Source organism: Azolla caroliniana, unplaced genomic scaffold (genome assembly GCF_043228905.1).
Source record: "Azolla caroliniana isolate FFs.n. ecotype wild unplaced genomic scaffold, voAzoCaro1.0.p SCAF_15, whole genome shotgun sequence".
Classification (NCBI taxonomy): domain Eukaryota; kingdom Viridiplantae; phylum Streptophyta; class Polypodiopsida; order Salviniales; family Salviniaceae; genus Azolla; species Azolla caroliniana.
Genome location: NW_028230450.1, coordinates 14,945,108 through 15,089,286, shown reverse-complemented (window position 1 = coordinate 15,089,286; position 144,179 = coordinate 14,945,108). Strand labels below are relative to the sequence as shown.

Here is a 144,179-nt window from a genome sequence, read left to right as displayed (position 1 = left end):
CATAATTATGCACTTTTTTTCATTGACATACAAGGTGGGGGAAAACATGCCACCATGGTACACTTCACCTCATGTGGTGGAGCCATCAGAAAAGTGTGAAATGCACTTCTATGACAAACATTAATCACCTTTCACACTTACATGTTTCGCATGCAAATAGAAATTTTGATTTGTTGGGGTGAGGGTTGAGAAACCCATTAGAACTAAAGTTATAAGCCTCCCTGACGCATTGTTCTAAATGTATGTGAACATCTATATGAACTTGTGCGCATACTCATATATTACCTCTTGTCAATGTGAACAAGCATCAATTGTACCCCTTGTTTTGGTCAGTAGAGGGAACGGTTAAGTATTAAAACAATAGATGAGTTGTCATTAGGGTTACCAATCTATGTATTATTAGGACCCTAATGAAACTGCTAATGTTAATTCCCATTACAAGGCACCAAGCTATATTAATATTTGTTTGCTTAGGATCATAGGAGCATAGAATTATCATCCTACCATTCCCTTGTCATAATTTTACTTTGAAGCTTTATTAATAATATAAGAAGCCTTAGCGCAACACCACCACCTTCAACCCGGAGCTTTACCGCAAGACCCACCAATCGAGTAGTGACGAAAGTCTACCTTCGTGATCCGACGGTGCTGAGTGGAAGAGTTGTCGCTGATCTTTTGACTTCTCATTGCTTTTTATGAGTTGTTGATTATCTGGAAATACTCTATTTTAGAGAAAGGGATTAAAATAGAGCCAACAATTATTAAACAAGTTTCATGAGTGCTCCATCATAATGCCATATTTTGTGGTTCTAATATTCCTCCAAGCCATAACATTCTCAATCTAAAATATAGGTGATAGACCAAATATATGAAAGAAACATGTTAGCATTTGTGAATTGTGGGAACTAGCCTTTATTATGTGACAATTATAAATCAAAACAGGTTGTAGTGTGAAATGGACCCTTTAGGCTCTCATGTACATAAAAAGGATTTCCGGGTTCCCCAACTTTGGTCCTATTTCTCTCCCATTTGTATGTAGCTTTTCCCGTTAATTAATTGAGATATGTAACATATTTATTACTTAACAATTATCTATTTAATTGAGATAAGTCATGTTTTTACATCTAGCAATAATCTACTTAATTAAGAACAACATATTTCTTAATCATGTTTAGTGATTAGGCGTGTGTCAATGTTAGGTTTAAATTAAGAAGACCTTTAGACTTCCATGATTTCATCGATCGATCGATAAATATATCTTTTCTAACGCCCACAAAAGACCGATTGTGATCGATGAGATGAGGGGCCTAGTCTGTGATGAGGATCAAATGTGGGTTCTCTCAAATTATGATTTTGATGATGTGGTGTAAACTGCGAATCCATTGTAAATAACACAAAATTAGGAACCTTGCCGCCTTCACCAATAGAATTATCACACACATGTGCTACTTGAGCGGAACCATGGGAAGCTTGAACTAGTGAAGTTGTGAGGCTCTTGAGAGGGTCTTCCTTTAACCATCTTTTGTGTGTTGCTTTTCGATTTGTGGACTTGAGGCCTCTTTTCGTGGATTTGGTTGTTGAACAAATGATCCTTAATGGATTTGGGCCATCCATGGATTGAAGCGGTGCTCATGTTTACAAGGCACTCATGTGCTTTCAAAGGGAATTAGTGTATCGAAAGGGAAAGTAAAGTTCATGCTTTTGAAAAGAGTTTGTGAATTGCCTATATGAATCCCCTTTGAAGGCCTTTGGGCATTTTCTCTAGGCAAGGACTTTACTCAACCTCTTTCCCTTGGTTGTTCCACATGGAAATCCGATGAGATTAAGTTCAAAGACTAACATTTTTCACTACAATAAATATTAGATTAAGAGCAAAATGTTAAATTAATGTTTAGTTACAAAATGTTAAATTAATGTTTAAATTAATAAATATTAGCATAGGGCATATATCATGTTCCAAATCACAATTAGACTTATTACACACAAGAACATGCAAATGGAGATCAATCACAGGCCCAAAGTGATTTTATATGATTCACAACTAACAATCGGCAACGGTTCGGTTTGGTTTGAAACCGAACCGTTTAGAGATGTTGAAACATGAACCGTACCACGAAACCGTTAAACCAAACCATTAAAAAAAATTCAAACCGTTAAGACATTAAACCGGTAAAACCACGGTTTCGTGGTTCGGTTTTAGTTTTCAGCTTAGGTCAAAATTTAAAATTTAAATTCAAAAAATTGTAAAAATTTAAAAATTTTCATTATTTAAAATTTCTAAATTTTCCCAAAATGTGAGAATAAGGCATGAAAATGAAAAGATTATTTAAAAACAAATCTTTTTAAAATTTTTAAAGTTTTTTGTTAAGTAAAAAAGAAAACGCTAAACCATTTAAACTACGGTTTTTAATTGTTGAAACCGAACCGAAACGTTTAAACTGTTAAGCCGCGGTTTCGTGGTTCAGTTCGGTTCCGTTGCCGATTATTATTCACAACTCAAGATATGTTCAGTCTCTCCCTCTCACCTCCATGTGATTCCTCTCTTGTTTCTCTTTCTCTCCTCCTCTCCTCTATGTGCTTCCTCTCTTGTTTTTTTTTCTCTCCTCCTCTCCTCCATGTGCTTCCTCTCTTGTTTTTGTTTCAACATAACGTTTTATTGTAGTTGAGTGATAACTACAACAAAAACGTTATCACTCAACTACAATAAAATGTTACGTTGAGTGATAACGTTTTGTGTAATTTTTATCTTGAAGTTTGAAATAGAAGTTAGTGGTTTCAACAGATGATCTATTCCAATTGCTAACCTTGTTTTATTGTTTTGATTTTGTATACGGAACCAACAATCATTGCTCTAAATGAGAGCAGAGACTATTTTGAGAGTTTTGCCATACACTCTTTCCCCATTTTGGACACAGAAGCAAGTCAATCGTTTTAAAAATTGTGGAACTTTAACATATTCTCTCCATTTTGGATATTACTGACATATAATACATATAATCTGTTATCATATCTTCAGATATGCCCACTATGAAGGAGAATAGTAAGGGAGCTATAAAGTTTATGAATACAGGAGACATTAGTGTCTGTTCCTCCTGAGGAGGTCAATGATGTGTAGAAATAAATGGATTTCATTGGTGGATATTTATGCAAAGTTTGATACCTATTCAAGCAATATAAAGTGGAATATAGTCATATGGAATGCAACTCATTTAGGAAATGTACATAATCTCCACATGGAGAAGAGCCCTCTTCCATATCTTTTGCAAACTTATTCATGTTGAGATTGTAGAAGGTAGCTTCAAAGGAAAAAAATAGTTGAAATGCATTGATCTTGGTTGGCACCATGGGATCAATCATCGAATGGCAAAGGATATAAGACACACACACAATGTAGCAAGACATTACTACATTAGAAGATGCCATAGAAAAATTCCGACTTCATTCATTTTATCAGTGCTCAATCGTACATACCGATAAAAGCATCTAAGATCTCCCCAAAATCATAGGTCTATATTACAAAACAATGGCACATTGAATTATAAGAATTATGTACATTATCAATATTAGCTTTACAAAAAGTGTTCAACAGATCTATATGGCCCACATACTTTTGATGCCTTTATCAAGCTTAAAATAGATTGTGCAAATCCACATGACAATGTACGCCATGAAACCACATTGTGTTTTGTTAGCTGAACAAATACCTTTTGCGCCTCTGATGTTTTCAATCTGGATGCATTTCAAACTAGCATTTTGTATAGCTCAATCTTTATCGAACCCATCACTAATTGTTAAGTCATGTAGCATTAAGCCATGCAACATATATCCCACAATACTACATGCTTTCAAAACAGAATTTCATATGATTATAGAGTTGGAACAATAGAAAAAACCCAACAAAATTGCTAGTTCAAATTTTGTTCTTGCTAATTCAACAGAATTCAACACTTACATATTATACTTTTTTGAAAAATACCATAATCAATCAAGAGACACACATAATAAAATGGTACACAAGTTTCCTCAAGAATCATATATTGAAAAAAGATATATTGTTTGAGTATAATTTTATAGATGTTGAAAAGTGAAGATACAATGTTCCAACACTATTTTGAACAATTGTACATAGCTTAGTCAAATATCAAATGAGAAGAATCTCGACCACACTAGTTGCAAAAAGGCATCAGCCTCTTCTCATATCCATGAACCCTACAAAAGGCACCAAACAAGGTTACCATTCAACAATTAACAAATATGAATATAAGAATGAGTAAAAACATGGATTTAGGAATGAGAATCAAACCTGGCAAAACTCAATTATACCAGAGTCTGAACAAATCTTTTTAAACAACAAATCTATGTTGCAATAATTTTAACTTTTGAAGCATAAATATTAGTGATAGATACTCCACCGCTATTTATTACTGTGAACCATCGTTCTCCCACAACATCTGGGTAATGAACATCAACAATTGTAGCACTTATTATGCACTCTACCCCATCATTAATCAATATACGTTGGCCCTTCAAAGTTTTCATAGCAATCGAGATATAACTATGATTATGATTTAAGGGCAACATGCTATCACAATGATTGCAATGTGATGTTTGGTTTTTAGCCAATATTAGCAACCAAGAATTACAATGCATATAATTGAATCTTGGTACGTCTCGGTAGACGAAATTGCTTTTGACATCCTTGTATGCCACACCCGTTCCTTCTTGTACCCTTATCCTTCTTGATAGGAGCTACCTCGATATCTTCAAACGGTACTACAAAGCTAACAATGGGCACTGAATTACCGGAGGGGTTCTCCTTTACATTTTGTTGCAAATTGCTAATACTCCCATTTTGAGGTTGATCTAGCATCGGAGGGGAAATAACAAACCTCAATTGATGAGAGAATGTAAACATTCTTTCCTTAGTGACATCAACATTGGATTTAGTGATAGAATGTAGAGCCTCTTCAAAATTGCTCAAAGTTTCCTTAACAAGGGAAATAGCTGCAAATATTGACTCATCATGGCCACCCTCAAAGTCGACATTTGCATCAACACATTTCTCTTGACCACGCATTTCTAATACATCATCAATCAAATGTAGCTCTTTTCGTGAGTGAGGCATGTGTTGTTCAATAAAAAATTTAATACCCATAAAGTGCTTGCATTTACATGCATAATCTAAGCAATCACAAAAAGAACATTGAAAATATATATTATACCATGTATTGTCCTTTGACATGCTTAAAACTCTAAAGTGCAATCTTGTCTCATCCATTACCTGAATAGTTGTTGCATTTGTGGCATATCTGTCAATTATCCTTTCTGCCTCTCTCATTCTATTAGCCTCTTCCTTACAATTTACTCAAGGCAAGAATCTTCCACTTTCACTTAATTCTTGCTTTTGCTTAAACCATTCGAGAACGGTACCACCCATCCATGTCCATATCACACTATCTCCTATCAATGCATGTACCAATTCAGTTATAGATCGATTGATTCTTCCTTTAAATGCAGTGTACTTAATGTATTGCCAATGCCTCTCTACAATATTTGTAGTGTCGACATGGCCATATGAAAACATTCTTCCAAACTTGGGCCAAGTATTTCTCCATGTCAAGTTACACTAACAAATTTTTATGTAAATGCAAACTTGTTTCTGGTCTTTGTAATCTTCCATAATTTCAACATATACATGATTAAATTCTTCCTCTTTATTACAATCCATGAGCTTGCACATGCAATAATATAATTTGTCTCTTTCCATGCCATTAACTTTTGGCAATAGATGGTCAACCCAAGCCTTCTTCACATGGAACCACCAAAGCAATATTTTGCAAGCTGTTTGTTGCCTTCTACCATTCACCATCTCCCAACAATATGATAAGTTGTAATAACATTTTTCAAAGCAATGTATTCTACCCAACACTTGTCTATTACCAAGGCATTAGGTCGAACACCTTCCATTCTCTCAAATATAAACTTTAGTGTCATTTCCAATGCAAGTTGTTCTTGATGAGATCCTGCATCATTGGTGTAAAGCATGTACCGCAATGGGATGCCAACCCCTTGCTCATTTGGAGCAACGACAACATATAAAGGCAATTCAAATTCATTAGACTTGAACGTAGAATCAATTGCCCAAACATTATTCTTTGATTAGCGCATACACATGTGGTACATCCATTGATCTTGCATTATCAAAACAAAACCCTACTTTGTAAGAATATACGGTTGAACATAAACTACTTTACCTCGTTCCTTCAATGCATATGCTTCTCGTATCATCGTAGTCCAATCATCTAGGCTATAACTTTTTTAACATTTAACTTGCTAGCTATATTTTGAACCTCCTTTGTAAGCATAAAAAACCTAAACATGACTCTCTCAAAAAGTGTAATTATAGCTTTTCTCCTGCTTATCCTTGCTACGTGCCTCGCACATCTAACATAAAAAAGATCCTCCATACAACATTTTATGTCATTTGGATGCAACTTTAAATGATATACCTCATGTGGTGCACTTAGATCATGGCCTTTGTGTTGGGCATATACAGAGATGGTTGCTTGTTTTCAGTCTCCAATTGACCTTTTAACATCAACACGAAAAGTGCATCCACATTGTTTGGCAGTCTTACATCGACGAATGTATTTGCTACCCCCTTTTGAGTCTCCTCAACAATGACAAACATACCTTTCATGGTATTTGGTATTGGTATAAGAATTCTTTACGCACGTAGAGTATTTAATCTGAATGTCATCTAATACAACCCTTATTAGAGATATGCCCTAATGTAAGCATATGATAAGGATAAAAGAATGATAGATAGATAGATAGAAAGGAGAGAGAGAAAGAAGGGTGCCGATCCACCCGACCACGCCCGAGCGAAGGGATCGAGACGGACTCGAGCCTCGATCGACATCCCATACCACCGCCGTGGCGTCGAGTCGTACTTGGTGCTGGCGTGCTCACTACAACAGTTGAACCACCACGAAACAGAGTCTCGATGTAGTCAAAAGATGATGAAATGAGGGTAGCTAGGCCTCTTATTTATAGCGATACCCAAGGCCCCCAGGCAAGTTCACACTTGGCCTAATGGGTTGTCTCAATCCTGTTGTTGGGGTGGGGGGTGAAACCTAGAATGGCTTCACCCTCCTCCCAAGGGGGTTACGTTAGAGAGAGAGCAAGAGAGAAAGACAAATAGAAAATGACACAAATGTGAGAGGGGAAAAAAGGTTATCTCATTACACACCCCATAGGGGGTTTATATAATACATCCAATGTAACGGTTACATGACTGTTATAAATAAGACCGTTACACATTCTTGTACACATGCACATAATTATGCATGTGTCCATACACATACTCATCCTCACACACTCATTTACTTTACACATACACATCAAGCACATCATTACACATACCCTTATGCCTCCCCGTATATTCTTACGGGTAACAAATCCCGAGGATTAAAAGTAATCCTCCCCTTCTTTACACTCTCTTTTAACCCTCACACTTATCCACGTGGCTAGAATACTACGACAAATTCTCATCATGGGATATTATATGGTCATGCCCGTAACATACTCCCCTTTAAAACATTGCAATCTTGCAATGGAAAGAGTATTTTCGTGTTCCCATGTGGCATCTTTTATTGATTTATCCATCCATTTTATTTTAAATTCTTGGATTTCTTTAGTACGTAATTTTTTTGTTTTAACATCGACACTTATTTCTGGTACATGTGGTTTAGAAGATAATTCTTCAGAAGTAACTAGAGTTTTAGTTGTAACTATAATGTCGCCAGAACCTAGAAGTTCTTTTAGACGACTCACATGAAAAACTGGATGAATTTCAACACCATCGGGAAGAGCGAGACGATAGGCTGATGACCCAATGCGTTTGAGGACTGTTAAAGGTCCACAAAACCGTGGGGCTAACTTAGTGCACTTACCCTTAGACAATGTCTTAGAATTGTGAGGTACACGTAAAAATACCTTCTGTCTAGGGTGGAATACACGAGGTTGCCTATGATGATCGCCATAAAAATGCGCTCTCCCTTGAGTTGTTTTTATATTATCTCGTGCAATATGCAACATATCTTGCATATCCCGAAGAAAGTTTTGCGTACTTCGCAACTCATCATGATGTATATTAACATCAATCGGGGCTCGTGGCTGATACATCAACATAAAAGGACTATATCCCGTCGATGTATGCTTGGAGCTGTTATAAGCAAACTCCAAAATTGGGAGATAACATTCCCATTTTGTTGGTTTTGTACCAACGTATGCTCGAAGCATGTCCTGGGTGGAAGCACGCTACGGTGTACCAGAAAAGTACTGTTTTTGGCCACAAAAATTGTCAGTACTTTTGATACTGTTAGTACTGAATAATTCAGAAAAAAAACTCAGAGAAAAAAAAATCGATTTTGGAGAGTGGGGTGACTATAGTACAAGTGTCATTTACTACAAGGAGTGGGGGGAACACGTGAGGAGATGTTCTTTCCATTTTGGGGGTTATTTTCCCCTCACGTTGTTTTTGGCGCTTCCCCTCATACTCCTCTTCCTCTATACCTCTGAGCTCTTCATCTCAGACATCCATGTCACGTTTCGGCTTTTCCTCCAATCTAAGAGTTTTGTTAGGGGTTAGGGAGCAAATCTCAGACATCCATGTCAGTTGAAGCTTTTGAGTTAAGGATTTCTGGTTTTTTTAGGGTTTCTATTTTTGTTAGGGTTTAGGTTGAGGAACAAAGACTGTTCTGAGGCCTCTTATAACAGCCAATAGTGACTTCTTCGACAACGACTTTCTTACTTCCACCGATTGTAGTTTATGTCGTGGTGATTTGGGGCTTTTTCCATCTAGGCGAGGATCCTTCCACCGAATCCAGGTGGCATATCACAAAGATTCAAGGCGCCCTCCACCATTGGAGGTTCTTTCTAGCAAATCGAGGTGGCATATCACACAGAATCAACGCTCCCGCCACCATTGGAGGTTCCTTGCATCCAATTTTTTATTTTTAGGACTAAAATTTTTCATTTCTTCATTTTTCAATACTAAATTTTTAGATTTTACAATTGTCAAATTGTACGTCGTGCTTCCACCATGGGAGGTTCCTTCCAGCAAATCGAGGTAGCATATCACACTGAATCAACGCTCCCGCCACCATCGGAGGTTCCTTCCATCCATTTTTTTATTTTCAGGACTAAAATTTTTCATTTCTTCATTTTTCAGTACTAAATTTTTAGATTTTACAATTGTCATATTTGATTCGTAATTCTAATGTTCGAAACAAATTATTTCTCACTTTGCAGGCCACATTTAAAAACATTTGACTGTGTTTTCTTAGTGTAGTCTATATAACATTAACTACTCTCGCCGGACACTTAATTTTTTTGGATAAATCTAGTGACCAAATGGGGGTCCCCAACGAGAGTGAGTTGTCAAGTAAGTCATGTATATCTGAAAGGACCAAGAGACGGGTGGTTCTTCACATAGTCCGTTATTTGATTGAAATAACGAAGAGATTTAGTGAAGAGGATCGTAGGGATATTATATGTAGAGTGTTACACCATCAACGTTTGAATGAAGACATGGAGAGAATAAAATTTAGGAACCAATGTGTTTCAGAAGAGATTGTAGAGTTTATGAAGTCATCCCTAGACTTACTGAAAGGTGTAGAGAGCATAGACAAACTTGCTGCAAAGAGGGCAACCCTACACATGGTTGTGAACGGTGCGAGAGAAAAAAAATATAGTGATACTAAAGTTGCCTTAGCCCTGGGTATTCAAAGAAGGAACTTGAGGAAACATCGCCGAAATATACACTCAAGCCAATTCAAGTGGCTGGGGTTGGGACGTAGACGACGATGCGATGCCTTATCTCAAGAGATTATTGAGAAAGTGGATTCATTTTGGGCCAAAAATACGCGTGTCTCACCAAATAAGAAGGACATGTGTAGACAACGAAGAAGTCAGGGTAAGTACCAGATTCACCCTAGACACTTCTTGGAGATGAAAGAGGTATTCCATTTTTTTATATCAATTCACATTCCATAAATTTGTGTTTTGACCAAGTGTATATTAATGTTTGCTATATATATTGGTTGATGTAGGCTGAATTGTACATGAACTTTAAAGACCAACATCCAAGCTTGACTGTTGGATTCCACAAGTTCCAAGGTTTGAAACCATTTTATGTTAGAAAATTAAATGAGAGGAATACATGTTGTTGTGTGTACCATGTGAAGATGGAAATGTTAAGGCTAGGAGTGAATGCAATGCGTACTAATTCTAAGGGTATACACGGGGAATTATGTGTCTGCACTTGTGAGGTTTGTAGACCAAATGGGGAGGATAATAGGTGTAATGCACGAAACATGACTTATGCATCCGTTTCTGAGCTATGGAGGTCTTGTGTTTGTGAAAAAGAACCATCATGTGAGTGACATCGTCGTACATGTCTATTAAGAACATGTAAGGTTTGTCCACTACCATTATTTTGTAGGCAGGAGCTTGATTTGGGAAACACTCATATCGTGAAATGGAAATATTTAGAGTATGTGACTGAAAATATTGGCAAGGGACTTGTAACTAATCGTATCAAGGAAGTATATAAGGAGACATGTGCTGCTACCCTTGTCTCAGAATTTAAGAAACAACTTGGGGAGTTCATTCCACATAACTTCCGGAGTTATCGGCAAAATTCACAAGTCAAGGAATATATTAATAACTTACCAACGGGTGTCATCGTATCCGTTATTGACTTTGCAGAAAACTATACATTTAAAGTTCAAAATGAGGTTCAATCAATGCATTGGTACAATGATCAATGTACAATACTTGTACATATTTGCTATTGGAGGCAAGACGGTGAGTTACATAAGAAATCAATATTTTACATTTCAGATGATAAAAAGCATGATACACTATTTGTTCAACATTGTTTTAAGCTTCACCATGCAGATTTATTGTCTCTAGGGTTAACCTTTAACCGTCATTGGGTTTGGTCTGATGGTGCTGCCTCGCAGTTTAAGGCGGCATGATCGTTCTACTTTATCGCCAGGTAATTTTTAATCCATATGTTTAGTACTTATCATGCAATGTGTAAGGAAGTAGTTCTTGTGTTAGTGCATGCATACTAATTATGTTTATAACTATTCACACACAGTACTATTCACATGGATGCATACTAATTATGTTTGTAACTATTCGAACACAACACTATTCACATGGATGCATGCATACTAATTTTGTTTGTAACTAAGTTAAATGTTCTTGATTGATCAAATAGTACTATCCTGTCACGTGAATCTGTGTTTATTATCTTTTAATCCATGTGAAGTGTTCTCCATAGACAAAGTGTACTATGTTGTGTGTTGTATCTTTACTAAATCAGTATTTACTAAAGAATGTAAAGTACTCGTATTGTACTCTATAGTATTGTCCGTCCTTAAGAGAATTGTACTAATTATCTTTAATGCATGTGAAGTGTTCTCCATAGACACATTGTACTATGTTGTGTGTTGTATCTGTACTATGTTGTGTTACAGAAGGATGTAAAGTACTCGTCTTGTACTCATAGTATTGTGACCCATCCTTAAGAGAATTGTACTAATTATCTTTTAATCCATGTGAAGTGTTCTCCATAGACACATTGTACTATGTTGTGTGTTGTATCTGTACTATGTTGTGTTACAGAAGGATGTAAAGTACTCGTCTTGTACTCATAGTATTGTGACCCATCCTTAAGAGAATTGTACTAATTATCTTTTAATCCATGTGAAGTGTTCTCCATAGACACATTGTACTATGTTGTATGTTGTATTTGTACTAAATCAATATTTACTGAAGGATGTACAGTACTCGTCTTGTACTCACAGTATTGTCCGTCCTTAAGAGAATTGTACTAATCATCTTTTAATCCATGTGAAGTGTTCTCCATTGACACATTGTACTATGTTGTGTGTTGTATCTGTACTAAATTAGTATTTACTCAACTTGTACTCATAGTATTGACCGTCCTTAAGAGAATTGTACTAATTATCTTTTAATCCATGTTGAGGGTTTTCCATGGACACTGTATTGTACTATGTGTTGTATCTGTACTAAAGAAGTAATTATCGAAGGATGTAAAGTACATGTCTACTACTCATAGTACTGTCCTAGATTGAAGAGTTTGTACTAATTATCTATTAATCAATGTTGAGTGTTCTCCATGAACACACTATATTGTACTTGGTGTTGTATCTATATACTAAATCGGTAATTATCGGAAGATGTAAAGTACATGTTGTAAACGTAAGTGTTTGCGGAAGCGTAAAACAGAGAACAACACATAGAGAGGGAGAGAGAGAGAGCGAGAGAGACAGAGAGAGCAGAACACAATTTCAAAATTATATCACGACTCTGTACACACACTGTGCTAAGTAGCACTATTTATACAAGTCCTCTTGGGACTGACAGAAGTACCATGTACTTCAATGCTCACACGAGCATCTGACACTTACTACGAGACTATAGCTACCTAGTAGTCTATCCTATACTAGGCTTCCGATTGGACTTTCGGTTACGGATTGCACCCGGCCTCCACTGCTTGCCGGCTCGGTTGCTCACCGTCATACCGATCCGTTTCGCCCGATCCGTCTCGCTTACCGGCTCCGGCTTATTCAGCCGATCCGGCTTATTCAGCCGATCCGGCTTCGGTTGAGCTTGCCGCTCAACACTCCCCCTCAAGGTCAACCTGAGGTGGGGTCGTAGTGTCGACCTCTGTGGTAGTCGGTTCTTCCAACCGACTTCTCCTGGCGTCACTCCGCCTTGCTCGCGCTCCTCGTCCGGTCCGGTCCTGTTTTCCGCGACCCCTTTGGTTCTGCGCGCCTCGACCCTCTCGGTGGGCATGTCTTCTCAATAGGCCCATCTCAGCACTCTCGTTGCTGTGGCTCCAGCGCTTGCCGATCCGTCGGTTCTCCCACGATGGCATCGACTTCCGCTGTGTCCGTGTCCCCTTGGCCTTCAGTCGATCCGACTCATCCGGATCCATCTGTTGATCTGAGTCAACTGTCTCCGACTCGTTCCAGCTCTTGTCCGAATCGGTATACTCCGATTCGACTTCCGGCTTCAGGCCTCTCACCACATCGGACCACTTCCGAGTCTTGGCCTTCTCCATGCTTCCCTCGGCTTCTTCAGCCGGTGAACTAAAATCGAATTCTTCATTCGACTCCGCATCATGGTCAGTACCGTCGTGATGACCTCCGCACAACATGCACTTCTCTTCCTGAGTGCACAACTCTTCTTCACAGCCGCTTGCTCCGACCTGTTCGGATGTGTCGACTTCCTTCGTCGACTCGGCTTCCTTCATCTTCTTGTCTCCTCTTCTTCCGGCTCTCCTCTTACCGACGGGTTCGACAGTTTTTTGGCCTTTGCCCGTTTCGGTAGAGACTTTGCCCTTGCTTCTCCCCCTCAAGTGCAGCACGTCGAGATGCTGAATACCAAGCATGTCGGTAAAGTGCTGCAACTTGTCCGATCCGAGCGGCTTGGTGAAGATGTCGGCAACTTGCCGATCCGTATGAACATACCGTAGGTCAACTTCACCGCTCAAGACCCGCTCACGCACGAAGTGGTAGTGCACCTCGATCTGCTTTGTGCGAGCATGGAACACAGGGTTCCTGGCGAGTTGCAGGATGCTCATGTTATCGCAGTAAATCGGGATTGAGGTCGGTACCTCGATCCGCAAGTCTCGCAGCAGTCGCCGAAGCCAGATGGCTTCACAAGTGGCAACGGTAGCGGCCCGGTACTCAGCCTCAGTGCTTGACAAAGCCACTGTGGGCTGCTTCTTGCTGCTCCACGCAACGGCCGCGCTACCTATGGAGAACATGTATCCAGAAGTGGAGCGGCGATCAGACGCATCGCCGGCCCAGTCAGCATTTGTGTAACCGACAAGCTCTTCGGGTATACCTCGCCGGTATAGCAGTCCCCGGTCCTTAGTGCCGCTGACATACCGTAATATTCGTTGCGCGCACTGAAGGTGCTCCACGGTCGGCTTCTGCATGAACTGGCTTACCATGCCGACCGGATAGCTAATGTCGGGTCGGGTGATGGTTAAGTAGATCAGGCTTCCGACAACCTGTCGGAACCGTTTCTCATTGCAGGCTGGTCCGGAGTTGGGACGGAGCTTCTGGTTCCGGTCTAGGGGTGTGGAGATAGGTCGGCAATCCGTCATGCCGAACTTATACAACATATTCAACACGTAATATCGTTGTGAGAGCAATATGCCATCGGGGGTTCGGATCACTTCGATCCCAAGAAAATAATGAAGGTCCCCCAGGTCCTTCATTTCGAATGCGTCCGACAACTGGGACTTGACGCGGTTGATTTTGGGAAGACCCGGTCCGGTGATGACTAAATCATCCACATACAAGAGTATACATACCGGACCGTCCGAGCCTTGCCGGATGAACAACGAAGAGTCTGACTTAGAGACAACAAACCCCAGCTTACGCAACCGGTGCGTGATCTTCGCGTTCCAAGCTCGGGGGGCTTGCTTCAAGCCGTAAAGCGACTTCTTCAGTCGGCATACCGCTGACTTGTTCATCTCCGATTGAAATCTGGGGGGCTGAGTCATAAAGACTTCTTCTTCAAGCTCTCCTTGAAGGAAGGCGTTCTTCACATCCATCTGGTGAAGATGCCACCCCCTTGCCGCAGCAACCGCCAGTACCACACGAACCGTCGTCATCTTCGCCACAGGAGCGAAGGTCTCGTCGTAGTCGATTCTGTGGGTCTGCGCGTAACCCTTCGCCACTAATCGAGCTTTGTACCGGTTAACAGAACTGTCGGCGTTGTACTTGACCTTGTATACCCACTTGCATCCGATCGGTTTACAGTGAGGGGGAGGATCAACTAGGTCCCAAGTTTCGTTGGCATCGAGTGCCCGCATTTCTTCGTCCATAGCGGCACGCCAATTTGCGTCCTTTGCCGCTTCTGCGTAGCTCTCCGGCTCACGCACTTCTGTCACTTTCGTCATGTACGCATAATGATGCGCCATGTATTCATTGTACCCGTACCGCATGACGGGATCCTTCTGGCGGGTTGATCGGCGCAACGCACCGTCACCTGATTTGAGGCCCTTCTTGGCCAGTTCGGTCTTCGTTGCCGAAGATCCGCCTTTCTCCTTTCCGGAGTCGGATACGCACCAATCAGACTCATCGTTGCCGGTTTCGAATTCCGGCATCTTCCTCTTCCCCTTCTCTTTGCGTGTGAACCGTTTCCTCGGTTCCTTGCGCGGGGTGAGCACGGCAGAGTCTCCACCACTTGCCGTCTCTTCATCCGACTGGTCCAACCGACTCAGTCGCTCGTTCAGTCCACTCAACCGTAACGATTCCGGACTCTCATCGTGAGTCCTGGCTTCATCATCCTCTGCCAGGGCTGATTCAGGCTCACTGGCCTGATCTTCCGGCATTGGGTCAGGATCGGAAGTCGGAGTCGATATGGAGTACCAGGATGCCGATTCATCGAACTCGACATCCCGGCTAACTCGGACTTCCTTTGTCGGGGGGTTATAGCACTTATACCCCTTTTGCTCTTGAGCATAGCCGACTAGGATGCATTTTTCCGATTTTGCATCCAACTTTCTCCGCTTCTGATCCGGCACATGCACATACGCTATGCTGCCGAATATCCGAAGGTGTCTTAAGTTCGGCTTGCGCCCGAAATACAGCTCATGAGTTGACACCTTGTCACCAATGCGGTTTTGTATGTAGACGGCCGTCTGGACCGCCTCCGCCCAGTAGAACCGGGGCATTGCCCTTGCTGCTTCGACGAGTGTCCGGTTCTTCCTTTCGGCCACACCGTTTTGCTCCGGTGTGTATTTGCAACTGAACTCTCGCCGAATTCCCTTCTGCTGCAGATAACTAGTGAATTGGCCGGAAAAATATTCCTTTCCGCCATTCGACCGAAGGCACTTGATCTTCCTCTCCGATTCCCGTTCTACCATCTTCTGGAGGCTCCGGAAACAGTCGAATACTTCGCTCTTCCGCTCAACAAGGTAGATCCAAGTATGTCGAGTATAGTCGTCGATGAAGGAGACGAAGTATCGGCTCCCGCCAAGGCTTACACTTTGTGCCGGTCCCCACACATCCGAATGGATGAGATCGAGCTTGTTACGGCTCCGGTTCTGTTCGGCGGGGAATGGAAGCCGATGTTGCTTCCCAAGTTGGCAGGCTTCACAAATTTCAGCTCTCCGGCCGCTGAACTTCGGCAAACCGAAAATGACTTGTTTCGTTTGCAGGTCTTGAAGCCTTCGGTAGTTGACGTGGCCTATCCGCTTGTGCCACAGGTCAATGTCCGACTCGACCTTCTGTTGTTTCGTGAACAGAGCGGTGCCAAAGTCATTGGTGTTGAGGATAAACATCCTCCCGTCTCTGCGCCCTTGTGCAATGACTTCGCCCTCATCCTCAATGAAGCACCCGAGGTGCGTAAACCGCACCTGCATCCCCTGGTCGACAATCTGACCGACGGACACCAGGCTCTTCGTGATTGTGAGAATGTGTAATACGTTCATCAGCTTCCCTTTCTGTCCGACGTGGCTTAGAGGGACTTCTCCGACGTGCACGATTCGGTGAGGAGTGTCGTCTCCGGTTTCGACTACTCTTGGTTGATCCGGTTTCTCCAGAAAGGAGAACCACTCTTTGTGGCTCGTCATGTGGTTCGACGCGCCGGAATCAACATACCACACTTCCTCCGTTTTGGAAGTGGTCTTCTTCATTGAGTTTGCCTTGTGATTCATCACCAAGGCTGGCCCCTTACCGGCCTTTCCGGTTCCGGATCCTCCTGATCCGTTTGCATAGTGCGAGTTTTGCCGGCCATCCTTACCGGTCTTGATGGATCCGGATTTGTCCGAATCGGAACGCTTTCTCCAGCACTTGCTTTCCCTGTGGCCTTTTTTGCCACAGTACCAGCATTCTGTAGCGGATTTGTCTTGCCGGCCTCCGGCACCGCCTTGACTCCCCCTGCTTGTGGAAGTCCCGGAACTGCTGTCGGCACGCTCATAGTGCCTCCGTTCCTGCTCTTGCCGTCCGCCTCCATTGCGTGCCGACCCACCTCTTCCACCACGCCCACAGAGCCGATCCATTCCCGTGTACAACATTTGGCTGCCCGGGGATGCACTGTTAGATGCACCGGCGTGGTTCTCCTCTACAAGAAGCATCGACTGTAAGTCGAAGAATGAGGGGGTATTCTCCCTTGTACACACCGCAGTCCGGAACGCTCCGAACTTGGACGCCAGGCCTCCGAGACATACCTGCACCATCTCGTCTTCCTCTACGGTAACATTGATAGAGGCGAGCGAGTCGCAGATCTCCTTTATCCGGCCCGTGTAGTCTGCCACAAACATGTTCTTCTGTCGAACATTGCTCAACTCATGTCTGAGTTGCAGCTTCCGGGCAGTGGTGCTTGCAGCGAAAACCTTTTTCAGGTTCCCCCAAGCATCCTTCGGTGTCTTGGCGTCACAGATGTGGTTGAGCAGCTGATCGCCGACACTGGACGCGAAGCAGTACATCACCCTGCTTGCCGCCTGTTCCCATACCGGGAAGTCCTTGTGTGCCGAGTCTGGCGCCGCATCATTCGCTCCTTCGACATAACTCCAGTACCCCTGTCCAAGCAGGTACTGGTGCATCTTGTAAGACCAGGATGCGTAGTTGCTCCTGTCGAGCTTCTCCACCGGGAGCGACGTAGCCATGCCTCTATCCATGTCTTCTACTGTGTCTGTTTTCGACCTGTTAGGGTTTTCTGCACAAGAGTAAATGTCTGCAGCAGAGGTTCTCAACCCTCGCGCTCTGATACCATGTAAACGTAAGTGTTTGCGGAAGCGTAAAACAGAGAACAACACACAGAGAGGGAGAGAGAGCGAGCGAGAGAGACAGAGAGAGCAGAACACAATTTCAAAATTATATCACGACTCTGTACACACACTGTGCTAAGTAGCACTATTTATACAAGTCCTCTTGGGACTGACAGAAGTACCATGTACTTCAATGCTCACACGAGCATCTGACACTTACTACGAGACTATAGCTACCTAGTAGTCTATCCTATACTAGGCTTCCGATTGGACTTTCGGTTACGGATTGCACCCGGCCTCCACTGCTTGCCGGTTCGGTTGCTCACCGTCATACCGATCCGTTTCGCCCGATCCGTCTCGCTTACCGGCTCCGGCTTATTCAGCCGATCCGGCTCCGGTTGAGCTTGCCGCTCAACACATGTCTTGTACTCATAGTATTGTCTTATATTGAAGAGTTCGTACTATTTATCTATTAATCCATGCTGAGTGTTCTCCATGAACACACTGTATTGTACTATGTGTTGTATCTATACTAAATCAGTGTTTATTGGGGGATGTAAAGTACATGTGTTGTAGTACTAATTATCTTCTAAGGAGGGTTGTGTTCTCCGTGGACACATTGTACTGTATTGTGTATTGTATCTGTACTAAATCAGTATTAATGAATGTAAAGTACTCGTCGTCAGCAACATAGTACTATCTGATATTTAAGAGTTTGTACTATTTATATGTTAATTCATGTAGAGTGCTTTCCATGAATTCATTGTACTATGCTTTGTGCTCTATCCATACTAAATTAGTATTAATGGATGCCAAGTTCACATGGTTGACAAAATAGTACTATTTATCTTTTAATAAGTGTAGAGTGTTCTCAATGGATACGTTGTGCTATGCTTTGTTTTGTATTTGTACTAAATCAATATTAATGGATGTGTAATACTCTCGATTGACAACATAGTACTAAATTTGTTGGAAACCTGAGATACAAAAGCAAGTATTTCTCCTTATTCAACATTCGTATGCAATGGAACTACTTCGGCTCTGGACATGGAAAAGGAGAGCATGATGGCGCGGGGGCTGTGATCAAACGTGCCCTTACAAGTGAGCAGTTGGATAATAATGGTGCTAAGTTACAAAATGCACATGATGTTGTGCAGTGGCTAACATGGAAGATTTCAAATGATGGTAAGAACAGATTGTTTGTTGAAGTTCGCGCTGATGAGGTTGATAGAACTAAATCATATGGTTGTAAAACCATGAAAGGCACACGCAACACCTGTTGTGTATTAGGGTTCAGCCGCAAGGACACAACACAATTGTTACTCCGTACTTTATCATGCTTTTGTTTCATGTGTATAGATTAAGCTTGGGATAAATGCATCAACCTATCAATCGTCGAGCCCTAGAATCTGCAGAAGCTTGAGCCTGAACGACAATATGATATTGAAGAGGATGCGCATTCAAACGATATTGTATACTACAACCAACATCAAGACTTGGCAGTTTTATTGGAAGTTGGAGATCATTTTGCAGTGCTCAAATCTCCTCAGAATGAAGATTTAGAAGACTACTACATTGTGGTGTGCAAGCAAGGCAAGACATTATTGAAAGAAGTGGTGAGGGATGGCTGGGGCAACAATTTCAACCTTGGTGAGTCTGTCGTGTATGGAAACTATTATGCAAAGTTGCCGCAGTGCAAGAACACATATACATTAGTAAAAGAAGCACCGATCGCAATAATCTACGCTGATGCCATTCTTGCGATCAAATTCAATATGACTCAAGCAAAGCACAAGGTTAAGGGATACAACATTGTCTACAAGGTCCCCCAAGAGGTTCATGAGCACATATTAGGGGAGGTCTCTCTATTTAATGCTTGAAAGTCACCCTATCAATACATTGTACCAGAAAACTGAAAAACATCCACTTGTAGTTCACTATTTGATGTATTGATATATTAATTTTGATGATTGACAAATGAATCGATATAATGCCTTTCTTCTATTATGTATTATGAGTCGAATCTATATTTGATGTATTGAGACTATTTATTGAGCTTGTATTGTAAGTGTCTATGGTAATTATAGAGTTGCTTATTTCCATGGTTTAAGGTGTGAAGTCTTCAATACTTCTGTATTGTCAGTGTTTATAGTAATTATAGAGTTGCTTGTTTCTATGGTTTAAGGTGTGAAGTCTTGAATACTTAGTAGCCTAAATATGGCCCAAACTTATTCGACTATCAAGTCTCTATTGTGTGCACTCAAGTCATTATTCAACTCTAACCATGTGCACTCAAGGAGACCATACTTCGAAGTATCAATATACATATTAGTACTAACGCAAGTATCAATATACATATTAGTACTAACGCAAGTATCAATATACATATTAGTTTAGTACTAATGTCAATTGCAAGTATTAAGTAATACATAACAGTCTCCCAATGTCAATTGCAAGTATTAAGTAATACATAGTGGTCTCCCAAAGTATCTCAGTTAGACAGATACATACATCTGATGTAAAGTTCGGTTGCATGATAGTATATACCAGTCTTCTAAATCTTCATCTGGTATAATGAACTGTATATAACATCTCAATTAACAATATAGAATTTTATTTGTAATCAACACAATCATGGCTGCATGGGAGTGTACCTGGGAGTGTGATAAATTCGTACCTCTCTCACCAAAGATCATTTCAGAATTAGCAATATAGAAATTCAGATTACACTACAAGAGTTAACAATAGAATACATTTTCATTCTCTGCAATTGGCAATATAGAATTTCACACTGGTATAACTACTAGATTTTGGTATACCAAATAGTTCAATTTTAGACATCACTAACAGTTCAGCTAAAGTTCAAGTACAATCGAAAGACAATCGAAAGACACTGGTATAACTGTTTCAGATAAATGATACAGTATTTTGGTATACCAAATAGTTCAATTTCTCACATCACTAACAGTTCAACTAAAGTTCAAGTACAATCGAAAGACAATCAGGCACTAGAGGGCAATTTGGCTGATCTTGTAATGCGCTTGTTGTTGGTGCCAGTTTTTTCTGATTTTACATTCTTCTTTATCTTAAAGCCTTTAGGTATCAACTAACTAAGTGACACTTCATTATCAGAGGCATCAGAGACAGGCGTGGATGCACGGGCACCTTGTACTAGTGGCAAGCTTGAGAGAGCATCTGTGTTTTCTACAACTGCAATGCTTGTACACACATCCACAAAGGTACTGTCGATAGAAAAATTATCACTCATCTCCTGAATGTGGGCTATTTTAGTACTAGTGTTGTTGCTAGTGTGCTCAGTCTCAGTACAATTAGGCTCATGTATGTGGGCTACAACAATACTCTTGGCGAACTCTTGGCTGGTCATAGTCACCTCATTCTTAAGACCACTGTGCTCTCCTTCTTGGGTCAACTCCTCTTGTATGGTGGCTATCACCTCATTCTTAAGTAAACCGTTGTCGTGATGTGGCATGTCTAGTGCGAGAAAAACTCAAAAATTGAGGATCCACACACATTTCACGAATACTTGTAAAAATGAAAATAAATAAACCTAGGTCACAATGGCATTGAGTGCATGTAGAGGGTTGCAAGTAGGATTTGAACCTTGCACCCCTAAGGTAAGAGGCAATTACCTTACCACTAAAGCTACTACTAAGTGCTTTAGATGTTCTATATTTCTTTCTCATATTCAGTATTCTGTAGGAAACAAACGAACAAAACCGTGTACACAAAACCACGGTTTTAAGCCCATGGTTTCCTGCATGTCACAAAGCAAAACTGTGTGCACAGAAACCATGGCTCCAAGCCCATGGTTTTGTGCATGGACAAACCTATAAAACCCCTAGTACGGCTTGTGTAAGGAGGGGCTCAATATGATATGACCATCATCATCACCATCAATAATATAAGCTTCTATTTCTTCTTCTTCGCATCTATCTTGTAATTATTTATCTACTTCTGAAAGTGTACAATCTTCAATCTTCTCAAGTGTAATAGGTCTTCCTCCAATCTTACATTCACATCGTCCTCTTCTCAATACCTTGACGGACATCCTCCTTGGTCCAAGACCCCGGTGGTCCCGCTCAAGCGAAGCACGCTCACACGCGCATCTTCGCGACATTTTTGGTGAACCCGACGTGAAGAGCGGTAGGGGAGGATGAAGCTGGACGAGGAATATCTAATGAAGGCAATGTCAAAGATGATGATGGAGTTTTCAAGAGAAGGGAAAACACGACATGCGGCCCAACAAGCCGTCGAAAGCATGATCAAGCGAGTCGGGTTTTTCGATGGAGGCAAAGTCCAAAAATTTCTAAAGGCCTACAATGCCGAAATGGATTCAAGAGGAGTGGAGGAAGCAATGAGGCTGGAGTACTTTTGTCGAGTGGTGGCCGAACCAATCTTCGAAGAGATTAAAGAGATTCAAAAAACTCACGATTCGTGGGTGTCCTTCAAAGAAGCTTTACGAGAGTCATATGGTTACGAAGAGCAAAAGGGACGAGGTCTGTATGAGTTTCACGAATGGGTGTCATCGAGAAAGACCCACCAGAGTGCTATGCATGCATTCGTTGAGTTTGAGTATCGCTTCGCTCAACTCTCGGACCGGGATCGAAGATTGGTGGGGGTGAATAAAGTTCTGATGTTTGTAAAGTCAATCGATCGGAATGAAAGGAAGACCATTGGAATCCAACTTGAGGATGACAATGGTGAAAATGGCCTCACTGAGGATTGGGCCAAAGTAGAAAGGGTATGCCGACAACACGATAAGAAGGAGATGAGACTCTCATCGACAACAACACGACCCACAAGGGATGTTCAAAGGAGAATGGGATGTGGCAATAAAAACCCACTGAAGGAAGAAAGCTCGAAGAGGGAAGCTTTGAAAGAACTCAACATAGAAGCCTTGATGAGAGAGGCAATAATGAACTTAAAGGCACAAGTCGAGGTTCAAGAGAAGCTGAAAACAAAACCGAGGAAAATGGTGATCGACAAAGAGGAGACCTCCCGACAAATGCAGACTAATGGTGCAGCCAATACGAAGGCCCAGGTTTGGTATGACAGTACCATGGGAGAAGGTGTGAAACAAGCCACCTTCTCGACTTATGGAGGAACGACGGTCGAGAGAAGGGCTGAAGACTCGAGAGCGGGAAATGCTGCTTTAAGAGTGGACGAGCATTTCAGAACACATGTTGTGTCCGAAATATCGAGTAATGAAGGTGCAAGCATGAGGGAAGCTTGCGTGATCAAGGGATGTAAAGAGTGCGAGGTCGACATGATTGAGGCGGTAGCCACGAGAAATGACATCAAGTCGCAGATGGCTAAGGAAGAGTTCACGACGGATGACCGTGTCGAGACTTTCCCAACACTTGATCTAGAGACTTGGGCAGTTGCGTCCGAGAGCCAACATGAGACCCAAGAGACGGAAAGTGGTGGGGAAGAAAATATTGAAGACAATGCGAATAACAACATTGAGCGAAAGATGGCTACGGATGAGAAGACGGTGACCGATGGTGTCGAGGTTCTCCCCACATTTCTTCATGAGACTTCGGCAATTGTGCCCGAGTGTCAACGTGAGACCGGAGAGGCGGAAGGTGACGGCAAGAAATCGAAGGACCAAAGTGGTAATGAGGACGATGACCACAGACGAAGGGATCCCTCCACACCGGTTCTGAAGACTTCTGCAGTTGTGCCCGAGAGCCAACATCAGACCGGAGAGATGGAAGGTGGCAGCGAGGAGATGAGGGTCGAAGCCGGCGCATACAGAGGAACGGTTGCCAACAAGGAGGTAAAAAACAAAGCTACAATAGAGTTCGATGAAGAGCCAAAGAGTGGCAAGAAAGGAAGAACCGGAATACAATCCGGATGGAAGATGACTCAGTTGGTATTCCGACCCGAATGGAAGCCGACCCGGACGAGAGTTGATCAACCAGGCCCGACCCAACTGAAAACCGGACGGAAACTAACCCGGACGAAAGTCGATCATTCTAAGTCCGATTCGGCCGAATGCGAATCCGAACGAAGGCCGACCAAGCCAGAAGTTGATTGGTCGAGACCGATCCCGACAGAAGTTGAGCCGGCCTAGACAGAGGTCGAAGCAAACGAGCCGCGACATCTAGTCGAGGCTGTTGAGCATAAGGAAAGGCAAGCATGAGACGAGAAAGGATGATAAAGGAAAGTTAAGTGACCAAGGAGATGGCCGAGATGAAGGTGGCACATGCATGAGGCATGAAGCGTTATGTTCGGGAGGAGCACAGGGAGCCATGACAACTAGACATGGCAATAAAAAAGGTAAGCGAATGATATGGTGGATCGGATGGCAACGGCAGTTCGAAGTAGACGACAAAAAGACGGTGCGGACGAGGCACAAGAAAGGAGGAAATCAAACACCAACCACCTTTGACCCTTCCACATCACTCTTTTCTTCTTGGCACATACCGGAGGATGTGCGGTTTGGTGGGGGTGGATGTCGTGATGTGGCATGTCTAGTGCGAGAAAAACTCAAAAATTGAGGATCCACACACATTTCACGAATACTTGTAAAAATGAAAATAAATAAACCTAGGTCACAATGGCATTGAGTGCATTTAGAGGGTTGCAAGTAGGATTTGAACCTTGCACCCCTAAGGTAAGAGGCAATTACCTTACCACTAAAGCTACTACTAAGTGCTTTAGATGTTCTATATTTCTTTCTCATATTCAGTATTCCGTAGGAAACAAACGAACAAAACCGTGTACACAAAACCACGGTTTTAAGCCCATGGTTTCCTGCATGTCACAAAGCAAAACTGTGTGCACAGAAACCATGGCTCCAAGCCCATGGTTTTGTGCATGGACAAACCTATAAAACCCCTAGTACGGCTTGTGTAAGGGGGGGCTCAATATGATATGACCATCATCATCACCATCAATAATATAAGCTTCTATTTCTTCTTCTTCGCATCTATCTTGTAATTATTTATCTACTTCTGAAAGTGTACAATCTTCAATCTTCTCAAGTGTAATAGGTCTTCCTCCAATCTTACATTCACATCGTCCTCTTCTCAATACCTTGACGGACATCCTCCTTGGTCCAAGACCCCGGTGGTCCCGCTCAAGCGAAGCACACTCGCACGCGCATCTTCGCGACACCGTGCTCCCCTTCTTGGGTGGTCTTTATTGCCTGGTCCTCATGGGTGATGCTAGTAGGCTCCCCTTCCTTAGTAACGATGTTCTTTCCACAATCGTCATGGGATTCTTTAGACACTACTAGCACATTCTCAGTACAATCATGCTCCTCTTCAGTACTAGCGATGTTCTTTCCACAATCCTCATGGGATTCTTTAGACACTACTAGCACATTCTCAGTACAATCATGCTCCTCTTCAGTACTAGCGATGTTCTTTCCACAATCCTCATGGGATTCTTTAGACACTATAGATACATTCTCAGTACAATCAGTCTTCTCTTCAGTACTTGCCATATTCTTTCCACACTCCTCATGGGCTTCTTTAGACAAATTATTGTTTGTACATGCCAGCTGCTCTTCAAATATGAATGCTTCGTTTTTCTCACAGTCCTCATGTGTGGAAGATGTGTTTCCAAAGTCTGCCTCCATGCATAGGTTAATCCCATAATCTGACTCTGCACTTGTGCTCCATATAGTTCCCGATTCACTTGATTGCAATTGGGAATCAGACTGCTCTTGTAAACCTAAATAATGGCATTCCAAAGAATATTAGTATCAACTCACATACTCAAAAGTTTGCAAACATACCAACAACAATGAACGTAGGGTTAAGAGCCACTTTTTTACCTATTGTTACATCGTCATACTGTACAACCGTAGATACTCCATTGCCAGTGGTAGGCTCGGTCATCTTCTCCACAACATCTAAGTGCTCAACAGGGTTGTTATGATCTATTGAATGCACCAAAAGCAACACTATCATAGGGTTGTTATGATCTAAATCATTGTTTTCAAAAACCGGCTTTTAACGTGTACCTAGGAGTGTGATAAATTCGTCTTCACGATTAGGTTTTGGACTCGTATCTCCCTCACCAAAGATCATTTCGTCATCAACTAGTAACACAAGTACATGGTATTAGACAATGCATTAGGTTGACAACTCTCCGGACATGTGAGAACATATATGACTCACCATTGCATTCAACTTTGCCTTTCTTGCCCTTTCCATACAATATTCTTGCAACATTCCTCTTCTTAGTTGGCTCTATTTCTAAAGAAATTAGGCATTCAACACTTTCTCAAATGAGAATTAAGCTATGTTGGCAAAATTTGTGTTACCTGGATTGTTTTGATGTTGACTGGAGCTTGGGGAATTTGTTTGTAGAAGCATATGTTCCACTGCTCCAATGGCCCTTCTCATACATTCATCTTCATCATAAAACTCATAGGTTATTGGTAATGATGGTCCCTAAACCTTGGAATGTTCAGCAGATACCGAGGGTTTAGGCACAAGGGCCGGTTGTTCCATTACCTTCCCTGGCGTGGAGTTGCTTGACACTACAACATTCATTGCAAGAAACCAAAAAACCTTCAAGGTTAGTACCGTGATATAAAATATACAATGTAGGTCACAAGAGCTGCATTACTAATTCATTAAGCTACACCTAGTTCCCATATTACACAACTAGTACTAATCGTGAACAATGTACTACTCACTTAGTTCCCAATTTACACAAGTAGTACTAATCATGAACAATGTACTACTAACTTAGTCAAATTACACAAGGAGTACTAATCATGAACAATGTACCACTCACTTAGTTGCCAAATTACACAAATAGTACTAATCATGAACAATGTACTAATCCTGAACAATATACTATTCACTTAGTTCCTAAATTACTGAACTAGTACTAATAAGGAACAGAAGTAGTACTAATAATGAACAATGTACTGCTCACTTAGTTCCCAATTTACACAAGTAGTACTAATCATGCACAATGCACTACTCACTTAGTTCCCAAATTACACAAGGAGTACTAATCCTGAACAATGTACTACTCACTTAATTCCCAAATTACAAAACTAGTACTAATCATGAGCAATGTACTACTCACTTAGTTCCCAATTTACAAAACTAGTACTAATCATGAACAATGTACTACTCGCTAAGTACTAATCGTCAACAATGTACAAGTATAGTGTGTACTAACACTAGTACTAGGCGCGTTGTAATATAGATTGGACTAACATCTAATCCAACAAATGTAGATTGGATTTTAGTACTAACGTGTTATTTTGCACACAAGTAATACTAAACGTGATATGTGTTCTACACACCTAATTACATAACTTGTACTAATTACACCAACAGGATTAATCTTGAACAGTATTAGTACTAAACGTGATATGTGTTTGACACACCTCATTTCCAAAATACACAAACTAATATTCAGCAATTTACTATACACCTTGTTCCCAAATTACATAACTAGTACTAATTCCCAAGTTACACAAACAATACTAACAGTCAACAATGTACTACAAGTATAGTGTCTACTAAACTAGTACTAGGCAAGTTGTAATATAGATTGGACGTTGATGTACCTGGTGCCCTTTTAGTACTAATTCTGGAAAATATCCCTTCAACTACACATACCAATTATATATTAAGAGTACTGCCAATACTAACCCACATAATTAGGGTTCCACATATTAGTTGTTAGAGATACACTAATACTAATCCATTGTTCTCCTAAATTTGAAGTATGAATTGTGGCGTACACTAGTTCTAATCCAAATGTAAATTGACATCATATAATACAAACAATAGAATAGTAGAGCCACATACCGTACGGGTGTACTTTTAAACCCCAAGCATAGTACCACTCAGCCGCAATTGTAGTTTTACAGTCCATACATGTATTCTCTTTCTCAAAATGATACTTAGCACATAACACATGATATGTGTGCAAGAACGGTGTAATCACAACATCCATAGCCTCCAGCTTGAATCCGAGGCCACAAAATATACACCTGGCAAATTGCAAACACAAGTTATAATATATTAGCTAATATGATATTTATACCATAGAAGTAGAAATAAATAACTTTTAAAGCCAATACAGTGATATAGCTATACTACTAATGGTACTTTCCATACCACTTGGGTGCTCAATTACAGATGGACACAGTTTCAAAAACTTTTTTTTTTTCAATCCTGCATCAAGCACGCAAGGTTCTCGGAATGCAACTTTAAAGTTGACAACTTATTATCTATTTTGGAATGTGCATTCCTGCAAGTATCAAGGTCTCTCATCTGTGAACCTAATTGAGTGCCCATATTGTTTAGCTCTTTCTTCAACTCCTCTTTCAACACCTCACTTTCTGAATTTTGGATTGTCGATGCAATCCATTCATATGTAGTCTTTAATGAAGAGAATTTCTTTTCTGCCTGTATCTCAACTGATTTAATTGCTTCCAAATCAGCAAGTAGTGCTTGTATTCTTGAGCTCATAGATGCTATGCAACTGGCCATCATCTGTTCATTCTTTTCAGTCATTTTGGCCCGTACCTTTGTAGATTGAAATTGGTGGACAGGTGTTGTAGCCAGAATATCCACATGAGAGGTTCCCGATGGCTTCAAGCCAGTGTTGGTACTGGAGCACCCTTTATAATGTTCTGACCGGTGCCGATTAAAATCTTCCCAATCTACGTCGATGCCACCCTGAACTTCACATGCAAATGCACGTGCAAAAACAATACTCACCTCATTGTTACAGATTTGATTTGTATCATAAACATGTTCATATCTCGTCTTCAATAAGTTGACATATTCCCTCTTCAATCCACTTATGTGGAATCCTCGCCTTGTATCGGGATGTGCTGACCCCCAGGTTTTTATCAACCACTCTCTCAGCTCAGGATAAACTTCAGGTCATGCTCGAAGGAAATAACTCCATCTGAGAGGTGTGTCTTGAATGATGGAGTGGTACATCTTCTTTCTCTGTGTTGATGAATTCATCACCCTTTCTCTTGTGGGTGTCTTCTTGCTTTCTTTGAGAGGTGTCCTTTTTCCTTCCTTCACTGGTGTCTTCACTTTCTCTTTCATCAATGTCTTCTTTATGGGTGTCCTTCTCGTCATTGTCCTAGTCATCACTATTCTCGTTGAATGAATATGCATGTACTAGAATAAAACTCATCAAATTACCATCAACACATAGCAAGTAATCACATTGCATGTACAAGCCATGTCAAACACACAAAAACCCTAAATAGTCGGAAGAAAACTCATCCATGTCTAACACATACAAATTAAAAACAGACAGACAGGAAACACAGAGAAAACGAAAACATAGCAACTCATCATAGCCAACTCCATCTAAGTTGCATGTACAAACCATGTCAAACACACAACCACCCTAAACAGTCGGAAGAAAACTCATTCATGTCAAACACATACAAATTAAAAACAGACAGATAGGAAACACAGAGAAAATGAAAACAAACCAGTTGGGCATGCAACACATAGACTATGAATAATCAAAACCTAAAAATGCCCATACACATACAAATTAAAAACAAACGGACAGGAAACAAAGAGAAAATGATAACATACCAGTTGGAGGCAGATGGAGCCAAGGTCGAAGGCAGAGGTACCACACCTTCGGAGCACACCAAGCCTTCAAAATCACCTATATGCAAGAGGTTGTTGACGAGGCTGCTGCAGAGGAGACAAACGAGCATTAATAGAGGAGACAAACGAGCATACACAAGGAAATAAAATCAACAACAAGAACATCAATCCGGGGAAACAGAAATCTCTGCATATACAAAGACAGAGATCGAACCTGGCACAGAGGGGAACACAACAACAACTACGAGGGGAAACAGAGAATCGAAGGTGGAGTGTGAGAGAGAAACAGAAAGAAAGAAAGAAATAGAGATTCAATGGTGGAGTGAGAGAGAGAAAGAGAGAGATAGGTAATAGATATGTGTCGTCTTTCTAACTTTCTGCCTCTGTCTGTCTGACAACTTCGAGACAGAAGAGAGAGAGAGAGAGAGAGAGAGAGAGAGAGAGAGAGAGAGAGAGAGACTGACCAAGTATCACATTCCAAACCTTTTCCAGGTGTGCTTTCGTACAACTCTACCTAGGAGAATGAAGTTACAATTAATGTATTAAATACGGCCTTGGGACATTTCGAGTGTGACGTATATTATCTTTGTACATTCGAGTGTGACGTAATGAATTTGTTATTTGAAATTGAACACTATTCAATAGATGATAATTGTTTTATTTTCAATTTTTAATGTTTATTTTCTTCCTCAATTTAGTACTAAGTTTTTGGCCAAAAGTTGGTACACCGTAGCATGCTTCGACCCTCCTCAATAATTTGATTTACTCGTTCTGTTTGTCCATCGGATTGAGGATGATCCGTGGAGCTCATGCTCAATGTAGTTTCTAACTTCTTAAAGACTTGCATCCAAAAGTCACTAGTAAACTTTGGATCTCGATCACTCATGATATCCATCGGTAACCCATAAAAATGAAGTAACTAGTCAACGAATTGGTAAGCCAATTCAGGAGCTGTTACTGTGGTTTTCGTAGCAATAAATCTGACCATTTTAGTTAGTCTATCAACCACAACCCAGATGACATCATGACCTTTTTTTGGTGCAAGGAAGGCTAACAATAAAATCCATGGGTATACTTTCCCACTTATTATTGGGAATGTCCAAGGGATGTAAAAGTCCTGCGGCTTTAAGTCGCTCAACTTTGTTAACCTGACATTGGTGACATTTAGTCACATAGTTATGTATGTCAGGGCACATCTTAGGCCAATAGAATTGAGTGGAGATGAGAACGAGTGTACGATGTATTCCAGGGTGCCCTGCAAAGGGTGCATCATGGCATTAAAAAAGAATTCTCTTTTTGACCTTAGGCAAATCTGGAACACAAACCTTCCCATTACGGTAGAGTAGACCGTTAGCAATGTGGAAGTATTCCTTCAAGGATGTGGTGGTGTCTGATCCAGACTCAACTCTTGCCTAGTATTTCACAAAATAACTGTCATCAGGATACTTTCCTCAAACGTGATCATAAAGATCTGATGTTATTTCAGTGAAGCTAAGCATGTTAACTTCACGGATGCGACTTAGTGCATCAACGACAGTGTTCATGGAACCTTTACGATATCGTATGGAAAAATCAAAGTCCTGGATGAGATCAGCCCATCGTGCCTTACGACCTTTCAGGCCTTGTTGGTCCATACAAACATATTTCAAGGACTCGTGGTCCGTAGTTACCACAAAACGATTTCCATAAAGATAATGGCACCATGTTTTGAGCACATGTATAACTGCAAATAATTCCTTTTCTTGAATGCTATAGCGACATTGAGTAGAATCAAGTTTCTTACTCTCGAATGCTATTGGTTTACCATCTTGATATAAGACAACACCTATAGCATAATCGCTTGCATCGGTTTCAACCTCAAAAGGTTTTGAAGGATCAGGTAAAAGAAGTGAAGGAGCCTTGCACACCAGGTCCTTGAGTTCCTTAAAGGCGAGGTCTAATGAAGCATTCCAGACAATAGGTTTTGTAGACTTACGCGTTTGACCTTTTAGAAGATCAGTAAACGACGTCGTCAATTGGGAGTAATTACGAAGGGATTTTTTGCAAAAACCCAACAAAACCAAGGAATGATCGAACTTCTCGAATATTTCGAAGAGTGGGCCAAACCTTGATTTTCTCGATGTGAGAAGGATCAATTTCAACTCCTCGTTCGGTTATGAGATGTCCAAGATAAGTAATTGATTTCTTGAAGAACTCACATTTTGAGATCTTCGCATAAAACTGTTTGTCACGCAATGTTTGTAAAACAAAGCGGAAATGTTTAGCATGTTCTTGTAATGTACGACTATAAACTAAAATATCATCCAAGAAAATAAAGACAAATTTTCCAAGTTCTTCTCGGAAAATGTCATTCATTTCTTGTTGAAATGTAGCTGGAGCATTGGTCAAACCAAAAGGCATAACTACTCATAATGGCCATAGCGCGTACGAAATGCCGTTTTAGGAATATCGTCCTCACTTATACAAATTTGATGGTAGCCAGTACGGAGATCAAGTTTCGTAAAATACCGAGCTCCCTGGAGACGGTTAATTAGCTCGTCAGCCCGGGGCAATGGATACGAATTGTTGATCATCACTTTATTCAAGCGTCAGTAATTAATACACGCCATGTGCCCTCTTTCTTTTTAACCAAGAGAACTGGTGCACCCCATGGAGATTTACTATAACGTATATAACCCATTCATAAATAGTCCTTGAGTTTCTTAGATACGTCATCCTCTTCGGATCGACTTAAGCAATAAGGAGGAATACTTATTGGTGCAACGCTAGGTACAATATCTATACGATGGTCTATATTACGTTTAGGTGGTAACCCATCTGGTAGTCCACTCGGAAAACATCACGAAGATCATTTACGATTTCATCAAGTTGTTGTTGTTGTTCAAAATATGTTAATTGAACCGAGACATTATCGATATTGTAAATGTGAATGTCCGGATCAATAGATAAAGACAACTCGGATATTGATGGAGAGTAGAGTAGAACAAGACAACTCGGATATTGATGGAGAGGAAACAACCGAGAGGGATTGTTTTTTTACACATTGAATAAAATGAGTACAATCATTTAGTACAAAATTTATTGAATGATTAACCCAATCAATAGATAAAGAAGAGTTTTTATTATAGAACCAGGGATAACCCAGTATTACATCAGTGGTACAAAGATTCATTACATGGAAGTCTACTTTCTCTATATAAGTATCAATAGAAATTCCTAATGAATGAATCACCCCGTTGATGTATTGTACTCTTCCATCAGCCAAGTGCACCGTATAGGTGTGATCACTTACGGTGGGTTGGATTCCCCATATCTGAACCAAACGTTCATTCACAAAGTTGTGTGAGCTTCCCGAATCAAACAAAAATTGTACGGGAGATCCATTGATATACCCGTTTGCACGTAGTAAATCATTGGGACCCAATACATAGTGAGGGAAAGAACATTGACAATTACTCAAATGATGTGTATAGACTTGAAGGACATTAGGAATCTGACCTTTATGGTCAGCAGTTTTAGCTTTGCTGTCGTGCTCTTTCCGTTGGAGCTTTCGACATTGCTCTTTTGTATGACCCTTCCTTTTGCAGAATACGCAGAAAGGATGTTGTCGCTTACAATCGCGATCCATGAATTCGCTGGGTGTCTTGCATTTCCCAGCGAATTGCGACTGCTTAGTCCCGGGCGCTTCGTTGGGTTTGTTGTGGTCCTTCTTCGAAGTGTGTTGATAGCGAAGAACTATTTCAACGACCTCTTCGAAGGATTTTGGATCCTTATCGTGCACCATCCAGTGATAGTCCAAATTGGGGATGCCATTGACAAAACAAGCTATTAACCAGTTGTCCCCTTCTAGACCCGATTTTTGGATTTGGGTTCTAGCATGGTGGACATGGTCTTCTAGCGAGGAAAACTTCCTGCTAGAGAGGTTCATTAAATTTTGTGCTGCCTCGGTTCAAGAGGGAGGTTGCAGAAATTGGCCATTAAAAACTATGACAAATTCTGTCTAGGTATCGGGCAATTTCCCCAAAGTTCGGAGCCCACGCCATTAGGCGGCGGCCTTACCCCCTAGTTCTCAAGTCATTACCTAACCTCAAGTCTCGTCATTACCTCAGGTTAGAGCTCAAAATGAGACTCCCATCGGCCCAGCCACATGCAAATTGCTTCTTTGGTTTTTTCCTTTTTTTCTCCCATAAATGGCTTAACGACAAATGATGGTTCACCCTGTCGCTCATCAGGTCTATTAGTCTCACGTTATAAACTAATGACACGTGCCTCGAGAGCACTTTGAGATTGCCAAAGTTCGGTCATTTGTTGAGCGGTGAAACTAAGGTATTGGCTTATTTGTGAAAAATACATCTCAATGGACATTTGTCCAGAAGGATTTCCTTGAGTTCCTTCCAGTTGAGCAGATGACATCGGGTCATTATTTTGAGCCATTAAATGATTATTTCTGGCAAAGAAATAGGATAAGGTCAGACAAATAGTCATAAAATCATGTCGTGATGTAAACATATCATGGGCAAACATTAATCGATATCATGATCTCACGTCAATACCCCTCTAGACATATGAGATGAGGTTGAAGATTAGGTTACTATGGTAACACAAAGGTATTTTAAAAACCATGGGGGTGACAAATTAATGTCTTTCCCTGATCTCTATATCAATTTTTTCATGGTAGCTCCCCGAGGCTCAACCATGTATGTACGTGTCATGAATAGTTTATACACGGAAAAAATGTTAACAATAAACTATGTTTTGGTGCCCACATATGTGGTTTCGGCTCTTTATGTCCTATTACGAGGACCCCGAAGTGCACTTAGACCTCAAGTCTAAACATGTCTTATAGTCATATGTATCAACAATGTTGTATGGTCTTGCTCATATTTGAACTTGAGACCTCGAGAACAAATGCATTAAACACTTGAGCCAACCAAGTAGGTTGCTCTTCTTGAATGTTTAATATTTAATGCGTATAAGAGATATGCGAGGCATTTGCCCATATATATTTTTTTAAAAGAAACATATATGTCAAGAGTCCTTATTTCCCCCTCATTTACCACAAACTTTATTGGTACGTTACCTAACCTCAAGTCTCGTAATTACGATGGCATACGCCAAAGTGCAACCTAATGGTCAAGCCAAATGAGCCCTCTTTTCGTAGTAGGCTCATGTGGCCCATCACATGGTTATGTCATTACGAATGCCTTTCGTAAGAATGATCTCATGGTGGCACTATATCCATGTAATGAGGGAGGGATGTTGGATATCTGTGTCATAAGAGTGACTTCACATCAAGTGGGTCAAGCCCTACGTTCTCAACACCATTGTGGCTAATATTGTTTCATTACGTAACGAAATCGAAGTCACCAATGGGGATGTCAACAATAAAAATTTGTTGAAAAAGGGATGGTGACAACGCCATTCTCACAAAAATGTGAGGACGACCACCAAGATCCTTTCCCCGAAAAGGAAAACATTCGATATTGAAATCACGTAATAACTTATATACACATGTATATTATCACATATATACGATCAAATACATATACACATGACCACATGTGCATATATAAAAGAAATCGTAATATAAAATAGCCAAAAATGATGTAATTTAGATACTAATCGAGGCATATACCCTCTATGCACACGAAACATCTAAAAATAAGGGTTAATCGTAATACACAATTGAGGTATTGTCCTCATACGCATATGACACCAAACACATATCATTTACATACAAATCAAGGTAATGACATCATACGCAAACGTAACATATGTTTGTGAACGTAATACGTAATTGAGGTATTAACCGTGTATGCATACGACACTAACCACATATTAAATATATGTCAAATGAGGTATTGACCTCGTAAATGAGGTATGTAAACATTTTATATAACCAATTAATTAACACCACAACATCATTGAATTAATGGGAAAAAAATTACATATGACCATATACATGATTAGAAGGGAGAAGAAAAAATAAAATAAAAACAAGAAAGATTACCGAAGTTCCTTTGTTGATCGTTGTCTGGATTAAGGCCGACCGCACATCGATCGATCGCCATCAATCAAGAAGACAAAAGACAACAAAAGAAACATTAGAAAATGAGCTCTGATACCAACTATTAGAGATATGCCCTAATGTAAACATATGATAAGGATAAAAGAATGATAGATAGATAGATAGAAAGGAGAGAGAGAAAGAAGGGTGCCGATCCACCCGACCACCCCCGAGCAAAGGGATTGAGACGGACTCGAGCCTCGATCGGCGACCCATACCACCGCCGTGGCGTTGAGTTGTACCTAGTGCTGGCACGCTCGCCACTACAGTTGAACCACCACGAAACAGAGCCTCAACGTAGTCAAAAGATGATGAAATGAGGGTAGCTAGGCCTCTTATTTATAGCGATACCCAAGGCCCCCAGGCAAGTTCACACTTGGCCTAATGGGTTGTCTCAATCCCAAGGATTAAAAGTAATCCTCCCCTTCTTTACACTCTTGTTTAACCCTCACACTTATCCATGTGGCTAGAATACTACGGTAAATTCTCACCACGGGATATTATATGGTCATGCCCGTAACAACCCTCAACATGGATTCTTCTACCTTAAACTCTTCATTTGGGGCGCTACTAGTATGATGTTGGATGTCTAAAGGTGTTGTTTTTTGTACCTTTCGACATCCACAAGCATCAATGCATGCTTTCATAGACACCTTTGATAGCCCATGATATCGGGTATCCATCGAACAACCTTTCTTAATTTCATCTAATGTATCGTTTAGCCCTAGATGGCTAGTTTTAACATGAGCATATGTCACTATATCTCCCCATTGTTCGATATAGGGTATCCTCCAATTAGGAGAATCCTTTAAATATATCTCTCAATCTCCCATTAACAATATTCGTTGTTTCATAGATTTCCATAATCTAAGATCCACTATACACCGTCTTTGGCATCCCTCAACAAGTCAAGTGTAATTTTACGAACTCTTGATATATCATCGACCATTAAAACATAACAAGCCTTATTAAAACTAAAATAACTCTTAGGCACAAATAATCTAGCATCAGGATAATTTTTAAGATTTTCATTCATCATAATGAGGTTCTCATTATCCAATGACTTCTTGTCACTGGCTGAATCACTTGACACTGGGACATTTGAAACAGGTAATATGTCTCATTTTGAGAACTGTCCATCAAAAAATGACACAAATTACGGCGATTCACAAAAAGGGGTGCTGCATGTGTAAAGGATTTTTAAAAATGGCCCAAAAATATATTGATTTTTAGCATGTACGAAAATTTAGGTGTTCAAACAAATGCCTAAATAATGGACATGCCAAACTTACAAATGAATGTCGAAAATGACTAACACCAATATTTATAGAAATTCATGAATCTTGATGTACAATACAATATTTACAGTTAACGTATCAGGACAATTGTTTTCCAAGTTTATGCCATCATCTTCATACCCATTAGATGAACTAGTAAGAGTTTATGAGGTCTCATCCTCATCATCAATGGCAACTAAAGCATTGTCTTCATCCAATTGCAATCCAGCCTTATCGAGGTTATGAGTCATGCTTCTTGTTTGTCTTTGTGTTGTGTCTGAAGCCACATTCCACATCCTCTTTTAGCATCTTCATTGTGGTCTGTCGCAGATAACTTGTTTACGTCAAAGATAAGTCATACACTAGTATATAAACATTATCCAATGTAAGAGTAAATGTCCTTGATGCATCTTTCTTCCTCACTTTTTGGTTATGATATTTAATTATCTACTTTCTATTTACAATATTTGATTATGTGAGAGAATCTTTCTACCAAAATCATTAGAATCTAAAAAATGCCGTAAAGATGTTTTTCGTTTTTCTTAGATTCTCATACTAAGCCTTTGATGTCATACAAAAATCCAATTCATTCCATCTAGATTTGATCCACCATGTCGAATTTTACTCTATACATCCAAAATTGGATGTAGTGCATCAGATTCCTATTGTAAGTCTTGGAATTATTTAAAAATTTTCCATTAAAAAAATACTCTTGCATTTTCAACTAACACATAATGCATTGCATTGAATTCTAGTTACATAGTCTAAAATACGATACATTGCATTGGATTTCAATTGAAAATCCACTTTCAAAATATCTTTAAAAGTGAAATTTTTTTACTAATGGATTTTCAATGGAAATCCAATTCACTGCATTAGATTTCAGTTGAAAGTTCACTTTTTCTAATTTGTTTCCAATTTTTCTTATTTTTTGTAATTGTTTTGAAAATTTTCATTTTTCCCATAAATAAATAAATTAAAATTGGAAAAATAGATTTCAATGGAGATCTGATTCAGTGCATCAGATTTCCATTGAAAGTCCACCTTTTGCTATTTGTTACCAAATTTTCATATTTTCAAATTTTGTTTGTATTTTTTTATATTTTTCCCATAAAAAAAAAAATGAAGAAATGGTTTTTCAACAGAAATACGTTGCACTGCATCGGATTTTGGTTGAAAGTCCACTTTTTCGTATTTTTTTTCAAATTTTCATATTTTTTGTAATTGTTTTTGTAATTGTTTATATTTTTGCCATAAAAAAATAAATAAAAATTGGAAAAATGGATTTTCAATGGAAATCCGATGCACTACATCGGATTTTGGCTGAAAGTCCACTTTTTCTTATTTATTTTCAAATTTTCATATTTTTTGTATTTGTTTTATATTTTTCCCCATAAAGAAAAAAAAAATAGAAAAAATGGATTTTCAATGGAAATCTGATGCACTACATCCGATTTTGGTTGAAAATCCACTTTTTCGTATTTGTTTTCAAATTTTCATATTTTTTGTAATTTTTTGTTTCCCATAAATTAATAAATAAAAATTGAAAAAATGGGGTTTCTATAGAAATCCGATGCACTGCATCGGATTTTGGTTGAAAGTCCACTTTTTCTTATTTGTTACCAAATTTGCATATTTTTTGAATTTTTTCCATAAACTCCATTTTTTTGAAAATTGAAAAATGGATTTTCAACGAAAATCCGATGCAATGCATTAGATTTTAGTTGAAAATCCACTTTTTCTTATTTTTTTCTATTTTTCTTATTTTTTTATATTTTTCCCTAAGAAATTGTTAAAAATAAAAAAATTGAGATTTTTTCCATTTAAAATGATGTATTTTCAATAGGAATCCAATACAGTGCATCAGATTTCTGTTGAAAGTTCATCATTTTCAAGGGGATTTTCAACGGACATCCGAGGCACTGCATCGGATTTCCATTGAAAGTGCAATATTTTTCTTTTATCATTGATTTTCAATTGAAATCTGACTAAATGGATCAGATTTTCGTTGAAAATGCAATATTGTTTTATTATTGCATTGTTTAGGGTTTAAACGAAAAGAAATTTGGATTTTTATTTGAAATTCGATGTAGTGCATCATATTTCAGTTGGAAATCCACTTCTTTAATATATTTTTATTTATTTTTCAAAAAAATGAAAACCAATTGAAAAGAAAAAGGATTGCCAACTGAAATATGATGCACTACGTCGATGTCTAGCTGTATAGACTACAATTTGATGCAGTGCATCGGATTTCAATTGAAAAGCGATTTATTACTATTTTATATGGAAATAACTATAAATAAATAACATTGAAAAAAGAAAAAAGAAAAAAGAAGTTTTGACTTTAATCCAACGCATTGCATTAGATTCTAGCTATATAGACTGAAATATAATGTAGTGCAGAGTATTTTAGCTAAAATCCATTTTTTATTCTTTGATGGAAAAAATTTTAAAAATTACAAAATAAAAAAAAATCTTGGATTTTCAACTGAAATCTAGTGCATCGCATTGGATTCTAGTTGAAAATCCAAGATTTGTTATTTTTTCAAATTTTCAATGGGTTTTAGATTTGTTTTCTAACACAGGTATATAATATAAAACTTACATCAATTTGGATTAACATTATAGTCTATTCTTTAGTTTGATGTTACCCATGAAATTTCATTCTACTATCATGTACTACTAAAAACATGCGTCGTGCCTTTTTGAAATCATTAGCTCATGAATATGACATTAATTCTTATATTTCAATCTCTAATGTTCCTTGCCACTTCGACATTCAAAACACCCCAAACATGAACAAAATGGAAAGAATAACAGAAAAGTACTTACTTTCTTACCCGCCGTTCATGAGCTCTACCTGTTGTTCCACCGAAAGGTTGAAATTGGAGGCCGAAGAAGCACGTAGAGGAAGGCTGAAGCCCGTAGTGGAAGTATGCAGAGAGAGAATTAGAATTTAGAATTAGAATTTTTATCGTCCATAAAGAGGCCAATTTTGACCTATGGGACCAGAGTATACATGTGTTCTTTATATATGTCTCCTTCCTAAGAAGGGGTATTCATACGTTGAAGCACCAAGTCTCTATGTGTTAGTAAAACATACACATATGAGCTCAACCTTCTAGGTGGTGTCTTAAGTATGGCACTTAAGTTATCACTCCCTCTTAGTATGTCAACATATTTGGAACGAATTGCACTATATGTCGAGCATGTGAAGAGCAAGTGACATTCATCCTCTACCATGCCTTCATTGCATACTTTACATGTCTTCAAATTCGTTACATTTTGATACCATGATGCAACTTCAATACCTAACTTGTGAGATCGAGTGTGAAGCAGTGTAAGGGCTCTACGATCATTACTACTCATATTGGTAATGAGATAAGGTTGGATACGATCAATAGACACTCTTGCTTTATATTGAGACCAACATTTAGGGTTGACATTTGCAATGTAGTATTCTAGCTTTGTCCTCTTAGCATCCTCCCACTTTATCCTTAATGATTCTACCAACCTTTCCTCAATCATTACATACTACATAGCATTGCCCGAAAGCTCTAAAAGATCATCCACACCCCATCTTCTAAACCATTTCCTTATGTCAACAACCCTACTAGATGAGAGAATCTTACTTTTATGATTCTTTTGTAGCTTACATCCAACATCCAAGCAAGATGTGGTAATCGATGATTTGGCATATTCTTGAATTTTGTAATGTATTTATATAATCTTTGGAGTGCCAATAGTTCTATGGGCCGAACACCCATTTCCAAGAGCATAACTTGGTAAGAGGCAGTGCATTTAACTCCTAATTGCCTCCTTAAAAACATCTTTTGAATTTTATCAATCTCGTTCCATGCATTAAGAGAGATGGTGCCACCCCATACTTCTACTCCATAAAGCAATACTTAAGTTACCATGGCATTGAAAAACATTAGTTTTACTTCCCATCCACAAGTGTCACTTTGGTTGCATTGGTTCTCCAAAAGGTAATATGATTTCCAACTGGCCACATCATCTGCATATAGAAGCAATAAGATAACATGTTGCATCAAATTGGGGCCATTTAATCCTTCTTCTCTTGCAACCTTATTTACCACTTCTTCTAATTCATCAATACATAAGCCAAAGAGTGTGGGTGATAGTGGACATCCTTCCTTGACCCCCATGTTACTTAAGAAGTGCTTTGAGAATCCACTATCCATTTTTAGTTGGCATTTAACTTGTTCATATAGGCGTGCAACCGCAACTCGGTACGCTAATGGCATGTCAATGTCTACCATTCTATTCCAAAGCTCACTTCGTGATACAATATCAAAAGCTTTCTTGAAGTCAACAAAACAACAATAAAGTGTTTTTCCTTGTAGTCGACTCTCTTCCATGATTACTCTTAATGTGACCAAATGATCCATGGTGGAGTGTTTTGGTCTAAATTCGGCTTGCCCAAGTGCTCTTTTGCTTGTACTCTCAGCCCATGTGCTTATCTTTTGCTCCATAATAGTGCTATATAATTTAGCAATAGTTGAGCTCACCATTATTGTACGATAATTTGATACTTGATTCTTATCACCAACTTTAAATATTGGTTTAATCCAATTCATAGGTCAATCATTTGGAAATCCTTGTTTTATAGCTTGCTCTAAAATTGTCATTATCCAATGACGAGTGTGTGGCATTGTCCATTTTAAAAGCTCACTTGAGACGTAGGTTGAATCTACTGAGAGAGAGAGAGACGTAGGTTGAATCTACTGAGAGAGAGAGAGAGAGAGAGAAAGAGAGAGAGAGAGATAGTTGGTAAGGTTGCCCAATGGAGACCAGGCGGTCATGGGTTCAACCCCTACATTCCACAGTGGTGTTTAGTGAATTAAGAGTATATAAGTATATAATAAAGAGGTGAGGAGATTGGGTTTCGAACCTAAGATGCAGTGCTTGTATAGTTAACAACTTACCACTAGGGTAAGGTACTTACGAGAAAAAAAAGAGAAACGCAAGGACAAAGAGGGATCACATAGAGACAGAGATGGAGCACACAGAGAAACACAAGGACAAAGAGGGATCACATAGAGACAGAGATGGAGCACACAGAGAAACACAAGGACAAAGAGGAGGCACATTAAAAAATCCCCCCCCAAAAGAGCTCTCCTATTATTTATTTATTTATTTTTATTTTCTTTCTTTTTCCTTTTCCTTTTCCTTTAGATAAACAATAGTGGATGGCCCTGATCGTCTAGGATTCCCAAGACGAATTTAGGGCCGTCCAAGCCCTAGATTCACAGGCTCTAATTATTTAATATTTCTGTATCAAATAGTGACCAAGAAGCACCTCCTTCCTTCCTTTGTATTTGGTTGGTTTCTAACTTACTAGTGTATTTTTCTTACTCCTTGTTAATATTGTGGTGTCCCTTTCATGCAAGTGCATGCATTTTAACACACCACTCTTTTAGCACACCCTTTTACCACGAATGTAGTTAGGCCAACCCAAAATGGGTACCTTTGTACCTTCTATAAATTGAACGATAAGTAAGAAGTTAAGCAAGCTGGTTTAGATTCCTTTTATGTGCATTTCGCATAATTGGTGGAGAAGCAAACTAAAATTTTAGCCACTACCACCTCGTTCATGACATCCCAATTCCCTCTTGTCACCTCTGAAGCCGATACCCCTATGCAGCCTGACTTCCCGCAACCTTATGAATGCCCACTCCCTTTCCAAATAGAGCACCTCCTACAAGTCCTCTCCAACTCCATGCTTCAAATCAGCCACATGAATCAAGCAATTCTCTCCTTCCTCTCTGCTAACAACGATCGTGTTCAAGATCGGCCCGATTCCAAGGTCGGCCCGAAGTCCTTCTCCGGCTTGCCTTCTGAGGATGTCTTAGCCTGGTTGGATCACTTTGAGATTATCTCCAGTTACCATCGATGTTCTAACGAGCGCAAAGCTTTGGAAGTTTGTACCCTGCTCGAAAATGTTGCTGCCACTTGGTACATACAACAATCAAGCGAAGTGACAAAGAACTGGGTGATCCTTTGGGATCTCCTCGTGCAAAACTTCGCCCATCAAAATTCAGCCCAAATGGCGTTGCAACAACTTGAAACATTGCAAATCAAGCACACGAACCCATGGGCCAATTTGGTGTTTGACGTTCATCTCAATCAACTCCTCGTTCGCACCAACCCTACCATGCCCGAGCATGTGAAGCTTTTCTTCTTATGGCCCCATTTGTGCAATGACATCACTCGTTGCGCTTGGGACTAGGGTCCCAAGACATTCAACGACGCCATCCTCATTGCCCAATGCATCGAATCTTGTACGTTATCCGACTCCCAACCACGTTGTCATGAAGATCCGTCACTACGTGTGGATCGTGAGGCGGAACCGCCAGGGTTCTGGACTGGAAGGATTTGAAGTTTGCACTAGCTTTAGCGAGAAAGTATTTAAGATAGATTTAAAGAGAGAGAGATTGAGATAAGATAGAACGCTTGACTTTAGATTTGAGAGAAAAGATTAATACATCACAAAAATGGGATAACGAATTTTCTTCCTCTTAATTTCCTGATTAATACATAGCCCGTTTTTCCTCTCCATCCACTGTTTAATAGATGCCCCCAGACATATGATGCTTGTGAGGGTGCAAGACATGCATGAGATGCATCTTTTCCATTTGGCGCTCATGTATTACATGATAACCATGTCACTCATTCAAGCTCTCATGTATGAGAATTTACATGTGAAACTATAATGATAGTAAAAATATTTCTAAACACATGACTTGGCTTAGTGGTAAGTTCATTATCTCCTATCTTGGAGGTGCAAGGTTCAAAGCCTTGCTCACATCCCTTATTAAAACACAAAATAATACTAGGCTTTTGGTCTTGTATTTACACCGAAAATCTTCAAAACACCATGCACCGCGATCAACTAACCGATCCGTCTATCCTGTCCATTGTCGTCTCAATGGCTCCGTCCACAACACTATTTGAATAACTTGGCCGCATTCATTCATCTAAGTTATACAACCTAACCCTTTTGTGATCTTAGCACATACATGAAATATAAGATATATGGCTCTACTTATATAACCTTGAATCCCGATGTTGTCCTATCTATGTGGGATATCTCACAATTTTGTTTTTCTCTTCTTCTTCTCAAACTTTACATTCACATAACTTGCCATTTAGTTGTCCGTTTCAAATGTAGTAAAGTACATTCGGAAGCTCTTGAGGACCTCTATCTTTTTGTACCAAGATATTAACTAGTATAAAATAGTTTCTTCACTATTATTTTTTTATATTGTGTGTGAAGAACCACACTCGATTTTGTACATTCCATTCAATTTTCACACCGTTGGCAAAAATCTTTACAACATCCACCCCCACCAAACTACACGTCCACTGGTACATGCCAAGAAGAAAGAGTGTGAGATTTCGGCTATGGTGATCAGTACGATTCCTCCATTTTGAGCATGTTCATTTCTTTCACTTGAACCATTGTCGCCACCCAATCCACCATATCATTCGCTTTTTCTTTGCTTTACCATGACTAGTTGTCACGACCCCTTGTTCTCTTTCCAAATATAATTGTTTAGGCTTTATGCATGTTCCACTTTTGTCCTGATCGTCTCCTAGCTCAATGCACTTCGACCCATCGCAAATTTTTGTTTTATGTCCTTCTCCCCAAGCCTTTATCTGAATAATGACATTGACTACCCCATGTAGTATCTTCAAGTGCATGCCCACTTTGAGATCCTTACGCGACCATGCTCTATATTTCTCACTTTGTCCAGTTTCATGATACAATCTCATGTTAGAGTTGACAATCTTCACACTAGCGTCTTTCCTAGATGTTTTGATCACATTCTTCGGATCCCGATGGCTTGCTTGGTCATCGTCATCCCTTGTCATTCTTTGCTCAGACTCTTTGTTGTATGCATCGGCTTTTGTCTCTATGCTTTTCTTGACCTCTTCCTCCCACACATCAACTTAAACCCTTGCTTCTTCGTCTTCACTGTCCTTCTCTCGGGTCTTACATCGGTTAATGCCCAAGTCTCCAAAACGACTGTGGAGAGATCCATATGTATTTGTTGGCCACTCCCGAACATCGTTATTTGCAACAGCTTGGACCGCCGCTTCCCCGCCATCATCTTCTGTATCTTGGGTCTCACGTTGGCTTTGAACCACAACTGCCCAAGTCTCTAGAACATGTGCGAAGGAATTCGTGTTGAGAATCAAGCTCAACATAGAGCAACGTGTGAACATACCTTTTGAGAATCTATGATTACTCAAAGGTCAAGAGTCACATCACCACTCTCTACACATTAGACTATGTGTCATAGATTCATATTCTATGACACATAACTAATGGTTCCACATTCCCCATGACCGTAAGACTTCACATTCCTCAAGGCTCTAGTGAGAGAGTGAACATTGTAGTGAGTAAATGAAGAGAGAGCGTGACTCTATATAAAGCACCCTCCTCCTACTCCATATTAAGTCGGTTGTGACTCCTTGTAACACTATTTTTGTATCTCATATTCTACTTGTTAATATACATCTCCTTCTTCTTCTTAAGTACTTCATACTGTCTCTTATCTATGTTGTGTTTCTCTCCTCTCCACTCTCCTCTCACACATACACACATAACTCACATATCTTCCGCTTCACAAGAATCATATCCGATTCTCTACATGGTATCAGAACGATTTGGTAGCTCGATCTAGCCCACTCACCTCATCATGATCGTGTGTTGTGCTCTACGCCAATGTTCAAGAAGAACCGGTTCATCGCTATCGTACTGTGATTATATAGCTCGTGTTTCAGAGAGAAGGAAAAGAAAAGAAGGAAGAAATCTACATCGACAATGAATACTCAAAAGGGGAGCGCTCTCCCTAATGAGAAGTTGGACCGCAACAACTTTGCATCTTGGGATTACAAGATGCACCAATACCTTATCGGCCAAGGCTATTGGAGCTACATCAAAGGAGCACAAGAAAATCAGCCCAACCCGGAAGACGCCGACTATGCAACGTGGGAGCAAGTGGCAAGCCGAGTGATGTATTGTTTGGCGACATGTGTTCATGACCACATGCTCGGGTACATTCGAGAAGCCAAGACGCCAAAGGAAGCGTGGGAGAATCTACGAAAGATTTTCGCCGCCAACATGACCGCGAGGAAGCTTCAACTCCGCCAAGAGTTGAATAATATCCAAGAAAGGGATATGTCCGTCACAAGCTACACTTTGAAGATCAAGGAGCTTTGCGACTCGCTCGGCTTGATAAGCGTAAACGTGGAGGATGATGAGATGGTGCAAATATGCCTCAGCGTCCTTGCACCACGATTCGGCGCGATGCGGACAACCGTACTAGCACGGGAGAATCCGCCCTCCTTCTTCGATCTTCAATCCATGTTGTTGGTCGAAGAAAACCATGTTCGAACAAGGAGTAATGGCTCGGAAGGCCAAATGCTCTACACGCACTTGGACGGAGGAAGAGGATGCGGCCAACAAGATGGAGGCCATCGGGGAACCTTCGGAAGAAGGGGGAGGCACCATTCTAGTCCGAGCCGACAAACCTCAATTGAATGTGGATATTGCGGGAATGTCAGCCACCACGAAGAAGAATGTCGTAAGAAGATACGCGAGTCGGCTTCCACTAGCCGACAACTCACCAACTACGCCATCAACTTCGACTATGACGATTGCGGCGGAATGTTCGTGATGAGACATAGAGTGAATTCTATGTCGGCCTCTACTTCTACTAAGGCCTCCGGTCCCGAAGACGTATGGTTCGTCGATTCCAGTGCCTCAAACCATATGATGTCACATCAAGAATGGTTCCGAGAACTTTGAGAGCCAGACCGACCCGTCTATGTCGAAACCGGAGATGATACTATGCACCTGATTCGGCACATCGGCAATGTTCCGTTCAGAGAAGAAGGTAAGAAAAATTATATTAAAAATGTCTTGCATGTACCAACTATCACGAAGAATTTGGTCGGCCAAATTGTAGAGCAAGGAATGCAAGTACGATTTAATCAAGGCGGTTGCTTCATCGAAAAAGAGGGCCGACTCATCGCACGCGGACGAAGAGAGGGCCGAATGTTCATTCTCGACTCACACAAGATGAAATTGGCCATGTTCGCAAAGGGCATGAAAGCCAATTTTGACATAGAGTTATGGCACAAGCGAATTGGCCATATCAACCTCCAAAAGCTCAAGGCAATGCAATCGAAAGGAGTCGTCATTGGGCTCCCGACATTCAAGGAGAAAGAGATTGAAGGCGTGTGTGCTGCTTGCCAATTCGGCAAGCAACATAGGCACCCATTTCCGAAGGAGCGGAACATGAGCAAAGGCGTACTCGACGTAATTCATTCCGATGTATGGGGTCCGGCTCAAACGGCGACATTCGGCGGATGCCGATACTACGTGACCTTCATCAACGACTTCTCTAAGCACACTTGGATCTACCCAATGCGACAAAAGAGAGAAGTGTCCGGACACTTCCAAAAATTTAAGAATGAAGTGGAGAAAGTCACGGGCTGACATTACGTTCTTCGGTCGAATGGAGGCAAGGAGTACTTCTCCGACGAATTTTCGGCGTTTCTACGGAAAGAAGGAATACGGCGAGAGTTTTCGTGTTGACATACGCCACAACAAAACAGAGTGTCCGAACGCAAGAATCGGCACATCCTCGAAGTGGCATGGGCTATGCTTAATGAAAAGCACATGCCGAAATTGTATTGGGCGGAAGCAGCTAACACGACTGTCTATCTCATGAATTGGTGTATGACATAGGGTGTGCACAAACTTACTCCGCACGAGAAGTTCTTCGGAAAGAAGCTGGACCTATCGCATTTTTGGATATTCGGCTCCTTTGCATACATTCACATCCCCGACGAGAAGCGTCAAAAGCTTGACCCGAAGTTGGAGAAATGTATCCTCGTAGGATACTCACTGCAGCAAAAGGGGTACAAATGCTACAACCCCTCAACTTGAAAATCTAGAGTAAGTCGAGACGTCGTATTTGACGAGTCCGCATCGTGGTACGCACCAGAGACAACTTCGACTCTGATTCCGCTCAACCCAGAATCCGCCGAACAAGAGATAGAGGATGAAGATCGCCTTACGCGTATGTTCGAAGAAAGTCTGATCACGACCCGACTGAGCGGACCACAAGAGCCTTTGAGTGATCAAAGCACATCTCGACCAAGTCCGAAGTTGGACAAAGGGAAGGCCAAAATGCTAGAGTATGAAGATGCTCATTTCGATGGCAACGAATCGACTCACTCCCTCGATAGTGAGTTCGAAGGCCTTGACATCCGGACAAATGGAGTGAAGAAAGCCTTAGAATTCACAAACGAGAAGCTACGCCGATCCACCCGTGAAAAGAACCCCGTAAGCCACTTCGGCTACGATGAGTATATGACCTACCATTACGCCTTTATGATGAAGGTCACAACAGTACGGGAGCCGAACACCTTTTTCGAAGCCGCAAAGGACCCGCCATGGATCGAAGCAATGAACAAGGAGATGCGTGCACTACGCAAGAACGACACATGGGATATCCCCACTCACTGCACAAGAAGGCGATAGGCTGCAGATGGATCTACAAGGTGAAGTATAATCCCGATGGCTCCGTCAATCGCTACAAAGATCGACTCGTAGCGAAAGGATACGCACAAACACATGGAGTTGACTATGAAGAGACCTTTGCCCCGGTGGCAAACCTGACGACTGTGCGGATTGTGATCGCACTTGCAACGGCGAAAGGGTGGCACCTCCACCAAATGGATGTAAAGAACGCCTTTCTTCAAGGTGAATTGGAAGAGGAGGTGTACATGGTTCAACCACCTGGCTTTGAATCCAACATCCATCCGAAAGTTGTATGTCGTTTCAAGAAGCCTCTCTACGGCCTCAAGCAAGCACCACGTCCTTGGCATTCGAAGATTACGCAATATCTTCATCAAATCGGCTTTAGAATGTCAAAATCTGACAACTCCCTCTATCTACGAAACGAGTCTAAAAGCCCAATTGTCATCATTCTATACGTGGATGATCTTGTTATTGGAGGTGAGAATTTAGTCGACATCAACAAGGTGAAGTCCCTCCTCTCCAACAAATTCGAGATGACGGACATGAAGGACCTACACTACTTCCTAGGCATCGAGGTGATTCGGAATCCGGCTAGCATTAGGATCTCTCAACGACACTACATTCTCAACTTGTTATACAAGTTCGGGATGACGGAGTGCAAATCGATTGCTATGCCTCTCGATAGAAACCTCAAACAAGATGCCGACTCCGGCACGAACGAGTGCGATCCAACTCAATATCGACAACTGATCGGGAGTCTCATCTATCTCACGATCACACGACCCGACCTTAGCTATCCGGTCGGACTCCTTAGCCAATTCATGCAAACTCCGCGAGATATCCTTTTCGATTGCGCTAAGCGAGTATTACGATATGTGAGCGGAACAATGGATTACGACATTCTCTACAAATCGGCCACACCAATATGACTCGAAGGATACACGGACACAGATTGGGCTGGCTACAAAGCCGATCGACGATCGACCTCTGGATTCGTCTTCTCCCTCGGCAGCAGAGCGATTTCGTGGAGTAGCAAGAAGCAGTCTACTGTCGCTCTTTCGAGTACGGAGGCGGAATAGAGGGGCGTAGCTGTAGCTGCATTTGAAGTCGTATGGCTTAAGATGATTTTGAAGGATCTGGGCATTCCCATCAAGGATCCGACTCCCCTTTACTGTGACAACATGAGCTATATTTATTTGGCTCAGAACCCGGTGTTCCACGGACACACAAAGCATATCGAAGTGCACTATCACTTCATTCGAGAGCGTGTTCAGGCCAGAGATGTCGACCTTCTACACATCAACACAAATCTTCAAATGACCGACATCTTCACGAAAGCCCTAGGAGCCGACAAGCTTAGGCAATTCATGTCAGAACTTGGATTGATGATCCCTGATTTTCCAAGCTTGAGGGGGAGTACAAGGGAGAATCGGATACCGACCGAACCAGGTACGAGCCGAAACAGACAACGAAGATCGTCTGAACCGGATACCAGCCGAAGCGGACATCAACCGAAAGAAGCTGACCCGAGTTGAGCTTGAGGGGACATGTTGAGAATCAAGCTCAACATAGAGCAACGTGTGAACACACCTTTTGAGAATCTATGATTACTCAAAGGTCAAGAGTCACACCACTACTCTCTACACATTAAACTATGTGTCATAGATTTATATTCTATGACACATAACTAATGGTTCCACATTCCCCATGACCATAAGATTTCACATTCCTCAAGGCTCTAGGTAGAGAGTGAACGTTGTAGTGAGTAAATGAAGAGAGAGGGCGACTCTATATAAAGCACCCTCCTCCTACTCCATATTAAGTTGGTTGTGACTCCTTGTAACACTATTTTTGTATCTCATATTCTACTTGTTAATATACATCTTCTTCTTCTTCTTGAGTACTTCATATTGTCTCTTATCTATCTTGTGTTTCTCTCCTCTCCTCTCTTCTCTCACACATACACACATAACTCGCATCTCTTCTGCTTCACAAGAATCATATCTAATTCTTTACAATTCGTTTGTCTTTGGTCAATTGCCTTCGACACCTTTGTCTTGATGTCATCTTTCACATCAGATTTGAACTGCCCCTTGTTGCCATCTTCCGTCTCTTGGGTCTTCTCTTGGTTCTCGGACGCAACTTCCCAAGTCTCTAGAAGTAGTGTGGGGAAAGTCTTGTCACTGCCATCATTGACTATCAACTTGTCCATATCTATCTTCGCCTCAATGTTGTGCACACCGTTTTGGTCCTTCCCCTTACTACCACCTTCCATCTCTTGGGTCTCACGTTGTCTCTCTACAACTGCCCAAGTCTCGGGAACTTGTGTGAAGGAATCCTCGATGCGACCATCTACCATTAATTCTTCCATAGCCACCTTTGACTCGATGTCATTTTTCGTAGCTATCTCTTCAATCTCATGGGTCTCATACCCATTGACCCTCTTGATCGAGCAAGCTTCGATCATGCTTCTCTCTTCGTCGCATGTATTCGTTTCGACCTTTGGCTCGTCGCCAACACCTTCCGTCTCTTGGGTCTCACGTTGGTTCTTGGATGCAATTGCCCAAGTCTCTGGAACAAGTGCGGAGAAAATCCGGCCATGGTCGTTGTTGACGCTTGTTGTCTTGTAGTCACCTCCTCGATGTCGTCTTTAGCGGCTAGATCCTCAATTATGCTAACCTCGCACTCTTTATCACCATTGACGCAAGCTTCGATTAGGCTTGCTCCTTCATCATCCGATGTTTTGAACACGACGCGTGTTCCGAAACATTTGTCCTCCTTTGAAGTGGCCTTCGCCGTCCTCAAGTCATCATCAATCTTCTTTTCGTGTAGGATGCGGTCTTTAGGCAGCTCGACTTCTTTAGATGGTCTTGATTTTGCTACGCTTGACTTTACCAAGTCAATATCATCAAGCCATTGACAACGCTTGTCGAGCTTGTTGCATGCTCGCTTCACCGCAATCCAGTCTGCCACAAGTCCGTTCGCTTGGGTATCATCTTCAAGGAGAGTCCCCAATTCTCGTCTATCCTTCATATCCGCAACTCTTAGGAAATACAAAGTCTTGTCCTCCTCAAGCAGCACTTGGTCTATGGTGGGGAGACGACGAAACATTTGGTCGAACTTGTTGTACACCCTCGAATTGCTCATCCTCTTATTCTTCTTTTCTATCCACTTCATCAAGACATGTCGAGTCATCCTCGACAAATCTTTTGTCGGGAACTCCGATAATATTGATCTTTCAAACTTTGACAACGTTGTCTTGCCTTCTTGAAGCTCAATGACACGTCTTTGGATGTTGTTGGCAAAAACTCTCTTGAAGCTTGCAATTTGACGTGCTTCAGACACGTCCTTTTGATTCATCTCCCTTTTGTATGCATCAAGGAACTTTGTAATGTTCCTTCCATCAAATTGACCCGGTCAACAGCCTTCTCCATGCTCTCATCGTTGTCTCGAGATCTCATCATTTGTTCGAAGATTAGCATCATCCTTTCAAACTCTCCCGCTTGATTGCTTGAGGATGCCATCTCCAAGTATCAGTAAATATTCAAGATAGATTGAAAGAGATTGATATGACGAAAGAGAGATATTGAGATGAAGATTGTTCTCTTGTGCCACAGCTCACCGGAAGCAATGTTCACTTCTTCTGGGCATAACCGGGCATTCATCAGGTACAATGTGTTGACCTTCCAGGACCAAGCCACTATCAAGCTCCCCTTGCAGAACTTCATGACTCCGTTCCGGATGCTACCCGTGTAGCCTTCATCATCTAGCCGGCCGGCTGATATCAGGTTCAATCGAACCTCCGGAATATGTCGGACATCCTTCAGCAACAATTTGCATCCGGTTGGTGTTGTCAGCCACACGTCTCCTATGCCGACAATTAGGCATGTAATTTCATTCCCCATCCGGACACAGCCGTGCTCACCGGCTGTGTAGGATGAGAAGCATTTCCGGTCCAGGGTTAGGTGGAACGACGCTCCGGAATCGACAACCCACGTTGTCTCGTCGCTGGCAAGGTTCAATTCACTCTCCTCGGTGATGAGCATCAATTCCTCTTCACTTGTCGTGATTGCCATCATTCCCTTCCGGTCCGGTCCTCTCCGGTCTTTGCTGTTCCGGTCCGGTGACCACTTCGAATCGGTACTGTCAGTTTCCTTGTCTTTCCGGAAATGCCAACAGTTCTTTTGGAAGTGTCCTGGCTTGCCGCAATAGAAGCAAGTAGGCCCCTCCTTGACTTTGATCGTGTCCCCGACTTTTCCCGGTTCTGGGGACTCCAGTTCCTTTGTCTTCCGTGTTCCGATTCGGTAAGGAGCAATTTGGAGTCCGAGCTCGTATCCTTGTCTTTCCGACACGCCTCCTCATCTAGCAAGCTCGACTTTACTCTTTCTAGGGACATCTACTTCCTTTCCGGCCTAGTGTTGCCGAAAGTGACAACCAATGTCTCCCAACTATCTAGGAGGGAACCGAGCAGGAGTAGTGCTAGTACCTCATCAGCGAGAGGTACTTCCAATGATGCTGCCTGGTGAATCAGCCCGTAGAAGGCATTCATATGGTCTGCCATACTGGAGCCATCTTGGTACCGGAGCCTCACTAGCTTCCAAAAATACCAAAACCCGATTTACAACATTTTTGTTTTGAAACATAATGCTGATCTTCTCCTAGAGCTCGTGAGCCTTACTCTCTTCATTGAAGTTGTTGTACAGGCTCATGTCCATGAAACACCGGATGTATGCCGTTGTCTTCATGTGCATTACCTCCCACACTGTGGTGTCGATCTTATCTGATCTTTTGTCCCCTAACTGAACCGGCAACCAAAGATCTTTAACCACGAGCATATCCCTCATCTTCGACTTCCACACTGAGTAGTTGGAGCCGGTGAGCTTGAACATGCTTCCCAACGAATCTTCCATTTCCTGTGTCCTTTTGCTCTCATACCAGATTGACAGGAATATGCGGAATAATGCTCGGCCACAACCGAGTCTTCAATCACTTCATGATAATCAAACACAGAAAAAAATGGGAAATGGAAGTAAGCACACAAACAGAAGAGAGTGCACAAGATGTTAACGTGGAAAACCCTAAATGGGAAAAACCACGGGAGTTCACAAACTCCAACTATCACTATGTAAGGAGAATACAACAAGGGAACATAGAGGCAACGACCTTGTGCTCACAATCTTCTCCTGGCGGCGGTTACAACAGAGGCTCACTCTGTTTGTCTTTCTCTCTCTCTCTCTCTTATCCTCTGCTACGCTTTGTACAGCAGTTACACCAAATAACTCTATACAATATAATGACAACTACACTATCAGTGTTTGCCCTAGGTCACATTTATACTAATATGACATTAGGACTATTTACAAGTATAGCCCCAACAGGCTCGTAGAAACATATTTATCTATATGTCCCTTCATCCGGTGAGAGGTTCTCACCGGGCCTGCATCATCCCATCCGGACGAACCGAAATCTTAACACTTCTTCCTTGATCACCATTTGAATCGGTTTTGGTTCCATTATAAGATTCTCTTTGGCCTCGACTTGCACCTTTATACTCTCATATGCCTCCTTTACAAAGGCCTCTATGTTGAATACTGTCGAACCTTCCCTCTTCAAGCTCTCTTCTTTAGGTGGTAGTTTGTAGTCACATCTCGTCCTCCTTTCACCATCCCTCTTGGGTTGTGTTGTTGCCGATGAGAATCTCATCTTCGTCTTATCATGTAGTCGACATACTCTTTCCACTTTGGTCCAATCCTCGGTAAGGCCATTTGCACCACCATCTTCTTCGAGTTTGACTCCGATGGTCATCCTTTTCCTTCGATCGATCGACTTCACGAACAATAAGACCTTATCCATCCCCACCAATCTTTGTTCCCGCTTCGAGACTTGAGAAAAACGACGCTGGAAATCTAGGAATGCTTGCATCACACCTTGGTGATTCTTCACCAATGCCACCCACTGGTCAAACTCACGCCGACCTCATCCCTTCAGTCTCTCTTTGCCATATGCCTCCAATAGAGCCTCCGTGAAAGTCCCCCACGAATCAGGAGGTTCTCGAAGCTCATTTACCTCTTTGTATATTGGTTTGAGCACCACTCGACAAAACTACTCCAGCCTAATTGCTACGTTCACACCTCTCGAATCCATCTTGGCATTGTAGGCCTTTAGGAAAATTTGGATTTTGCCCTCGTCGAAACAACCGACTCGCTCGACAACGCTTTCGACGGCTTGTTGGGCAACATCTCAGTTTTCCCTTCTCTTGAAAATTCCATCATCATCTTTGACATTGCCTCCATGAGTTATTACTCATCCATCTTCATCCTCCCCTGCCGCTCTTCACGTCAGGTTCCCCAAGAAAGAAGTCGAGGAAATCCTCGCGTGTTCGCGAAATGAAGCGGGACCACCGGGGTCCTGGACCGGAAGGATTCGAAGGTTGTACTAGTTGTAACGAGAAAGTATTTAAGATAGAGACAGAGAGATTGAGAGAGAGGGACTGAGATAGAGATAGAGATTTTAAGAGACAACTTGATACATCACCAATAAGATAATTAGATTTTTTGTTATTAATTTCTTGATTCAGTACATAGTTTGTTATTATTATTATTAATTGATTGATTGATGATCCTTTCTTTTTTTTCTCCACTCTTTTATAGATGGCCCCATGCATATGATGCATGTGACGGTGCAAAACATGCATACAATGTATGTAATGCATGAAATGCATGCGATGCATGATAACCATGTCACTCATGCAAGCTCTCATGTATGAGAATTTACATATGAAAAGGTATAATGATGAAAATACAACTTTTATAGAAATGACTTGGCTTTGTGGTAAGTCAATTGTGTTATGTAAGATTGTCCCTCCTTGTGGGGGAGTTGCCCGAAAAGCCGAAACGAGAGTTAGTTGGCCGAAATTGGTCAGAAAAGCCTAAATGAGAGTCGGTTGGCCGAAATTGACCGAAAAGCCGAAATGGGAGTCACCTGCCGAAATCGGTCCAAAAGCCGAAACAAGAGTCGGTTGGCTGAAATTGACCGAATAGCCGAAATAAGATTCAGTCGAACAATAGTCGGCCAAACAGAAGTTCGAACTAATATAGACATATATATATACATAGTCATATATATATGTGTGTGAGATAAAATGAGTCTTTATATAGAGAGAGTCATGTTAGTTGCATATATGTGGGATAACTCACTGAGAAGAAAATAGTGAGAGAAGCGTGAAAGTGTACCCTTCTCGGTTTTCTCCTTTCCACATGATTTTCATACCGTTGCATAAATGAGTCATATATATATATATGTGTGTGTGAGATAAATGAGTCTTTATATATAGAGAGTCATGTTAGCTGCATATATGTGGGATAACTCACTGAGAAGAAAATAGTGAGAGAAGCGTGAAAGTGTACCCTTCTCGATTTTCTCCTTTCCACATGATTTTCATACCGTTGCATAAATGAGTCATATATATATATATATATATATATATATGTGAGATAAATGAGTCTTTTTATAGAGAGAGTCATGTTAGTTGCATATATGTGGGATAACTCACTAAGAAGAAAATATTGAGAGAAGCGTAAAAGTGTACCCTTCTCGGTTTTCTCCTTTCCACATGATTTTCATACCGTTGCATAAATGAGTCATATATATATGAGATAAATGAGTCTTTATATAGAGAGAGTCATGTTAGCTGCATATATGTGGGATAACTCACTGAGAAGAAGATAGCGTGAGAAGCGTGAAATTGTACCCTTCTCGGTTTTCTCCTTTCCACATGATTTTCCTACCGTTGCCGAAAATCATCACGAAAAAGTTTTCAATAGTTGGTTAATCAAGAGGAAGCAGAATGGTCGGCAATTCGAGCGGAACTTAGGACGATCCGGCTCGAATCGTTCTCCAACCAGCAACCAAGTCAATGTTGCCGAATTCCGGTTAGGAGAAATCCTCTCCCTGGAAGACTCATCAACCGGAGAAGTCCTCTATAGTGCATAGGATGCACGAATGTGGCTACTAGACTCTAGTGCCACATTTCATGTGACCCCAAATATTGAATGGTTTTCAAAGTATTCGGTCGGAGCTGACGACATTGTCTGACTCAGCAATGGGCAGGAAGGCAAAATCGCCAGAATTGGTGAAGTACCAATTCGATTGTCAAACGACAATACGATTATCTGGCATCATGTCCGACATGTACCTGATCTTAAAAGGATTCTAGTCTCCATAAGCATGTTAGTCAAATATGGGTATTGAACAACTCTAAGTGAGTCGTCATGGATGATCGGCCGATTATGAAAATCAGCTATGGATACAAGTGCAACAACTTGTATCCGTTGATGGTGATCAATCCAAAAGGGGCGGGGGAACATAGCCAATCGCGGGACTTGAACCTATGGCATGGCCGACTAGGCCATATGTCTCAAGCCGAACTAGACAGGTTAATGGCGATTGTCTACATCCCAAAGCTGTAGACAAAGATGGACTTCTACGAGCATTGTCGTTACTGGACACATACCCGAAGCCCACTCTCTCTACTACGAGATGGTACGACAACCCCTAGAATTGGTCCACACAGATATATGTGGGCCAATGCCTAGAAGGTCACTAGGAGGCTCCCAGTACGTCCTCACATTCGTAGATGACTATACTCGAAAAGTTTGGGTGTATTCAATTAGGTCCAAAGACGAAGCGCTCAAGGTCTTCCCTTGTTGGATAGTCAAAGTGAATACACTTCCTAAGCCTTTAAACAATACCTGTTTGACAAAGGGATCCGGCATCAAAAGACCATTCCTTACACACCCATGCAGAATGGCATGGTGGAACAGATCCATTGAATGATCCACGAGAGGGTGACGACAATTCTCCAACAATCCGAACTAAAGCTAGAATTCTAGGCCAAAGCATTGCAGATGATAGTCTGCTCGATAAATCTATCACCGTCGAGAGCAATACAGCTCGAAGTGCTACAGGCACTATGGTCATGCAAATAGTCGATCTACGATAGGCTCTGTATATTAGGATGCGAAGCCTATATCTTCATCCCTCGAGAGAAAAGTACAAAGTTGGCGCCCCATGTAACAAAGTGCATATTTCTCAGTTATGGAACCGATGGGGAATTCGGCTACAAGCTATGGGATCCTGAGAACCGGAAATTGATCTGGAATAATGATGTAGTCTTCCATGAAGAGTCCATTCTCTATAACCCATCCCAACCTACGAAAATAGTCAGCAAAAGGTAGCTTCGTCATTGATAGAGATGTCGTAGAAGGACCGACCACCAGGATGAATCGGAGATTCGACAAACAATCGTAATCAACCAAGCCAACAACCCTCTTGTGGAATCCGAATTGGCAAGAGGTCCACTAATCGAAATAGAATTAAATCCGACTAAGGAATTGACAAGAGTAGAATCGATCGACTAAGGCAAAGTCGAATCGACTATAGTCGAAAAAAGCGAAGCCGAGAAGCTTGGAGTCGAAAACGGCAGAGTCGATTCGACCGACACACCCAAAAAGACTACGGGGATGAAAAGCTAAGTAAAGTCGGCTAAGTCTGCTATTCCTAAGTCAATCGATCCCGTACAAGAGAAGGATGATTCGACATTGCCGAAGGCCTATTGCAGGGGCGAATTATCCAACAAGACTCTTGAAGACAATGGTTCAACAAATGCCGATCGACCGAGGAATACGATCGAAATAGCCAAACCAAACGAGACGGCACTTAGGAGATCCAAACGAGTTTGAAGACCGACAAAGTTCTATCAACCAGGCCTTGACTATGTCAACTACACGGACGCATGCGAACCAAGTTGTTGCCACTCCAGATGTCAACACTTGGCTACAAGCCATGAAATTCGAGATGGACTCGATTCATCAGAATCACACACAGGAGATGGTCAAATTACCAGCCGGAAGGAACCTGTTGCCCTGTAAATGGTTCTTCTGGTAGAGTATGTATCTGATACTAACAAGCCCAAATACAAAACTCAGCTTGGCACAAAGGGATTCAAACAAGAACATGGGGTCGACTACAATGAGATATTCTCACTAGTAGTCATGATGACCACCCTTCAACTCCTAGTTGGGTCGTGGGGATTAAAAACCTAGAGTTTAAGCAGCTTGACGTCAAAATGACATTCCTACATGGAGACTTCGAAGAAGACATCTATATGTCTCAACCAACAGGCTTCACAGCGATGGGGGAGGAAGGTCACCTCGTATGTTGACTGAAGTTCTTTGGCAAGGAGGAAACTAAACCATGATAACACTTCGGGTAACTCAAGTTGGAGAGTCGTGTGATGGGTGACCATCCCGCACGATTCAGAGAGCATTTGTGTACGTAATGCGAGTGAACGTGTGCAACACAGCTAGCATCGAGTAACTTTCAACCCTATTTACGTTCCCATGATGGCCTAAGAACACGCTTATCCTTGAGTTGTAGAGAGACCTTGCAATTGTGAGGTACCATTATGAGCTTAATATATATGAGTATTATTTTGTGAAACAACTTGAATCCCAAATTATTTATCTTCTTTAACTATTTATGGCATGGACATAGGAGCATCAACTCTGTCTCCATGGGCTTCTAAAGAGCGAGAAAAACTTTTGGAATCCTATGAAAGGATCTCGGGAGCTAGGATGTATGCTAGTTATATATGACTAGGTGGAGTGGCCTAAGATTTGCCTCTGGGCTTGACTGGAGACACTTTTTCATTCACATAGTAATTTTCTTCTCGTATTGACGAGTCGGAGGAAACACCGAGCAACAACAGTATCTAGAAATAATGATTAGTGGATATCGGTACCATCACTACATAGTAATCTTTGGACCGGGGATTTAGTGGTCTCATGTTAAGAGGTTGTGCGACATGAAGACATTGATAGTAATATGGGGGAGGTTCCCATCGGGCAACGGTTCTACCTGACCTTGCTCAAGCGTGAATTGATAGTAAAGACTTGGTGTGAAGCCTTGAGGGCAACATCCCTTAATATGGGGGATGGGCTAAGCTGAAGAGGGGTCAACGTAAGCAAATGTGTATAAGCCTAGTAAAGCATGACCGAGGCAAGGCTAGGGCCATCTTCAACTGGTTAGTCTGACGAACCGTGAATGTATTCGCCTTTGGCCTCTAGGCACGTCGAAACCGCATGGGTTAACTGGGGTAGGCACAGTCCGCCGAAATCGGCATAGGTTAGATGCCATTGATGGAACATGGTAAGCCCGTATTCATCTATGCATCTGTAAGGTCTAGGTATGTAATGAGGTATGGGTGGAGAAAGACCCGAAAAGCAAGGGTCGAGCCTGCTGAGATAAGAGTACGTGACCTGAATTTTTGAATCAAATTGAATTGAAAGGTGGTAAAGTGGCACAAATCGATTAATTGAGAGAAGCATAAAGGCTTTAAGTAGCAACATAAAGGAGCAAAGTAGCGCTCTGAGAAATATGAACAACATGCTGCCTTTTTTCATAAGATTGTGACGGTATAGAAGTATGGAGATCTAGAAAGAAATTGGCGGACTAGTAACTAGTCTTGGCCAACAACCTACCACGCAAGATGAAAGCCCTCAACCTACATGTGTGTCGGAACTATATCTCTTTTGTTTGTTTGTTTGCTTGCTTGCTAGGGATGTAGCGCGCATTCTGCCTCCACTGGTCACGATCGCTCTCTACTCGCCGCGGGCCACACGGTAAGTGGCCTGAGGCAAGAAAAAAGTTTTTTCTGTTTGTGCTAACGGAAAATGAGCCAGTCGGATCACTACCAATCAATCCAAAATCTGGTGCTATGGACGCTCACGCATGAACCAGGAATGCCCTTCATCTCCAAGTGCATGCAGATGCGTTATAGGGGCGGGCCTTTGGGAATGCATTTGAGTCGTATGAAGGGAAAGTTTTACGTACGGGTCAGAGGGGGGGAAAGCCTTAGAAGGGGCCTACCTATCCCAACCAGGAGTATGCTTGGATTTGTGAAAAGCAGCACCTCACGATGTTCATGACTAATCGGATTCCGATGTACTAGCAGGTAACAAGCGAAATCACCACGATCGTTTTTGTATTCGCATTGAAGAGATGTGATAAAGTATTTGAATCATCATATAACGTCCCAATTAAATGCTCAGCGGCATGATTAAAGCCGATGATCGTAAGCCATGTCCTTCATCATGACCTTAAAAGAAATAATCTATGGAATCTCCAATTCACCATTTCAAACCTTATACAACAGGGTTTTCTGTACCAGCTTTTTCTATCTATAATTTAGCTGAAGTACTTAAAGGAGAATCTGGTGTGTTCTCAGTCAGTAATGGAACTAATCGTTGTCGTGTTATTTTGCACGCACGGGAGAAACCAAGGCAGGACCGTGGGGGCCCTGAACCAGGGAAAAACTGGACGGAGGGAGGAGGGACACGAAACCACGGCCGAGCTGCGCACACAAATACACAGAGAACTCACAACAAAGATCGAACAATGAATAAGGCAAAGGTTCCAATTCGATCGCCGGTTCCATCCGGTTGCCGACTCCGTCCGATTTCCGGTTGCCGGCTCTGTCCGGTTTCCGGTTACCACTGTCTGATTCCAGTTTGATCGCCGGTTCCATTCGGTTGCCGGCTCTGTTCGATTTCCAGTTGTCGCTCTGTCCAGTCGTAGGTTGTCGGATTTGTTTGGTCGCCGGTTCTGTCCGGTTGCCGGATCCATCCTGTCGCTAGTTTGAGTCCCTTCACCGGCTGGTTCGAGCAACTTAGCCACATCTGTCCTTCTAGACAAAAGTGGCCCAAGCCCAATTATTTCTTTTGTGCTCTTAACACATAGATGAAAAATGATGGTTCTCAATCTGCTTATATAACTGGCTCCTAAAGTTTCCTATCTATGTGGGATATTTCAAAATTCTATTTTTCCTTATCTTCTCAAACTTAATGTCCACATAACTTGATATGTAGTTGTCCATTTTATATGTGGCAAAATGCGTTTTGAAGCTCTTGAGTACATCCATCTTTCCATATCAAGCCACTAATCTAATCTAAACTAATTATTTCATTATATTTTTACATAGTTTTCATATCGTGTGTGAAAAACCACATGACATTGTGCTAGCACTAGGTATCGCATCTGCCCTACCCCCATCGGCATCGTCACCAGATCCACCATCCACTTGAAGTGGCTGGTCGGCGGGTAAGTCAGGTGTAGCTCGTCCCGATGTCGGACTATGGAAGTTGTTACGAACCGATGCACGTCCCGGTATAGTCTCGGCCACCAGTACTTCTCCTTCAACTTCTCCAACGTGGCCCATGTCCCCCGATGTCCGGCCCAAGGACTCTCGTGGTACGCTGTCAGCAATGCTCCTTGCTTCTCCTTCCTCGCCACTACCCGGACTGGGACGCCGTCTCGCTTCTTCGTGTGCTTCCATATGCTTTCGTCTCGTAGGAAGAATCAGTACGCTTTCTTCCAGATCCGGTTAGCCTCTTCCTTTGTCCACATCGTGTCCGACAGCATCATTTTTCGGAACCCACCGATCTGGAACCACTCCCCATCGTACTTACTCTCGTCGAACTCGTTAAGCGCCGGAGTGCCCCTCTTTCTCGTCGTCACTTAAGCCGTCTCGAAGAAGTCTGCTCCGACTTCCTTGTCCTTTGACACCATGCCGCCCTCGTCATCAAACCTCGCTCTCGAAAGCATGTCGGCCATGGCGCTAAATCTCCGGATTCAGGGACTTAATGTACGCTATCCACCTGAGCATTGCCAGGTTTGACGTCACGCATCCGGAGACCATACCGAGAATCGGTAGCCAGTTCGTCTCTATTATTACCTCTGTCATGATCAGGTAGTCTTTATCGGCCTTGACCGCCGAAACAATACCCTAGAGTTCGCATTTAACCTTGGCGTATCCTCGTTGTTGCTCGCTAAGTACTTTCACACCGAACTGGATGGGGAACCTCGTGCCGTTCTCATCGTCCTAGTTGATCACCCATCCGATTCCGGTCAGACTCATGTCTACGGTTACATAAATCTCTTTCTGGAGTGCTGGTGCCGCGGCAAGTGCTTCTTTCATTTTCCAGACCGACTTTGCATGCTCCCCGCTCCACTCGAACTTGCGCCCTTTCTTCAACAACCTGTAGAGCGGCTCCGCGATATGGGTGTAATGCGGGATCCAAATGTGGTAGAACGTGCAAGCTCCCAAGAACCTCCGGACTTCTGTAACTGTCCTACAGTCTTCCTTCATTGTGGAGATAGCTTCCACCTTAGCCAGAGACGGTTTCCGGCCATAAGGCCCGCACAGGTGTTCGACGACCATGATTTCCGACTGTCCGAAAGCCGATTTCTCCTCGGAGAAGGTGAGCCGCGGGCCTTCCAGCTTCTGTAGCACCTTCTCGCAGTCTCCAATGTGGTCTGAGACGAATTTCCAACACCCGTCTGGTCCGACTGTTTCGTCCTTATCCTCCACCGGACATCCCTTGATCGGAATGTCAACCAAAAAATGGCATGGTGATGTCCGGGATGCATTCCCTTAGCACCTTATTCATCACATTCACCATGTGCGCTACCAAGTTTGTCCCCCCTTGCGGAAGGGTACACATCCGCACTAGGCCGAGAGGAGTCCGCATTGTCGTAATATCCCTGCTCTCCACGGCTAGGTGGAATTGGTTGTACCCCGAGTACAGGTCCTCGACCGAGTAAATCGACCTTTCGGCGAAGGCCTCCGCGAACTCGTAAATGGTCGGTCCGATTCCTGCATTCCGAATGGTCTCCTTGTTGACCGGTTGCAGGTCCTGAATAAAGCGCAACGTGTCGTTCTTCTGTGGCACGGTAAACCACCGATTCAAGTATGGGGCACTCAATGGTTCGAGGATGCCCATCCCCAACTTCTGCTTCAGTAGCTCCATCAGATTCAGGATGTGAGCTCTGGGTACTGGAATCGGTTTGAGATTCCACGGCACATGCGGTACCGTGAAGATAACCATCGGCTCAATGATTGTCAGTTCTACGCACCCGATCTCTTCCGGCAATAATGCGAAGGCCTTTCTATGCCTCCCAAGCATTCTCCGAAACTGTTCCTCCTCCGCCGGCAGTAGAAAGCCACCCCCACCAACCTTGAGCTCCCGTAGCATTATGTTGGTGAACTGGTGTCCTATGCCGGCCGGATCCCGTAGACTTGGGTCCGACGCGATTGCTTTCATCCGTAACTCGTTGCCCTCCGGCAAGGGTGCCGCGACTGGCCTCACCTTCCGCTCCACAATCTTGTACTTCGTATGCACATGGGCCTCCTGATCCAACTCAACCCTCTCCCCGAAGTCAGCGATGACTCCGTACATCATTTCCGAACTAACCAGAATCATCTGATCTTCGTTGAGGCCTTCTTCGAACACCTTCTTTAATTCCCCCAAGGTGTTGTCGAAAGAGACCGCCTCCACGGCTCCACCAATCTCATCGTCGGGGCCTAGGAGTCCGTTGTTGTTGGGGTGGGGGGTGAAGCCTAGAATGGCTTCAACCCCCTCCCAAGGGGATTACAATAGAGAGAGCTAAGGAAAGTGAGAATACAAGATGACACCAAAAATGAGGGGAAAAAGCTATCTTCATTACATGCCCCATAAGGGGTTTATATAAAACAAAATGTAACGGTAAATAATAACCATCACAAAAGAGACGACCGTTACACTCTTGTCACATGCATATAATTGTGCATGTGCTCACACATACTCATCCTCACACACTCATATACATATTACACATACCGAACAACCCCTTCAACGTGTTTTACCCTTATGCCACCCCGTACAACTCCTACGGGTAACACATGGCACGCTTGTGGGACAGTGCATTGCATGGTGAACCCACTGGCCATGGCAACTATAAACGACCGGAACTCCATCGGTCGTCTCGACGGTCGGAAATCCATTGACCGGATCATAGCTCTGCGATCGATAACTTCGATCGGAGCATTGCTTGACTCGAACCTTCTCGTTCCGTCAGCATGTCGCTCAATTGGATCACACACTAATTGGCTCCTCCATTGCGGCATGGGCCTTTCATGATTCTGTCACATGTATGTGTATTTTTCGGTTTCATCATGTGAATTGAGCTTTGTATTTTGTACCCTTGGTCTCTAAAATTTTTACCCTCAAGTTTTTTGAAATTTTATTTTTTGCCCTTTAATATTCAAAATTTTGTATTCTACCCTCCAAATTTTGAAATTTTCTCTTCATACCCCTCTTCTCTTTCTTCTTATCTCTTCGTCTTTTGCTTGGCTGTCTTCGCGGTTGTCACTCAGCCGTACTCTCAAGTGCGAGTCTCAATCATGCTTCTCGGTCGTGCTTCGGTGCCGCACTCTCGACTACATGTCTCAGCCGTCTTTTCGATCATGTGTCTCGACCGCGCTTCTCGGCCGTACTCTCGACCACGTGTCTCGGCCGTATTCTCGGCTGTGCGTCTCGATCGTCCTCTCGGCCACGCATCTCGGCGGTGCTCTCGGCCACGCGTCTTGGTTGTACTTCTCGGCCGTGCATCTCGGCCATATTCTGGTCCGCGCGTTTCGGCCACGCGTCTCTGGCATGCTCTTGATCAGGCATCTCTAGCAACATCGGCCATCTCCGCTCCTTTGTGCTAGGCCGAGTCTCTCGTGTCCCCGACCATCTCTTTTGCTCTCTTGGCTTCCATATTATCTGTGAGAAGAGGGATTGCTTTCCATAGTGATGTGTCCACCTCGCCATAACTATGTGTGCACCTTCACTTGTTTGTCTCTGTCTTCTTTTTATTTTATTTTATTTTCTTGTCCTATTTTGATTTCTCTGCTTCTCTTCTTTCTCTCGCCGCTATCTTTGTCTGTTCGCTTGTCTGTTCGTCGGTCGTCACTCTGTCCGCCGGCCATCCGATTGTTTCTGTCGGTGTCATCCGCCAGCTGCTTGGCTACTTGTCAATGCGTCTGTCCAACCGGCTCTATGCGGCTGTCCCTGTACGGCGGCTGGCTGTCGGACGTCTATGTCCGTGGCCATCACCATCCCTCAACCTGGCCATTTTGGTCCACTGGCCGTCACCATCTGCCGGTCATCCACTCTGGTCGGCTGGCTGGCTCTGTCGTCTCCGTGTCTGGCGATCATCGTCTACCAATAGTCTGTCCGGTCAACAGTCGGACCGCCTGTCCGCCGGCCAACTGTTGGACGTCTACTGGGCCGGTTGTCGGACATCTGTCCAGCTAGTTGTCAAGCCAATTGTCGGCCTTTATTTGTTCGGCAACCGATATTCGCCGGTTGGCCGTGTCCGGCTGTCTCCGTCGTCTTTGGTTGCCTCGACAGGTCATGTTTGACCAAACAGAGTGATGAGGTTCAACAGTTGGATGAGTGGCCATGATGGCTTCATCGAATCGGAGATCTTACACATTGGAGAGAGGAGAAGCATCCCATCGAGAGAGATCGAAATTCCCCTTGATGCCCCTCAAGAAGAAACTCAATCTTTATCATTACCGATGGGAGAATGCGAAGTCTGTTGCTCTGCTTTTGTAGCCAGACTTGTTGATTCCATGAGATGGATGAGAAGGCATATGCCTCCACCGAGAGGCTTTCCGAAGAGGAAGAAAAGCAAGTCTTTTAATGGAGCCTCCGATTTCTTCAAAGCAAGTCCATTGCAAGAGCATCAAGATTAGTTAGGAATCCTTTAAGACCATCCGATTTGCCGAGCAGTAAGGATCAGAGGGATCAAATAATTTTGATGCATCTTCTTCCTCTTTGAACTGGCGGGGTTGATGATGAAAAATGAGTGCTTCTAGTCTTTCTAGTGCTTCTCATGCTTCTTGGCTTGCTTTCGTGCTGAACCTCCATTTTTGTAGAGTTTTTTCTCTACCAAAATATAGCCAAGCCACAAAGTAATCAATCTTGTTGCAGAGGATAGGAGAATGTTGGGGAGGAGTCGTTCTCATCAAGAAATTCTGCAGAAATCGCAGAGAGAGAGAGAGAGAGAGAGAGAGAGAGAGAGAGAGAGAGAACAAGAATGATGTATATTATTTAAAGCTTCTTTTTTTCAAGAACCAGACACATACTTTTATAAGCATCCTTCCTTGCTTCAAATCAATGGAGCAAAAACTTGAGCTCTGTGTCTCTCATCACACACGCACACACAACTCTCAACACACAATAGACATACTTACAAGCACACAAGGAGGGAGAGTGAGAAACTAGTGACGGAAAGCGAGAGTGAGGAATGGAGACGTGACTTCTTCTCAAGGGAGGGTTGTCCCACTGGGCATGCCACAAGTGTTGTTGGGGTGGGGGGTGAAGCCTAGAATGGCTTCAACCCTCCTCCCAAGGGGATTACAATAGAGAGAGCTAAGGAGAGTGAGAATACAAGATGACACCAAAAATGAGGGGAAAAAGCTATCTTCATTACATGCCCCATAAGGGGTTTATATAATACAAAATGTAACGGTAAATAATAACCGTTACAAAAGAGACGACCGTTACACTCTTGTCACATGCACATATTTGTGCATGTGCTCACACACACTCATATACATATTACACATACCAAACAACCCCTTCAACGTGTTTTACCCTTATGCCGCCCCGTACAACTCCTACGGGTAACATCCGCATGCCCTAAGACGTCCCTCCGCACGTTTCTTCTCCTGAGCGCTAATGCCGGTTATCGTGTACCCTCCGTTGTTGGAGAACCAAAATTTCCTATCTATAGTACAGGGTTTCCTTCTTATGGTACACTTGTGGGGTTTTTCCAGGGTGTCAGGACTATCGCGGCCCCACGCCTTGATAGCCCTCTCTAAAAATCCCCTCGTTCTTCGCCGCCGAGGGTTTCGCGGTTGCGCTCATGGTTTGGTCACACTGTCAGAAATTGGACAGAGTGTCGCCCATCTTGGCTCTTCACGCGCGCGCACGTCAAACTGTTATCCAGCACCTTCGTCTCCATGCGTGTTGCCATAATGTATGGTTCTCCGAGTATCACCGGATGCGAGAATGTCTCATGTATGAAGAAGTGTTGGTCAATCTCGACATCACCGATTTTTACCCGTACATGTGGGCAGGCCCCGTGTAGCTCCTTCGTGGCGCGCATCGCCGCTCGTATTTTCCACCCATGCTTGTTGTTGATCGGCCACTTGCCCTTCTTGTAGAAGTCCATAGACATCAGGTTAATCTCCGAACTGTGGTCAACCAATGCCAGCATCGGCTCTTGGTCGTCTCCGATCCAAACCGGGGTCTCCGTAGTGGCTCTTGCCCAGTGCAACTTCAAATAGTGTCTTTCCACCAACTCGTCTTCTAGGGCCATATCTTCTAGGTGCGTCGTTCGCACCTCCACCGACTTCTCCAGCTCCGACTCCATCGAAAGCCTTTTTTGCTTCACCAAGTCCACAATGGAGTCATGAAATTCTTTCTTGGCGATCGCAAGCATTTCCCTCAGCGACATCTCCACCTTGTTGTCGAGGATTCGTTCCTCAAGGACCTTCCGTAGGTCTGTCGTTCTTTTTATCTCCGTGCTCAACCAGTAACCGGCTTTCTTTGTTTTATCCGATGTGTCGGAAGTACCGACGTCATTCTGCTTCAGCCCAAACCCGGTCGGGCCCCTCCTGCTTTTCCCGCACGCTTGTCCTCTACCAGAACCTCGTAGTTCCTGGCACATGGCTTCCACGAAGCCGGTCTTTTCCTCGACCGGGTCGTCCCACCCGGTGACCTCCCGGACCCGCCCTTCCGCGTGGTCCGCTTCGTCCTTCCTCAACCGCACGCCCGTGAGGCCTTCTAGCACCATTGGTCAGAACCCAGAGTCCTTCGTCCTCCGGCCTTTGTCACTCCCGACCCGGATTACTGCCAACGCTGAGTAATGGATGGTCTCCGCATGGCGCGCCGCCGCTTCATTCCTCCGCGTATGATGTTCAACTTTAGGGCTCTCCAGGTCTTGCTAACATGCACCGGCCCGTTCCACAGGTACACCACGTTAGCCCTGAGCGCTCCCACGAAGTCCCCGCAGTCCTTCTGGATGTGACCGACCGCATCACACCACAAGCACCGATGCCCAGCCGGAGGCCTTCGGTCGCGAGGCTGCTCACTGTCATCCCTCCTTGCTTGTGCAATCTGGAGGTCTCGTACCATCTGCGTCAGCTCTTCCAGTGCCGCTCCTCCGGATGGGCCTTTGACCACGCTGGTCGATGTCGAGCCTGTCTCGAGCCACTCCATGAAGTCCCTCTTTGATAGCCGAAGTGCGTCATCAAGCATGTACTTCTCAAGGAGCTGACCTTCGAATTCTTCCCAGTTCCGGCACTCAACCCGCACATCGAGCAGCTCCGCGTGGATGCCCAACATTGCCACCCAAGGGAATCCAGCCAACCGCCTGTCCTCCAGAATGTCCTTCATTACCATTTCAGCTCGGCAGGCCTCCAGATAGCTCGTGGCATCCTTCCCACCGAACCGGCCTATTGTACTATGAAGAATAGCGTGCGGAAGCAATAGGAAATCGAACGCAGAAAATACCTAGGACAGAGAGAGAGAGAGAGAGCACACAACAAAACTAGATTCAAAATAATACTCAATCTATACATAGGATGTGCTCCGTGGGCACTTTTATACAAGTCCATACGGACTGACAGAAGTATTTGTTGGGATTTCGGTCCCTCCGGATGGGATTTCCGGAGATGAATGACGGCAAGCCCGGTTGCGGTTACGGAGCCGGATGATGAATACCCCGGCTACGGAGCCGGATGATGAAGACCCTGGCTACGGAGCCGGATGATGAAGACCCCGGTTACGGAGCCGGATGATGAAGACCCTGGCTACGGAGCCGGATGATGAATACCCCGGCTACGGAGCCGGATGATGAAGACCCTGGCTACGGAGCCGGATGACGAATGTACCCGAAGAGAGATCCGGATGCGGGGACATATTTGTGAATATGTTTTGCCAAGAGCCCTTGAGGCTATATTTGTAAATAGCCTGAAAGTCATATGTGTATAAATATGACTTAGGGCAAACAGTTTAAATGTTGTTGCTCATTTTATGTTTTCAGCCGTGAGAGCGAAGTGAGAGCAGCCGAGAGAGAGAGAGAGAGAGGAAGAGGTCGACGCCTCTGTGCATTACCGCCACCTGTGGCGAAGACAGTGAGCTCAAGGTTGTTGCCTTGTAGCTTCACCATTGTACATCTCTGTGTATAGTGATAGTTGGAGTTTGAGGACTCCCGTGGTTTTTCCCATTTAGGGTTTTTCCACGTAAAACACCCTGTGTACTCTTCTCTCTATTGTTTTCGTGCATTTTATATTTCCTGTTTTCTGTGAGGTGATCCTATTCCTCGGTTGTGGCCGAGCGCTGTGTGCAACAAAGTGGTATCAGAGCACGGTAACACAGAAAATGGAAGGCGGCGGTAGTGGGCCTCCGGGCATGATGGTGTTGAACTCACAGAACTACGCTGACTGGAAGATAAAGATGGAAGACCTTCTCATCGTCCGAGACCTGTATGAACCGATCGACAATGCCGAGATACCCAAGGGGGTAATAGAGTCGGAGTGGAAGCTCCTGAACCGGAAAGCTGTAGCGACGATCCGGCAATATGTCTATGTAACCATTCTACAACATGTGGCGAATGACACCAACGCATATGAGATGTGGAAGAAGCTGTCGGGCCTCTACGAGAGGAAGAATGCGTTGAACCGGACCTCCCTGATGAGGAAGATAGTGAACCTCAAGTACCGGGACGGCGAGAATATGGTGGAACACGTGAGCACGTTCATGGGATTCGTGAACCAGCTTGCGGCGATCAAGTTCCCGTTGGAGGATGCAATGCAAGCCATCATTCTGATGTGTACATTGCCGGAAAGCTGGGAGAACTTGGTGGTGACTCTCAGCACCTCCTGCACCGAAGATAACTTGTCTCTACAAACGGTAAAGACAAGCATTTTGAACGAAGAAGCGCGTCGGAGAGATAAAGAACCGGTTTCCGATCCGAAGATGCTGCTTACCGAATCGGATCGGGGAAGACAATGGAACCGGAGTCCGCAAAGACGGGAGAAGTCGGGGACCCGGTCGCAGTCAAGAGGAAGACCCACATGCTTCCACTGTGGGAAGCCGGGGCACTTCCGGAAGAATTGTCGGCATTACCGAAAGGACAACGGGGCCGACGACACCGATTCGAAGAAGTCACCGGAGAGAAACGGTGCATACCGGGGAGCCACGGACCGGAGAGGTCCGGATCGGCGAGGGCAGGACCGGAAAGGAACGACGGCACTCGCGGCGAGTGAAGAAGAGATAATGCTCATTACCGAAGAGACGGAGCTGAACCTTGCCGGTGAAGAGATGACCTGGGTGGTCGATTCCGGAGCGTCGTTCCACCTGACCCCGGAGAAGAAATACTTCTCATCCTACACAGCCGGTGAGCACGGCTGTGTCCAGATGGGAAATGAAGGTACATGCCGGATTGCCGGCATAGGAGACGTGTGGCTGATGACATCAACCGGATGCAAGATGCTGCTGAAGGATGTCCGACATGTTCCGGAGGTTCGATTGAACCTGATTTCGGCCGGGAGGCTAGACGATGAAGGCTACACGGGTAGCATCCGGAACGGTGTCATGAAGTTCAGCAAAGGGAGCTTGATAGTGGCTTGGGCCCGGAAGGTCAACACGCTGTACCTGATGAATGCCCGGTTATGTCCGGAAGAGCTGAATGTGGCAGCCGACACTGCCGGTGAGCTGTGGCACAAGAGACTATGCCACATGAGTGAGAAGGGGATGAAGAGGCTTGCAGAAGACAACCTTATTCCAGTGAAGCATGTGCACCTGGAGAAGTGCACCGATTGCCTGGCCGGTAAGCAGAACCGAACCTCCTTCCATTCAAGGCCACCGACGAGACGTAGCGCACCATTGGAGTTGGTGCACACTGATGTGTGTCAGGTAGAAACGAAGTCACATGGCGGAGCCCAGTACTTCGTAACATTCATTGATGATCACAGCCGGAAGCTGTGGACGGCACCGTTGAAGACAAAGGACCAAGTGTTGTGCGTCTTCAAAGAACTCCACGCGAGAGTGGAAAGGGAATCCGGCAAGAAGCTGAAAGCGATACGAGCGGATAACGGAGGGGAATACCGGGGGCAGTTCCAGGAGTACTGTCGCTCGAAGGGAATCCGGCTCGAGTTTACTGTGCCGAAGACGCCGGAACTAAACGGGCTGGCCGAGAGGATGAACCGGACCATAATGGAGAGGGTCCGGAGTATGCTGGCACATGCGAAATTACCCAAGGGGTTTTGGGCTGAGGCAATGTCGACGGCGACATACGTGATAAACAGATCACCCTCAGTACCTTTGGACGGAGACACGCCGCAGAGAGTGTGGACCGGTAGGGAAGTATCCTACCGGCATCTGAAGGTGTTCGGGTGTCTCGCATACGTGCATGTGGCAAAGGACCGGAGAGGAAAGTTAGATCCAAAGACCCGGCCATGCATATTCCTCGGTTACGGCGACGACGAGTTCGGCTACCGAGTATGGGACCCGGTCGACAAGAAGATATTCAGGAGTCGTGATATCATCTTCATGGAGAACAAGACACTCGCCAACTGGGAGTCGGAGAAGAAGATGAAGAGCTCCAAGTCGACCGGTGAGGATAAACTCTACGAGGAGCAGTCCCGACCGGCAAGGGACCGGTTAACACTCGAAGATCCGGCCGAAGACGGTGAAGAAACAGAACCGGCCGAAGAAGATGAAAATGATACCGGAACCGGCCCCGATCTCGAAATGGATTCGGATGAAGAAGAATCGGAAGAACCGGTTATCGAAGCTCCGGAACGGAGATATCCTCTAAGAGAGAGAAGGGCCCCCCGGAGATTTCCGGAACCATAGCACGTGCTGCTAACCGACGAGGGGGAGCCGGAGAGCTTTGAAGAAGCAAAACATGACACCCAGAGCCGCAGGTGGTTGAGTGCCATGCAGGACGAGATGGATTCCCTGCATGAGAACCACACATATGAACTTGTGGAGTTGCCGAAAGGAAAACGGGCACTTCGAAACAAGTGGGTGTTCAAGCTGAAACCGGGAGATGCCGGAAACCCCCCGAGATACAAAGCCAGGATCGTGGTGAAGGGGTTTCAGCAGAAGAAGGGCGTCGACTTCGACGAGATATTTGCCCCGGTAGTGAAGATGACCTCCATCCGGACGGTGCTGAGCATAGCGGCAAGCATGGACCTCGAGGTAGAACAGATGGACGTGAAGACGGCATTCCTTCACGGTGACCTCGAAGAAGAGATCTACATGCAGCAACCGGAAGGATTCGAGAAGAAAGGGAAGGAGCACCTGGTATGCCGGTTGAAGAAGAGCCTTTACGGACTGAAGCAGGCTCCCCGGCAATGGTACCGGAAGTTCGACTCCTTCATGACCGACGAAGGGTACCTCAAAACGCAGTCCGACCACTGCGTGTTTGTGAAGAAGTTCGAAGGAGGAGACTTTCTTATACTCCTCCTGTACGTGGACGACATGTTGATCGTCGGACGGGACCAGGTCAAGATACGGATGCTGAAGAAGGCTCTTCACCGAACCTTCTCAATGAAGGACCTGGGTCCGGCGAGGCAAATACTAGGGATGCACATCATCCGGGACCGGAAGAAGAAGCAGTTGTGGCTGTCACAGGAGAAGTACGTGACGAAGGTGCTTCACCGGTTCAACATGTCGGAAGCAAGACCGGTCGGATCGACCCTCCCGGCAGACTGCAAGCTGTCCAGCAAGCAAAGTCCCAAGACAAAGGCTGAAAAGGAGGATATGATGAAAGTGCCGTATGCCTCAGCCGTCGGGAGCTTGATGTACGCAATGGTGTGTACCCGACTGGACATCGGATATGCAGTCGGAGTGGTGAGCCGGTACATGAGCAATCCCGGCAAAGAGCATTGGAACGCGGCCAAGTGGATACTCCGATACCTGAAGGGCACGGCAAACGTGTGCCTCCGATTCGGCTCCGGCAAGCCCGAACTCGACGGCTTCACCGATTCGGATATGTCGGCTGATGCAGATACCAGCCGGTCCACATCAGGGTATGTGATGACGTATGCAGGGGGAGCTGTTTCATGGCAGTCGAGACTGCAGAAGACGGTTGCGTTGTCAACCACGGAGGCGGAGTACATGGCGGCTGTTGAAGCCGGCAAGGAAATAATATGGATGAAGGACTTCATTAGAGAGCTCGGTATCCGACAGGAGGAGTACCGACTCTACTGCGACAGTCAGAGTGCAATCCACCTTGCGAAGAACGCGGCCTATCACTCCCGGACGAAGCACATCCAGCGAAGATATCACTGGATCCGGGAAAGGATAGAAGACCAGGAGTTCGTGCTGACGAAGATCCACACGGACGAGAACGGCTCAGATATGCTGACCAAAGTGCTCACACCCGACAAGCTGGAAGCATGCCGGAAGAGGATCGGATTGGAGAGACATCCCATGCCGAAGTGAAGGGGGAGTTTGTTGGGATTTCGGTCCCTCCGGATGGGATTTCCGGAGATGAATGACGGCAAGCCCGGTTGCGGTTACGGAGCCGGATGATGAATACCCCGGCTACGGAGCCGGATGATGAAGACCCTGGCTACGGAGCCGGATGATGAAGACCCCGGTTACGGAGCCGGATGATGAAGACCCTGGCTACGGAGCCGGATGATGAATACCCCGGCTACGGAGCCGGATGATGAAGACCCTGGCTACGGAGCCGGATGACGAATGTACCCGAAGAGAGATCCGGATGCGGGGACATATTTGTGAATATGTTTTGCCAAGAGCCCTTGAGGCTATATTTGTAAATAGCCTGAAAGTCATATGTGTATAAATATGACTTAGGGCAAACAGTTTAAATGTTGTTGCTCATTTTATGTTTTCAGCCGTGAGAGCGAAGTGAGAGCAGCCGAGAGAGAGAGAGAGAGAGAGGAAGAGGTCGACGCCTCTGTGCATTACCGCCACCTGTGGCGAAGACAGTGAGCTCAAGGTTGTTGCCTTGTAGCTTCACCATTGTACATCTCTGTGTATAGTGATAGTTGGAGTTTGAGGACTCCCGTGGTTTTTCCCATTTAGGGTTTTTCCACGTAAAACACCCTGTGTACTCTTCTCTCTATTGTTTTCGTGCATTTTATATTTCCTGTTTTCTGTGAGGTGATCCTATTCCTCGGTTGTGGCCGAGCGCTGTGTGCAACAGTATTGACACGTACTTCAATGCTCATAACTGAGCTCTACGCTAACTCCCAAAATATATTCCTACGTGGAATATCTTTCCAACGGACTCGCGGTTTACGCACCGCTACGGCTTCTCGTTATGCACCGGTTTGCGTACTGGTTTATGCACCCGTTTTACGCACCGGTCCGGCCTAACCGATCGGCCCCAACCGATCCGGTTCTCGGCTTGCACAACTGATGTGGCCAATGTTGAGCTTGTATCTCAACATTCCCCCTCAAGCTCAACTTGAGGTTCCATCTGCTCTCCGGTTCCTTCTGGCTTCATGCCTCGCTTGCGCTCCTCGACCCGTTCAATTCTACGCTCCTCGACCCTTTCGGTCAGCTTGTCCACGCTCACATGGCCCTTCCTAGCTTCCTTGTTGTTGCGATGTTGGCGCCTCTTCTGTTGCCTTCTCTTCCGCTTGGCCCTTGGTTGATTCAGGGTATCCAAATCAAACATCTGAACCGAATCGGCTTCCTCCAATCGGTTTTCGCTCTCATCCGAGTTGGCTGTCTCCAACTCGTCCTCGGTCATCTCGCCCTTGGTTGGCTTCGGCTCTTCCTTTCGATTGCTCCCCTTATGTCTGCTTTCGGAATCTTCCGCGGGTCTCGCCCTCGCCTTCTTCAGCCGATCATAAATCGAATTCGTCATCCGACTCAGCATCGTGGTCTTCGTCTTCCGGAACTTCTCTCCCTCTTCCGTGGTCATTCGGGACGTCTCTCCTGCTCAAAGTCGGCACATCGAGGTGACACAACCCAAGCGCATCCGAGAATTGCCGCAACTTGTCAAGACCAAGAGGCTTGGTGACGATGTCGGCGCTCTGCTAATTCATCAGAACCTATTGAAGTTGGACTTCACCGGAGAGGACACGCTCACGGACGAAATGGGAGTGCACCTCAATGTGCTTAGTCCGGGCGTGGAAGACAGGGTTCTTAGCTAGTTGGATGTTGCTGAGGTTGTCATAGTAGATTGTTGTTGGATTGGATACCTCCACCTGCAGATCCTTAAGTAGCCGTTTCAACCATATGGCTTCGCATGTCGCGACAACCACTCCTCTATTCTCGGCTTCGGTGCTCGACAATGCAACTATCAGCTGCTTCTTACTACTCCACGCAATCGCGACACTCCCGAGAGAGAACGTGAAACCAGACATGGATCGGTGATACCCGGCGTTTCCGACCCAATAAACATTGGTGTAACCGACCAACTGCTCGGTAGTATCGGCCCGATATAGTAGCCCCCGGTCTTTAGTGCCATTGACGTACCAGAGAACACGTTGTGCGCACTAAAGGTGCTCCTCGGTTGGTCGCGCCATGAACTGACTAATCACCCTGACCGGGTACCTAAGATCTGGTCGGGTGATGTTCAAGTATATAAGGCTTCCGACTATCTGTCGGAACCTCGTCGGGTCGCATACCTTTCCGGAATCGGGGCGAAGCTTTATGGTTCTATCCAGAGGAGTGGAGACGTACTTACAGTCGGCCATCCCAAATTTGAAGAGCATATTCAGCGCGTAATGACGTTGGATGATCAATATGCCTTCGGGGGTACGGATCACTTCGATCCCGAGGAAGTAATGAAGGTTCTCCATATCCTTCATGTCGAATGATGCTGCGAGCTGGAGCTTCACGCGGTCTATCTCAGCTAGGTCGGCGCCGGTGATGACCAAGTCATCAACATAAAGTAAAATACTAACCGGCCCGAGTCGACCTTTCCGGATGAACAATGAGGAGTTTGATTTTGAAGCACAAAGACCATCCGACGCAATCGTTGCGTGATATTCGTGTTCCAGGTATGCAGGGCTTGCTTTAGTCCGTAAAGGGACTTCTTCAATCGGCACACTACCGAAGTGTTCGTTCTGGAGTGAAATCTAGGGGTTTGTACAATGTACACCAGTTCCTCAAGCTCAACTTGCAGGAACGCATTCCTTAATTCCATCTGATGTAAGTTCCACCCCTTTGCCCCAGCGACTGCAAGCAAAACACGGGCGGTCTTCATCTTTGCGACCGGCGAGAATGTCTCATCGTAGTCGATGCCGTGTTTCTGCGCGTAGCCTTTTGCTACTAACCGGACCTTGTAGCGGTTGACCGAGTCTTCGGTGTTGTACTTGACCTTGTACACCCACCTACATCCGATCGGGTCCCAGATTTCATTCCCTGCCAATGCGTGCATCTCTTCCTCCATTGCAACACACCAATTTGCGTCCTTCGCCGCTTCTACGTAGCTCTCCGGCTCACGCACTTCCGCTACATGCGTCATGTACGCATAGTGATGCGCCATGTACTCGTTGTAACCGAACTGCACAACAGGGTGCTTTTGGCGGGTTGATCGGCGTAATTGCTCAGTAGCCGAAGTTGAGGCTTCCTTGGACGACGCAGACTTCGGTCTCGAAGACCCGTCGTTAGTTCCCTCGGAGTTGGACTCGCGTCGATCCGACTCGTTCCTATCTCTGCCGTAATCCGACACCTTCTTCTTCCCTTTTTCTTTGCATGTAAGCCGCCTCCTCGGCTTCCTGCGTGGGGAATGCACAACCGAGTATCCACTACTCGCCGGCCCTTCATCGGACTGGTCGAACCGACTCAGTCGTCCATTCGGTCCAATTAACCGAAACGAAATCGGACTCTCTTCGCGGGTCCCGATTTCAAGCTCATCCGGAGGCATCTCGGCCTCGCTGACCTCATCATCGGAGCTCAGATTGGAGGTGAGGTCCGGAGTTGGAGGCAAGTACCAGGACGCCGACTTGTCAAACACAATGTCATGGCTCATGCACGCTTGTCTGGTGCGAGGGTTATAACACTTATAACCCTTCTGCTCATCCGAGTAGTCGACCAAGATACACTTCTCGGCTTTCACGTCCAACTTCCTCCATTTCTCCTTCGGTACATGCACATACGCAATGCTACCAAAAACTCTCAAGTGTCGCAGATTCGGCTTCCTTCCGAAATACTGCTCATGCGCTGACACTTTGTCTCCGATTCGATTCTAGATGTATACTGCGGTTCGTACCACCTCGGCCCAATAGAACTTGGGCAAGCTCTTCTCCTCCAGCATTGCCCGTGCCGCTTCTACATTTGACCGTTTCTTCCTCTTGGCCACGCCAGTTTGCTCTAGCGTGTATCTACAACTGAATTCGCGCCGAATTCCCATCTGTTGCAGATAGCCGTTGAATTGACCAGAAAAGTATTCTTTTCCGCCATCCGACCACAGACACTTGATCTTTCATCTTGTTTCCGTTTCCACGAACCCTTTGAGGTCTTGGAAACAGTCGAAGACTTCACTCTTCTTCTCGATGAGATAGATCCACGTGTGCCGCGTATAGTCGTCGATGAAGAGACAAAATATCGACTCCTGCCAAGACTAACGTTCTGTGCCGGCCCCCATACATCGGAATGTATCAAGTCGAGCTTGTTCCGGCTCAGGTTACGCTCGTTAGGGAAAGGAAGTCGGTGTTGCTTCCTGAGTTGGCAGGCTTCCCAAATTTGTGCCTTCCGGCCACTAAATTTGGGCAATCCGAACACCACCTGTTTCGATTGCAGGTCCTGAAGCCGTTGATAGTTGATGTGGCCTATCCTCTTGTGCCATAAGTCAATATCCGACTCGATCTTCTATCCTTTGGTGAATAAAGCGGTGCCGACATCATTGGTGTCGAGGATGAACATCCTCCCGTCTCTGTGCCCTTGCGCAATAATCTGGCCCTCTTCCTCGATGAAGCACCCGAGGTCGACAATCTGTCCAACCGACACCAGGTTCTTCGTGATGGTTGGAACGTGTAATAGGTTCATCAGCTTCCCCTTCTGCCCGACATGGCTCAAGGGAACTTCACCGACATGCACGATTAGGTGAGGAGTGTCGTCTCCGGTTTTGACAACTCCCGATTGTTCCGATTTCTCCAGGAAGGAGAGCCACTCTTTGTGGCTCGTCATGTGATTCGACGCACCGGAATCAACATACCATACCTCCTCCGATTTGGCAGTGGTCTTCTTCATCGAATTTGCCTCATGCTTCATCACCAAGGCTGGCCCCTTACCGGTCTTCCCGGTTCCGGATCCTTTTGATCCTTGTGCGTAGTGCGAGCTTTGCCGGATCAAGATCTGTCCAAATCGGATTCCAGCACTCGTTTTCTCTGTGGCCCTTTTTACCACAGTACCAACATTCTGTGGCAGATTTGTCTTGCAGGCCTCCGGCGCCACCTTGACTCCCCCTGCTTGTGGAAGTCCCGGAACTACTGTCGGCACGTTCTGTGTGCCTTCTTTCCTGCTCTTGCCGGCCGCCTCCAATGCGTGCCGACCCACCTCGTCCCCCATGCCCACGGGGCCTATCCGCCTTCGTGTACAACATCTGACTGTCCGATTAAGTGGTCCTAGACACACTCGCGTGCTTTTCTTCGACCATCAACCTCGATTGCAAGTCGAAGAAGGTCGGTGGTTTCTCCCAGGTGCAGATCGTTGTCCGGATTGGCCCGTACCTTTGCGCTAGACCACCAAGGCATATTTGTACCATTTCGTCTTCGTCCACCATCACGTTGATGGACCCGAGTGCGTCGCAAATCTCCTTTATTTTGGTGGTGTAGTCCGTAACTGACATATCTGTTTGTTAGATGTTGTTCAACTCTTGCCGGAGCTGTAACTTACGGGTTGTGGTACTTGCGGCGAAAATCTTACGTAGATTTTCCCAGGCCTCCCTTGGCGTCTTTGCATCCCTGATGTACCCGAGCATCTGGTCGTGAACACAGGACGCGAGGCTGTATAATACTCGGTTTGCTCCTTGCTCCCATACCGGGAAGTTCTTGTGCCCAGGCTCTGGTGCTACCTCATTCGTTCCTTCCATGAAACTCCAATACCCATGCCCCAGTAGGTACTGGTGCATTTTGTATGACCAGGACGCGTAGTAGCTCCAGTCAAGCTTCTCTGTAGGAACTGAACTCGCCATGCCTCTATCCATCGGTTTTACTTGTTCTTCTTGGTTAGTTTCCTTTCAAGCTATGTCCGCTGCAGAGCATACCATGTGAATAATAGCGTGCGGAAGAAATAGGAACCATGTGAATAATAGCGTGCGGAAGAAATAACATAGAAAATACGCAGGTTTAATGGAGAGCTTGTATATGCACAGTACGCGGGAGAGATAGAGAGAGAGAGCACACAGCAAAACTAGATTCAAAATAATACTCAATCTGTACATAGGATGTGCTCAATGAGCACTTTTATACAATTCCATACGGACTGATAGAAGTACTAACACGTACTTCAATGCTCATAATTGAGCTCTACGCTAACTCCCAAAATATATTCCTATGTGGAATATCTTTCCAACGGCCTCGCGCTTTACGCACCGCTACGACTTCTCGTTACGAACCGGTTTGCGTACTGGTTTACGCACCCGTTTTACGCACCAGTCCGGCCTAACCGATCGGCCCCAACCGATCTGGTTCTCGGCTTGCACAACCGATCCGGCCAATGTTGAGCTTGTATCTCAACATGTACCAACAATCGCTTCGATGGACCTGTCCAGGGCCCCTATGCCCTCATGCGCACTCACTATCTGATCAACGGCAGAAGCCATGGCTTCGGCAAGCTCCGTGTTAATGGGTGGGGGGTGAAACCTAGAATGGTTTGACCCCTCTCCCAAGGGGGTTACGATAAAGAGAGAGAAAAGGAGAGTGAAAATCAGAAATGACACAAAAATGTGAGAGGGGAAAAAGTTATCCATTACATGCCCCATAAGGGGTTTATATGATACATACAATGTAACGGTTACATGACCGTTATAAATAAGATCGTTACACATTCTTGTACACATGCACATAATTGTGCATGTGTCCATACACATACTCATCCTCAAACACTCATTTACTTTACACATACACATCAACCACATCATTACACATAACCTTATGCCTCCCCGTATATTCTTACGGGTAACACATGGCATGCCTGTGGGACAGTGCATTGCACAGTGAACCCACTCTCCATGGCAACTCTTCTCGACCTGAACTCCATCGGTCGTCTCAATGGTCAGAAATCCCTCAACCGGATCACTACGCTACGATTGATAACTTCGATCGGAGCTTTGCTTGACTCGAACCTTCCTTCTCGTTCGGTCAACAGAAGTCACGATTGGATCATACACCAATTGGCTAGTTCATTGTGGCATGGGTCATGAAATCATGTTGTGGATTTGTGTATTCTTTATTTCATCATGTGAAGTGAGTTATATATTTTTTACCCTTTGGTCTTTAAAATTTTGCCCTCAAGTTTTTAAAAAAATAATTATTTTATGCCCTTGAATTTTCGAACTTTTGTCCTCGCCCGAGTGCACTCATGGATATTCTTGCCCATACGGAGATGGATTTCGTTGCATGCGATGCATTGGCGATGACACCAGGCCTCCCTTTCGACATTCCGGTCCATGGTCCAAACGAGATGCACAGTCGATACTTCTAACATGAGGATGTCGTTCTAGTATAGTGGTGATCCTATGTACTGGCGACGACAATGGGCCTCGTTTTCGACATACCGGTCCATGCTCCGAACGAGTTGTACGGTCGATACTTCTAATACGAGGATGTCGTTGTAGTATAGTGGTGAGTATTCCCGCCTATACGTGGGTGACCCGGGTTTGATCTCGGCAACAAGGCGAAGGGCGTGGTGAAGCTCGTCCGCCAAGCAGGGCATATAATACCATGATCTCGTCCAAGTGTAGTCGTGGATATTCCCGGCCATACGCGGACGAATTTCGTTGCATGCTGTGTACTGGTGACGACACTAGGCCTCATTTTCGACATTCCGGACCATGTTCCGAATGAGTTGTAGGGTCGATACTTTTGACATGACAATGTCGTTGTAGTATAGTGGTGAGTATCTTGGCCTGTCATGCGGGTGACCAGGGTTGGATTCCTGGCAACGACACGAAGGGCATGGTGAAGCCAATGTCACCTCCTAGGGCATTGCCGCCATATGCCCAATGCTTTGCTAGCTGCCCCGGATCCTCTACCCCTTTCGACCCCATGTGGGGTACTGTGGGTCATCCGTGAGGCAGGGCACATATTACCATGATCTCGTCCGAGTGCACTCATGGATATTCCCTCCCATACGCAGATGAATTTCGTTGAATGTTGTGTATTGGCGACGACACCAAGCCTCGTTTATGACATTCTGGTCCATGTTCTTAACGAGTTTTGCGGTCGATACTTCCAATACGAGGATGTCGTTGTAGTATAGTGGTAAGTATTCCCGCCTGTCATGAGGGTAACCCGGGTTCGATGTCTTTCGGTCGATAGCCGACTCGGTCGTCGACACACAATAGTGTTCGAACATTTCGTACTGAACGTTCTATCAAAGAATTGTGGTTGTGCGAATAGATATTAAGTTTATGTAATCTTATTGATGTTACACGGACATCGAGATCGTTACTTACCTAATACAGTTGTAGCAGAGTGGAAATAGATAACAGAAAATAAACAACTCCACACCAAGATTTCCTACAACTAATCTTATATTACTAAAAGAAAATGATAGATTTTACAATGCCTTTGGTTCCTTTTTATAGGCAACCTGAATGACTTACTCATCAAGAAATACATATTGGCCTATCGGCAAGAACTGCAAAACTTGTAACTAACTATAATTTTCGGTACTAACTATTTGTGAAGGTAAACGTGCGGAAGCGTTAGACAGAACCGGCTTAGCCGGATAGCAACAAAGAATAAGATGAAGGTTTAATGGTGCAGCTTAATTCACAGAGAGTATACGCAGGAGAGATAGAGAGAGCAGAACATAAACTCAATTCAAAATATCACTCTGAAAACTCTAGACATACAACGTGCTAAACAATACTATTTATCCAAGTCCATAAGGGACTGATAAGTACTTCCATATTCCTACATGCGATTGACACTAACTACGAGACAATGATTACCTAGTAGTCTAGGCTACTACTAAGCTTTCAGTTCCCGCTCGAATCCGGCTCTCCGATCCGTCTCCCCGATCCGGGCGGTTCTTTCTGGATACCATTCGGATACTGATCTGGCTCATCCTTTCGGATGCCGATCCGGATCCGGTTGAGCTTGCTCGCTCAACAAATATATTATGATTCTTTTATAATCTATGTATATTATTAAAGCAAGATGAGAATACAAACCATGTTATCTCATGTATTTCATTAGAAGTTAGCTAACAAAATACATGCACTAAAATAGAAAGACAGGTATACCCTGCTCTGAATCCTCCGCAATAACTTCAAGAGGACATATAAATCGATTGATATATAGAAGGGTTAGGCTCAACAAGTTGTAATGACACAATGGCTAGAGCATATGGCTATTAACCCAAACATCGGAGGTTCAAGCCTTCCTTGGAGCAAGATGTCAAGGTTAGATATTCAACCATGTACTTGAACCTATAAATACGAACTACATAAAAACGACATGAATATATGATGATTGTTTCTAAAGCAACGATATGGATTCAAGGATAAGGAAAACAAGGTCTCTTTTAAGATTGAAATACGATGCATATATAATACACTAAAAAAACGCCTCAAACTAAACTACATATCTTCCACATATTAATTGTTGGAGACGACTAATTGAGATCTAAAAGGTAATGGGACACCTAATATTCTACAAAATCTACATGTTTTAATAGCTCAGTTGGCTAGAGCATATGATTGTTAACCATAAGGTCAGAGGTTCAAGCCCTCCTTGAAGCGATATGTTAAGTTTAGATATTAAGCCCATGTACCTGAACCTATAAATAAGAACTACAAAAAAAACCACATGAATATATGTTGATTATTTTGATAATCTACATATGTTATTAAAGCACGATGAGAATACAAACCATGTTATTGCATGTATTTCATTAGAAGTTAGCCTACAAGATACATGCACTAAAAAAGAAAAACGGGTATACCCTGCTCTGAATGCTCAACAAAAACTTTAAGGGGACGTAAAAATCGATTGATATATAGAAGTGTTCCAACTCAACAAATTGTAATAACACAATGGCTAGAGCGTATAGCTGTTAACCATAAGATAAGAGGGTCAAGCCGTCTTTGCCGCGATATGTCGAGGTTAGATATTCAACCATGTACTTCAACCTCAAAATATGAACTACATAAAAACGACATAAATATATGATGATTGTTTTATAATCTACATATGTTTCTAAAGTAGGGCGATCGATAGATCTATAGAAGTGTTCCGTCTCGAAAAATTGTAACGACATAATGGTTTAGCAAAATTGGATTCAAAGATAAAGACAACAAGGTCTATTTAAAGATTAAAATACGATGCATATATAATACACTAAAAAAACACATCAAACTAAATGAGGGAAAAGCATGACTTGGGTTTGCTTTCATTGAGAGTTGAACTCAAAACCTCCCACTTACTAAACAGGTGCTCTAACCAACTGAGCTACAAAAGCACCTTCTTAAGGTAAACACCACATAGAAAAGTCTTCGATATTGCCACATACAAAAGATAGTCCAGCAAATTGAGGTTCAAATCATTTCGTATAGACAATTCGTATTAAAGAATTCAAAATACAAGGAACCTTGCACTCGGGAGCTATTTCTTTATTCACAAAAAAGACATAATTACCATGCACAAAAAAGACATCTGCAAATAAGTTAGCTAAATATAGGATTATTGATTTCTTTCATTTAGCGTCCACAATTCTTTATTACCAAGTATCATAAAAGGTAATGAGAGACCTAATTTTCAAACAAGAATTACGTACAGTACAGTAGCTCAGTTGGCTAGAGTGTATGGTTATTAAGCACAAGGTTGAAGGTTCAAACCCCTCCTTGGAGCAGCATGTCAAGATTACATATTAAACCCATGTACTTGAACCTATCAATATGAACTACATAAAAAACCACATGAACATATTATGATTGTTTTATAATATAAGTCATGTATTTAATTAGAAGTTAGCTAACAAGATACACAAATTAAAAAACAAGGACGGGCATACCCTACTTTGAATCCTCAGCAAAAACTTTGAGAGGATTTAAAAATCGATCTATCTATAGAAGTGTTCCGGTCGACGAAATTGTAACGCCACAATGGGATAGAAGAATTGGATTCACAGATAAGGAAAACAATGTCTCTTTTAAGATTGAAATACGATGCATATATAATACACTAAAAAAACACCTCAAAGTAAATCATTTGGATTAATCAATTAAAACTAGAAGGGGCTTCGGACTCGGTAGCTAATTCTTTATTAAGAAATAAGACATAATTTATGCGTGAAAAAAGAAATCCAAAAATAAGTCAGATAAATGTGTGATTAGTGATTGCGTTCCTTGAGAGTCAACAAATATTTGTTAAAAAACATTAGAGATTTAATTGAGGGAAGCAATTATATTTTTTCAATGATAATAATGGCATGAGGTGGAGGTTCCGTTCATTTCAAGCAAAACTACATATCTTCCGCATATTAATTGCCGGAACCGACCAATTGATATTTAAAAGGTAATTAGAAACCTAATTATGTGCAAAATTTACGTGCTTCAATAGCTCAGTTGGCTGGAGCGGATGACTATTAACTCTAAGATCCGAGGTTCCAGCCTTGCTGGGCGCAAGATGTCAAGATTAGATACTCAACCATCTACTTGAGCCTATAAATACGAACTACATAAAAACGACATGAATATATGATGATTGTTTTATAATATATGTATGTTACTAAAGCAAGACGATTGATCGATCTATAAAAGTGTTAGGGCTCGACATATTGTAACGACTTAATGGTTTAGCAAAATTGCATTCACAACAAGGTCTATTTTAAAGTTGAAATACGATGCATATATAATACACTAACAAAACATATCAAACTAAATGAGGGAAAAGCACAACTTAGGCTTGCTTTCATTGAGAGTTGAACTCAAAACCTCCTGCTTACTAAACAGGTGTTCTCACCAACTAAGCTACGAAAGCACCTTCTTGATACAAACACCACATAGAAAAGCCTTCGATATTGCCACATACAAAAGGTAGTCCAACAAATTAAGGTTCAAATAATATGGTATAGACAATTCGTATTAATGAATTCAAAATACAAGAAACCTTGCACTAGGGAGCTATTTCTTCATTCACAAACAAGACATAATTACCGGAAAGGACACGCTCACGGACGAAATGGTAATGCACCTCAATGTGCTTGGTCCGTGCGTGGAAAACGGGGTTTTTCGCGAGTTGGATGCTGTTGAGGTTGTCGCAGTAGATCGTCGTCGAATCTGACACCTCCTCTTGCAATTTCGTAAGTAGCCGCTTCAACCATATGGCTTCGCATGTCGCGACAGCCGCTCCTCGGTACTCAGCTTCGGTGCTCGACAGTGCAACTGTCGGCTGCTTCTTACTACTCCACGCGATCGCGGCACTCCCGAGGGAGAACGCGTATCCAGACGTGGATCGGCGATCGGCGACGTTGCCAGCCCAATTAGCATCGGTGTAGGCGACTAACTGCGTGGCTACACCGGTCCGATATAGCAGTCCGCGGTCCTTAGTGCCACTTACGTACCGCAGTACGCGTTGCGCACACTGAAGGTGCTCCTCGGTAGGTCGCGCCATGAACTGACTGATCACCCCGACCGGATAACTGAGGTCGGGTCGGGTGATGGTCAAGTATATGAGGCTTCCGACAATTTGTCGGAACCTCGTCGAGTCGCATACCTTTCCCGTATCGGGACGAAGCTTGACGGTTCTGTCCAGAGGAGTCGAGACGGACTTACAGTCGGCCATCCCGAATTTGAAGATCATACTCAGCACGTAGTGACGTTGGCTGATCAATATGCCTTCGGGGGTACGGATCACTTCGATCCCGAGGAAGTAATGAATGTCCCCCAGATCCTTTATGTCGAACGATGCCGGAAGCTAGAGCTTCACGCGGTCGATTTCACCTAGGTCGGCGCCGGCGATGACCAAGTCATTAACATATAGTAAAATACTAACTGGTCCGAGTCGACCTTTCTGGATGAACAGGGAAGAGTCCGGTTTTGACGTGACGAAGCCCATCCGACGCAGTTGTTGCATGATCTTTGCGTTCCAGGCACGCGGGGCTTGCTTCAGTCCGTAAAGGGACTTCTTCAGTCGGCATACCGCCGAGGAGTTCGTTCCGGAGTGAAATCCGGGGGGCTGTACCATGTACACTTGTTCCTCAAGGTCACCTTGCAGGAACGCATTCTTTACATCCATTTGATGTAGGTGCCACCCCTTGGCCGCGGCTACTGCGAGCATAACCCGGACGGTCGTCATTTTCGCGACCGGCGCAAATGTCTCATCGTAGTCGATGCCGTGTTTCTGCGCGTTGTCGTGAAGAATTTCGGCCAGAGGCAGAAACCGGGGAACATTGGCTACATCGGCGGGGTGCAGCGTGTGTACGCACCCATGTATATTTAGTGTGAATAATGAGGGCGCCTTTATGGCGCCGAAGAGTAGTCAAGTCGGGACAGACGATCCCATGTAAGTCGGGATTTATCCCACATTGTAACGCACCCCTTTCCTTGTTCTATAAAAGGAAGGGAACGCCCTTTGTGAAAGGGGTTGCCCATTTTTGAGTTAGAGTTTATACCGTTAGATTTAGGGTTAGTTACATTTCTTCTTCTTCTTCTTCTTCTTCTCCCCCCTTCGTGTTCGCTTAGGGTTTGTTTCAGCTCATCTCTTGCGCAAGACCCTGCTCGGCGTGACGAGCCCATGAGCGCCCCGACCGGCGGCTTGGTAGCTGACGACTACTGCAACCTACCTCGGTCTGGCTCGACGCCGAGAATGTATTCTTCTTATATATATATATATATATCCGTTTGCGTCTGTCTGTGTATATTCGCGTCTTCGTTGGTGTCGCGTGCTTCCCCTTTCCTGCATTTCCTGTACATAAGGGCGTGAGTCGGGTCGGCATGTGTGTTTGTGTGCGTGTGTGTGCGTGAGTCGATGTTAAGCGCGCGCTCCCTCTCTTTCTCTCTCTCCCTTTGGTCGCTTCCAGTGTTCTTCTGGGATCCCCGGAAACGGTGAAGCACAACTTCCTATGCTCCGTCAATCCCTAGTCCAAGACCCCCGTGGTCCCGCCTTTCTCCAAGCACGCGCGTAACAACGCGACAGCGTAGCCCTTTGCCACTAGCCGAGCCTTGTACCGGTTGACCGAGCCATCGGTGTTGTACTTGACTTTGTAAACCCACCTACAACCGATCGGTTTTACCCCTTTTGGAGCGTCAATGAGGTCCCAGGTCTCGTTCTCCGCCAATGCGTGCATCTCTTCCTCCATCGCGGCACGCCAATTCGCATCTTTAGCCGCTTCTGCGTAGCTCTCCGGCTCACGCACTTCCGCAACACGGGTCATGTACGCATAATGATGCGCCATGTACTCGTTGTATCCGAACCGCAAAACATGATTCTTCTGGCGGGTAGATTGGCGTAATCTCACATTAGCCGATGTTGAGGCCTTCTCGGTCGACGCGGACTTCACCTTCAAAGACTCGTCACCGGTTCCCTCAGAGTCGGACTCGCGTCGGTCTGACTCGTTCCTATCCGTGCCGGAATCCGACACCTTCTTCTTCCCTTTCTCTTTGCGCGTAAGCCGTCTCCTCGGCTTCCTGCGCGGGGAATGCATGACCGAGTCTCCACTACTCGTCGGCTCTTCATCGGACTGGTCGTACCGACTCAGTCGTCCAATCGGTCCACCTAACCGGAGTGAAATCGGACTCTCTTCACGGGTCTCGATTTCGGGCTCATCCGGAGGCATCTCGGCCTCGCTGACCTCATCGTCAGAACTCGGATTAGAGTCGGCGTTCGGAGTCGGGGGCTGGTACCAGGACGCGGACTCGTCAAACACAACGTCGCGGCTAACACGCGCTTGTTTGGTGCGAGGATTATAGCACTTATAACCCTTCTGCTCGTCGTAGTAACCGACCAAGATGCATTTCTCGGCCTTTGCGTCCAGCTTCCTCCTTTTCTCCTTCGGTACATGCACATACGCAATGCTACTGAACACCCTCAAGTGTCGCAAGTTCGGCTTCGTTCCGAAATATAGCTCGTGCGCCAACACTTTGTCTCCGATCCGGTTCTGGATGTATACCGCGGTCCTTACCGCCTTGGCCCAGTAGAACTTGGGCAGGCTCTTCTCCTCCATCATTGCCTGTGCCGCTTCCACAACTGACCGATTCTTTCTCTCGGCCACGCCGTTCTGCTCCGGCGTGTATCTACAACTGAATTCGCGCTGAATTCCCATTTGTTGTAGATAACCGTTGAATTGACCACAAAAGTACTCTTTCCCGCCATCCGACCACAGGCACTTGATCTGTAGGGAACTCGACGTTCCTTATGTCCGACGCTCGGCCACAACCGAGATTCTTTTCATACACAGAAAAAACAGGTAATGAACTGCGACACAAAAGGGAGAAATGGTACACAGGAGGTTTACGTGGAAAACCCCAAAATAGGGAAAAAAACCACGGCAGCCCACAAGCTGCAAACTGTCACTATGTAGGAATATACAACAGTGAGTTCACTGAGGCAACGACCTCGTGCTCTCAGATCTTCGCAACAGGCGGCGGTTACAACAGAGGCAACGACCTCGTCTCTCTCCCTCTCTCTCTGTACAGTTACGCGCTCTCACTTCTTCTTGCACCAACAAGGAAGAATAACAACAACAAAAAACGACACACAAAAAGTTTGCCCTAAGTCATATTTATACTAATATGACTTTTCGGCTATTTACAAATGTAGCCTCGATGGGCTCTCAGAAACATATTTACGAATATGTCTCTTCCTCTGGTTCATACCGGGCCTGCACCATCCGGCTCTCCGTAGTCGGGTACTCCCCATCCGGTTCATACCGGGCCTACACCATCCGGTTCATACCGTTTCCCATCCGGCACTGCTCTTCTCCCTTCCCATCCGGAGGGACCTGTCTCCCAACATGATCTTTCGTCCCGTTTCCGTTTCCACGAACCCTTTGAGGTCCTGGAAATAGTCGAAGAATTCGCTCTTCCTTTCAATGAGGTAGATCCACGTGTGCCGCGTGTGGTCGTTGATGAAGGAGACGAAATATCAGCTCCCGCCAAGACTAACATTTTGTGCCGGCCCCCACACATTGGAGTGTATAAGGTCGAGCTTGTTCCGGCTCCGGTTGCGCTCGTTGGGGAAAGGAAGTCGGTGTTGCTTCCCGAGCTGCAGGCTACACAAATTTGTGCCTTTCGGCCACTAAATTTGGGCAATCCGAACACTACCTGTTTCGATTGCAGATCTTGAAGCCGCTGGTGGTTGACGTGGCCTATCCGCTTGTGGCACAAGTCAATGTCCAACTCGGATTTTTGTCCCTTCACGAACATTGTGGTGCCGCCGTTAGTGGAGTCGAGGATGAACATCCTCTCGTCTTTGCGCCCTTGCGCAATCACACGGCCTTCTTCCTCAATGAAGCACCCAAGGTGTGTAAACAGAACCTCCATCCCTTGGTCGACGATCTATCCGACCGAGACCAAGTTCTTCGTGATTGTCGGAACGTGCACCACGTTCATGAGTTTCCCTTTCTGCCCAACATGGCTAAGGGGAACTTCTCTAACATTCGCGATCGGATGCGGAGTGTCGTCTCCAACTGCGACTACTCCAGGTTGTATTGGCTTTTCAAGGTACGAGAACCACTTGTTACGGCTCGTCATGTGGTTTGATGCTCCGGAGTCTACGTACCACACCTCGTCCAATCTCAGGGTGGTCTGTTTCATTGAGTTTGCTTCGTGTCTCGTCATGAAGGCAGTCCCTTCTCCGGCTCTCCCGTAGTCTTCGGCGTAGTGCGATCGCTACCGATTTCCTTTGTCGGTATGTCCGAAGCCGTTTCCGGAACCGGTTCTCTCCGACTCGGCACGCTTCTTCCAACACTCACTTTCCCTGTAGCCTTTCTTGCCACAATACCAGCACTCCGCGATGGCCTTCCCTTGCCGGTTCTCATCGCTTCGACTCCCCCTGTTTCCGGAGGGTCCGGAGTTGCTGTCGGCATCACTTCGGTGCCTTCTTCCTTGATCTCGTCGGCCGCCTCCATTGCGCGCCGACTCGCCTCGTCCTCCACGTCCACGGGGCCTATCTTCCTCTGTGTACAACATTCTGGTGTCGGTGTGCGTGCTTGTAGACGCACCCGCGTGGTTCTCCTCTACCAGGAGCATTGACTATAAGTCGAAAAAGGACGGTGTATTCCCCCGGGTACACACAACCGTTCGGAACGCTCCGAACTTCGACGCCAAACCTCCGAGACAGATCTGGACCATCTCACTCTCCTGGATGTTCACCTTTATGGAGGTGAGGGAGTCGCAGATATCCTTGATCTTCGAGGTATAGTCCGCCACCGACAAGTCGCGTTGTCGTAGGTTGCTCAACTCTTGTCGGAGCTGAAGCTTCTTGGCTGTGGTGCTCGCGGCGAAAATCTTCTTCAGATTTTCCCACACACCCTTTGGCGTCTTTGCATCCCGAACATAGCTCAATAGTTGTTCGCCCACACACGACGCGAAGCAGTATAATACCCTGCTCGCCAATTGCTCCCACGACGGGAAGTCTCTGTGTGTCGATTCAGGTGCCGCGTCATTAGCTTCTTCGACATAACTCCAGTAGCCGTGCCCGAGCAGGTACTGGTGCATCTTGTAGGACCAAGACGCGTAGTTGGTTCTGTCGAGCTTCTCTGTTGGAAGCGAGCTTGCCATGCCTCTATCCATCGTTCTTCTTGTTCTTCTTCATCAAGTTGTGTCGGCTGCAGAGAGGTTCTCAACCCTCGCGCTCTGATACCATGTAGAAAGTAGCGTGCGGAAGCAAGTATGAAGACCGAACAGAAGGAAGAACACTCAAGTTTAATGGAGAGCTTGAGCTTATGCAGTATACGCGGGAGAGACAGAGAGAGTGAGAGAGAGAGAACACAAGAACTATATTCAACAAAAACTTGATTCACTACACTCTATACATATGTGTGTTCAATGAACACTTTTATACAAGTCCTAGAAGGACTGACAGAAGTACTGACAGTACTTCAATGCTCATTGAGAGCTCCTACACTAACTCCCAAATATATTCCTCACGGAATATCTTTCTTAACGGCCTCCCGGTTTACGCACCAATCCGGCCCTACCTACGCACCGGTCTGCGTACCGGTTTACGCACTCGGCCTAACTGATCGGTTCCAACCGATACGGTCCTCGGCTTCTTCAGCTGATCCGGCCGATGTTGAGCTTGTCTCTCAACATAAATATAGGAATATTAATTGTTTTCATTTAGTGTTAACAATTCTTTATTACCAAGTATTATAAAAGCTAATCAGAAACCTAATTTTGTGTAAGATTTACATAGTTCAATAGCTCAGTTGGCTACAGTGTATGGCTGTTAAGCATAAGGTCAGGGGTTCAAGCCCTCCTTGGAGCGACATTATCTGGTACTATCGGTTTGCTTCGGTGTTGGAGTGATACCATTATCACCAATGGTTTCTCTAATTGCATCCACATGAAAGATGGTAATCCTAGAGCCCAAGCTACTGATGCATACATGAGGTAGGGAGTCAGTAATGAGTCAAAGAGCCACCCTTTAGTCCATGTCTCTTGAAAGTATGCTTCATGGTATTGTATCTCGAGGAGTGAGAGGCATGCATCTCGTCTCGTAAGTCTATCGTTCGCTGCTTATGTCATCAAAACTTTACCTGAGCAGTCATTAAAAGTGACTCCGAGATAAAGATATGATCCAACCACCTCAATTGGGTTATGGTAGATAGTTAGGTGACACTTACCTCTAACTTGGGCCGATATGTGGAAGATAAGGAGTTTAGTTTTGCCTAAATTCACTGTCAATCCTCATTGTGCACAAAAGTAATCTAAGCTATTAAGGTGCCTTTGTAGGTCATGTTCGGATTCAGAGAGTAAAACTATGTCATCTGCATAGAGCAAGATACGAACCTACGTATCCCGAAGGACAACTCCGTTGCCTCCCTTACAAGCAATAAAATTTGTGATCTCGTCAATGTAGATCCCAAAAAGACTGGCAGATAGGGGGCAACCTTGTTTTAATCCAATAGTGTTGGTGAAACAATTGGATAGGCCACATGGGCATTGAACACACCCAAACACTTGTTCATATAGTGCGTAGATGGCCCAAACCATGTCATCTGGTATCCTCAAGATTTTAAGCCGATCAAAACAACCACTCCTTAGGGACAATGTCAAAGGCTTTGCGGAAGTTCACAAAATAACAATACAACTTCTTCTTGCGAGCCTTAGTTTAGTCAATTAAGCATATAACTGTGAAGATATGATCGTCTAATGCCAATATGTTAAGGTGCGCGAACATTTAGGGTCTCCATATAATCCCTAAGCTTTGCCTGCATTACTACACCATATAATTTAGCAAGGGTATGACCTATCATAATGATTCTATATGTATTTGGGTCCATGGGGTCCCCCACTTTATGTATGGGGGTCACTGTGTTCATAGTCCATTGTGGTGGAAAACACTTCGCGAGGGCACTATTAAAGATTAGAGTGAGCAAGGGAGCTAAGCACTCTCTCGCATGTATGATGTGTTCTACTTGAAATCCTCTGTGGTCCATGGACTTCCTATGTTGTAATTTCTTTATGACCTTCGCGACCCTAGAGTGTCCTCACGGTAGGTCAAGGTGTAGAAGGCATTGGAATGGTTGGTTGGTTTGGGATTTCGAAAAGTCTCTCTGTATGTATGTGTGCCAGGTTTCGGGATTTTCAATGGGTGTTTGTAGTCTTGGTTTCCGTAATCTCTTCCATGTAGTGGCGCAATCGCTACTCATGAGCATATGGTAGAGTTCTGAATATTGGGATGCCTCCCATGCCCATCTCTAACAACGTGTCATCTTGCGTCGATACCAGAAACAGCCGAAATTGGAGGAGACAAGAAGAAAAAGGAAGCTGAGTCAACAAAAGAAGTCGGCAGATCCAAACAAGCGGCGACGGCGGTAGAGTCAAGAAGAACCAAGCCGACGGGAAGGAGAAGGCCAAGACCCGAACGTGGTCCGACGTGGTGAAGGGCCTAAAGGTTGAAGAAGAATTGGAGACTACCAATTTGGACAAGAGCTAGAACGAATCATATGTAGTCGATTTGGAGGAGTCGAATCAATAGAAGGCCAAACGAACGAGGAGGCAACGGAAACCAACATCGACGCAGAGGGACCGACGAGTCGAGGAGTGTGAAAGTCAAAACAACGAAGGAGCTGAGAAGGGCCTTATGAGCAGAGAAATTGACCAAAAAGATCGAGGAGCGCAGAACTGGACAAATCGCAGGAAGCAGAACTAGACCAGACGAGGAGAGCGAGCTAGGTGGGAGGACGTCAGTACTTCTGTTACTCCTTTCTCAGGACTTCTATAAATGTGCTCACTAAGCACATTATATATAGAGAGCACTACTATTTTTAATTGAGTTTATGTTATCCTGCTCTCTTGGTCTCTCCCATGAACTATTTTTTCTAAGCTTCCATTAAACTTGTGTTTATTCTCTATTGCTATCAAGTGTAACCAGTTTTGTCAAAGCTTCCGCGTATTAACTTTCACAAACTACATCAAAAACCACGTGAATATATTATGATTGTTTTATAATCTATGTATGTTATTAAAACAAAGATGAGAATACAAACCATGTTATCTCATGTATTTAATTAGAGGTTTGGTAACAAGATACACACATTAAAAAAGAAAGACTGGTATACCCTGCTCTAAATCCTCAGCAGAAACTTCGAAATACGATGCATATATAATACACTAAACAAACACCTCAAACTAAATAATTTGGATTAATCAATTAAAACTAGAAGGGGCTTTGGATTCGGTAGCTAATTCTTTATTCAGAAATAAGACATAATTTATGCGTGAAAAAAGAAATCCAAAAATAAGTAAGATAAATGTGAGATTAGTGATTGCGTTCTTGAGAGTCAACAAATCTTTGTTAAAAAACATTAGAGATGCAATTGAGGGAAGCAATTATATTTTTTCTATGATAATAATTACATGAGGTGGAGGTTCCGATCATTTCGAGCAAAACTACATATCTTTAGCATATTAAATGCCAGAACCAACCAATTGAGATTTAAAAGGTAATGAGATACCTAATTTTGGGAAAATTTTACGTGCTTCAATACATAAGTTGGCTAGAGCGTATGGTTATTAACCCTAAGATCAGATATTCAAGCCTTCCTTGGCGCGAGATGTCAAGGTTAGATATTCAACCATCTACTTGAACCTATAAATATGAACTACATAAAAACAACATGAATATATGATGATTGTTTTATAATATATGTATGTTACTAAAGCAGGATGATCGATCGATCTATAGAAGTGTTCCGGCTCGACAAATTGTAACGATAGAATAGTTTAGAAAAATTGCATTCACAAATAAGGACAACAAGGTGTATTTTAAGATTGAAATACGATGCATATATAATACACTAAAATAACACGTCAAACTAAATGAGGGAACTCAAGACCTCCCACTTACTAAACATGTAATCTAACCAACAGAGCTACGAAAGCACCTTCTTAATACAAACACGACATAGAAAAGTCTTAGATATTGACACATACAAAAGATAATCCAACAAATTCAGGTTCAAATAATTTGGTATAGATAATTGGTATTAAAGAAATCAAAATACAAGGAACCTTGCACTAGGCAGCTATTTCTTTATTCACAAACAAGACATAATTACAGTGCAAAAAAAAGACATCTGAAAATAAGTGAGCTAAATATAGGATTATTGATTGCTTTTATTCAGCATCAAGAACTCTTTATTACCAAGTGTCACAAAAGGTCGGAGGTTCAAGCCCTCCTTGGAGCAACATATTAAGTTGAAAAAGTGCCTCTACAAACATCGGGGATAAACCAAACTCAAACCTAATGATGTCATGTGCTACTGTAGATTTGCTTCGGAGTAGGCGCGATAACATTATTACCAATGGTCTCTCTAATTGCATCCACATGAAAGTTGTTATTCCTAGAGCCCAAACCATTGATGCATACATGAGGGAGCGAGTCACTAATGAGTCAAAGAGCCACCCTTTAGTCTGTGGCTCTTGAAATTATGCTTGATGGCATTGTCTCTGGAGTAGTGAGAGGGATGCATGTCCTCTCGTATTTCTAGCCTTCGTTTCTTGTGTGATCGAAAATTTACCTGAGTGGTCATAGAAAGTAACTCCAAGCTAGACATATGATCCAACCAGCTCCACTGGGCTATGGTAGATAGTTAGGTGACACTTAGCTCTAACTTGGGCCAATGTGTGGAAGATAAGGACTTTAGTTTTCCGTAGAGTCGCTGCCAATCCTCATTGTGCGCAAAAGTCATCTCAACCATTAAGGTGCCTTTGTAGGTCCTGTTCGTATTCCGAGAGCAAAATTATGGCGTCTACTTAGAGCAAGATACAATCTTGCTTATCCCCAAGGATAACTCCGTTGCCTCCCTTACGAGCAAAATCTATGTGTTTCAATAGCTCAGTTCGCTAGAGTGTATGGCTGTTAAGGGTAAGCTCGGAGGATCAAGCCCTCCTTGGAGCCACATGTGAAGATTAGATATTGAACGCATGTACTTGAACCTATCAATATGAACTACATAAAAAACCACATGAATATATTATAACTTTTTCATAATCAACATATGCCGTTGAAGCAAAGATGAGAATACAGACCACGTTATCTCATGTATTTAATTAGAAGTTAGCTAACAAGATACACTTATTAAAAATGAAAGACGGGTATACCCTGCTCTGAATCCTTAGCAAAAACTTTGAGATGAGTTAAAAATCGATCATTCTATAGAACTGTTCCGGCCCACCAAATTGTAACCACAGAATGGGTTGGCAGAATTGCATTCAAAGATAAGGAAAACAAGGTCTCTTTTAAGATTTAAATACAATGCATATATAATACACTAAGAAAATGCCTCAAACTAAATACTTTGGATTAATCAATTAAATGTACATGGGGCCTTGGACTCGGCAGCTAATTCTTTATTCAGATATAAGACATAATTTATGAGCAAAAGAATAAATCCAAATATAACTGAGATAAATGTGAGATTAGTGATTGTGTTCCTTTAGAATCAACAAATCTGTGTTATAAAACATTATCTAGATTCCATTGAGGGAATCAACTATATTTTTTCGATGATAATAAGGTCGGAGGTTCAAGCCCTACTTGGAGCGAGATGTCAAGTTTAGATATTAATCCCGTGTACATGAACCTATAAATATGAAATACCTAAAAAACCAATTTAATTAATCCCATGTACTTGAACATATAAATATGAAATACGTATAAACTACATATCTTCTGCATTTTAATTGCCTGAGACGAGAAATTGAGATCTAGAAGGTAGTGGGGTACCTAATATTATACAAAATCTATGTGCTTCAATAGCTCAGTTGGCTAGAGCGTATGGCTGTTAACCATAAGGTCGGAGTTCAAGCCCTCCTTGGAGCGATATGTCAAGTTTAGATATTAATCCTGTGTACAAGAACCTATAAATATGAAATACCTAAAAAACCAATTTAATTAATCCCATGTACGTGAACCTATAAATATGAAATACCTATGAACTACATATCTTCCGCATTTTAATTGCTTGAGACGACCAATTGAGATCTAGAACCTATAAATATGAAATACCTAAAAAGCCAATTTATTTAATCCCATGTACTCGAACCTATACATATGAAATACCTATGAACTACATATATTCCAAATTTTAATTGCTTGAGACGACAATTGAGATCTAGAAGGTAATGGGGTACCTAATATTAAACAAAATCCATGTGCTTCAATAGCTCAGTTGGCTAGAGCGTATGACTGTTAACCATAAGGTCGGAGGTTCAAGCCCTCTTTGGAGCGACATGTCAAGTTTAGATATTAATCCCGTGTACATGAACCTATAAATATGAAATACCTAAAAAACCAATTTAATTAATCCCATGTACATGAACATATAAATATGAAATACGTATAAACTACATATCTTCTGCATTTTAATTGCCTGAGACGAGAAATTGAGATCTAGAAGGTAGTGGGGTACCTAATATTATACAAAATCTATGTGCTTCAATAGCTCAGTTGGCTAGAGCGTATGGCTGTTAACCATAAGGTCGGAGGTTCAAGCCCTCCTTGGAGCGATATGTCAAGTTTAGATATTAATCCTGTGTACAAGAACCTATAAATATGAAATACCTAAAAAACCAATTTAATTAATCCCATGTACGTGAACCTATAAATATGAAATACCTATGAACTACATATCTTCCGCATTTTAATTGCTTGAGACGACCAATTGAGATCTAGAACCTATAAATATGAAATACCTAAAAAGCCAATTTAATTAATCCCATGTACTCGAACCTATACATATGAAATACCTATGAACTACATATATTCCAAATTTTAATTGCTTGAGACGACAATTGAGATCTAGAAGGTAATGGGGTACCTAATATTAAACAAAATCCATGTGCTTCAATAGCTCAGTTGGCTAGAGCGTATGACTGTTAACCATAAGGTCGGAGGTTCAAGCCCTCTTTGGAGGGACATGTCAAGTTTAGATATTAATCCCGTGTACATGAACCTATAAATATGAAATACCTAAAAAACCAATTTAATTAATCCCATGTACATGAACATATAAATATGAAATACGTATAAACTACATATCTTCTGCATTTTAATTGCCTGAGACGAGAAATTGAGATCTAGAAGGTAGTGGGGTACCTAATATTATACAAAATCTATGTGCTTCAATAGCTCAGTTGGCTAGAGCGTATGGCTGTTAACCATAAGGTCGGAGGTTCAAGCCCTCCTTGGAGCGATATGTCAAGTTTAGATATTAATCCTGTGTACAAGAACCTATAAATATGAAATACCTAAAAAACCAATTTAATTAATCCCATGTACGTGAACCTATAAATATGAAATACCTATGAACTACATATCTTCCGCATTTTAATTGCTTGAGACGACCAATTGAGATCTAGAACCTATAAATATGAAATACCTAAAAAGCCAATTTAATTAATCCCATGTACTCGAACCTATACATATGAAATACCTATGAACTACATATATTCCAAATTTTAATTGCTTGAGACGACAATTGAGATCTAGAAGGTAATGGGGTACCTAATATTAAACAAAATCCATGTGCTTCAATAGCTCAGTTGGCTAGAGCGTATGACTGTTAACCATAAGGTCGGAGGTTCAAGCCCTCTTTGGAGGGACATGTCAAGTTTAGATATTAATCCCGTGTACATGAACCTATAAATATGAAATACCTAAAAAACCAATTTAATTAATCCCATGTACATGAACATATAAATATGAAATACGTATAAACTACATATCTTCTGCATTTTAATTGCCTGAGACGAGAAATTGAGATCTAGAAGGTAGTGGGGTACCTAATATTATACAAAATCTATGTGCTTCAATAGCTCAGTTGGCTAGAGCGTATGGCTGTTAACCATAAGGTCGGAGGTTCAAGCCCTCCTTGGAGCGATATGTCAAGTTTAGATATTAATCCTGTGTACAAGAACCTATAAATATGAAATACCTAAAAAACCAATTTAATTAATCCCATCTACGTGAACCTATAAATATGAAATACCTATGAACTACATATCTTCCGCATTTTAATTGCTTGAGACGACCAATTGAGATCTAGAACCTATAAATATGAAATACCTAAAAAGCCAATTTAGTTAATCCCATGTACTCGAACCTATACATATGAAATACCTCTGAACTACATATATTCCAAATTTTAATTGCTTGAGACGACAATTGAGATCTAGAAGGTAATGGGATACCTAATATTAAACAAAATCCATGTGCTTCAATAGCTCAGTTGGCTAGAGCGTATGACTGTTAACCATAAGGTCGGAGGTTCAAGCCCTCTTTGGAGCGACATGTCAAGTTTAGATATTAATCCCGTGTACATGAACCTATAAATATGAAATACCTAAAAAACCAATTTAATTAATCCCATGTACATGAACATATAAATATGAAATACGTATAAACTACATATCTTGTGCATTTTAATTGCCTGAGACGAGAAATTGAGATCTAGAAGGTAGTGGGGTACCTAATATTATACAAAATCTATGTGCTTCAATAGCTCAGTTGGCTAGAGCGTATGGCTGTTAACCATAAGGTCGGAGGTTCAAGCCCTCCTTGGAGCGAAATGTCAAGTTTAGATATTAATCCTGTGTACAAGAACCTATAAATATGAAATACCTAAAAAACCAATTTAATTAATCCCATGTACGTGAACCTATAAATATGAAATACCTATGAACTACATATCTTCCGCATTTTAATTGCTTGAGACGACCAATTGAGATCTAGAACCTATAAATATGAAATACCTAAAAAGCCAATTTAATTAATCCCATGTACTCGAACCTATACATATGAAATACCTATGAACTACATATATTCCAAATTTTAATTGCTTGAGACGACAATTGAGATCTAGAAGGTAATGGGGTACCTAATATTAAACAAAATCCATGTGCTTCAATAGCTCAGTTGGCTAGAGCGTATGACTGTTAACCATAAGGTCGGAGGTTCAAGCCCTCTTTGGAGGGACATGTCAAGTTTAGATATTAATCCCGTGTACATGAACCTATAAATATGAAATACCTAAAAAACCAATTTAATTAATCCCATGTACATGAACATATAAATATGAAATACGTATAAACTACATATCTTCTGCATTTTAATTGCCTGAGACGAGAAATTGAGATCTAGAAGGTAGTGGGGTACCTAATATTATACAAAATCTATGTGCTTCAATAGCTCAGTTGGCTAGAGCGTATGGCTGTTAACCATAAGGTCGGAGGTTCAAGCCCTCCTTGGAGCGATATGTCAAGTTTAGATATTAATCCTGTGTACAAGAACCTATAAATATGAAATACCTAAAAAACCAATTTAATTAATCCCATCTACGTGAACCTATAAATATGAAATACCTATGAACTACATATCTTCCGCATTTTAATTGCTTGAGACGACCAATTGAGATCTAGAACCTATAAATATGAAATACCTAAAAAGCCAATTTAGTTAATCCCATGTACTCAAACCTATACATATGAAATACCTCTGAACTACATATATTCCAAATTTTAATTGCTTGAGACGACAATTGAGATCTAGAAGGTAATGGGATACCTAATATTAAACAAAATCCATGTGCTTCAATAGCTCAGTTGGCTAGAGCGTATGACTGTTAACCATAAGGTCGGAGGTTCAAGCCCTCTTTGGAGCGACATGTCAAGTTTAGATATTAATCCCGTGTACATGAACCTATAAATATGAAATACCTAAAAAACCAATTTAATTAATCCCATGTACATGAACATATAAATATGAAATACGTATAAACTACATATCTTGTGCATTTTAATTGCCTGAGACGAGAAATTGAGATCTAGAAGGTAGTGGGGTACCTAATATTATACAAAATCTATGTGCTTCAATAGCTCAGTTGGCTAGAGCGTATGGCTGTTAACCATAAGGTCGGAGGTTCAAGCCCTCCTTGGAGCGAAATGTCAAGTTTAGATATTAATCCTGTGTACAAGAACCTATAAATATGAAATACCTAAAAAACCAATTTAATTAATCCCATGTACGTGAACCTATAAATATGAAATACCTATGAACTACATATCTTCCGCATTTTAATTGCTTGAGACGACCAATTGAGATCTAGAACCTATAAATATGAAATACCTAAAAAGCCAATTTAATTAATCCCATGTACTCGAACCTATACATATGAAATACCTATGAACTACATATATTCCAAATTTTAATTGCTTGAGACGACAATTGAGATCTAGAAGGTAATGGGGTACCTAATATTAAACAAAATCCATGTGCTTCAATAGCTCAGTTGGCTAGAGCGTATGACTGTTAACCATAAGGTCGGAGGTTCAAGCCCTCTTTGGAGGGACATGTCAAGTTTAGATATTAATCCCGTGTACATGAACCTATAAATATGAAATACCTAAAAAACCAATTTAATTAATCCCATGTACATGAACATATAAATATGAAATACGTATAAACTACATATCTTCTGCATTTTAATTGCCTGAGACGAGAAATTGAGATCTAGAAGGTAGTGGGGTACCTAATATTATACAAAATCTATGTGCTTCAATAGCTCAGTTGGCTAGAGCGTATGGCTGTTAACCATAAGGTCGGAGGTTCAAGCCCTCCTCGGAGCGATATGTCAAGTTTAGATATTAATCCTGTGTACAAGAACCTATAAATATGAAATACCTAAAAAACCAATTTAATTAATCCCATCTACGTGAACCTATAAATATGAAATACCTATGAACTACATATCTTCCGCATTTTAATTGCTTGAGACGACCAATTGAGATCTAGAACCTATAAATATGAAATACCTAAAAAGCCAATTTAGTTAATCCCATGTACTCAAACCTATACATATGAAATACCTCTGAACTACATATATTCCAAATTTTAATTGCTTGAGACGACAATTGAGATCTAGAAGGTAATGGGATACCTAATATTAAACAAAATCCATGTGCTTCAATAGCTCAGTTGGCTAGAGCGTATGACTGTTAACCATAAGGTCGGAGGTTCAAGCCCTCTTTGGAGCGACATGTCAAGTTTAGATATTAATCCCGTGTACATGAACCTATAAATATGAAATACCTAAAAAACCAATTTAATTAATCCCATGTACATGAACATATAAATATGAAATACGTATAAACTACATATCTTGTGCATTTTAATTGCCTGAGACGAGAAATTGAGATCTAGAAGGTAGTGGGGTACCTAATATTATACAAAATCTATGTGCTTCAATAGCTCAGTTGGCTAGAGCGTATGGCTGTTAACCATAAGGTCGGAGGTTCAAGCCCTACTTGGAGCGATATGTCAAGTTTAGATATTAATCCTGTGTACAAGAACCTATAAATATGAAATACCTAAAAAACCAATTTAATTAATCCCATGTACGTGAACCTATAAATATGAAATACCTATGAACTACATATCTTCCGCATTTTAATTGCTTGAGACGACCAATTGAGATCTAGAACCTATAAATATGAAGTACCTAAAAAGCCAATTTAGTTAATCCCATGTACTCAAACCTATACATATGAAATACCTCTGAACTACATATATTCCAAATTTTAATTGCTTGAGACGACAATTGAGATCTAGAAGGTAATGGGGTACCTAATATTATACAAAATCCATGTGCTTCAATAGCTCAGTTCGCTAGAGCGTATGGCTGTTAACCAAAAGGTTGAAGGTTCAAGCCCTCCTTGGAGCGACATGTCAAGTTTAGATATTAATCTCGTGTACATGAACCTATAAATATTAAATACCTAAAAAATCAATTTAATAAATGCCATGTACTTGAACCTAGAAATATGAAAATACGTATAAACTACATATCTTCTACATTTTAATTGCCTGAGACGAGAAATTGAGATCTAGAAGGTAGTGGGGTACCTAATTTTATAAAAGTATATGTGCTTCAATAGATCAGTTGGCTAGAGCGTATGATTGTTTACCATAAGGTCGGAGGTTCAAGACCTCCTTGGAGCCACATGTCAAGTTTAGATATTAATCCCGTGTACTTGAACCTATAAATATGAAATACCTAAAAAACCAATTTAATTAATCCCATGTACTTGAAACTATAAATATAAAATACCTATGAACTACATATCTCCTGCATTTTAATTGTTTGAGACGACCAATTGAAATCTAGAAGCTATAAATATGAAATACCTAAAAAGCCAATTTAATTAATCCCATGTACTTGATCCTATAAATATAAAATACCTATGAACTACATATCTCCCACATTTTAATTGCTTGAGATAACAATTGAGATCTAGAAGGTAATGGGGTACCTAATATTATACAAAATCCATGTGCTTCAATAGCTCAGTTGGCTAGAGCGTATGACTGTTAACCATAAGGTCGGAGGTTCAAGCCCTCTTTGGAGCGACATGTCAAGTTTAGATATTAATCCCGTGTACATGAACCTATAAATATGAAATACCTAAAAAACCAATTTAATTAATCCCATGTACATGAACATATAAATATGAAATACGTATAAACTACATATCTTGTGCATTTTAATTGCCTGAGACGAGAAATTGAGATCTAGAAGGTAGTGGGGTACCTAATATTATACAAAATCTATGTGCTTCAATAGCTCAGTTGGCTAGAGCGTATGGCTGTTAACCATAAGGTCGGAGGTTCAAGCCCTCCTTGGAGCGATATGTCAAGTTTAGATATTAATCCTGTGTACAAGAACCTATAAATATGAAATACCTAAAAAACCAATTTAATTAATCCCATGTACGTGAACCTATAAATATGAAATACCTATGAACTACATATCTTCCGCATTTTAATTGCTTGAGACGACCAATTGAGATCTAGAACCTATAAATATGAAATACCTAAAAAGCCAATTTAGTTAATCCCATGTACTCAAACCTATACATATGAAATACCTCTGAACTACATATATTCCAAATTTTAATTGCTTGAGACGACAATTGAGATCTAGAAGGTAATGGGGTACCTAATATTATACAAAATCCATGTGCTTCAATAGCTCAGTTCGCTAGAGCGTATGGCTGTTAACCAAAAGGTTGGAGGTTCAAGCCCTCCTTGGAGCGACATGTCAAGTTTAGATATTAATCTCGTGTACATGAACCTATAAATATTAAATACCTAAAAAATCAATTTAATAAATGCCATGTACTTGAACCTAGAAATATGAAAATACGTATAAACTACATATCTTCTACATTTTAATTGCCTGAGACGAGAAATTGAGATCTAGAAGGTAGTGGGGTACCTAATTTTATAAAAGTATATGTGCTTCAATAGATCAGTTGGCTAGAGCGTATGATTGTTTACCATAAGGTCGGAGGTTCAAGACCTCCTCGGAGCCACATGTCAAGTTTAGATATTAATCCCGTGTACTCGAACCTATAAATATGAAATACCTAAAAAACCAATTTAATTAATCCCATGTACTTGAACGTATAAATATAAAATACCTATGAACTACATATCTCCTGCATTTTAATTGTTTGAGACGACCAATTGAAATCTAGAAGCTATAAATATGAAATACCTAAAAAGCCAATTTAATTAATCCCATGTACTTGATCCTATAAATATAAAATACCTATGAACTACATATCTCCCACATTTTAATTGCTTGAGATAACAATTGAGATCTAGAAGGTAATGGGGTACCTAATATTATACAAAATCCATGTGCTTCAATAGCTCAGTTCGCTAGAGCGTATGGCTGTTAACCAAAAGGTTGGAGGTTCAAGCCCTCCTTGGAGCGACATGTCAAGTTTAGATATTAATCTCGTGTACATGAACCTATAAACATGAAATACCTAAAAAATCAATTTAATAAATGCCATGTACTTGAACCTAGAAATATGAAAATACGTATAAACTACATATCTTCTACATTTTAATTGCCTGAGACGAGCAATTGAGATCTAGAAGGTAGTGGGGTACCTAATTTTATAAAAGTATATGTGCTTCAATAGATCAGTTGGCTAGAGCGTATGATTGTTAACCATAAGGTCGGAGGTTCAAGCCCTCCTTGGAGCCACATGTCAAGTTTAGATATTAATCCCGTGTACTTGAACCTATAAATATGAAATACCTAAAAAACCAATTTAATTAATCCCATGTACTTGAACCTATAAATATAAAATACCTATGAACTACATATCTCCTGCATTTTAATTGTTTGACACGACCAATTGAGATCTAGAAGCTATAAATATAAAATACCTAAAAAGCCAATTTAATTAATCCCATGTACTTGAACCTATAAATATGAAATACCTATGAACTACATATCTTCCACATTTTATTTGCTTGAGACGACAATTGAGATCTGGAACGTAATGGACTACCTAATATTACCCAAAATCCATGTGCTTCAATAGCTTAGTTGGCTAGAGCGTATGGCTGTTAACCATAAGGTCGGAGGTTCAAGCCCGCCTTGGAGCGACATGTCACGTTTAGATATTAATCTCGTGTACTTGAACCTATAAATATGAAATACCTAAAAAGCTAATTTAATTAATCCCATGTACTTGAACCTATACATATGAAATACCTATGAACTACATAGCTTCCACATTTTAATTGCTTGAGATGACCAATTGAGATCTAGAAGGTAATGGGGTATCTAGTTTATACAAAATCCATGTGCTTCAATAGCTCAGTTCGCTAGAGCGTATGGTTGTTAACCATAAGGTCGGAGGTTCGAGCCCTCCTTGGAGCGACATGTCAAGTTTAGATATTAATCCCGTCTATATGAACCTATAAATATGAAATACCTAAAAAACCAATTTAATTAATGCCATGTACTTGAACCTATAAATATGAAATACATATAAACTACATATCTGCTGCATTTTAATTGCCTCAGACGAGTAATTGAGATCTAGAAGGTAGTGGGGCACCTAATATTATACAAAATATATGTGCTCCAATAGATCAGTTGGCTAGAGCATATGCTTGTTATCCATATGGTCAGATGTTCAAGCCCTCCTTGGAGTGACATTTCAAGTTTAGATATTAATCGTGTGTACTTGAACCTATAAATATGAAATACCTAAAAAACCAATTTAATTAGTCCCATGTACTTGAACCTATAAATATAAATACCTATTAACTACATATCTCCCGCATTTTAATTGTTTGACACGACCAATTGAGATCTAGAACCTATAAATATGAAATACCTAAAAAGCCAATTTAATTAGCCCCATGTACTTGAACCTATAAATATGAAATACCTATGAACTACATATCTTGCACATTTTAATTGCTTGAGACAATTGAGATCTAGAAGGTAATGGGGTACCTAATATTATACAAAATCCATGTGCTTCAATAGCTCAGTTGGCTAGAGCGTGTGGCTGTTAACCATAAGGTCGGAGGTTCAAGCCCTCCTTGGAGCGACATGTCACGTTTAGATATTAATCTCGTGTACTTGAACCTATAAATATGAAATACCTAAAAACTATTGAGAGAGAAGTTCAACATCGGCCGGATTGGCTGAAGAATCCGAGGACCCGATCAGTTAGGTTGAGTGCATAAACATGGAGGTCGTTAGGAAAGATATTCCGTGAGGAATATATTTGGGAGTTAGTGTAGGAGCTCTTGATGAGCATTGAAGTATTGTCAGTCCTTCTAGGACTTGTATAAAAGTGCTCAGTGAGCACGTCTTATGTACAGATTTAGTATTATTGTTGAATATAGTTTTTTGTGTTTTCTCTCTTTGTCTCTCCCGAGTATACTGCGTAAGCTCAAGCTCTCCATCGAACCTGAGTTTCCTTCCTTCTGTTCGGTTTTCATACTTTCTTCCGCACCTTACTTTTTACATGGTATCAGAGCGCGATGGTTGAGAACCTCTCTGCAGCCGACACAGCTTGACGAAGAAGAACAAGAAGAACGATGGCTAGAGGCATGGTGAGCTCACTTCCAACTGAGAAGCTCGACAGAACCAACTACGCGTCTTGGTCCTACAAGATGCACCAGTACCTGCTCGGGCACGGATACTTGAGTTATGTCGAAGGAGCTAATGACGCGGCACCCGAATCGACACACAGAGACTTTCCGTTGTGGGAGCAATCGGCGAGCAGGGTATTATACTGCTTCGCGTCGTGTGTGGGCGAACAACTATTGAGCTATGTTCGGGATGCAAAGAAGCCGAAGGGTGCATGGGAAAATCTGAAGAAGATCTTCACCGCGAACACCACAGCCAGGATTTTCAGCTCCGACAGGAGTTGAGCAACCTACGACAACGCGACTTGTCGGTGGCGGACTATACCTCGAAAATCAAGGATATCTGCGACTCCCTCGCCTCCATAGAGGTGAACATCGAGGAGAGCGAGACGGTCCAGATCTGTCTCGGAGGTTTGGCGTCGAAGTTCGGAGCATTCCGAACGGTTGTGTGTACCCGGGAGAATACGCCGTCCTGGTAGAGGAGAACCACGCTGGTGCGTCTACAACCACGCCCACCGACAACAGAATGCTGTACACGGAGGGAGATAGGCCCCGTGGACGTGGAGGACGAGGCGAGTCAGCACGCAATGGAGGCGGCCGACGAGATCAAGAAAGAAGGCACCGAAGTGATGCCGACAGCAACTCCGGACCCTCCGGAAACAGGGGGAGTCGAAGCGATGAGAACCGGCAAGGGAAGGCCATCGCGGAGTGCTGGTATTGTGGCAAGAAAGGCCACAGGGAAAGTGAGTGTTGGAAGAAGCGTGCCGAGTCGGAGAGAACCGGTTCCGGAAACGGCTTCGGACATACCGACAAAGGAAATCGGCAGCGATCGCACTACGCCGAAGACTACGGGAGAGCCGGAGAAGGGACTGCCTTCGTGACGAGACACGAAGCAAACTCAATGAAACAGACCACCCTAAGATTGGACGAGGTGTGGTACGTAGACTCCGGAGCATCAAACCACATGACGAGCCGTAACAAGTGGTTCTCGTACCTTGAAAAGCCAATACAACCTGGAGTAGTCGCAGTTGGAGACGACACTCCGCATCCGATCGCGAATGTTAGAGAAGTTCCCCTTAGCCATGTTGGGCAGAAAGGGAAACTCATGAACGTGGTGCACGTTCCGACAATCACGAAGAACTTGGTCTCGGTCGGATAGATTGTCGACCAAGGGATGGAGGTTCTGTTTACACACCTTGGGTGCTTCATTGAGGAAGAAGGCCGTGTGATTGCGCAAGGGCGCAAAGACGAGAGGATGTTCATCCTCGACTCCACTAACGGCGGCACCACAATGTTCGTGAAGGGACAAAAATCCGAGTCGGACATTGACTTGTGCCACAAGCGGATAGGCCACGTCAACCACCAGCGGCTTCAAGATCTGCAATCAAAACAAGTAGTGTTCGGATTGCCCAAATTTAGTGGCCGAAAGGCACAAATTTGTGTAGCCTGCAGCTCGGGAAGCAACACCGACTTCCTTTCCCCAACGAGCGAAACCGGAGCCGGAACAAGCTCGACCTTATACACTCCAATGTGTGGGGGCCGGCACAAAATGTTAGTCTTGGCGGGAGCTGATATTTCGTCTCCTTCATCGACGACCACACGCGGCACACGTGGATCTACCTCATTGAAAGGAAGAGCGAATTCTTCGACTGTTTCCAGGACCTCAAAGGGTTCGTGGAAACGGAAACGGGACGAAAGATCATGTTGGGAGACAGGTCCCTCCGGATGGGAAGGGAGAAGAGCAGTGTCGGATGGGAAACGTTATGAACCGGATGGGGAGTACCCGACTGCGGAGAGCCAGATGGTGTAGGCCCGGTATGAACCGGATGGGGAGTACCCTACTACGGAGAGCCGGATGGTGCAGGCCCGGTATGAACCAGAGGAAGAGATATATTCGTAAATATGTTTCTGAGAGCCCATCGAGGCTACATTTGTAAATAGCCGAAAAGTCATATTAGTATAAATATGATTTAGGGCAAACTTTTTGTGTGTCGTTTTTTGTTGTTATTATTCTTCCTTGTTGGTGCAAGAAGAAGTGAGAGCGCGTAACTGTACAGAGAGAGAGGGAGAGAGACGAGGTCGTTGCCTCTGTTGTAACCGCCGCCTGTTGCGAAGATCTGAGAGCACGAGGTTGTTGCCTCAGTGAACTCACTGTTGTATATTCCTACATAGTGACAGTTTGCAGCTTGTGGGCTGTCGTGGTTTTTTTCCCTATTTTGGGGTTTTCCACGTAAACCTCCTGTGTACCATTTCTCCCTTTTGCGTTGCAGTTCATTACCTGTTTTTTCTGTGTATGAAAAGAATCTCGGTTGTGGCCGAGCGTCGGACATAAGGAACGTCGAGTTCCCTACAGATCAAGTGCCTGTGGTCGGATGGCGGGAAAGAGTACTTTTGTGGTCAATTCAACGGTTATCTACAACAAATGGGAATTCAGCACGAATTCAGTTGTAGATACACGCCGGAGCAGAACGGCGTGGCCGAGAGAAAGAATCGGTCAGTTGTGGAAGCGGCACGGGCAATGCTGGAGGAGAAGAGCTTGCCCAAGTTCTACTGGGCGAAGGCGGTAAGGACCGCGGTATACATCCAGAACCGGATCGGAGACAAAGTGTTGGCGCACGAGCTATATTTCGGAACGAAGCCGAACTTGCGACACTTGAGGGTGTTCGGTAGCATTTTGTATGTGCATGTACCGAAGGAGAAAAGGAGGAAGCTGGACGCAAAGGCCGAGAAATGCATCTTGGTCGGTGGTTACTACGACGAGCAGAAGGGTTATAAGTGCTATAACCCTTGCACCAAACAAGCGCGTGTTAGCTGCGACGTTGTGTTTGACGAGTCCGCGTCTTGGTACCTGCCCCCGACTCCGAACCCTGCCCCCAATCCGAGCTCTAACGATGAGGTCAGCGAGGCCGAGATGCCTCCGGATGAGCCCGAAATCGAGACCTACGAAGAGAGTCCGATTTCACTCCGGTTAAGTGGACCAATTGGACGACTGGGTCGGTACGACCAGTCCGACGAAGATCCGGCGAGTAGTGGAGACTCGGCCGTGCATTCCTCATGTAGGAAGCCGAGGAGACGGCTTACGCGCAAAGAAAAAGGGAAGAAGAAGGTGTCAGAGTCCAGGAAGGATAGGAACAAGTCAGACCGACGCGAGTCCGACTTCGAGGGAACCGGTGACGGGTCTTTAAAGGTGAAGACCGCGTCGACCGAGAAGGCCTCGACATCGGCTAACGTGAGATTACGCCGATCAACCCGCCAGAAGAACCCAGTTGTGCGGTTCGGATACAACGAGTACATGGCGCATCATTATGCGTACATGACCTGTGTAGCTGAAGTGCGTGAGCCGGAGAGCTACGCAGAAGCGGCTAGAGACGCGAATTGGCATTCCGCGATGGAGGAAGAGATGCACGCATTGGCGGAGAACAAGACCTGGGACCTGGTTGACGCACCGAAGTGGGTAAAACCGATCGGATGTAGATGGGTGTACAAAGTCAAGTACAACACCAATGGCTCGGTCAACCGGTACAAGGCTCGGCTAGTGGCAAAGGGCTACACGTAGAAACACGACATTGACTACGATGAGACGTTTGCGCCGGTCGCGAAAATGACGACCGTTCGTGTTTTGGTCGCAGTAGCCGCGGCCAAGGGGTGGCACCTACATCAAATGGATGTAAAGGATGCGTTCCTGCAAAGTGACATTGAGGAACAAGTGTACATGGTACAGCCCCCCGGATTTCACTCCGGAACGAACTCCTTGGCAGTATGCCGACTGAAGAAGTCCCTTTACGGACTGAAGCAAGCCCCGCGTGGCTGGAACGCGAAGATCACGCAACAACTGCGTCGGATGGGCTTCGTCACGTCAAAATCAGACTCTTCCCTGTTCATCCGGAAAGGTCGACTCGGACCGGTTAGTATTTTACTATATGTTGATGACTTGGTCATCACCGGCGCCGACCTAGGTGAAATCGACCGCGTGAAGCTCCAGCTTGCGGCATCGTTCGACATGAAGGATCTAGGAGACCTTCATTACTTACTCGGGATCGAAGTGATCCGTACCCCCGAAGGCATATTGATCAGCCAACGTCATTACGTGCTGAGTATGCTCTTCAAACTCGGGATGGCCGACTGTAAGTCCGTCTTGACTCCTCTGGACAGAACCATCAAGCTTCGTCCCGATACGGGAAAGGTATGCGACCCGACGAGATTCCGACAAATTGTCAGAAGCCTCATATACTTGACCATCACCCGACCCGACCTCAGTTATCCGGTCGGGGTGATCAGTCAGTTCATGCCGCGACCTACCGAGGAGCACCTTCAGTGTGCGCAGCGCATACTTCGGTATGTCAACGGCACTAAGGACCGGGGACTACTATATCGGACCGGTGCAGCCACGCGGTTAGTCGGCTACACCGATGTTGATTGGGCTGGCAATGCCGCCGATCGCCGATCCACGTCTGGATATGCGTTCTCCCTCGGGAGTGCCACGATCGCGTGGAGCAATAAGAAGCAGCCGACAGTTGCACTGTAGAGCACCGAAGCCGAGTACCGAGGAGCGGCTGTCACAACATGCAAAGCCATATGGTTGAAGCGGCTACTTAAGGACCTGTGAGAGGAGGTGTCCGATCCAACGACGATCTACTGCGACAACCTCAGCAGCATCCAACTCGCGAAGAACCCCGTCTTCCATGCTCGGACCAAGCACATTGACATGCACTACCATTTCGTCCGTGAGCATGTCCTTTCCGGTGAAGTCGAACTTCAGTACGTTCCGACGGATCGGCAGACTGCCGAAATCTTCACCAAGCCTCTTGGTCTGGACAAGTTGCGGCAATTCTCAGGTGCGCTCGGATTGCGTCACCTCGACGTGCCAAACTTGAGGGGGAGAACAGTCCCGAACGACCAAGCAAAGCAGCAGGAAAGGAGCGGAGACCGCGACACCAAGTCGGTTGTCGAGTTCAACTTCGGATCGGCTGAAGAAGCCGAGGGCGGACCCGCCGAAAAGTTCGGAAGCGGACAGAAGGGGAGCAACCGAAGGAGAGAGCCGAAGCCAACCACGCATGGGGAAGATGACGCCATCGAAGGCGAGAAGACCGAAGACGAGTTGGAGACAGCCAACTCGGACGAGAGCGAAGACCGATCGGAGGTAGCCGAGTCGGTTCAGATGTTTAATTCAGACACGCGGAATCAACCGAGGCCCAAGCGGAAGAAAATGGAGCAGAAGAAGCGTCAACACCGCAATAACAGAAGAGTTGATGAGGGCCACACGAGCAGACAAGCCGACCGGAAGGGTCAAAGCGCGCGGAGTCGAACAGGTCGAGGAGCGCGAGCGAGGCGCGAAGCCAGGATGAACCGGTGCTGTGAAGATCCCGAAGAGCCTCAAGTTGAGCTTGAGGGGGAGTGTTGAGAGACAAGCTCAACATCGGCCGGATCGGCTGAAGAAGCCGAGGACCGAATCGGTTGGGACCGATCGGTTAGGTCGAGTGCATAAACCGGGAAGCCGTTAGGAAAGATATTCCGTGAGGAATATATTTGGGAGTTAGTGTAGGAGCTCTTGATGAGCATTGAAGTCCTTCTAGGACTTGTATAAAAGTGCTCACTGAGCACGTCTTATGTACAAATTGAGTATTATTATTGAATATAGTTTTTTGTGTTTCCTCTCTCTGTCTCTCCCGAGTATACTACGTAAGCTCAAGCTCTCCATGGAACCTGAGTTTCCTTCCTTCTGTTCGGTCTTCATACTTGCTTCCGCACCTTACTTTTTACAAAAACCAGTTTAATTAATCCCATGTACTTAAACCTATAAATATGAAATACGTATAAACTACATATCTTCTGCATTTCTATTGCCTCAGACGACCAATTGAGATCTAGAAGGTAAAAGGGTACCTAATATTATACAAAACCAATGTGCTTCAATAGCTCAATTAGCTAGAGCGATATGTCATGTTTAGATATTAATCCTGTGTACTTCAACCTATAAATATAAAATCCCTAAAAACCAATTTAATTAATCCCATGTACTTGAACCTATAAATATGAAATACCTATGAACTACAAATCTTCCGCATTTTAATTGCTTGAGACGACCAATTGAGATCTAGAACCTATAAATATGAAATACCTAAAAAGCCAATTTAATTAATCCCATGTACTTGAACCTATACATATGAAATACCTATGAACTCCATAGCTTCCACAATTTAATTCCTTGAGACAACCAATTGAGATCTAGAAGGTAATAGGGTACCTAATTTATACAAAATCCATGTGCTTCAATAGCTTAGTTCGCTAGAGCGTATGGCTATTAACCATAAGGTCGGAGGTTCAAGCCCTCCTTGGAGCGACATGTCAAGTTTAGATATTAATCCCGTGTACATGAACCTATAAATATGAAATACCTAAAAAACCAATTTAATTAATGCCATGTACTTGAACCTATAAATATGAAATACGTCTAAACTACATATCTTCTACATTTTAATTGCCTGAGACGACCAATTGAGATCTAGAAGGTAGTGGGGCACCTAATATTATACAAAATATATGTGCTTCAATAGATCAGTTGGCTAGAGCATACAGTTCTTATCCATAAGGTCCGAGGTTCAAGCCCTCCTCGGAGTGACATGTCAAGTTTAGATATTAATCCCGCGTACTTGAACCTATAAATATGAAATACCTAAAAAACCAATTTAATTAATCCCATGTACTTGAACCTATAAATATGAAATACCTATGAGCCTCATATCTCCCGCATTTGAATTGTTTGAGACGACCAATTGAGATCTAGAACCTATAAATATGAAATACCTAAAACGCCAATTTAATTAATCCCATGTACTTGAACCTATAAATATGAAATACCTACGAACTACATATCTTCCACATTTTAATTGCTTGAGACGACAATTGAGATCTAGAAGGTAATGGGGTACCTAATATTATACAAAATCGATGTGCTTCAATAGCTCAGTTTGCTAGAGCGTATGGCTGTTAACCATATGGTCGGAGGTTCAAGCCCTCCTTGGAGCGACATGTCATGTTTAGATATTAATCCTGTGTACTTGAACCTATAAATAAGAAATACCTAAAAACCAATTTAATTAATCCCATGTACTTGAACCTATCAATACGAAATATGTATAAACTACATATCTTCTGCATTTTAATTGCGTGAGACGAACAAATTGAGATCTAGAAGGTAGTGGGGTAGCTAATATTTTTTATACAAAATCTATGTGCTTCAATAGATCAGTTAGCTAGAGCGTATGGCTGTTAACAATAAGGTCGGAGGTTCCAGCCCTGCCTGGAGGGACATTTCTAGTTTAGATATTAATCCCGCGTAGTTGAACCTATAAATATGAAATACCTAAAAAACCAATTTAATTAATCCCATGTACTTGAACCTATAAATATGAAATACCTATGAACTACATATATTCCACATTTTAATTGCTTGAGACGACAATTGAGATCTAGAACGTAATGGGGTACCTAACATTATACAAAATCCATGTGCTTCAATAGCTCAGTTGGCTAGAGCGTATGGCTGTTAACCATAAGGTCGGAGGTTCAAGCCCTCCTTGGAGCGACATGTCACGTTTAAATATTAATCTCGTGTATTGAACCTATAAATATGAAATACCTAAAAAGCCAATTTAATTAATCCCATGTACTTGAACCTATAAATATGAAATATGTATAAACTACATATCTTCGTCATTTTAATTGCCTCAGACGAGCAATTGAGATCTAGAAGGTAGTGGGGTACTTAATATTATACAAAATCTATGTCCTTCAATAGATCAGATGGCTAGAGCGTATGGTTGTTAACCATAAGGTCGGAGGTTCAAGCCCTCCTTCGAGCGACATGTCAAGTTTAGATATTAATCCCGTGTACTTGAACTTATAAATATGAAAATACCTAAAAAACCAATTTTATTAATCCCATGTACTTGAACCTATAAATATGAAATATGTATAAACTACATATCTTCTGCAATTTAATTGCCTCAGACGACCAATTGCCAACTAGAAGGTAATGGTATACCTAATATTATACAAAATCCATGTGCTTGAATAGCTCAATTGGCTAGAGCGTATGGCTCTTAACCATAAGATCGGAGGTTCAAACCCTCCTTGGAGCGAGATGTCAAGTTTAGATATTAATCTCGTGTACTTCAACCTATAAATATGAAATACCTATAAACCAATTTAATTAATCCCATGTACTTGAACCTATAAATATGAAATAGCTATGAACATATCTTTCGCATTTTATTTGCTTGAGACGACCAATTGAGATCTAGAACCTATAAATATGAAATACCTAAAAAGCCAATTTAATTAATCCCATGTACTTGAACCTATAAATATGAAATACCTATGAACTACATATCTTCCACATTTTAATTGCTCGAGACTACAATTGAGATCTAGAAGATAATGGGGTACCTAATATTATACAAAATTGATGTGCTTCAATAGCTCTATTATCTAGAACGTATTGTTGTTAACCATATGGTCGGAGGTTCAAGCCCTTCCTTGAGCGACATGTGAAGTTTAGATATTCATCCATGTACTTGAACCTATTAATATTAAATACCTAAACAACCACATGAATATATGTTGATTGTTTTATAATCTACATATGTTATTATAGCAAGATGAGAAAAAAATCATGTTATCACATGTATTACATTAGAAGTTAGGTAACAAGTTACACACACCAAATAAGAAAAACCTATGTTATTAAAGCAAGATGAGAATACAAATTATGTTATCGCATGTATTTCATTAGAAGTTAGGTAACAAGATACACACAGCAAATAAGAAAAACGGGTATACCTTGCTCTAAATCCTCAGCAAAAACTTCATGAGGATGTAAAAATCAATTGATATACAGAAGTGTTATAGCTTAAAAAATTGTAGTGACACAATGGCTAGAGGGTATGGCTATTAACCATAAGATGAGCAGGTCAAGCCTTCGTTGGCGGGAGATGTGAAGATTAGATATTCAACCATCTACTTGAACCTATAAATACGAACTACATAAAAATGAAATGAAAATATCATGATTGTTTTCTAATATATTTATGTTCCTAAAGCAGAACGATTGATCTATAGAAGTGTTCCAGCTCGACTAATTATAACACCGTAATGGTTTAGCAAAATTGGATTCACAAATAAGGACAACAACTTCTATTTTAAGTATTTCACAACAAGTTGTATTTTAAGATTGAAATACGATGGGTATATCATACATTAAAAAAACACGTCAAATTAAATGAGGGAAAAACATGACTTTGGCTTGCTTTAATTGAGAGTTGAATTCAAAACCTGCTTACTAAACAGATGGCCTAACTAACTGAGCTACGAAACCACCTTCTTATTAGAAACACCACATAGAAAAGTCTTGAATATTGCTACTTACAAAAGATAGTCCAACAAATTGAGGTTCAAATAATTTGGTATATTAAACATTAGCGTCCCTAATGAGTCAAAGAGACATAGACCCTTTAGTCTGTGGCTTTTGAAAGTAAGCTTGATGGTATTGTCTCTCGAGGAGTGAGAGGGATGCATGTCCTCTCCTAAGTATTTCCTTCGCTGCTTGTGTCATCAAAAATTTACTCCAGTTGTCACTGAAAGTGACTTCGAGATAGAGTTATGATCCAACCACCTCAGCTGGCCTATGGTAGATAGTTAGGTGACACTTAGCTCTAACTTGGGCCGATGTGTGGAATATAATGACTTTAGTTATGCCTAGATTCACTGCCAATCCTCATTGTGTGCAAAAGTCATCTAAGGCATTAAGGTGCCTTTGTAGGTCTTGCTCCGATTCAGAGAGCAAAACTATGTCATCTGCATAGACCAAGATACAAACCTACATATCCTCAAAGGCTACTCCGTTGCCTCCCTTACGAACAACATAGATCCCAAAAACAGTCGGAGATAGGGGGCAACCTTGTTTTACACCAATAGTGCTAGTGAAACAATTGGATAGGCCACCTGGGCATTGAACACACTCGAACACTTGTTGATATAGTACATAGATGGCCCAAACCATGTCATCTGGTATCCTCAAGCTTTTAAACCTATCCAACAACGACTCTCTAAGGACTGTGTGAAAGGCTTTTCGGAAGTCCACAAAACAACAATATAACTTCTTCTTGCGAGCCTTACTCTGGTTAATTAAGCATTTAAGTGTGAAGATATGATCGTCTAAAACCAATCTTTTCAGCTACGCGAAGCTTTAAGGTCTGCATATAATCCCTAAGCTCTCCCTCTATTACTGCACCATATAATTTAGCACGGGTATGACCTATCATAAGGGTCCTATATGTATTTCGGTCCATGGGGTCCCCCCCCCTTTATGTATGGAGGCCACTATGTTCATCGTCCATTGTGGTGGAAAACCGTCCGCGAGGGCACACTATTAAAGATTAGAGTTAGCAAGGGAGCTAGACACTCTCTCCCATATATGATGTGGTCCATGGACTTCCTATGTTGTAATTTCGTTCTGACCTTCGCGACCATAGAGGTCGTGAAAACTGTCCCGACGGTAGGTCTGGGTTTAGAAGGTAGTGAAATGGGTTGTTGGTTTGGGATTTGGTAAAGTCTCTCTGTATATGTGTGGCATGTTTTGGGATTTTCGATGGGTGTTTGTGGTCTTCGTTCCCATAATCTCTTCCATGCAGTGCCACAATCGCTACTCATGAGCATATGCTAGAGTTCCCAATATTGGGATGCCTCCCATGGTTATCTCTTACGACGTGTCAACTTTCGCATTTCTTTGCGAGCTTGTACTGAGGTAATACTACCACTGTGTTGCGACATTCTAAGTTGTCTATGTAAGTTCCTACAATCCTCATCATACCATCTATTTTGTGGCATAGATCATAATCTACCTTGATTGGAGTGTTTCGTATATGGGAAATTGCTAACTGCTACGGAGTGAAGGATGTGTGTTAGTTTCGTACTAAGGCTCTTTACAACTAGGGAGGGACGTTGGGCGAGCCACCGGAACGGAGAGCCGAAGCCGGAATCAACCGAAGCAAGAAGAGACAAGAAGAAAAAGGAAGTCGAGTTGACTAGAGATATCAGCAAATCCGAACAAGTTGGAACAAGCGGCGACGGCGGTAGAGTCAAGAAGAACCGAGCTGACGGGAAGGAGAAGGCCAAGACGCGGACATGGTCCAACGTGGTGAAGGGCCTGAAGCTTGAAGACGAATTGGAGATTGTCAATTCGGAGAAGAGTTAGAATGAATCAGATGCAGTCGATTCGGAGGAGCCGAATCAATAGAAGGCCAAACAAACGAGGAGGCAGCGGAAGTCGACCCCGACACGGAGGGATACACGGGTCGAGGACCACCAAAGTAAAAACAACGAAGGAGTCGAGAAGGGCCTTATGAGAAGACAAGCTGACCAAAAAGGTTGAGCGCGGAATCCAATAGGTCACTAGAAGAAGAACCGAACCAGACAAGGAGTGCGACCCAGCTAGAAAGACGCCAGGTCGAGCTAGACGCTACGACCGACAGACACAAACAATGACACAAAGATTAGACGTCAAGTTTAGCTTGAGGGGGAGTGTTGAGCGAACAACCTCAACCGGATCCGGATTGCAGTCCGGAATGAAGAATTAGATCGGTGTCGTGCCTTTCGACGTTGTCGTTAGGATTCATCTCTATGTGCGCATCATGAGGCGGAACCGCCGGGGTTCTGGACCAAAAGGACTCGTAGCACCCACTAGCTTTAGCAAGAAAGGGTTTAAGATAGTTTGAGGGAGAGAAATTGAGATGGCGAAAGAGAGATAGAGAGTGAGAGAAATAAGATCAAATTTTTAGCTTTAGATTTGAGAGACAAGATAGATCATCAATTGGAGGACGAATTTTTCTTCTTCTTAAATTCTTGAATCCCCAAACAAACATCCTTGATCTTTTTCCCATCTATCCTTTTATAGATGCTCCCATGCATATGATGCATGTGAGTACAAGGCATACATGGAATGCATGTGATGCATGTACATCTCACTCAATTAAGCTCTAATATGAGAATTTACATCTAAAACTATAATGATAGAAAAAATATTTCTAAAGAAATGACATAGCCTAGTGAAGTCTATAGACTCTTAATGTGGAGGTGCAAGGATCAAATCTTCACTTGCACTCCTTTTGAATACACACGCGTGCGCACACACACACACACATATGTTTTTTATTATTAATGTTTTTTTACAAGCCATTCCTTCCTCCGGTCGTTGTCTCGTCGGCTCCGTCGGTCACAGTTGCTGTCGTCGGATGTCGTCGTTGGACATCGTTGTCGGATTCGTCCAAAACACATAGTTATATGCATTTGGCTACTTCCATTCGTTAAGTCATACAACTTAACCTTTCTATGCCCCACACATAGACACAAAGACAATAGCTTTTTCTTTGCCTTATATATGGTGGGTTCCTTATTTGTCCTGTCTATGTGGGATATCACATATTTTTCTCTTCTTCTTTGTAAACTTCATACCTACATAACTTGACACTTAGATGTCTGTTTCCTACGTAGTAAAGCACATTCAGAAGCTCTTGAAGACCTCTATCTTTTTGTATGAAGATATTAAACTTATTTAAGATAATATCTTTACTATTATTGTTTTATATTTTGTGAGAAGAACCACGCTCGATTTTGTATATTCCTTACAAGTTTCACACTATCGCCGAAAATCTTCACGACAACGCTAGATTGTTCCATGAGTCAGGTGGAAACCGCTGAGGTTATGGCCTAGGACGAGTAGAGTTTTAAGGCTAATAAGAATATGTGTATATTGTAAGAAAGAGAGATAAAAATTCGTGAAGCCCACGAATATAGTGAATTAGTTTGACGTGAATCCCATGAATTAATATAGTTTATAATAAATTAGAGTAGATAGAGAAAAGAGATCAAAACTTGTCAATCTCACAAGTATTATATAAATCAATATTTTGATTGTAATAAAAAACCCAAGAATCAAGAACCTTATTACAATTTGCTCCCCATCCTTATATAGTGATGAGAGAATCTTAGCAATCCATGGTTTTTCTATCTATATGCTTTCTCTAACATGCTTTTTGTAAGCTCATGCATTTTTTTTTTCGACTATAGTGTTCATGCACCCTAGATTTGCACGTGTAGCTTTTCTTTTTTTTTATCATGCATTTTTCTTCTAACTAAAGTTTTATCCTTAAAAATATGCGTGGAATTACGTTTGTATGTGGGACATCTACTTTTCTAACACTCATGATGTGTTAATATAATGGTAAGATTCCAAACCATTAACACGGAAGTATACCATCCGGTCTTTTCAGCTCTCTCCAAATTAATCTATTGTTCAAGAAGAACTTCCAGACTTCCCGTTTCTTCCTTCGGATCTCAGTTCTCTTTTCTTTATTGTCTGATGATTCCTCGATTTCTTGTAGCACTTCCCCAATCAGTAAGCTTTCTCCCTCGTATTTGTCTTCCCGGAACTCCCGAATCACGTTCACCCGGCATATGTGCTCCGAAGAAATGTAGTTTTCGGAAAATTCTTCATTATCTGATTTGACTATGTCATCTTCAAACCAGGCCATTGATAACATATCCACTACCGGGTTGTCTTTTCCCAAGATGTGTCGAACCTCCGGATTAAATGACTTTACATATGCAAACCATCTAAGCATAGCCACATCCGATATCGTGCAACATCGCATCATCCCGAGTATCAGAAGACAATATGTTTCAATCTGTAAAGAATCAATGGTTATTCTTGTGCAGCAGAATAGATGTGTGTTATGTGTGTATATGTGTGAGAGAAAAAGAGAGGACAGAAAAGAGAACTCAAGATAGATAAATGAGAGGAAAATAGAATACTCAAGAAGGTGTATATTGCACAAGTAGAATAAGATTTACAAAATGTAGCATAACAAGGAGTCACAACCAACTTAGTATGAAGTAGGAGAAGGGTGCTTTATATATAGTCACCCTCTCTCTTCATTAACTAACTACAACAACCACTCTCTCTTGGGGAATGTGAAGACTCATAGTCATGGGGAATATGCAACTCATTAGTTATGTGTCATAGAATATGATTCTATGACACATAGTTAATGGGGTCGAAGCATGCTATGGTGTACCAACTTTTGGCCAAAAATTTAGTACTAAATCCAGGAAGAAAATAAACATTAAAAATTGAAAATAAAACAATTATCATTTATTGAATGGTGTTCAATTTCAAATAACAATTTCATTACGTCACACTCGAATGTACAAAGATATTATACGTCACACTCGAAATGTCCCAAGGCCGTATTTAATACATTAATTGTAACTTCATTCTCCTAGGTAGAGTTGTATGAAAGCACACTTGGAGAAGGTTTCGAATGTGATAGTTGGTCAGTCTCAGTCTCTCTCTCTCTTTCTCTCTCTCTTTTGTCTCGAAGTTGTCAGACAGACAGTGGCAGAAAGTTAGAAAGACAACACATATCTATTATCTATCCCTCTCTTTCTCTCTCTCACTCCACCTTTGAATCTCTGTTTCTTTCTTTCTTTATGTTTCTCTCTCTCACTCCACCTTCGATTCTCTGTTTCCCCGCGTAGTTGTTGTGTTCCCCTCTGTGCCAGGTTTGATCTCTTTCTCTGTATATGCAAAGATTTTTGTTTCCCCAGATTGATGTTCTTGTTGTTGATTTTCTTAGGCTTGTGTATACTCATTTGTCTCCTCTGCAGCAGCCTCGTCAACAACCTCTTGTATATAGGTGATTTTGAAGGCTTGGTGTGCTCCCAAGGTGTGGTACCTCTGCCTTGACCTTGGCTCCATCTGCCTTCGACCCATCAATCCATGTGCAGCTTGTACGACCTCCAGGTATTCTCTGTGATGCATGCCCAATTGGTATGTTTTCGTTTTCTCTGTGTTTCTTGTCCGTCTGTTTTTAATTTGTATGTGTGGGAATTTTTAGGTTTTCATTATTCATAGTCTATGTGTTGCATGCCCAACTGGTATTTTTTCATTTTCTTTGTGTTTCCTGTCTGTCTGTTTTTAATTTGCATGTGTTTGACCTGGATGAGTTGTCTTCCGACTGTTTAGGTTGGTTGTGTGTTTGACATGGTTTGTACATGCAACTTAGATGGAGTTGGCTATGAGTTGCTATGTTTTCGTTTTGTTGGTATGTTTTCGTTTTCTCTGTGTTTCCTGTCTGTTTTTAATTTGTATGTGTTAGACATGGATGAGTTTTCATACGACTATTTAGGGTTTTTGTGTGTTTGACATGGCTTGTACATGCAATGTGATGATTTGCTATGTGTTGATGGTAATTTGATGAGTTTTATTCTAGTACATGCATATTCATTCAACAAGAATAGTGATGACTAGGACAATGACGAGAAGGACACCCATAAAGAAGACATTGATGAAAGAGAAAGTGAAGACACCAGTGAAGGAAGGAAAAATGACACCTATCAAATAAAGCAAGAAGACACCCACAAGAGAAAGGGTGATGAATTCATCAACACAGAGAACAAAGATGTACCACTCCATCATTCAAGACATGCCTCTCGGATGGAGTTATTTCCTTCGAGCACGACCTGAAGTTTTTCCTGAGCTGAGAGAGTGGTTGATAAAAACCTGGGGGTCAGCGCATCCCGATACAAGGCGAGGATTCCACATAAGACGATTTAAGAGGGAATATGTGAACTTATTGAAGACGAGATATGAACATGTTTATGATACAAATCAAATCTGTAACAATGAGGTGGGTACTGTTTTTGCACGTGCATTTGCATGTGAAGTTCAGGGTGGCATCGACATAGATTGGGAAGATTTTAATCGGCACCGATCAGAACATTATAAAGGGTCCTCCAGTACCAACACTGGCTTGAAGTCATCAGGAACCTGTCATGTGGATATTCCGGCTACAACACATGTCCACCAAGTTCAATCTGCAAAGGTACGGGCCACAATGACTGAAAAGCATGAACAGATGATGGCCAGTTGCATAGCTTCTATGAGCTCAAGAATACAAGCACTACTTGTTGATTTGGAAGCAGTTAAATCAGCTGAGATACAGGTAGAAAAGAAATTCTCTTCATTAAAGACTACATATGAATGGATTGCATCAACAATCCAAAATTCAGAAAGTGAGGTGTTGAAAGAGGAGTTGAAGAAAGAGCTAAACAATATGGGCACTCAATTAGGTTCACAGATGAGAGACCTTGATACTTGCAGGAATGCACATTCCGAAATAGATAATAAGTTGTCAGCTTTAAAGTTGCATTCCGAGAACCTTGCGTGCTTGATGCAGGATTTAAAACAAAAAGGTTTTGCAACTTTGTGTCCATCTGTATTTGAGCACCCAAGTGGTATGGAAAGTACCATTACTAGTATAGCTATATCACGGTATTGGCTTTAAAAGTTATTTATTTCTACTTCTGTGGTATAAATATCATATTAGCTAATATATTATAACTCATGTTTGCAATCTGCCAGGTGTATATTTTGTGGCCTCGGATTCCAGTTGGAGGCTATGGATGTTGTGATTACACCGTGCTTGCACACATATCATGTGCTATGTGCTAAGTATCATTTTGAGAAAGAGAATACATGTATGGATTGTAAAACTACAATTGCGGCTGAGTGGTACTATGCTCGGGGTTTAAAAGTACACCCGTACGGTATGTGGCTCTATAATTCTATTGTTTGTATTATATGATGTCAATTTACATTTGGATTAGAATGAGTGTACGCCACAATTCATACTTCAAATTTAGGAGAACAATGGATTAGTATTAGTGTATCTCTAACAACTAATATGTGGAACCCTAATTATGTGGGTTAGTATTGGCAGTACTCTTAATATATAATTGGTATGTGTAGTTGAAGGGATATTTTCCAGAATTAGTACTAAAAGGGAACCAAGTACAACATTGTCCAATCTATATTGCAACTTTCCTACTACTAGTTTAGTAGACACTATACTTGTAGTACACTGTTGATTGTTAGTATTGTTTGTCTAACTTGGGAATTAGTACTAGTTATGTAATTTGGGAACAAGGTGTATAGTAAATTGTTAAATATTAGTACAGTTTGTGTAATTTGGAAATGAGGTGTGTCAAACACATATCACGTTTAGTACTAATACTGTTCAAGATTAATACTGTTGGTGTAATTAGTACAAGTTATGTAATTAGGTGTGTAGAACACATATTACATTTAGTATTACTTGTGTGCAAAATACCACGTTAGTACTAAAATCCAATCTACATTTCTTGGATTAGATGTTAGTCCAATCTATATTACAACGTGCCTAGTACTAGTGTTAGTACACACTATACTTGTACTGCATTGATGACGATTAGTACTTAGCGAGTAGTACATTGTTCATGATTAGTACTAGTTTTGTAAATTGGGAACTAAGTGAGTAGTACATTGCTCATGATTAGTACTAGTTTTGTAAATTGGGAACTAAGTGAGTAGTACATTGCTCATGATTAGTACTAGTTTTGTAATTTGGGAACTAAGTGAGTAGTACATTGTTCAGGATTAGTACTCCTTGTGTAATTTGGGAACTGAGTAGTGCATTGTGCATGATTAGTACTACTTGTGTAAATTGGGAACTAAATGAGCAATACATTGTTCATTATTAGTACTACTTCTGTTCCTTATTAGTACTAGTTCAGTAATTTAGGAACTAAGTGAGTAGTATATTGTTCATGATTAGTACTATTTGTGTAATTTGGCAACTAAGTGAGTGGTACATTGTTCATGATTAGTACTCCTTGTGTAATTTGACTAAGTTAGTAGTACATTGTTCATGATTAGTACTGCTTGTTTAAATTGGGAACTGAGTAGTACATTGTTCATGATTAGTACTAGTTGTGTAATATGGGAACTAGGTGTAGCTTAATGAATTAGTAATGCAGCTCTTGTGACCTACATTGTATATTTTATATCACGGTACTAACCTTGAAGGTTTTTTGGTTTCTTGTAATGAATGTTGTAGTGTCAAGCAACTCCACACCAGGGAAGGTAATGGAACAACCAGCCCTGTGCCTAAACCCTCGGTATCTGCTGAACATTCCAAGGTTCAGGGACCATCATTACCAATAACCTATGACTTTTATGATGAAGATGAATGTATGAGAAGGGCCATTGAAGCAGTGGAACATATGCTTCTACAAACAAATTCCCCAAGCTCCGGTCAACATCAAAACAATCCAGGTAACACAAATTTTGCCAACATATCTTAATTCTCATTTGAGAAAGTGTTGAATGCCTAATTTCTTTAGAAATAGAGCCAACTAAGAAGAGGAATGTTGCAAGAATGTTGTATGGAAAGGGCAAGAAAGGCAAAGTTGAATGCAATGGTGAGTCATATATGTTCTCACCTGTCCGGAGAGTTGTCAACCTAATGCATTGTCTAATACCATGTACTTGTGTTACTAGCTGATGACGAAATGATCTTTGGTGAGGGAGATACAAGTCCAAAACCTGATCGTGAACACGAATTTATCACACTACCAGGTACATGTCAAAAGCCAGTTTTTGAAAACAATGATTTAGATCATAACAACCCTATGATAGTGTTCCTTTTGGTGCATTCTATAGATCATAAGAACCCTGTTGAGCACTTAGATGTTGTGGAGAAGATGACCCAGCCTACCACTTGCAATGGGGTATTTACGGCTGTACAGTATGACGATGTAACAATAGGTAAAAATGTGGCTCTTAACCCTATGTTCATTGTTGTTGGTATGTTTGCAAACTTTTGAGTATGTGAGTTGATACTAATATTCTTTGGAATCCCATTATTTAGGTTTACAAGAGCAGTCTGATTCCCAATTGCAATCAAATGAATCGGGAACTATATGGAGCACAAGTGCAGAGTCAGATTTTGGAATTAACCTTTGCACGGAGGCAGACTCTGGAAGCCCATCTTCCACACATGAGGACTGTGAGAAAAACGAAGCATTCATATTTGAAGAGCAGCTGGCATGTACAAACAACAATTTGTCTAAAGAAGCCCATGAGGAGTGTGGAAAGAATATGGCAAGTACTGAAGAGAAGACTGATTGTACTGAGAATGTATCTGTAGTGTCTAAAGATTTCCATGAGGAGTGTGGAAAGAACATCGCTAGTACTGAAGAGGAGCCTGATTGTACTGAGAATGTGCTAGTAGTGTCTAAAGAATCCCATGAGGATTGTGGAAAGAACATCGTTACTAATGAAGGGGAGCCTACTAGCATCACCCATGAGGACCAGGCAATAAAGACCACCCAAGAAGGGGAGCACGGTTCTCTTAAAAATGAGGTGACAACCATCGTACAAGAGGAGTTGACCCAAGAAGGAGAGCACAATGGTCTTAAGAATGAGGTGACTATCACCAGCCAAGAGTTCGCCAAGAGTATTACTGTAGCCCACATACATGAGCCTAATTGTACTGAGACTGAGCATACTAGCAACAACATGAGTACTAAAACAATCCACATTCAGGAGATGAGTGATAAATTTTCTATCGACAGTACCTTTGTGGATGTGTGTACAAGCATTGCAGTTGCAGAAAACACAGTTGCTCTCTCAAGCTTGCCACTAGTACAAGGTGCTCGTGCATCCACGCCTTTCTCTGATGCCTCTGATGATGAAGTGCCACTTAGTCAACTGATACCTAAAGGCTTTAAGATAAAGAAGAATGTAAAATCAGAAAAAACTGGCACCAACAACAAGCGCATTACAAGATCAACCAAATTGCCCTCTAGTGTCTTATTGTCTTTCGATTGTACTTGAACTTTAGCTGAACTGTTAGTGATGTCTGAAATTGAACTATTTGGTATACCAAAATACAGTCTCATTTATCTGAAATAGTTATACCAGTGTCTTTCGATTGTCTTTCAATTGTACTTGAACTTTAGCTGAACTGTTAGTGATGTCTGAAATTGAACTATTTGGTATACCAAAATACAGTCTCATTTATCTGAAATAGTTATACCAGTGTCTTTCGATTGTCTTTCAATTGTACTTGAACTTTAGCTGAACTGTTAGTGATGTCTGAAATTGAACTATTTGGTATACCAAAATACTGTCTCATTTATCTGAAATAGTTATACCAGTGTCTTTCGATTGTCTTTCAATTGTACTTGAACTTTAGCTGAACTGTTAGTGATGTCTGAAATTGAACTATTTGGTATACCAAAATACTGTCTCATTTATCTGAAATAGTTATACCAGTGTCTTTCGATTGTCTTTCAATTGTACTTGAACTTTAGCTGAACTGTTAGTGATGTCTGAAATTGAACTATTTGGTATACCAAAATACTGTCTCATTTATCTGAAATAGTTATACCAGTGTCTTTCAATTGTCTTTCAATTGTACTTGAACTTTAGCTGAACTGTTAGTGATGTCTGAAATTGAACTATTTGGTATACCAAAATACTGTCTCATTTATCTGAAATAGTTATACCAGTGTCTTTCGATTGTCTTTCAATTGTACTTGAACTTTAGCTGAACTATTAGTGATGTCTGAAATTGAACTATTTGGTATACCAAAATCCAGTAGTTATACTAGTGTGAAATTCTATATTGCCAATTGAAGAGAATGAAAATGTATTCTATTGTTAACTTTGAAATGCTGTCAAGATCAGATCACTCATCTAGTGTTGTAGTGTAATCTGACTTTCTATATTGCTAATTCTGAAATGATCTTTGGTGAGGGAGGTACGAATTTATCACACTCCCAGGTACACTCCCATGCAACCATGATTGTGTTGATTACAAATAAAATTCTATATTGTTAACAGAGATGTTATATACAGTTTGTTATACCAGATGATGATTTAGAAGATTGGTATATATTGCCATGCAACCGAACTTTACATCAGATGTATGTATCCATCTAACTGAGATACTTTGGGAGACTACTATGTATTACTTAATACTTGCAATTGACATACTTGCAATTGACATTAGTACTAAACTAACATGTATATTGATACTTGCATTAGTACTAATATGTATATTGATACTTGCGTTAGTACTAATATGTATATTGATACTTGCCAAGTATGGTCTCCTTGAGTGCACAATAGAGTTGAATAATGACTTGAGTGCACACAATAGAGACTTGATAGTTGAATAAGTTTGGGCCATATTTAGGCTACTAAGTATTCAAGACTTCACACCTTAAACCATAGAAACAAGCAACTCTATAATTACCATAAACACTGACAATACAAAAGTATTGAAGACTTCACACCTTAAACCATGGAAACAAGCAACTCTATAATTACCATAAACACTTACAATACAAGCTCAATAAATAGTCTCAATACATCAAATATATCGATTCATAATACATCATAGAAGAAAGATGAAATATATCAATTCATTTGTCAATCATCAAAATTAATATATCAATACATCAAATAGTGAACTACAAGTGGATGTTTTTTAGTTTTCTGGTACAATGAATTGATAGGGTGACTTTCAAGCATGAAATAGAGAGACCTCCCCTAATATGTGCTCATGAACCTCTTGGGGGACCTTGTAGACAGTGTTGTATCCCTTAACCTTGTGATTTGCTTGAGTCATATTGAATTTGATCGCAAGAATGGCATCAGCGTAGATTATTGCGATCAATGCTTCTTTTAGTAATGCATATGTGTTCTTGCACTGCGACAACTTTGCATAATAGTTTCCATACACGACAGACTCACCAAGGTTGAAATTGTTGCCCCAGCCATCCCTCACCACTTCTTTCAATAATGTCTTGCCTTGCTTGCACACCACAATGTAGTAGTCTTCTAAATCTTCATTCTGCGGAGATTTGAGCATTGCAAAATGATCTCCAACTTCCAATAAAATTGCCAAGTCTTGATGTTGGTTGTAGTATACAATATCGTTTGAATGCGCATCCTCTTCAATATCATCTTGTCGTTCAAGCTCAAGCTTCTGTAGCTTCTAGAGCTCGACAATTGATAGGTTGATGCTTTTATCCCAAGCTTCATCTATACACATGGAACAAAAGCATGATAAAGTACGGAGTAACAATTGTGTTGTGTCCTTGTGGCTGAACCCTAATACACAATGGGTGCTGCGTGTGCCTTTCAAGTTTTTACAACCATATGATTTAGTTCTATCAACCTCATCAACGCGAACTTCAACAAACAATCTGTTTTTACCATCATTTGACATCTTCCATGTTAGCCATTGCACAACATCATGTGCATTTTGTAACTTAGCACCATTATTATCCAACTGCTCACTTGTAAGGGCACGTTTGATCACAGCCCCCGCGCCATCATGCTCTCCTTTTCCATGTCCAGACCCGAAGTAGTTACATTGCATACAAATGTTGAATAAGGAGAAATACCTGCTTTTGTATCTCAGGTTTCCAACAAAATTAGTACTATGTTGTCAATCGAGAGTACTACACATCCATTAATATTGATTTAGTACAAATACAAAACAAAGCATAGCACAATGTATCCATTAAGAACACTCTACACTTATTAAAAGATAAATAGTACTATGTTGTCAACCATGTGAACTTGGCATCTATTAATACAAATTTAGTATGGATACAACACAAAGCATAGTACAATGAATTCATGGAAAGCACTCTACATGAATTAACAGATAAATAGTACAAACTCTTCAATATTGGAGAGTACTATGTTGGTGACGATGAGTACTTTACATTCATTAATACTGATTTAGTACAGATACAATACACAATACACAATACAGTACAATGTGTCCACGGAGAACACAACCCTCCTTAGAAGATAATTAGTACTACAACACATATACTTTACATCCCCCAATAAACACTGATTTAGTATAGATACAACACATAGTACAATACAGTGTGTTCATGGAGAGCACTCAGCATTGATTAATAGATAATTAGTACAAACTCTTCAATATAAGACAATACTATGAGTACAAGACATGTACTTTACATCTTCCGATAATTACTGATTTAGTAATATACAACAACAAGTACAATACAGTGTGTTCATGGAGAACACTCAACATTGATTAATACATAATTAGTACAAACTCTTCAATCTAGGACAATACTATGAGTAAAAGACATGTACTTTACATCCTTCAATAATTACTGATTTAGTATAGATACAACACACAGTACAATACAGTCTCCATGGAAAACCCTCAACATGGATTAAAAGATAATTAGTACAATTCTCTTAAGGACGGACAATACTATGAGTACAAGATGACTACTTTACATCCTTCAGTAAATACTGATTTAGTATAGATACAACATACAACATAGTACAATGTGTCTATGGAGAACACTTCACATGGATTAAAAGATTGAGACGACAATTGAGATCTAGAAGGTAATGGGGTACCTAATATTATACAAAATCCATGTGCTTCAATAGCTCAGTTGGCTAGAGCGTATGGCTGTTAACCATAAGGTCGGAGGTTCAAGCCCTCCTTCGAGCGACATGTCAAGTTTAGATATTAATCCTGTGTACTTGAACCTATAAATATGAAATACCTAAAAAACCAATTTAATTAATCCCATGTACTTGAACCTATAAATATGAAATACGTATAAACTACATATCTTCTGCATTTTAATTGCCTATAAAATATGAAATACCTAAAAAACCAATTTAATTAATCCCATGTACTTGAACCTATAAATATGAAATACCTATGAACTACATATCTCCCGCATTTTAATTGCTTGAGACGACCAATTGAGATCTAGAACCTATAAATATGAAATACCTAAAAAGCCAATTTAATTAATCCCATGTACTTGAACCTATAAATATGAAATACCTATGAACTACATATCTTCCACATTTTAATTGCTTGAGACGACAATTGAGATCTACAAGGTAATGGGGTACCTAATATTATACAAAATTGATCTGCTTCAATAGCTCAGTTTGCTAGAGCATATGGCTGTTAACCATAAGGTCGGAGGTTCAAGCCCTCCTTGGAGCGACATGTCAAGTTTAGATATTAATCCCGTGTACTTGAACCTATAAATATGAAATAACTAAAAAACCAATTTAATTAATCTCATGTACTTGAACCTATAAATATGAAATATGTATAAACTACATATCTTCACCTATAAATATGAAATATGTATAAACTACATATCTTCTGCATTTTAATTGCTTGAGACAACCAATTGACATCTAGAAGGTAATGGGGTTCCTAATATTATACAAAATCTATGTGCTTCAATAGATCAGTTGGCTAGAGCATATGGCTGTTAACCATAAGGTCAGAGGTTGAAGCCCTCCTTAGAGCGATATGTCAAGTTTAGATATTAATCCCGTGTACTTGAACCTATAAATATGAAATACCTAAAAAACCAATTTAATTAGTCCCATGTACTTGAACCTATAAATATGAAATACGTATAAACTACATATCTTCTGCATTTTAATTGCTTGAGACGACCAATTGAGATCTAGAAGGTAATGGGGTACCTAATATTATACAAAGTCCATGTGCTTCAATAGCTCAGTTGGCTAGAGCGTATGGCTGTTAACCATAAGGTCGGAGGTTCAAACCCTCCTTGGAGCGAGATGTTTGGTTTTGATATTAATCCCGTGTACTTGAACCTATAAATATGAAATACCTAAAAAACCAATTTAATTAATCCCATGTACTTGAACCTATAAATATGAACTACATATCTTCCGCATTTTAATTGCTTGAGACGACCAATTGAGATCTAGAACCTATAAATATGAAATACTTAAAAAGCCAATTTAATTAATCCCATGTACTTGAACCTATAAATATGAAATACCTATGAACTACATATCTTCCACATTTTAATTGCTTGAGACGACAATTAAGATCTAGAAGGTAATGGGGTACCTAATATTATACAAAATTGATGTGCTTCAATAGCTCAGTTCTGTAGAGCTTATTGTTGTTAACCTTAAGGTCGGAGGTTCAAGCCCTTCCATAGGCGACATGTGAAGTTTAGATATTAATCCATGTACTTGAACCTATAAATATTAAATACCTAAAAAACCACATGAATATATGTTGATTATTTTATAATCTACATATGTTATTAAAGCAAGATGAGAATACAAATCATGTTATCGCATGTATTTCATTTGAAGTTAGGTAACAAGATACACACACCAATTAAGAAAAACGGGTATACCTTGCTCTAAATCCTCAGCAAAAACTTCATGAGGACGTAAAAATCAATTGATATACATAAGTGTTATAGTTTAAAAAATTGTAGTGACACAATAGCTAGAGGGTATGGCTATTAACCATAAGATGAGCTGGTCAAGCGTTTGTTGGCGCGAGATGTGAATATTAGATATTCAACCATCTACTTGAACCTAAAAATACGAACTACATAAAAATGAAATGAAAATATCATGATTGTTTTCTAATATATTTATGTTCCTAAAGCAGAACGACTGATCTATAGAAGTGTTCCAGCTCAACTAATTATAACACCGTAATGGTTTAGCAAAATTGGATTCACAAATAAGGACAACAAGTTCTATTTTAAGTATTTCACTACTAGTTGTATTTTAAGATTGAAATACGATGGATATATAATACACTAAAAAAACACGTCAAATTAAATGAGGGACAAACATGACTTTGGCTTGCTTTAATTGAGAGTTGAATTCAAAACCTGCTTACTAAACAGATGGCCTAACTAACTGAGCTACGAAACCACCTTCTTATTAGAAGCACCACATAGAAAAGTCTTGAATATTGCTACTTACAAAAGATAGTCCAACAAATTGAGGTTCAAATAATTTGGTATATTAAACATTAGTGTCCCTAATGAGTCAAAGAGCCATAGACCCTTTAGTCCGTGTCTTTTGAAAGTAAGCTTGATGGTATTGTCTCTCGAGGAGTGAGAGGGATGCATGTCCTCTCCTAAGTATTTCCTTCGCTGCTTGTGTCATCAAAATTTACTTGAGCTGTCACTGAAAGTGACTCCGAGAGAGAGATATGATCCAACCACCTCAACTGGGCTATGGTAGATAGTTAGGTGACACTTAGCTTTAACTTCAGCCGATGTGTGGAAGATAATGACTTTAGTTATGCCTAGATTCACTACCAATGCCTAGATAATGACGTCATCTAAGGCATTAAGGTGCCTTTGTAGGTCTTGCTCCGATTCAATGAGCAAAACTATGTCGTCTGCATAGAGCAAGATACAAACCTGCATATCCTCAAGGGCTACTCCGTTGCCTCCCTTACGAACAACATAGATCCCAAAAACAGTCGGAGATAGGGGCAACCTTGTTTTACACCAATAGTGCTAGTGAAACAATTGGATAGGCCACTTGGGCATTGAACACACTCGAACACTTGTTGATATAGTACATAGATGGCCCAAACCATGTCATCTGGTATCCTCAAGCTTTTTAGCCTATCCAACAACGACTCTCTAAGGACTGTGTGAAAGTCTTTTCGGAAGTCCACAAAACAACAATATAACTTCTTCTTGCGAGCCTTACTCTGGTTAATTAAGCATTTAAGTGGGAAGATATGATCGTCTAAAACCAATCTGTTTAGCTACGCGAAGCTTTAAGGTCTCCATATAATCCCTAAGCTCTCCCTCTATTACTGCACCATATAATTTAGCACGGGTATGACCTATCATAAAGGTCCTATATGTATTTCGGTCCATGGGGTCCCCCCCCCTTTATGTATGGGGCCCACTATGTTCATCGTCCATTGTAGTGGAAAACCCTCCGCGAGGGCACTATTAAAGATTAGAGTTAGGAAGGGAGCTAGACACTCTCTCCCATATATGATGTGGTCCATGGACTTCCTATGTTGTAATTTCGTTCTGACCTTCGCGACCATAGAGGTCGTGAAAACTGTCCCGACGGTAGGTCTGGGTTTAGAAGGCATTGAAATGGGTGGTTGGTTTGGGATTTGGTAAAGTCTCTCTGTATATGTGTGGCATGTTTTGGGATTTTCGATGGGTGTTTGTGGTCTTGGTTCCCATAATTTCTTCCATGCAGTGCCACAATTGCTACTCATGAGCATATGCTAGAGTTCCCAATATTGGGATGCCTCCCATGGTCATCTCTTACGACATGTCATCTTGCGCATTTCTTTGCGAGCTTGTACTGAGGTAATACTACCACTGTGTTGCGATATTTTATGTTGTCTATGTAAGTTCCTACAATCCTCATCATACCATCTATTTTGTGGCATAGATCATAATCTACCTTGATTGGAGTGTTTCGTATATGGGAAATTGCTAATTGCTACGGAGTGAAGGATGTGTGTTAGTTTCGTACTAAGGCTCTTTACAACTAGGGAGGGACATTGGGCGAGCCACCGCAACGGAGAGCCGAAGCCGGAATCAACCGAAGCAGGAAGAGACAAGAAGAAAAAGGAAGTCGAGTTGACTAGAGATGTCAGTAAATCCGAACAAGTTGGAACAAGCGGCGACGGCGGTAGAGTCAAGAAGAACCGAGCTGACGGGAAGGAGAAGGCCAAGACGCGGACGTGGTCCGACGTGGTGAAGGGCCTGAAGGTTGAATACGAATTGGAGATTGTCAATTCGGAGAAGAGTTAGAATGAATCAGATGCAGTCGATTCAGAGGAGCCGAATCAATAGAAGGCCAAACAAATGAGGAGGCAGCGGAAGTCGACCCCGACACGGAGGGATACACGGGTCGAGGAGCACCAAAGTAAAAACAATGAAGGAGTTGAGAAGGGCCTTATGAGAAGACAAGCTGACCAAAAAGGTTGAGCGCGGAATCCAATAGGTCACTAGAAGCAGAACCGAACCAGACAAGGAGTGCGACCCAAGTAGAAAGACGCCAGGTCGAGCTGGACGCTACAACCGACAGACACAAACAATGACACCGCGATTAGACATCAAGTTCAGCTTGAGGGGTAGTATTGAGCGGACAAGCTCAACCGGATCCGGATTGCAGTCTGGAACGAAGAATTAGATCGGTGTCGTGCCTTTCGACGTTGTCGTGAGGATCCGTCTTTATGTGCGCATCGCGAGGCGGAACCGCCGGGGTTCTGGACCGGAAGGACTCATAGCACCCACTAGCTTCAGCAAGAAAGGGTTTAAGATAGTTTTAGCAAATATGTACAAGTATTGTACATTGATCATTGTACCAATGCATTGATTGAACCTCATTTTGAACTTTAAATGTATAATTTTTGCAAAGTCAATAACGGATACGATGACACCCGTTGGTAAGTTATTAATACATTCCTTGAACTGTGAATTTTGCCAATAACTCCGGAAGTTATATGGAATGAACTCCCCAAGTTGTTTCTTAAATTTTGAGACAAGGGTAGCAACACATGTCTCCTTATATACTTCCTTGATATGCTTAGTTACTAGTCCCTTGCCAATATTTTCAGTCACATACTCTAAATATTTCCATTTCACGATATGACTGTTTCCCAAATTAAGCTCCTACCTACAAAATAATGGTAGCGGACAAACCTTACATGTTCTTAATAGACATGTACGACGATGCCACTCACATCATGGTTCTTTTTCACAAACACAAGACCTCCATAGCTCAGAAACAGATGCATAAGTCATGTTTCGTGCATTACACCTATTATCCTCCCCATTTGGTCTACAAACCTCACAAGTGCAAACATATAATTCCCCGTGTATACCCTTAGAATCAGTACGCATTGCATTCACTCCTAGCCTTAACATGTCCATCGTCACATAGTACACACAACAACATGTATTCCTCTCATTTAATTTTCTAACATAAAATGGTTTCAAACCTTGGAACTTGCGGAATCCAACAGTCAAGCTTGGATGTTGGTCTTTAAAGTTAATGCACAATTCAGCCTACATCAACCAATATATATAGCAAACATTAATATACACTTGGTCAAAACACAAATTTATGGAATGTGAATTGATATAAAAAATGGAATACCTCTGTCATCTCCAAGAAGTGTCTAGGGTGAATCTGGTACTTACCTTGACTTATTCGTTGTCTACACATGTCCTTCTTATTTGGTGAGACACGCGTATTTTTCGCCCAAAATGAATCCACTTTCTCAATAATCTCTTAAGATAAGGCATCACATCGTCGTCTACGTCCCAACCCCAGCCAATTGAATTGGCTTGAGTGTATATTTCGGCGATGTTTCCTCAAGTTCCTTCTTTGAATACCCAGGGCTAAGGCAACTTTAGTATCACTATATTTTTTTTCTCTCGCACTATTCACAACCATGTGTGGGCTGCCCTCTTTGCAACAAGTTTGTCTAAGCTCTCTACACCTTTCACTAAGTCTAGGGATCACTTCATAGACTCTACAATGTCTTCTGAAACACATTGGTCCCTAAATTTTATTCAAATGTTGTCATAGTGTGAATCACACACTACGTGAAATATGTAAAATACTATATCCGATTTAAATTACGTATAATAAATAAAATAAAATATTAAAAATATTTATTACGAGCATAGGGCAGGGTTCGAACCATGTACCTCCACGTAGACAAACCCCAGCCTTACCACTATACTAGCATATTATGAATTTTAAAGTTATACTAAACATTATCCCATGTAAATGTTCTACATATGCATGGTACAAAAAGTTATTCATACGTACACACTCAAGTTAAAAGAAAAGATGGGATAGAAAGTTAATCATGCACATGCAGTGTGCATGAAAACTAAAGTTAGGAAAAGCATGATGCTTGCATGTGATAAACTTAGACTCTTCCAACACTATATAAGGGAGAGAAAAAGATGTATAGTGGCTGATACTTATTTTACAAGGGTGGATTAATATAATATAATCGTGGGATTCACGAATTTGCTAACTATTTTCTCTCTTAATCTGAGTACTCACTAATACACTATACTCGTGGGATTCATGAGTTTTTCATATCTTTCTTTCTTACAACATATTTCATATTCTTCATTGCCTTAGAATTTTCTTTTCTCCTAGTCCAGAAGCTCAGTGGTTCCCACCCGAGTCACGCAATGATCCGGTGCCGAACGACACGACACAATTGGTGAACCCGACGTTAACATGGGTGGCAAGGAGATGGAAAATGAACCAGAGGCTAACAACATGATGATGATGTTCGAGCAGATGCTTCAAGAACAACGTGCGATGTCGGAGATAGCGGCGGCAGTAGATCGGCTCGTGCAACGGATCGGGCAATTCAACGGAAAGGACGTATCATGCTATCTTCGGGACTACAAGGAGGAAATGATACAGTGCAGGATTTCGGAAGGACTGCAAGTGACATCCTTCAACCAGATGGCTACCGACGGGCTTCAACCAAGTATCCACAAGCTACAACAACAAATCTGACGTGGGAAGCGTTTGAAGAGGCACTGAAGACCACATTCGCTATCGAGGACTCCCCCAAGGCAACGCGGAGAGGATTCAAAGATTAGGTGGAAACGCCGGACAAGGGGATGAAGGTCCTCGATGTGTTTTCGGCATTCGAAAGTCGGTTCGAGAGGTTGTTTGCGAGAGATCAAGCTATCCTCGCATCGGACAAAGTTATCATGTTCTTACGAGCCGTAGACGTCCGGGACCGGAAGAATCTTGGAGTGCTTCTAGAGGACACGACTACCGACAGTGGCCTCACCAAAGCATGGGAAAGCGTGCGGGATATCGTCGCGCGATACACAAAGAGGGGGCAATGGCTTGCCAATGAAGAAAATAGGGTTTCCGAACCGATTCCGAAACTGAGATCCGGATCGGATGACCATCAACCGCGGGCTCGGGAGACTACAACCGAGAAGGGAATCGACGCAACCACAGTGGAGCAATTGCTGAAGGAGATGGAGAATCTGAAAATCGCGATGGTGAAGAAGATGGAAGACCGTCCCACAAGTTCCAAGTACATGATCGAAGAGATTGCGACGAGCACAAGGAGCCACTACGACAGGATCGTATCTACTAAGAGGGAAATTGGATTCATTCGATGGATTCTCGGAAGCCACTCCGACCGAACTTCTGGAAAGGCGGCATGAAGAAGGTCCTAGAGGAGGAGATCGCGGCGAAAGACAATTATGCGATAACCGCGGGAATACGTGTGGGGGAGTCATCTACAGCAAAGGCGTCTTTTTGGCCGGATGTGTTAGAAATTTCGAAGAAAGCTGACCATGATGAACTCCGAAGCTCCGCGGAATGTATCCAGGAAGTGACGGGATGGGAGTGCCCCATAGATAAGAATAGCGTACATGCGCTATGTCAATTGCATGAAGTGTATGTGGATGAAAAACGATGACGCACGGACCATCAAAGACACCAGCAATCTGGAACTCCGGAGGGAAGGGAAAAGAAAAGACGATTCCGGCATTCAAGCTTTCCTCGGACATCGAACAACAAACGGACTTGAAAAAGGCGTTCGAAGAGAGAATCCTTGATAGCCGGGTAGAATTTTCGCTTCGGGATTTACTCGGAATAGCAAAGAAGGAGTTCCACGATCTTCTTGTGGATCTCGTGAAGAGAAAAAGACAAAGTACGGAGGAAAATGTGCCGATGGTGAATGCAAATGCCGTTCTGATGAATGACACCGAAGTGGAGGACGAGATACCGAATTCCCACTATACAAAGCCACACTAGGCGCGTGCAACTACCGAGACTCCGGTTCGAATCGGCAACATCAAAGAGCCCGTGCTAGCATTGATTGATCACGGATCGGAGATCAATTTGATGTCTAAGGAGTTCTACCGGAAGGGGAAGTGGCTTATTAACAACAATCATGGATGGAAGATCCGGGCGGCCACTAAAGCAACGGAAGATCTATTTGCAGCTTGTCCGGATGTGATGGTGAAGATCAGGGATGTCGAGATCGACCAAAATTTCTTCGTACAAGACGAGGTCTCACACTCCATGATCCTCGGGCAACCCTTTATCACGGCTTCACGGATGGAGACAAAGGTGCTCGATAGCGGTGCGGCTTTCGCACAAATTCGGAGCCAAAGCGGAGGAAAATTCGTCCAATTCCTAACTGTGCCGGCAAATCATGAAAGGAACAAGAGAGAGCTCTTGTCCCAAACAAGGATGGATTTTTAGAGCGGACTATTGGGGAGTGGGGAAGTGATAGTCCGAGAAGCCCTAATACCCCACACAGGAAGAAAACTCTCGGAGCAAAACAGGTACGAATCGGTCCGGATGGGGCATCTACGTACACGGCCGTAACTGGAGAAATGAAGAAAGAATAGCGAAAAGTGTAGGATAAGTTACGGTCGGCATCAATAATAAAAGAAGATCACGAAATCGTGGGAATAGTCGAAGAAGTGTTCTATGGGAGCACGCTACAACGGCTTTAAGAGCTCGCTGAAGATACAAGCCAGGGAGACCGGGTAGTCCCGGTGGAATCGGTCGAGACATACGAGATCATTGTGAAAATGGGGCCAGATGCGCTCCGCAAAGAAGAAGCAATGGTAAGTATGAAATACAAGACCGTGCAGAAGAAAGTGAAACCGGCCGCGGGACTGTTACCCGCCGATAGCGAACAAAAGAGGAACGAAGTCTCGGGGGATCCGACACTTCCAAAGTCCATGGATATCGGACATGCCTTCATGGATGAGACCCGGAAGAAACTTCGGATAGGTCGAGGTGGGTTCCTATTAAAGAATGAAGAAGAACGATTCCGTGGGATGCTAGAGAGACATGGGAGAGAATTTTCATTTACATCGAAAGAAATAGGATGCGTTGACCCAAAGATAGTGGAGCCGATGGTGATCTTCACGATTGACCATGTGTCGTGGAACCTAAAGCCGATTCCGGTGCCACCGGCACATATTCCGAAAATCATGGACTTGCTCAAGGAAAAGGTGGGGATGGGGATTGTAGAGCCATCGAACGCTCCGATTTATTCAAGATTTGCAACCGGTGAACAAGGTCACGATCCGGAACTCCGGAGTCAGTCTGATAGTGGACGAATTTGCGGAAGCATTTGCCAGTCGTGCGATATACTCCATCGGAGACCTATGCTCGGGGTATGACCAATTCCAACTAGCCGTGGAGAGCCGAGACATCACTACCATGCAGACATCAATAGGATTAGTTCGGATGTGTACGCTACGACAAGGGGCGACGAACTCGGTCCCACATATGATGAATGCAATGAACAAGGTGCTTCAAGACTGCATTCCGGAGATAACGATGCCATTCCTAGATGACATTCCGATGAAAGGATGCACGGTAGAAGAAAAAGATGAAACTATCGATGATCGGGGATGCCGAAAGTTCGTAGTAGACCATATTTGTGATTGCGAGAAAGTGCTTCGAAAGTTAGAAGATGTGCACCTAACACTTTCCGGTGAGAAATCGGCATTCGGGCAAGAAGAAATATTGGTAGTCGGACATCTATGTGGGCCCTACGGCCGAAGACCATCACCAACCAAGATCGATGCGATTCAAGCTATGAAAGAAGTATGCAAGTCACAATCCGAAGTCCGAAGGTTTCTTGGAGCATGTGCATTCTATCACATATGGATTCCGCACTATGCACATATTGCGGACCCACTCTATCACTTGTTGCGGAAGGGTAAGAAGTTTGAATGGAAACCGGAGCATACCAAAGCCATGAAGAAGCTCAAGAAATCACTACGGAGGTAAAAAGCACTAAAGAAGCCGAACTATGACCAACCCATCATAGTAATGGTTGACACAAGTCCAACCGGAATCGGATGGGTCATCAATCAAGCTGACTCGGATGGTTCGCGGTATCCAATCCGATTCGGAGCAAAGGTTCTCAACAAAAGGCAACGCGGATATGCACAAGTCAAAAGAGAATTATGGGGAGTCGTGTCGGCAATCAAATCGGATCGAGATTATTTGATCGGAGCCGAAGTAGTGATCGAAACGGATTGTCTTCCGATACTCAGGATGATGCGGTGTTGCACGATACCGGATGTGGCTATGCTAAGGTGGATTGCATATGTTAAGTCACTTAATCCGGAGGTACGACACATCTCCGGAAAAGACAACGCAGTAGCGGATATGCTATCAAGGGTGCGGTTCGGAGATGACATAACCGAATCCGATAATGAAGAAGTTTCCGAAGACTACTTTGCTTCGGAGCACATATGCCGGGTGAACGTAATCTGAGAATTCCGGGAAAAAGAATACGACGGAGAAAGCTTTTGTGATGTCTGAATTTCACGAATCCGATTGGGCTGGACATCGAGGAACATGGGCAACTTTTGTGAAAATCAAACAAAAATATTGGTGGAAGAACATGTACAAAGATATAGGTGTTGGGATTTCGGTCCCTTTCGGATGGGATGGTCGGATATCGGAGATGAATGCCGACAAGCCCGGTTTCGGCTTCGGTGCCGGATGACGAATGTACCCGGAGAGCGATCCGGATGCAGGGACATATCCGTGAATATGTTCGCTACGAGCCCCCTGAGGCTATAGTTGTAAATAGCCCAAAGTCATATAAGTATAAATATGACTTAGGGCAAACTGTTTTTCTGTTGCTTCTCATTTTTCTGTTTTTCCACTTTAGAGGAGTGAAGAGAGAGCAGCCGTGTGAGAGAGAAAGAGAGAGAGCGCGAAGAGAAAGAGGTAGACGCCTCTGTGTATTTCCGCCGCCTGTGGCGAGGACAGCGAGCTCAAGGTCGTCGCCTTGGAGCTCGTCATTGTATACTTCTCTGTATAGTGTTGTTTGGAGTCTTGTACTCCCGTGGTTTTTTCCCCGTTTAGGGTTTTCCACGTTAATCCTTGTGTACTCGCGTTTCTTCGTTTTGTTTCTACGTGTGTTTCCTATTTTCTGCTCCATTGATCCGCGATTAATCGGTTGTGGCCGAGAGAAGAAGGTGGATAGAAGGGCCTATTCCTTACAAACTGGTATCAGAGCGACTGTTGCAGAAAATGGAAGGCGGCGGCAGCGGGCAGCCGATGATGATGGTGCTGAATGCACAGAATTACGCCGACTGGAAGATCAAGATGGAGGATCTTCTGATTGTTCGGGACCTGTACGAACCGATTGACAGGTCGGAAATACCGAAGGGGGTACTTGAGTCGGAGTGGAAGCTCCTGAACCGGAAAGCCGTAGCGACGATCCGACAATATGTCGACGTAAGCGTCCTGCAACATGTGGCGAACGACACCAACGCATACGAGATGTGGAAGAAGCTGTCTGGCCTCTATGAGAGGAAGAATGCGTTGAACCGGACCTCCCTGATGAGGAAGATTGTGAATCTCAAGTATCGGGACGGCGAGAGTATGGTGGAACACGTAAGCACGTTCATGGGATTCGTGAACCAGCTTGCGGCGATCAAGTTCCCGTTGGAGGATGCAATGCAAGCCATCATCCTGATGTGTACATTGCCGGAAAGCTGGGAGAACTTGGTGGTGACTCTCAGCACCTCGTGCACCGAAGATAACTTGTCCTTACAAACTGTAAAGACAAGTATTCTGAATGAAGAAGCGCGTCGGAGAGATAAGGAACCGGCCTCCGACCCGAAGATGCTGTTTACCGAATCGGATCGGGGAAGACAATGGAACCGGAGTCCGCAAAGACGGGAGAAGTCGGGGACCCGGTCGCAGTCAAGAGGAAGGCCCACATGCTTCCACTGTGGGAAGCCGGGGCACTTCCGAAAGAATTGTCGGCATTACCGAAAAGACAACGGAGCCGACGACACCGACTCGAAGAAGTCACCGGAGAGAAACGGTGCATACCGGGGAGCCACGGACCGGAGAGGTTCGGATCGGCGAGGGCAAGACCGGAAAGGAACAACGGCACTCGCGGCAAGTGAGGAAGAAATCATGCTCATCACCGAAGAAGGTGAGCTAAACGTTGCCGGCGATGAGACGACCTGGGTGGTCGATTCCGGAGCATCGTTCCACCTGACCCCGGAGAGAAGATACTTCTCATCCTACACAGCCGGCGAGCATGGCTGTGTTCGGATGGGAAATGAAGGTACGTGCCGGATTGCCGGCATAGGAGACGTGTGGTTGACAACCCCGACCGGATGCAAAATGCTGCTGAAAGATGTCCGACACGTTCCGGAGGTCCGATTGAACCTGATTTCGGCCGGGAGGCTAGATGATGAAGGCTACACGGGTAGCATCCGGAACGGTGTCATGAAGTTCAGCAAGGGGAGCTTGATAGTGGTTCGGGCCCGGAAGGTCAACACACTGTACCTGATGAATGCCCGGTTATGTCCGGAAGAGCTGAATGTGGCAGCCGACACTGCCGGTGAGCTGTGGCACAAAAGACTGTGCCACATGAGTGAGAAGGGGATGAAGAGGCTTGCAGAAGACAACCTCATCCCAGTGAAGCACGTGCACCTGGAGAAGTGCACCGATTGCCTGGCCGGTAAGCAGAACCGAACCTCCTTCCACTCAAGGCCACCGACGAGACGTAGCGCACCATTGGAGTTGGTGCACACTGATGTGTGTCAGGTAGAAACGAAGTCACATGGCGGAGCCCAGTACTTCGTGACATTCATTGATGATCACAGCCGGAAGCTGTGGACGGCACCGTTGAAGACAAAGGACCAAGTGTTGTCCGTCTTCAAAGAACTCCACGCGAGAGTGGAAAGGGAATCCGGCAAGAAGCTGAAAGCGATACGAGCGGATAACGGAGGGGAATACCGGGGGCAGTTCCAGGAGTACTGTCGCTCGAAGGGAATCCGACTCGAGTTTACTGTGCCGAAGACGCCGGAACTGAACGGGCTGGCCGAGAGGATGAACCGGACCATAATGGAGCGGGTCCGGAGTATGCTGGCGCATGCGAAATTACCCAAGGGGTTTTGGGCTGAGGCAATGTCGACGGCGACATACGTGATAAACAGATCACCCTCAGTACCTTTGGACGGAGACACGCCGCAGAGAGTGTGGACCGGTAAGGAAGTGTCCTACCGGCATCTGAAGGTGTTCGGGTGTCTCGCATACGTGCATGTGGCAAAGGACCGGAGAGGAAAGCTAGATCCGAAGACCCGGCCATGCATATTCCTCGGTTACGGCGACGACGAGTTCGGCTACCGAGTATGGGACCCGGTCGACAAGAAGATATTCCGGAGTCGTGATATCATCTTCATGGAGAACAAGACGCTCGCTGACTGGGAGTCGGAGAAGAAGATGAAGAGCTC

The 144,179-nt window shown here is 42.7% G+C and overlaps 35 non-coding genes across 35 annotated transcripts; 33 read left to right on the top strand and 2 right to left on the bottom strand.

The window, feature by feature from the left end:
- Positions 1 to 83,851: 83,851 nt before the first annotated feature.
- Positions 83,852 to 83,925, bottom strand: TRNAT-AGU (transfer RNA threonine (anticodon AGU)). Its single transcript has one exon. It is a non-coding gene; the product is annotated as a tRNA-Thr (tRNA).
- Positions 83,926 to 85,371: 1,446 nt separating this feature from the next.
- Positions 85,372 to 85,445, bottom strand: TRNAT-AGU (transfer RNA threonine (anticodon AGU)). Its single transcript has one exon. It is a non-coding gene; the product is annotated as a tRNA-Thr (tRNA).
- Positions 85,446 to 96,886: 11,441 nt separating this feature from the next.
- Positions 96,887 to 96,959, top strand: TRNAN-GUU (transfer RNA asparagine (anticodon GUU)). Its single transcript has one exon. It is a non-coding gene; the product is annotated as a tRNA-Asn (tRNA).
- Positions 96,960 to 97,293: 334 nt separating this feature from the next.
- On the top strand, positions 97,294 to 97,367 carry TRNAN-GUU (transfer RNA asparagine (anticodon GUU)). The gene has a single exon. It is a non-coding gene; the product is annotated as a tRNA-Asn (tRNA).
- A 204-nt stretch (positions 97,368 to 97,571) lies between these two features.
- TRNAN-GUU (transfer RNA asparagine (anticodon GUU)) lies at positions 97,572 to 97,645 on the top strand. The gene has a single exon. It is a non-coding gene; the product is annotated as a tRNA-Asn (tRNA).
- Positions 97,646 to 97,979: 334 nt separating this feature from the next.
- On the top strand, positions 97,980 to 98,056 carry TRNAN-GUU (transfer RNA asparagine (anticodon GUU)). Its single transcript has one exon. It is a non-coding gene; the product is annotated as a tRNA-Asn (tRNA).
- A 201-nt stretch (positions 98,057 to 98,257) lies between these two features.
- TRNAN-GUU (transfer RNA asparagine (anticodon GUU)) lies at positions 98,258 to 98,331 on the top strand. The gene has a single exon. It is a non-coding gene; the product is annotated as a tRNA-Asn (tRNA).
- Positions 98,332 to 98,665: 334 nt separating this feature from the next.
- TRNAN-GUU (transfer RNA asparagine (anticodon GUU)) lies at positions 98,666 to 98,742 on the top strand. Its single transcript has one exon. It is a non-coding gene; the product is annotated as a tRNA-Asn (tRNA).
- Positions 98,743 to 98,943: 201 nt separating this feature from the next.
- Positions 98,944 to 99,017, top strand: TRNAN-GUU (transfer RNA asparagine (anticodon GUU)). Its single transcript has one exon. It is a non-coding gene; the product is annotated as a tRNA-Asn (tRNA).
- A 334-nt stretch (positions 99,018 to 99,351) lies between these two features.
- Positions 99,352 to 99,425, top strand: TRNAN-GUU (transfer RNA asparagine (anticodon GUU)). Its single transcript has one exon. It is a non-coding gene; the product is annotated as a tRNA-Asn (tRNA).
- A 204-nt stretch (positions 99,426 to 99,629) lies between these two features.
- TRNAN-GUU (transfer RNA asparagine (anticodon GUU)) lies at positions 99,630 to 99,703 on the top strand. The gene has a single exon. It is a non-coding gene; the product is annotated as a tRNA-Asn (tRNA).
- A 334-nt stretch (positions 99,704 to 100,037) lies between these two features.
- On the top strand, positions 100,038 to 100,114 carry TRNAN-GUU (transfer RNA asparagine (anticodon GUU)). The gene has a single exon. It is a non-coding gene; the product is annotated as a tRNA-Asn (tRNA).
- A 201-nt stretch (positions 100,115 to 100,315) lies between these two features.
- On the top strand, positions 100,316 to 100,389 carry TRNAN-GUU (transfer RNA asparagine (anticodon GUU)). The gene has a single exon. It is a non-coding gene; the product is annotated as a tRNA-Asn (tRNA).
- A 334-nt stretch (positions 100,390 to 100,723) lies between these two features.
- TRNAN-GUU (transfer RNA asparagine (anticodon GUU)) lies at positions 100,724 to 100,797 on the top strand. The gene has a single exon. It is a non-coding gene; the product is annotated as a tRNA-Asn (tRNA).
- A 204-nt stretch (positions 100,798 to 101,001) lies between these two features.
- TRNAN-GUU (transfer RNA asparagine (anticodon GUU)) lies at positions 101,002 to 101,075 on the top strand. Its single transcript has one exon. It is a non-coding gene; the product is annotated as a tRNA-Asn (tRNA).
- Positions 101,076 to 101,409: 334 nt separating this feature from the next.
- On the top strand, positions 101,410 to 101,486 carry TRNAN-GUU (transfer RNA asparagine (anticodon GUU)). Its single transcript has one exon. It is a non-coding gene; the product is annotated as a tRNA-Asn (tRNA).
- A 201-nt stretch (positions 101,487 to 101,687) lies between these two features.
- TRNAN-GUU (transfer RNA asparagine (anticodon GUU)) lies at positions 101,688 to 101,761 on the top strand. The gene has a single exon. It is a non-coding gene; the product is annotated as a tRNA-Asn (tRNA).
- A 334-nt stretch (positions 101,762 to 102,095) lies between these two features.
- On the top strand, positions 102,096 to 102,169 carry TRNAN-GUU (transfer RNA asparagine (anticodon GUU)). Its single transcript has one exon. It is a non-coding gene; the product is annotated as a tRNA-Asn (tRNA).
- Positions 102,170 to 102,373: 204 nt separating this feature from the next.
- TRNAN-GUU (transfer RNA asparagine (anticodon GUU)) lies at positions 102,374 to 102,447 on the top strand. The gene has a single exon. It is a non-coding gene; the product is annotated as a tRNA-Asn (tRNA).
- A 334-nt stretch (positions 102,448 to 102,781) lies between these two features.
- On the top strand, positions 102,782 to 102,855 carry TRNAN-GUU (transfer RNA asparagine (anticodon GUU)). The gene has a single exon. It is a non-coding gene; the product is annotated as a tRNA-Asn (tRNA).
- A 612-nt stretch (positions 102,856 to 103,467) lies between these two features.
- TRNAN-GUU (transfer RNA asparagine (anticodon GUU)) lies at positions 103,468 to 103,541 on the top strand. Its single transcript has one exon. It is a non-coding gene; the product is annotated as a tRNA-Asn (tRNA).
- A 204-nt stretch (positions 103,542 to 103,745) lies between these two features.
- TRNAN-GUU (transfer RNA asparagine (anticodon GUU)) lies at positions 103,746 to 103,819 on the top strand. The gene has a single exon. It is a non-coding gene; the product is annotated as a tRNA-Asn (tRNA).
- A 334-nt stretch (positions 103,820 to 104,153) lies between these two features.
- Positions 104,154 to 104,227, top strand: TRNAN-GUU (transfer RNA asparagine (anticodon GUU)). Its single transcript has one exon. It is a non-coding gene; the product is annotated as a tRNA-Asn (tRNA).
- A 612-nt stretch (positions 104,228 to 104,839) lies between these two features.
- On the top strand, positions 104,840 to 104,913 carry TRNAN-GUU (transfer RNA asparagine (anticodon GUU)). Its single transcript has one exon. It is a non-coding gene; the product is annotated as a tRNA-Asn (tRNA).
- Positions 104,914 to 105,117: 204 nt separating this feature from the next.
- On the top strand, positions 105,118 to 105,191 carry TRNAN-GUU (transfer RNA asparagine (anticodon GUU)). Its single transcript has one exon. It is a non-coding gene; the product is annotated as a tRNA-Asn (tRNA).
- A 334-nt stretch (positions 105,192 to 105,525) lies between these two features.
- Positions 105,526 to 105,599, top strand: TRNAN-GUU (transfer RNA asparagine (anticodon GUU)). Its single transcript has one exon. It is a non-coding gene; the product is annotated as a tRNA-Asn (tRNA).
- Positions 105,600 to 105,802: 203 nt separating this feature from the next.
- On the top strand, positions 105,803 to 105,876 carry TRNAN-GUU (transfer RNA asparagine (anticodon GUU)). The gene has a single exon. It is a non-coding gene; the product is annotated as a tRNA-Asn (tRNA).
- Positions 105,877 to 106,484: 608 nt separating this feature from the next.
- Positions 106,485 to 106,558, top strand: TRNAN-GUU (transfer RNA asparagine (anticodon GUU)). The gene has a single exon. It is a non-coding gene; the product is annotated as a tRNA-Asn (tRNA).
- A 6,813-nt stretch (positions 106,559 to 113,371) lies between these two features.
- On the top strand, positions 113,372 to 113,445 carry TRNAN-AUU (transfer RNA asparagine (anticodon AUU)). The gene has a single exon. It is a non-coding gene; the product is annotated as a tRNA-Asn (tRNA).
- Positions 113,446 to 114,057: 612 nt separating this feature from the next.
- On the top strand, positions 114,058 to 114,131 carry TRNAN-GUU (transfer RNA asparagine (anticodon GUU)). The gene has a single exon. It is a non-coding gene; the product is annotated as a tRNA-Asn (tRNA).
- A 485-nt stretch (positions 114,132 to 114,616) lies between these two features.
- TRNAN-GUU (transfer RNA asparagine (anticodon GUU)) lies at positions 114,617 to 114,690 on the top strand. The gene has a single exon. It is a non-coding gene; the product is annotated as a tRNA-Asn (tRNA).
- A 482-nt stretch (positions 114,691 to 115,172) lies between these two features.
- Positions 115,173 to 115,246, top strand: TRNAK-CUU (transfer RNA lysine (anticodon CUU)). Its single transcript has one exon. It is a non-coding gene; the product is annotated as a tRNA-Lys (tRNA).
- Positions 115,247 to 130,493: 15,247 nt separating this feature from the next.
- Positions 130,494 to 130,567, top strand: TRNAN-GUU (transfer RNA asparagine (anticodon GUU)). Its single transcript has one exon. It is a non-coding gene; the product is annotated as a tRNA-Asn (tRNA).
- Positions 130,568 to 131,006: 439 nt separating this feature from the next.
- TRNAN-GUU (transfer RNA asparagine (anticodon GUU)) lies at positions 131,007 to 131,080 on the top strand. The gene has a single exon. It is a non-coding gene; the product is annotated as a tRNA-Asn (tRNA).
- A 520-nt stretch (positions 131,081 to 131,600) lies between these two features.
- On the top strand, positions 131,601 to 131,674 carry TRNAN-GUU (transfer RNA asparagine (anticodon GUU)). The gene has a single exon. It is a non-coding gene; the product is annotated as a tRNA-Asn (tRNA).
- The last annotated feature ends 12,505 nt before the right edge of the window (positions 131,675 to 144,179 follow it).